A 144,179-nucleotide genomic window follows, 5' to 3' on the forward strand; every position below is an offset into this window, starting at 1 on the left:
AGATTAGATCAATACAACATAGCATATTATAGCACAAGGAACAACTCGGCTAAGAAAGGAAGTTAGACCGATAGAACATACGGCATTGCATCGCAGTACAGGCCTTTTATGGTACCATTCGACTAATACCGGACATTAGACCTATACAACATAGCGCAGTAAAGGTCCTTTATGAAAGCGCTCGGCTAATAAAGGAATATAGATTTCATAGAGAACCCACAGCATTACAGATATATACAGCCACTTTATGGTAACATTCGGCTAATACCAGACATTAGACCAACACAGCACATCACATTACAGCGCACTCTAACTTCCTTCCTTAGCTGAGCTGTTCTATAAAGGTCCACTGGCCGGTTTTAGCCGAATGATACCATAAAGGGCCTATGTTGTATTGGTATAATTTCTGGTATCAGCCGAGCGGTTTCACAAAGGACCTGTATTGCGCTGTAATGTTCGATGTTGTATTGGTCTAATGTCCGGTATTGCTGCGTGTTTCCATGAAGGGCCTGTACTCTGCTGTAATGCTGCATGTTCCATGACTCTAAATTCCTTTATTAGCCGATCGGTTCTATCAAGAGCCTGTACTGTCCTGTAATGTTCTATGTTGTATTGGTCTAATGTCCGCTATTATCCGAGCGGTTCCATAAAGGGCCTGTACTCTGCACTAATTCTCTACGTTCTATGAATCTACATTCCTTTATCAGCCGAGCGGTTCCCGAAAGGACCTGTACTGCTCTGTAATGTTCTATGTTGTATTGGTCTAATGCCTGTTATCCGTCGATCGGTTTCATAAAGGGCCTGTTTTGCGCTGTAATGTTCTATGATCTATGAGTCTAATTGCCTTTAGTAGTCGTGCGATTCCACAAAGGACCTATACTGCGGTTAAATGCTCTACGTTCTATGAGCGGTTCCATAAACGGACTGTACTGCGCTGTAATGCTGTGTGTTCTACGACTCTAACTTGCTTTATTAAACCGAGCGGTTCCATCAAGGGCCTGTACTGCGTTGTAATCTTTGATATTGTATTGATCTAATGTCTGTATTAGCGGAATGGTACCATAAAGTGCCTGTACTGTGCTGTAATGCTGTATGTTCTACGACTCTAACTTGCTTTATTAGCCGAGCAGTTCCGTAAAGGACCTGTACTCCGCTGTAATCTTCTATGTTGTATTGGTCTCATGTCCGATATTAGCTGAGTGATTCCATAAAGGGCCTGTACTGTGCTGTAATTCTCTACGTTCTTTGAATCTATTAAACTTTGTTAGTCGAACGGTTCCCTAAAGGACCTGTCCTGCGCTGTAATGTTATATATTGTAATGGTCTAACGTCCAGTGTTAGCTGAGTGGTTCCATATAGGTCCTGTACGGCGCTATAATGCTGTATGTTCTTTGACTCTAACTTCCTTTATTAGCTGAGCGGTTCCATCAAGGGGCTGTACTGTGCTGTAATGTTCTATGTTGTATTGGTCTAATGTCCGGTATTAGCCGAGCGGTTCCATAAAGGACGTGTGCCGTGCTGTAATGCTGTATGCTCCATTTTTCGCGGGCTTGCTGTTCCCTATATGAGACACAGGGTCAGCTGCTCTCCTTATTACTGTTCTCTATATTATGCACAGGTACTGTTTTTTTCTAAAATAGAAACAATGACTGCAATTCTCTATACTACGCACAGGGATAGCGGTTCTCCATATTGCACACACGGTCTGCTGATCTCTCGATTATACACAGGGACTGCTGTTCTCGAAATTACACAGAGGGACTGCTGTTCCCTCTAAGCGACAGAGGGACTGCTGTTCCCTATCTGGGCTCAGGGTCTGCTGCTGTCTTTATTAAACAGAGGGAGTGCTGTTCTCTGTATTATTCACAGGCTCTGCTGTTCTCTAAAATAGACACAGAATCTGTTGTTCTCTATATTATACACAATGATGGCAGTTCTCATTATTACACACAGGGACTGCTCTTCTCTACAATGTACGCATGACCACAGTTCTCTACATTTTACACAGGGACTCCTGTTCTCCACATTATAATCAGGGACTGTTGTTTTCTAAATTATTCAAAGGGTTTGCTGTTCTCTAAAAAAGGACACAGGGACAAGTGTTCCCTATATTATACACAGCGACATCTGTTCTCTATATTCTATGTAGCGAAGGCTGTTCTCTACACTGAACACAGGGACTGCTCTTCCCTACAGTATACGCAGGACTGGTGTTCTCCACATTTTACACAGGGACCAATGTTCTCTTCCATACCCTCAGGGACAGATGTTCTCTATATTATACGCATCGACTGCTGTTCTCGAGATGAAACAGAGGATCTGCTTTTCTCCACAATATACAGAGGGACTGCTGTTCTCCACATTATAAACAGGGTTTGCTGTTCTCCATATAACGCACAGGGACTGCTGTTCTATATATTACCCACAGGTACTGCTGTTCTCTCTATTATATTTTGGGACTGCTGTTCTCTGCAATGTACACAGGACTGCTGTTCTCTATATTCTAAACTGCTGTTTATTAAACACAGGGACTGCTGTTCTCTATATTGTACACTGTTCTCTGTTTTATACACAGTGACTCATGTTCTCTATGCTATACACAGGGATTGCTGTTCTCCATATTGTACAAAGGCTCTGCTGTTCTCTATATTGGACACAGGGATTGCTCTATATTCTACACTGTTTTCCGTTTTATACACAGTGACTCATTTTCTCTATGCTATACACAGGGATTGCTGTTCTCCATCTTGTACAAAGGCTCTGCTGTTCTCTATACTGTACACAGGGACTGCTATTCTCACTCATACACGTGCACGGTTGTTTTGTATATTTGACACAAGTACTGCTGTTCTCCATATTATACACGGATAAGGCTGTTCTCTATATTACACAGATGGACTCATGCTGTCCATGACATACACAGGGACAACTGTTCTCCATGTTATTCACAGCGACTGCTGTTCCCTATATTATGCACAGGAATTGCTGTTCTCTTTATTAAACCCAGGGACTGCTGTTCTCTATATTAAAGATCGCGACGGCTGTTCTCTACTCTGTGCACAGGGTCTGACCTTCCCTACAATGTAAGCAGGACTGCTAGTCTCTGCATTTTACACATGGACTAATGTTCTTTACCATACACTCAGGGACAGCTGTTCTCTACAGTATACCCATCGACTTCTGTTCTCTGCATGAGACACAGTATCTGCAGTTCTCCACAACATACACAAGGACCATTACTACCGGACATTAGACCAACACAACACAAATCAGTAAAGCATAGTACAGCCCCTTGCTGGAGCACCTTGGCTAATGAAGGAAGTTAGACTGATAGAACACACAGCATTACAGATATGTTCAGGCACTTTATGGTACGATTTGGCTAATACCGGACATTTGAAGAATATAACATCGCACATTACAGCGCAGTACTGGCCCTATAAGGAACAACTCTGCTAATGAAGGAAGCTAGACTGATAGAACATACAGCATTACATCGCAGTACAGCCATCAGTCTAACTTCCTCCATTAGCCGAGGTGCTCCATCAAGGGGCTGTACTGTGCTTTAGTGTTCTGTGTTATATTGGTCTAATGTCCGGTATTAGCCGAGCGTTTTCATAATGCATCTTTGCAGTGCTGTTAGGTTTTCTGCTGTATTGGTCTAACTTAATTCATTAGCCGAGGTGCTCCATCAAGGGGCTGTACTGTGCTTTAGTGTTCTGTGTTGTATTGGTCTAATGTCTGGTATGAGCCGGGGCGGTGCGGTTCTATCAGTCTAACTTCCTTCATTCGCCGAGTTGTTCCTTAAAGGACCTGTACTACGGTATTAGACGAATGGTACCATCAAGTATCTTAACATATCTGTAATGCTGTGTGTTCTACCAGTCTAACTTACTTCATTAGCCGAGGTGCTCCGTCAAGGGCTGTACTGTGCTTTAGTGCTCTTTGTTGTATTGGTCTAATGTCCGGTATTAGCCGAGCGGTTGCATAAAGGACTCTTACTGTGCTGCAAAGTTCTCTGCTGTATTGGCTTAAAGCCCGTTATTGGCCGAGTGTTTCCATAATTGGACTGTGCTGTGCTGCAATTCTCTACAACCTATGAATCTATATTCCTTTATTAGGCGAGCGATTTCATAAAGGACCTGTACTGCGCTGTAATGTGCTATGTCTAATAGGTGTGATAGGTCTAATGTCCGGTATTAGCCGAATGGTACCATAATGTGCCTGTACATATCTGTAATGCTGTGTGTTCTATCAGTCTAACTTCCTTCATGAGCCGAGGTGTTCCATTAAAGGGCTCTACTGTGCTTTAGTGTTCTGTGGTGTATTGGTCTAATCTCCGGTATTAGCCGAGCGGTTGCATAAAGGACCTTTACTGTGATGTTCTATTGGTCTCAAGACCGTCATTAGCCGAGTGGTTTCATAACTGGACAGTGCTGTGCTGTAAGTGTCTACACTCCATGAATCTATATTCCTTTATTAGCCGAATGGGACCATAAAAGGCCTGTACTGCGATGTAATGTGCTATGTTGTACTGATCTCGTCTTCGGTATTAGCCGAATGGTACCATAAAGGGCCTGTACATATCTGGAATGCTGTGTGTTCTATCAATCTAACTTCCTTCATTAGTCGAGGTGCTCCATCAGGGGGGCTGTACTGTGCTTCAGAGTTCTGTGTTGTATTGGTCTCATGCCGAATGGTACCATAAAAGGCCTGTACTGTGATGTAATGCTCAATGTTCTATCAGTCTAACTTCCTTTATGGCCCTTTATGGTACCATTTGCCGAATACCGGACATTTGACCAATACAACATAGCACATTACAGCGCAGTAAAGGCCCTTTAAGGTAGAACTTGTCTAATAAAGGAAGTTAGACTGATAGAACATACAGCATTACATCGCAGTACCGGCCTTTTATGGTACTATTCGGCTAATACCGGAGATTAGATCAATTCAACATAGCACATTGTAGCGCAGTAAAGGTCCTTTATGAAAGCGCACGAGTAATAAAGGAATATAGATTCATAGAGAGCAGCGAATTACAGCACAGCACAGTCCATTTATGGAACCACTCGGCTAATAGCGGACGTTTGACCAATACATCAGAGAACTTTACCGCACAGTAAAGGTCCTTTATGTAACCGCTCGGCTAATACCGGACATTAGATCAATACAAGACAGAACACTAAAGCACACAAGGGGCTGTAGCCCCTTGATGGAGCACCTCGGCTAATGAAGGAAGTTAGACTGATAGAACACACACCATTACAGATATGTACAGGCACTTTATGGGACCATTCGACTAATATCGGACGTTAGACCAATACACGTTAGCACACAACAGCGCAGTACAGGCCCTTTAAGGAACGACTTGGCTAATAAAGGAATATAGATTGATAGAGAGTAGAGAATTACAGCACTGTCCACTCGGCTAATAAAGGACTTGAGGCCAATACAGCAGAGAACTTTACAGCACAGTAATGGTCCTTTATGCAACCGCTCGGCTAACACCGGACATTAGACCAATACAACACAGAACACTGAAGCACTCTACAGCCCCTTGATGGATTACCTCGGCTAATGAAGTAAGTTAGACTGATAGTACACACAGCGTTACAGATATGTACAGGCACTTTATGGTACCATTCGGCTAATACCGGACATTAGATCAATACAACATAGCACATTACAGTGCAGCACAGGCCCTTTTAGGAACAACTTGGCTAAGAAAGGAAGTTAGACTGATAGAACATACAGCATTACATCGCAGTACAGGCCCTTTTGGTATTATTCAGCTAACACCAGACATTAGACCTCTACAACATAGCACAGTTCAGTGCAGTACAGGTCCTTTATGAAACCGCTGGTACTACGTTGTGATATTCCATTTTGAACTGGTCTAACTTCCTTTAACAGCCGAGCAGTTCCATAATGGGCCTGTACTGCATTGTAATGCTCCATGTTCTCTGACTCTAACTTTCTTTATTAGCAGAGCGGTTCCATCAAGGGTCTGTACTGCACTGTAATGTGCTTTGTGTATTGGTCTAATGTCCGGTATTAGCCACACGGCACCATAACAGGCCTGTACTGCGCTGTAACGCTGTAGGTTCAATCAGTCTAACTTTCTTTATTAGCTGAGCTGTTCCATAAAGGGCCTGAACTGTGCTGTAATGCTGTAACTTCTATGAATCTACATTCCTTTATTAGCCGAGCGGTTCCAAAAAGGATCTGTACTGTGCTGTAATGTGCTATGTTGTACTGGTCTAATATCAGTTATTATCTGATTGTTTCCATAAAGGACCTGTAATGCTGGATGTTCTATGAATCTATATTTCTTTATTTTCGAACTGGTTCCATAAAAGGCCTAAACTGCACTGTAATGCTGTATGTTCTATGAATCTACATTCCTTTATTAGCCGAGCGGTTCCATAATGGACAAGTACTGCACTGTAATGTACTATGTTGAAAAGATCTGATGTCCGGTAGAAGCCAAATAGGACCACAAAGGGCCTGTAATGTGCTGTAATGCTGTATGTTATATGAATCTCATTTCCTGTATTAGCCGAGCTGTTCCATAAAGGTCCTGTACTGTGCTGTAATTCTCTACACTCTCTGAATGTATATTCATTTTTTAACCATACGGTTCCATAATGGACTTGTATTGCACTGTAATGCGGTATGTTCCATCAGTCTAACTTACTTTATTAGCCGAGCTGTTTCATAAAGTACCTATACTGTGCTGTAATGTGCTTTATTATATTGGCTTAATGTCCGGTATTAGCCGAATGGTACCATAAAGGGCCTGTACTGCGCTGTGATGCTGTATGTTCTATGAATCTATATTTCTTTATCATCCAAGCGGATCAATAAAAGGCCTATTTTGTGCTGTAATGCTGTATGTTCTATGAATTTACATTCCTTTATTAGCCGTGCAGTTACATACAGCACATTGCGCTGTAACGTGCGATATTGAAAAGGTCTAATGTCCGGTATTAGCCAAATGGTTCCATAAAGGGCCTGTAATGTGCTGTAATTCTCTAAGTTCTATGAATCTATCTTCCTTTATTAGACATGCGGTTCCATAAATGGTCTGTTGTGTGCTGTAATTCTGTATGTTGTATGAATCTACATTCCTTTTTTAGCCATGCGGTTCCAAAAAGAACCTGTATTGCGCTATAATGTGCTATGTTGAATTGATCTAATGTCCGATAGAATCCAAATGGTACCATAACGGGCCTGTATTGTTCTGTAATGCTGTATTTTCTATCAGTCTAACTTCCTTTATTAGCTGAGCTGTTCCATAAAGGGCCTTTACTGTGCTGTAATTCTCTACGTTCGATGAATCTATATTCCTGTATTTTCCGAGGAATTCCATAAACGGCCTCTACTGCGCTAAAATGTGCTATTGGTCTAATGTCCGTTATTTGCCGAGTGGTTCCATGGAGGGCCAGTCCTATGCTGTAATGCTGTATGTCCTATGAATCTATATTTCTTTATTATCCAAGCGGCTCCATAAACGGCCTGCAGTGTGCTGTGATTCTGTATGTTGTATGAATCTACATTCCTTTATTAGCTATGCGGTTCCATAAAGGATCTGTATTGCGCTGTAATGTGCTATGCACTGTTGGTCTAATGTCCGGTATGAACAAATTGGGACCATAAAGGCCCTGAACTGCGCTGTGATGTGCTATGTTGTATTGGTCTAATGTCCATTATTTGCCGAGTGGTTCCATGGAGGGCCTGTCCTGTGCTGTAATGCTGTATGTTCTATGAATCTATATTTCTTTATTATTCAAGTGGCTCCATAAACGGCCTGTTGTTCTCTATATTACACTTCTGTGGCCTTTTTGAGACACAGAAACTGCTGCTCACTGTCTGAGCACAGGGTCTGCTGCTCTCTTTATTAAACATCGGGAATGCTGTTCTCCACGTTATGAAAAGGAGTTGATGTTCTCTAAAGTAGACACAGTAACTGCTACTCTATATTATATCCAGTGACTGCTGTTCTCCATATTACACAGAGGGACTGCTGTTCCCTATGTGAGATACATGGACTACTGCTCTCTTTATTTAACAAAGGGAATGTTGTTCTCTATATTATACACAGGCTGTGCTGTTCTCATTATTACACACAGGGATTGTTCTTCCCTACGATGTACGCATGACCACAATTCTCTACATTTTACACAGGGACTACAGTTCTCTACATTACAATCAGGGACAGCGGTTCTCCATAATATACATGGGAACTACTGTTCCCCACATTCTAATCAGGGAAGCTGTTTTATACATTATTCGCAGGGTTTACTGGTTTCGAAATCTTGCACAGTTACTGCTTTTTTATATATTATTCACTAGCCCTGCAGTTCTCCAAAATAGACACAGGGACAAGCGCTCTCGATATTATACGCAGGGATTGCTGTTCTCGTTATTAAAATAGGCATTGCTGTCCTCTTTATTAAAAACAGGCATTGCTGTTCTCTATATTATATAGGGATGGCAGTTCTCTACACTGTACACAGGGACTGCTCTTCCCTACAATGTATGCAGGACCTCTGTCCTCTACATTTTACGCAGGGACTAATGTTCTCTTCCATACACTCAGGGACATCTGTTCCCTACATTAGACTTACCGACTGCAGTCCCCAAGAAGAGATATAGGATCTGCTGTTCTCCACAATATACGCAGGGAATACTGTTCTCCACATAATAAACAGGGTTTGCTGTTCGCTATATAATGGACAGGGACTGCTGATCTATATATTATGCAGAGTGACTGCTGTTCTTTATATTCTGCACAGACTCTGCTGTTCTCGAAAATAGGCACAGGGACTGCTGTTCTCTGTATTCTACACTGGGACTGCTGTTCTCTATATGATGCATATGGACTGTGGGTCTCTATATTATACGCAGATATACCTGTTCTCTATATTATTCACGGTGACTCAACTACTTTATATTGTGCACAAGGACTGTTGATTTCTATAGTATACACAGGCACTGGTGTTCTCTTTATTACACACAGGGACGGCTGTTCTCAATATTTCACACAGACACTGCTGTACCTTATATTCTACACTCGGCTAACAACGGAATATAGATTCGTAGAACATAGAGAATTACATCACAGGACAGGCCCTTTATGGACTGCTTGACTTATAAAGGAAGTTAAACTGACAGAACATACAGCATTACATCGCAGTACAGGCCATTTATGGTACCATTCGGCTAATACCGGACATTAGACCCATACAACACAGCACATTACAGCGCAGGACAGGTCCTGGATGGAACAACTCGGCGAATAACGAAAATTAGAGTGACGGAACATACAGCATTGCAGCACAGTACAGGCCCTTTTTGGAACAGCGTGGCTAATAAAGGAAGTAAGATTGATAGAACATACAGCATTACATCGATGTACAGGCCATTTATGGTACCATTCGGACAATACCGGGCATGAGACCAATATAACAGCACTTTACAGCGCAATACATTGATGGAACCGCTCGGCTACTAAAGGAATATAGATTCATTGAAATTAGAGAATTACAGCTCAGGATAGGACCTTTATGGAACTGCTTGGCTTATAACGGAAGTTAAAATGATATACAATACAGCATGACCTTGCAGTACAGGCCGTTTATGGTACCATTTGGCTAATACAGGTTCTTGATGGAACAACTCGGCTAATAAAGGAAGTTAGACTGACAGAACATACAGCAGTGCATCACATCACAGGCCATTTCTGGTACCATTTGGACAATACTGGACATGAGACCAATATAACGTAGCACATTACAGCGCAGTACAGGACATTGATGGAACCGCTCGGCGAAAAACAGAATATAGATTCATTGAACATAGAGAATTACCGCACAGGATAGGCCCTTCATGGAACAACTCGGCTTCTAAAGGAAGTTAGACTGATATCACATACAGCATTACATCTCAGTACAGACCCTTTATGGTACCATTTGGCTTATACCGGACATGAGACCGATACAACATAACACATTGCAGTGCAGTGCAGGTTCTTTATGAAATTGCTCGGCTTATGAAGGAATATGGATTCATAGAGAGTAGAGAATTACAGCACAGCACAGTCCATTTATGGAACCACTCGACTAATACCGGACATTAGACCAATACAACACAGAACACTAAAGCACAGCACAGCCGCTTGACGGAGCACCTCGGCTCATGAAGGAAGTTAGACTGATAGAACACACAGCATTACAGATATGTACAGGCTCTTTATGGGACCATTCGGCTAATACCGGAGATTAGATCAATACAACATAGCATATTATAGCACAGTCCAGGCACAAGGAACAACTCGGCTAAGAAAGGAAGTTAGACTGATAGAACATACAGCATTGCATATTAGCCGAATGGTACCATAAAGGGCCTGTACAGCGTGGTAATGCTGTATGTTATATCATTCTAACCTCCTTTATAAGCAAAGCTGTTTCATAAAGGTCATATCCAGTGCTGTAATTCTCTATGTTCAATGAATCTTTATTCCGTTACTGCTCTGTAATGTGCTATGTTGTAGCCAAGCAGTTCCATAAAGGGCCTGTCCTGTGCTGTAATTCTCTATGTTCTACGAATCTACATTCTGTTGTTCGCCGAGCGGCTCCATCAATGCCCTGTACTGCGTTGTAATGTGCTATGTTATATTGGCCTCCTGTCCGTTATTGTCCACATGATATCATAAATGGCCTGTACTGTGCTGTAATGCTGTGTGTTCTATCAATCTTACTTCTTTTATTAGCCAAGTTGTTCCAGCAAGGACCTGTACTGCGCTGTAATGTGATGTGTTGTGTTGGTCTAATGTCTGGTATTAGCCGAATGGTACCATAAAGGGCCTGTACCGCGAGGTAATGCTGTATGTTCTGTCATCTAACTTCCTTTATAAGCCGAACAGTTCCATAAAGGGCCTATCCTGTGCTGTAATTCACTATGTTCTACGATTCTATATTCTGTTGTTAGCCGAGCGGCTCGACTAATACCGGACTGTACTGTGTTGTAATGTGCTATGTTATATTGGCCTCCTGTCCAGTATTGTCCGAATGGTATCATAAATGGCATGTACTGTGCTGTAATGCTGTATGTTCTATCAATCTAACTTCCTTTATTAGCCACGCTGTTCCATAAAGAACCTGTACTGCGCTGTAATGTGCTATTGTTGTAGCCGAGCTATTCCATAAAGGGCATGCGCAACGCTGTAATGTGCAATGTTGTATTAATCTATGCTACCATTTGTCTAATACCGTACATTAAAGGGCCTGAACTGCGCTGTAATGCTGTATGTTCTATCAATCTAACTTCTTTTATTAGCCGAGTTGTTCCATCAAGGACCTGTACTGCGCTGTAATGTGATGTGTTGTGTTGGTCTAATGTCTGGTATTAGCCGAAAGCTACCATAAAGGGCCTGTACAGCGATGTAATGGTGTACACTCTATCATTCTAACATTTTTTATTTGCCGACTTGTTCCTTGAAGGGACTGTACTGCATTGCAATGTGCTATTTTGTATTGATCTAATGTCCGGTATTAGCCGAATGGTCCCATAAGGTCCCTGTACATATCTGTAATACTGTGTGTTCCATCAGTCTAACTTCCTCCATTTGCCGCGGTGCTCCATCAAGGGTCTGTACTGTGCTTTAGTGTTCTGTGTTATATTGGTCTAATGTCCGATATTAGCCGAGCGGTTTCATAAAGCATCTTTGCTGTGCTGTTAAGTTTTCTGCTGTATTGGTCTAAAGTCCATTATTAGCCAAATTGTACCATAAAAGGGCTCTACTGCGATGTAATACTGTATGTTCTATCAGTCTAACATTCTTTATTAGCTGAGTTGTTTCTTATAGGGCCTGTACTGCGCTGTACGGTGCAATGTTATATTGGTCAAATGTCCGGTATTAGCCAAATGGTACCATAAAGTGCCTGTACTGCGATGTAATGCTGTATGTTCTATAAGTCTAACTTCCTTCATGAGCCGAGTTGTTCCTTACAGGGCCTGTATTACGCTGTAATGTGCTATGTTGTATTGATCTAATGTCCGGTATTAGACGAATGGTACCATCAAGTGCCTGTACATATCTGAAATGCTGTGTGTTGCATCAGTCTAACTTCCTTCATTAGCCGAGATGCTTCATCAAGGGGCTGTTCTGTGCTTTAGTGTTCTGTGTTGTATTGGTCTTTACATCACAGTAAAGGTCCTTTATGCAACCGCTCGGCTAATACCGGCTAATATAGACCAATACAACACAGAACACTAAAGCACAGTAGAGCGCTTTAATGGAGCACCTCGGCTAATGAAGGAGGTTAGACTGATAGAACACACAGCATTACAGATATGTACAGGCACATTATGGTACCATTCGGCTAATACCGGACATTAGATTAGATTAGATGAGATTAGATTACTTACAGTGTGGAAACAGGCCCTTCGGCCCAACAAGTCCACACCGCCCCGCCGAAGCGCAACCCACCCATACCCCTACATTTACCCCTTACCTAACACTACGGGCAATTTAGCATGTCCAATTCACCTGACCTGCCCATCTTTGTGACTGTGGGAGGAAACCGGAGCACCCGGAGGAAACCCACGCAGACACGGGGAGAACGTGCAAACTCCACACAGTCAGTCGCCTGAGGCGGGAATTGAACCCGGGTCTCTGGCGCTGTGAGGCAGCAGTGCTAACCACTGTGCCACCGTGCCGCCCACTAGACTAGACATTAGACGTATCACACCTATTATACAGAGCACATTACAGCGCAGTACAGGTCCTTTATGAAATCGCTCCCCTAATACAGGAATATAGATTCATAGTTTGTAGAGAATTGCAGCACAGCACAGTCCAATTATGGAAACACTCGGCCAACAACGGGCTTTAAGCCAATACAGCAGAGAACTTTGCAGCACAGTAAGTGTCCTTTATGCAAACGCTCGGCTAATACTGGATATTAGACCAATACAACACAGAGCACTAAAGCACAGTACAGCCCTTGATGGAGCACCTCGGCTAATGAGGTAAGTTAGACTGGTAGAACACACAGCATTACAGATATGCACAGGCACTTTATGGTACCATTCGTCTAATACCGGACATTAGATCAATACAACATAACACACTGCAGCGCAGTACACGCCCTTTAAGGAACAACTCGGCTAATAAAGGAAGTTAGACTTATAGATCATACTGTATTACATCGCAGTACAGGCCCTTGTGTTCTACGACTCTAACTTCCTTTATTAAACCGAGTGGTTCCATCAAGGGCCTGTACTACGTTGTAATCTTTGATATTGTATTGATCTAATGTCTGTATTAGCGGAATGGTACCATAAAGTGCCTGTACTGTGCTGTAATGCTGTATGTTCTACGACTCTAACTTGCTTTATTAGCCGAGCAGTTCCGTAAAGGACCTGTACTCCGCTGTAATCTTCTATGTTGTATTGGTCTCATGTCCGATATTAGCTGAGTGATTCCATAAAGGGCCTGTACTGTGCTGTAATTCTCTACGTTCTTTGAATTTATTAAACTTCGTTAGTCGAACGGTTCCCTAAAGGACCTGTACTGCGCTGTAATGTTATATATTGTCATGGTCTAACGTGCAGTGTTAGCTGAGTGGTTCCATATAGGTCCTGTACGGCGCTATAATGCTGTATGTTCTTTGACTCTAACTTCCTTTATTAGCCGAGCGGTTCCATCAAGGACGTATACCGTGCTGTAATGCTGTATGCTCCATTTTTCGCGGGCTTGCTGTTCCCTATATGAGGCACAGGGTCAGCTGCTCTCCTTATTACTGTTCTCTATATTATGCACAGGTACTGTTTTTTTCTAAAACAGAAACAATGACTGCTATACTCTATACTATGCACAGGGATAGCGGTTCTCCATATTGCACACACGGTCTGCTGATCTCTCGATTATACACAGGGACTGCTGTTCTCGAAATTACACAGAGGGACTGCTGTTCCCTCTAAGCGACAGAGGGACTGCTGTTCCCTATCTGGGCTCAGGGTCTGCTGCTGTCTTTATTAAACAGAGGGAGTGCTGTTCTCTGTATTATTCACAGGCTCTGCTGTTCTCTAAAATAGACACAGAATCTGTTGTTCTCTATATTATACATAATGACGGCAGTTCTCATTATTACACACAGGGACTGCTCTTCTCTACAATGTACGCATGACCACAGTTCTCTACATTTTACACAGGGACTACTGTTCTCCACATTATAATCAGGGACTGTTGTTTTCTAAATTATTCAAAGGGTTTGCTGTTCTCTAAAAAAGGACACAGGGACAAGTGTTCCCTATATTATACACAGCGACATCTGTTCTCTATATTCTATGTAGCGACGGCTGTTTTCTACACTGAACACAGGAACTGCTCTTCCCTACATTATACGAAAGACTGCTGTTCTCCACATTTTACACAGGGACCAATGTTCTCGTCCATACCCTCAGGGACAGATGTTCTCTATATTAAACGCATCGACTGCTGTTCTCTAGATGAAACAGAGGATCTGCTTTTCTCCACAATATACAGAGGGACTGCTGTTCTCCACATTATAAACAGGGTTTGCTGTTCTCTATATAACGCACAGGGACTGCTGTTCTATAGATAGAACATTAGTCCCTGCATAAAATGTAGAGGACAGAGATCCTGCATACATTGTAGGGAAGAGCAGTCCCTGTGTACAGTGTAGAGAACTGCCATCCCTAGATAATATAGAGAACAGCAATGCCTGTTTTTAATAAAGAGGACAGCAGTGCCTATTTTAATAACGAGAACAGCAATCCCTGCGTATAACATCGAGAGCGCTTGTCCCTGTGTCTATTTTTGAGAACAGCAGGGCTAGTGAATAATACAAAAAAAAGCAGTAACTGTGCATGATTTAGAGACCAGTAAACCCTGTGAATAATGTATAAAACAGCTTCCCTGATTAGAATGTTGGGAACAGTAGTTCCCATGTATATTATGAAGAACCGCTGTCCCTGATTGTAATGTAGAGAACTGTAGTCCCTGTGTAAAATGTAGAGAATTGTAGTCATGCGTACATCGTAGGGAAGAACAATCCCTGTGTATAATAATGAGAACAGCACAGCCTGTGTATAATATAGAGAACAACATTCCCTTTGTTAAATAAAGAGAGCAGTAGTCCATGTATCTCACATAGGGAACAGCAGTCCCTCTGTGTAATATGGAGAACAGCAGTCACTGTATATAATATAGAGTAGCAGTTACTGTGTCTATTTTAGAGAACATCAGCTCCTTTGCATAACATAGAGAACAGCATTCCCGATGTTTAATAAAGAGAGCAGCAGACCCTGTGCTCAGACAGTGAGCAGCAGTTCCTGTGTCTGAAAAAGGACACAGAAGTGTAATATAGAGAACAACAGTTCCTGTGTGTATTATAGAGAACAGCAGTCCCTGTGTTTAACAAAGAGAACAGCAATCCCTGTGCATAATATAGGGAACAGCAGTCGCTGTGAATAATATGGAGAACACTTGTCCTTGTGTATATCATGGAGAGCATGAGTCCATCTGTGTAATATAGAGAACAGCCTTATCTGTGTATAATATGGAGAACAGCAGTACTTGTGTCAATTATACAGAACAACCGTGCACGTGTATGAGTGAGAATAGCAGTCCCTGTGTACAATATAGAGAACAGCAGAGCCTTTGTACAATATGGAGAACAGCACTCCCTGTGTATGGCATAGAGAACATGAGTCACTGTGTATAAAACAGAGAACAGTGTACAATATAGAGAACAGCAGTCCCTGTGTTTAATAAACAGACTTCAGGCCAATACAGCAGAGACTTTGCAACACAGTAAGAGTCCTTTATGAAACCGCTAGGCTAATATCGGACATTAGACCAATACAACACAGAACACTAAAGCACAGGACAGGCTCTTGATGGAGCATCTCGGCTAATGAAGGAAGTTAGACTGATACAACACACAGCATTACAGATATGTTAAGATACTTGATGGTACCATTCGTCTAATACCGGACATTAGATCAATACAACATAGCACATTACAGCGTAGTACAGGCCCTTTAAGGAACAACTCGGCGAATGAAGGAACCACACCGCCCCGGTTCATACCAGACATTAGACCAATACAACACAGAACACTAATGCACAGTACAGCCCCTTGATGGAGCACCTCGGCTAATGAATTAAGTTAGACTGGTAGAACACACAGCATTACAGATATGGACAGGCACTTTATGGTACCATCTGCTGTTCCATAAAGGGCCTATCGTGTGCTGTAATTCTCGATGTTCTATGAATCTATATTTCGTTATTAGCTGAGCGGTTCTATCAATGCCCTCTACAGCGCTGTAATGTGCGATATTACATTGGTCTCATGTCCGGTATTGTCTGAATGGTACCATAAATGGCCTGTAATGCTGTATGTTCTATCAATCTGACTTCCTTTATTCGCCACGCTGTTGCATAAAGGGTCTGTACTGTGCTGTAATGTTGTGTGTTCTATCAATCTAACTTCCTTTATTAGCTGAGTTGTTCCTTATAGGGCCTGTACTTCGCTGTAATGTGCGATGTTATATTGGTCAAATGTCCGGTATTAACCAAATCGTACCATAAAGCGCCTGGACTGTGCTGTAATATGTTATGTTGTATTGATCTAATGTCCGGGATTATTCGAATGGTACCGTCAAGTGCCTGTACATATCTGTAATGATGTGTGTTCTCTCATACCGGTCATTAGACCAATACAACACAGAACACTAAAGCACAGTAGAGCCCTTTAATGGAGCACCTCGGCTAATGAAGGAAGTTAGACTGATAGAACACACAGCATTACAGATATGTACAGGCACATTATGGTACCATTCGGCTAATACCGGACATTAAACCTATCACACCTATTAGATATAGCACATTACAGCGCAGTACAGGTCCTTTATGAAATCGCTCGCCTAATAAAGGAATATAGATTCATAGGTTGTAGAGAATTGCAGCACAGCACAGTCCAATTATGGAAACACTCGGCCAACAACGGGCATTAAGCCAATACATCAGAGAACTTTGCAGCACAGTAAGAGTCCTTTATGCAACCGCTCGGCTAATACCGGATATTAGACCAATACAACACAGAGCACTAAAGCACAGTACAGCCCTTGATGGAGCACCTCGGCTAATGAAGTCAGTTCGACTGGTAGAACAAACCATTCGTCTAATACCGGACATTAGATCAATACAACATAGTACATTACAGCGTAGTACAGGCCCTTTAAGGAACAACTCGGCTCACGAAGGAAGTTAGACTTATAGAACATACAGCATTACATCGCAGTAGAGCCGTTTTATGGTACAATTTGGCTAATAATGGACTTTAGACCAATACAGCAGAAAACTTAACAGCACAGCAAAGATGCTTTATGAAACCGTTCGGCTCATACCGGACATTAGACCAATATAGACTGATGGAACACACAGCATTACAGATATGTACAGGGACCTTATGGGACCATTCGGCTAATACCGGACATTAGATCAATACAAAATAGCACATTACAATGCAGTACAGTCCCTTCAAGGAACAAGTCGGCAAATAAAGAATGTTAGAATGATAGAGTGTACAGCATTACATCGCTGTACAGGCCCTTTATGGTAGCTTTCGGCTAATACCAGACATTAGACCAACACAACACATCACATTACAGCGCAGTACAGGTCCTTGATGGAACAACTCGGCTAATAAAAGAAGTTAGATTGATAGAACATACAGCAATACAGCACAGTACAGGCCCTTTATGCAACAGCGTGGCTAATAAAGGAAGTTAGGTTGATGGAACATACAGCATTACAGCGCAGTTCAGGCCCTTTAATGTACGGTATTAGACAAATGGTAGCATAGATTAATACAACATTGCACATTACAGTGTAGCGCATGCCCTTTATGGAATAGCTCGGCTACAACAATAGCACATTACAGCGCAGTACAGGTTCTTTATGGAACAGCGTGGCTAATAAAGGAAGTTAGATTGATAGAACATACAGCATTACAGCACAGTACAGGCCATTTATGATACCATTCGGACAATACTGGATAGGAGGCCAATATAACATAGCACATTACAACGCAGTACAGGGCATTGAAGGAGCCGCTCGGCTAACAACAGAATATAGATTCGTAGAACATAGTGAATTACAGCACAGGATAGGCCCTTTATGGAACTGCTCGGCTTATAAAGGAAGTTAGATGACAGAACATACAGCATTACCTCGCGGTACAGGCCCGTTATGGTACCATTCGGCTAATACCAGACATTAGACCAACACAACACATCACATTACAGCGCAGTACAGGTCCTTGATGGAACAACTTGGCTAATAAAAGAAGAAAGATTGATAGAACATACAGCATTACAACACAGTACAGGTCATTTATGATACCATGTGGACAATACCAGACAGGAGGCCAATATAACATAGCACATTACAACGCAGTACAGGGCATTGTTGGAGCCGCTCGGCTAACAACAGAATATAGATTCATAGAACATAGAGAATTACAACACAGGACAGGCCCTTTATGGAACTGCTTGGCTACAACATAGCACATTACAGAGCAGTAACGGAATATAGATTCATTGAACATAGAGAATTACAGCACTGGATAGGACCTTTATGAAACAGCTTTGCTTATAAAGGAGGTTAGAATGATATAACATACAGCATTACCACGCAGTACAGGCCCTTTATGGTACCATTCGGCTAATATGCAATGCTGTATGTTCTATCAGTCTAACTTCCTTTCTTAGCCGAGTTGTTCCTTGTGCCTGGACTGTGCTATAATATGCTATGTTGTATTGATCTAATCTCCGGTATTAGCCGAATGGTCCCATAAAGAGCCTGTACATATCTGTAATGCTGTGTGTTCTATCAGTCTAACTTCCTTCATGAGCCGAGGTGCTCCGTCAAGGGGCTGTGCTGTGCTTTAGTGTTCTGTGTTGTATTGGTCTAATGTCCGGTATTAGTCGAGTGGTTCCATAAATGGACTGTGCTGTTCTGTAATTCTCTACTCTCTATGAATCTATATTCCTTCATAAGCCGAGCGATTTCATAAAGGACCTGCACTGCACTGCAATGTGCTATGTTGTATCGGTCTCATGTCCGATATAAGCCAAATGGTACCATAAAGGGTCTGTACTGAGATGTAATGCTGTATGTTATATCAGTCTAACTTCCTTTAGAAGCCGAGTTGTTCCATGAAGGGCCTATCCTGTGCGGTAATTCTCTATGTTCAATGAATCTATATTCTGTTTTTCGCCGAGCGGTTCCATCAATGTCCTGTACTGCGCTGTAATGTGCTATGTTATATTGGTCTCATGTCCAGTATTGTCCAAATGGTACCAGAAATGGCCTGTGATGTGATGCACTGCTGTATGTTCTGTCAGTCTAACTTCCTTTATTAGCCGAGTTGTTCCATCAAGAACCTGTATTAGCCGAATGGTACCATAAACGGCCTGTACTGCAAGGTCATGCTGTATTGTATATCATTTTAACTTCCGTTATAAGCCAAGCTGTTCCATAAAGGTCCTATCCTGAGCTGTAATTCTCTAATTTCAATGAATCTATATTCCTTTAGTAGCCGAGCGGTTCCATTAATGTATTGTGCTGTAAAGTGCTGTTATATTGGTCTCATGCCCGGTATTGTCCGAATGGTCCCATAAATGGCCTGTACAGCGATGTAATGCTGTATGTTCTATCAATCTTACTTCCTTTATTAGCCACGCTGTTCCAAAAAGGGCCTGTACTGTGCTGCAATGCTGTATGTTCCGTCACTCTAATTTCCGTTATTCGCCGAGTTGTTCCATCCAGGACCTGTCCTGCGCTGTAATGTGCTGTGTTGTATGGGTCTAATGTCCGGTATTAGCCGAATGGTACCATAAATGGCCTGTACTGCGATGTAATGCTGTATGTTCTGTCAGTTTAACTTCCTTTATAAGTCAAGCAGTCCATAAAGGGCCTGTCCTGTGATGTAATTCTCTATGTTCTACGAATCTATATTCCGTTGTTAGCCGAGTGTAGAATATAAGGTACAGCAGTGTCTGTGTGAAATATTGAGAACAGCCGTCCCTGTGTGTAATAAAGAGAACACCAGTGCCTGTGTATACTATAGAAATCAACAGTCCTTGTGCACAATATAAAGTAGTTGTGTCACCGTGAATAATATAGAGAACAAATATATCTGCGTATAATATAGAGACCCACAGTCCATATGCATCATATAGAGAACAGCAGTCCCAGTGTAGAATACAGAGAACAGCAGTCCCTGTGCCTATTTTCGAGAACAGCAGTGCCTGTGCAGAATATAAAGAACAGCATTAACTATGCATAATATATAGATCAGCAGTCCCTGCCCATTATATAGAGAACAGCAAACCCTGTTTATTATGTGGAGAACAGTATTCCCTGCGTATATTGTGGAGAACAGCAGATCCTGTGTCTCTTCTAGGGGACTGCAGTCGGTAAGTCTAATGTAGGGAACAGATGTCCCTGAGGGTATGGAAGAGAACATTAGTCCCTGCGTAAAATGTAGAGGACAGAGGTCCTGCATACATTGTAGGGTAGAGCAGTCCCTGTGTACAGTGTAGAGAACTGCCATCCCTATATAATATAGAGAACAGCAATGCCTGTTTTTAATAAAGAGGACAGCAGTGCCTATTTTAATAACGAGAACAGCAATCCCTGCGTAGAATATCGAGAGCGCTTGTCCCTGTGTCTATTTTAGAAAACTGCAGGGCTAGTGAATAATATAAAAAAAGCAGTAAACCCTGTGAATAATGTATAAAACAGCTTCCCTGATTAGAATGTGGGGAACAGTAGTTCCCATGTATATTATGGAGAACCGCTGTCCCTGATTGTAATGTAGAGAACTGTAGTCCCTGTGTAAAATGTAGAGAATTGTGGTCATGCGTACATCGTAGGGAAGAACAATCCCTGTGTATAATAATGAGAACAGCACAGCCTGTGTATAATATAGAGAACAACATTCCCTTTGTTAAATAAAGAGAGCAGTAGTCCATGTATCTCACATAGGGAACAGCAGTCCCTCTGTGTAATATGGAGAACAGCCGTCACTGTATATAATATAGAGTAGCAGTTACTGTGTCTATTTTAGAGAACATCAGCTCCTTTTCATAACATAAAGAACAGCATTCCCGATGTTTAATAAAGAGAGCAGCAGACCCTGTGCTCAGACAGTGAGCAGCAGTTCCTGTGTCTGAAAAAGGCCACAGAAGTGTAATATAGAGAACAACAGGCCGTTTATGGAGCCACTTGAATAATAAAGAAATATAGATTTATAGAACAACCTCCATGGAACCACTTGGCAAATAGCGGACATTAGACCAATACAACATAGCACAACATAGCGCAATACAGATCCTTTATGGAACCGCATAGCTAATAAAGGAATGTAGATTCATAGAACATACAGAATTGCAGCACACTGCAGGTCGTTTATGGAGCCGCTTGGATAATAAAGAAATATAGATTCATAGGACATACAGCATTACAGCATAGGACAGGCCCTACATGGTACCAGTCGGCAAATAACGGACATTAGACCAATAGCACATTTTAGCGCAGTCGAGGCCGTTTATGGAATCCATCGGAAAATACAGGAATATAGATTCATCGAACGTAGAGAATTACAGCACAGTAAAGGCCCTTTATGGAACAGCTCAGCTAATAAGGGAAGTTAGACTGATAGAAAATAGAGCATTACAGCGCAGTACAGGCCCGTTATGGTTGCATTTGGATTCTGTCGGACATTAGATCAATACAACATAGCACATTATAGCGCAATACAGATCCTTTATGGAACCGCATAAAGCCTGTACTGCGTTAATTCAATGAGTGGAGCTTCTCTCATTCATTCAATCTTTCAAGCGCACTGTTTTCATTTAATGAAACAAACTGCAGTCATTGAATCGAACTATAATCATTGATTCAATGAATCAAACCTTATTCCTTGTTTCAATGGAACAAACCTAACTCACTTATTTTGAGGAAGAAACTGCATACATTCATTCAGTGAAGGAGGTTGTCAATTCAAAGACTAGAACTACTCTTATTCATTCAAGCACAGAAGTTTCACGCATTGTCTCTATCAAACAGCACACTTTCACTTAATGAGCCAAACTGCACGTGTTAATCCAATGAGTGGAGCTTCTCTCATTCATTCAATCTTTCAAGCGCACCGTTTTCATGAAATGAAACAAACTGCAGTCATTGAATCGAACTATAATCATATAATCAAACCTTATTCCTTGTTTCAATGGAACAAACGTAACTCACTAATTTAGTGAATCCTACTGCACTCGTTAATTCAATGAAACAGACTGCACATGATAATTCAATGAGTCGAGGTACTCTCATTCTTTTAAAGCCACAAGCTTAACGCATTGATTCAATCAAACAAACCGGACACATTTACTCCATGAAATACACTGCACGTCATCATTCAATGAGTAGAGATTTTCTCTTTTATTCAATGACCAAGTGCTTAACTCTTTGAATTCAATGAAACTACCTGCATTCATTCATTCATATTTCAATCATTGATGCAAAGAATCAAATGTAATTTAGTGAGTTAATTGTTCAAACTTCACTCATTTGTGCAATGGATTTAACTGCATTCATGCAAATAATGGATCAAACTGCAAACATTCATTCGATGAGGAACACTGCAAAGTCCAATTCCAACGAATCTAGCTTTTGCCACAATTCAATGAAAGAAACTGCACGCATTCATTTAATGAAACAAACTGCATTCATTCAATCGAACTACAATCATTGATTCAAGGATTCAAACCTTATTCCTTGTTTCAACGTAACAAACATAACTCACTTATTTTGCCAAAGAAACTGCTTACGTTCATTCAATGAAAGAGGCCGCACTTGTCAATTCAAAGAGTAGAGCCACTCTCATTCATTCAATGGCACAAGTTCCACGCATTGTTTCTGTCAAACTGCACACCTTCACTACATGAATTAACTGGGACACTCATTCACTCATTCACTCATTCACTCAATCTGTCAAGCTCACCGTTTTCATTTAATGAAACAAACTGCATTCATTGAATCAATTTACAATCTTTAATTCAATGAATCAAACACTTATTCCTTGTTTCAATGGAACAAACCGAACTCACTTATTTTGATAAAGAAACTGCATACATTCATTCAATGAAGGAGACTGCACTTGTCAATTCAAAGGCTAGTGCTACAGTCATTCATTCAACCACAGAAGTTTCACGCATTGTCTCTATCAAGCAGCACACTTTCACTTCATGAGCCAAACTGCACGTGTTAATTCAATGATAGAGCTTCTAGCATTCATTCAATCTTTCAAGCGCACCTTTTTCATTTAATGAAACAAACTGCATTCATTGAATCAAACTTCAATCATTGAGTCAATGAAGCATAACATATTCCTTGATTCAATGGAACAAACATAACTCACTTATTACTGAACTCGTACATTCAATGAAACAGACAGCATATTCAATGAATACAGCTACTTGTGCCATTGAATGAATGAGAGTGGCTCTACTCTTTGAATTGACAAGTGCAGCCTCTTTCATTGAATGAACGTAAGCAGTTTCTTTCTCTAAATAAGTGAGTTATGTTTGCTACGTTGAAACAAGGAATAAGGCTTGATTCATTGAATCAATGATTGTAGTTCGATTGAATGAATGCAGTTTGATTCATTAAATGTACGCGTGCAGTTTCTTTCTTTGAATTGTGGCAAAAGCTAGATTCATTGGAATTGGACTTTGCAGTGTTCCTCATCGAAGGAATGTTTGCAGTTTGATCGATTAATTGCATGAAAGCAGTTAAATCCATTGCACAAATGAGTTAAGTTTGTACAATTAACTCACTAAATTACATTTGATTCTTTGCATCAATGACTGAAATATGAATGAATGAATGAATGAATGCAGGTAGTTTCATTGAATTCAAAGCGTTAAGCTCGAGGCATTGAATGAAAGAGAAATTCTCTACTCATTGAATGAAGACGTGCAGTTTGTTTCATTGATTATATGTGTCCAGTTTGTTTGATTTAATCAAAGCGTTAAACTTGTGGCTTTGAACGAGTGAGAGTACCTCTATTCATTAAATTATCATGTGCAGTCTGTTTCATTGAAATAACGAGTGCAGTAGGATTCACTAAATTAGTGAGTTACAGTTTGTTCAATGAAACAAGAATATGGTTTGCTTCATTGAATCAACAATCGTTTGATTCAATGAATGCAATTTGCGTAATTGAATGGAAGCGTTGAGCTTGACACACTGAATGAATGAGAGCAGCTCTCTCATTGAATTAACACGTGCAGTTTGTTTCATGGAGTGAATATGTGCAGTTTGATTGAGTCAATGTGTGAAGCTTGTGACATTGAATGGATGAGAGTCGCTGTATTCAATGAATATGCTGTCTGTTTCATTGAATGTACGAGTTCAGTAATAAGTGAGTTACGTTTGTTCCATTGAAACAAGGAATATGTTTTGCTTCATTAAATCAATGATTGTAGTTTGATTCAATGAATGCAGTTTGTTTTGCTTCATTAAATCAATGATTGTAGTTTGATTCAATGAATGCAGTTTGTTTCATTAAATGAAAACGGTGCGCTTGAAAGATTGAATGAATGAGAGAAGCTCTATCATTGAATTAACACGTGCGGTTTGGCTCATGAAGTGAAAGTGTGCTGCTTGATAGAGACAATGCGTGAAACGTCTGTGGTTGAATGAATGACTGTAGCACTAGTCTTTGAATTGACAAGTGCAGTCTCCTTCATTGAATGAATGTAAGCAGTGTCTTTATCAAAATAAGTGAATTAGGTTTGTTCCATTGAAAAAAGGAATAAGGTTTGATTCATTGAATCAAAGATTGTAAATTGATTCAATGAATGCAGTTTGTTTCATTAAATGAAAACGGTGAGCTTGACAGATTGAGTGAATGAGTGAAGCTCTACTTATTGCAAAAACTGTCCCAGTTTAGTTCATGTAGTGAAGGTGTGCAGTTTGACAGAAACAATGCGTGAAACGTGTGCAATTGAATGAATGAGAGTGGCTCTACTCTTTGAATTGAAAAGTGCAGCCTCTTTCATTGAATGAACGTAAGCAGTTTCTTTCTCTAAATAAGTGAGTTATGTTTGTTACGTTGAAACAAGGAATAAGGCTTGATTCATTGAATCAATGATTGTAGTTCGATTGAATGAATGCAGTTTGTTTCATTAAATGAACGCGTGCAGTTTCTTTCATTGAATTGTGGCAAAAGCTAGATTCATTGGAATTGGACTTTGCAGTGTTCCTCGTCGAATGAATGTTTGCAGTTTGATCCATTATTTGCATGAATGCAGTTAAATCCATTGCACAAGGAATAAGGCTTGATTCATTGAATCAATGATTGTAGTTCGATTGAATGAATGCAGTTTGTTTCATTAAATGAACGCGTGCAGTTTCTTTCATTGAATTGTTGCAAAAGCTAGATTCATTGGAATCGGACTTGCAATGTTCCTCATCGAATGAATGTTTGTTCCATTAATTGCATGAACGCAGTTAAATTCATTGCACAAATGAGTGACGTTTGTGTAATTATCTCACTGAATTACATTTGATTCTTTACATCAATGACAGAAATATGAATCAATGAATGAATGAATGCAGGTAGTTTCATTGAATCCAAAGCGTTAAGCTCGAGGCATTGAATGAAAGAGAAAATCTCTACTCATTGAATGAAGACGTGCAGTTTGTTTCATGGAGGATATGTGTCCAGTTTGTTTGATTTAATCAATGCGTTAAACTTGTGGCTTTGAACGAATGAGCGTACCTCTACTCATTGAATTATCATGTGCAGTCTGTTTCATTGAATTAACGAGTGCAGTAGGATTCACAAAATTAGTGAGTTAGGTTTGTTCCAATGAAACAAGGAATATGGTTTGCTTCATTGAATCAACAATCGTTTGATTCAATGAATGCAGTTTGCATAATTGAATGGAAGCGTTGAACTTGACATACTGAATGAATGAGAGCCGCTCTCTCATTAAATTAACACCTGCAGTTTGTTTCATGGAGTGAATGTGTGCAGTTTGGTTGAGTCAATGTGTGAAGGATTATGGTTTGCTTCATTGAATCAATGTTTGTAGTTTGAATGAATTGAATGAATGAGAGAAGCTCTACTCATTGAATTAACACGTGCAGTTTGTTTCATGAAGTGAAAGTGTGCTGTTTGATAGAGACAATGCGTGAAACTTCTGTGCTTGAATGAATGACAGTAGCTCTAGTCTTTCAAATGACAAGTGCACGCTCCTTCACTGAATGAATGTATGCAGTTTATTTCTCAAAATAAGTGAGTTAGGTTTGTTCCATTGAAACAAGGAATAAGGTTTGATTCATTGAATCAAAAATTGTAGTTTGATTGAATGAATGCAGTTCGTTTCATTAAATGAACGCGTGCAGTTTCTTTCATTGAATTGTTGAAACAGCTAGATTCATTCGAATAGGACTTGCAATGTTTCTCATCGAATGAATGTTTGCAGTTTGATCCATTAATTGCATGAATGCAGTTAAATTCATTGCACAAATGAGTGACGTTTGTACAATTATCTCACTGAATTACATTTGATTCTTTGCATCAATGACAGAAATATGAATCAATGAATGAATGAATGCAGGTAGTTTCATTGAAATCAAAGCGTTAAGCTCGAGGCATTGAATGAAAGAGAAAATCTCTACTCATTGAATGAAGACGTGCAGTTTGTTTCATGGAGGATATGTGTCCAGTTTGTTTGATTTAATCAATGTGTTAAACTTGTGAGAGTACCTCTACTCATTGAATTATCATATGCAGTCTGTTTCATTGAAGTAACGAGTTCAGTAGGATTCACTAAATTAGTGAGTTAGGTTTGTTCCAATGAAACAAGGAATATGGTTTGTTTCATTGAATCAACAATCGTTTGATTCAATGAATGCAGTTTGCATAATTGAATGGAAATGTTGAGCTTAACTCACTGAATGAATGAGAGCAGCTCTCTCATTGAATTAACACGTGCAGTCTGTTTCATGGAGTGAATGTGTGCAGTTTGATTGAGCCAATGTGTGAAGCTTGTGACATTGAATGTATGAGAGTAGCTTGTTTCATTGAATATGCTGTCTGTTTCATTGAATGTACGAGTGCAGGAGGGTTCAGTTATGTGTGAGTTAAGTTTGTTCCATTGAAACAAGGAATATGTTTTGCTTCGTTGAATCAATGTTTGTAGTTTGATTCAATGAATGCAGTTTGCATAATTGAATGGAAATGTTGAGCTTAACACACTGAATGAATGAGAGCAGCTCTCTCATTGAATTAACACGTGCAGTCTGTTTCATGGAGTGAATGTGTGCAGTTTGATTGAGCCAATGTGTGAAGCTTGTGACATTGAATGTATGAGAGTAGCGTGTTTCATTGAATATGCTGTCTGTTTCATTGAATGTACGAGTGCAGTAGGGTTCAGTTATGTGTGAGTTAAGTTTGTTCCATTGAAACAAGGAATATGTTTTGCTTCATTGAATCAATGTTTATAGTTTGATTCAATGAATGCAGTTTGTTTCATTAAATGAAAACGGTGCTCTTGAAAGATTGAATGAATGAGAGAAGCTCTACTCATTGAATTAGCACGTGCGGTTTGTTTCATGAAGTGAAAGTGTGCTGTTTGATAGAGACAATGCGTTAAACTTCTGTGCTTGAATGAAAGACAGTAGCTCTAGTCTTTGAATTGACAAGTGCACCCTCCTTCACTGAATGAATGTATGCATTTTCTTTCTGAAAATAAGTGAGTTAGGTTTGTTCCATTGAAACAAGGAATAAGGTTTGATTCATTGAATCAAAGATTGTAGTTCGATTGAATGAATGCAGTTTGTTTCATTAAATCAACGCGTGCAGTTTCTTTCATTGGATTGTTGCAAAAGCTAGATTCATTGGAATAGGACTTGCAATGTTCCTCATCAAATGAATGTTTGCAGTTTGATCCATTAATTGCATGAATGCAGTTAAATTCATTGCACAAATGAGTGACGTTTGTACAATTATCTCACTGATTTACATTTGATTCTCTGCATCAATGACAGAAATATGAATCAATGAATGAATGAAGGCAGGTAGTTTCATTGAATTCAAAGCGTTAAGCTCGAGGCATTGAATGAAAGAGAAAATCTCTCCTCATTGAATGAAGACGTGCAGTTTGTTTCATGGAGGATATGTGTCCAGTTTGTTTGATTTAATCAATGTGTTAAACTTGTGAGAGTACCTCTACCCATTGAATTATCATATGCAGTCTGTTCCATTGAAGTAACGAGTGCAGTAGGATTCACTAAATTAGTGAGTTAGGTTTGTTCCAATGAAACAAGGAATATGGTTTGCTTCATTGAATCAACAATCGTTTGATTCAATGAATGCAGTTTGCATAATTGAATGGAAATGTTGAGCTTAACACACTGAATGAATGAGAGCAGCTCTCTCGTTGAATTAACACCTGCAGTTTGTTTCATGAAGTGAAAGTGTGCTGTTTGATAGAGACAATGCGTTAACCTTCTGTGCTTGAATGAAAGACAGTAGCTCTAGTCTTTGAATTGGCAAGTGCACCCTCCTTCACTGAATGAATGTTTGCATTTTCTTTCTGAAAATAAGTGAGTTAGGTTTGTTCCATTCAAACAAGGAATAAGGTTTGATTCATTGAATCAAAGATTGTAGTTTGATTGAATGAATGCAGTTTGTTTCATTAAATCAACGCGTGCAGTTTCTTTCATTGAATTGTTGCAAAAGCTAGATTCATTGGAATAGGACTTGCAATGTTCCTCATCAAATGAATGTTTGCAGTTTGATCCATTAATTGCATGAATGCAGTTAAATTCATTGCACAAATGAGTGACGTTTGTAAATTATCTCACTGATTTACATTTGATTCTTTGCATCAATGACAGAAATATGAATCAATGAATGAATGAAGGCAGGTAGTTTCATTGAATTCAAAGCGTTAAGCTCGAGGCATTGAATGAAAGAGAAAATCTCTCCTCATTGAATGAAGACGTGCAGTTTGTTTCATGGAGGATATGTGTCCAGTTTGTTTGATTTAATCAATGTGTTAAACTTGTGAGAGTACCTCTACTCATTGAATTATCATATGCAGTCTGTTTCATTGAAGTAACGAGTGCAGTAGGATTCACTAAATTAGTGAGTTAGGTTTGTTCCAATGAAACAAGGAATATGGTTTGCTTCATTGAATCAACAATCGTTTGATTCAATGAATGCAGTTTGCATAATTGAATGGAAATGTTGAGCTTAACACACTGAATGAATGAGAGCAGCTCTCTCATTGAATTAACACGTGCAGTCTGTTTCATGGAGTGAACGTGTGCATTTTGATTGAGCCAATGTGTGAAGCTTGTGACATTGAATGTATGAGAGTAGCTGTATTTATTGAATATGCTGTCTGTTTCATTGAATGTACGAGTGCAGTCGGGTTCAGTAATAAGTGAGTTAAGTTTGTTCCATTGAAACAAGGAATATGTTTTGCTTCATTGAATTAATGTTTGTAATTTGATTCAATGAATGCAGTTTGTTTCATTAAATGAAAGCGGTGCTTTTGAAAGATTGAATGAATGAGAGAAGCTCTACTCATTGAAGTAACACGTGCAGTTTGTTTCATGAAGTGAAAGTGTGCTGTTTGATAGAGACAATGCGTGAAACCTCTGTGCTTGAATAAAGGACAGTAGCTCTAGTCTTTCAAATGACAAATGCACGCTCCTTCACTGAATGAATGTATGCAGTTTCGTTCTCAAAATAAGTGAGTTAGGTTTGTTCCGTTGAAACAAGGAATAAGGTTTGATTCATTGAATCAAAGATTGTAGTTTGATTGAATGAATGCAGTTCGTTTCATTAAATGAACGCGTGCAGTTTCTTTCATTGAATTGTTGCAAAAGCTAGATTCATTGGAATAGGACTTGCAATGTTCCTCATCGAATGAATGTTTGCAGTTTGATCCATTAATTACATGAATGCAGTTAAATTCATTGCACAAATGAGTGACGTTTGTGTAATTATCTCACTGAATTATATTTGATTCTTTGCATCAATGACAGAAATATGAATCAACGAATGAATGAAGGCAGCTAGTTTCATTGAATTCAAAGCGTTAAGCTCGAGGCATTGAATGAAAGAGAAAAATCTCTACTCATTGAATGAAGACGTGCAATTTGTTTCATGGAGGATATGTGTCCAGTTTGTTTGATTTAATCAATGTGTTAAACTTGTGAGAGTACCTCTACTCATTGAATTAACATATGCAGTCTGTTTCATTGAATTAACGAGTGCAGTAGGATTCACTAAATTAGTGAGTTACGTTTGTTCCGTTGTAACAAGGAATATGGTTTGATTCATTGAATCAACAATCGTTGTTTGATACAATGAATGCAGCTTGCATAATTGAATAGAAGCGTTGAGCTTGACACACTGAATGAATGAGAGCAGCTCTTTTATTGTATTATTACGTGCAGTTTGTTTCATGGAGTGAATGTGTGCAGTTTGATTGAGTCAATGCGTGAAGCTTGAAACATTGAATGTATGAGAGTAGCTGTATTCATTGAATATGCTGTCTGTTTCATTGAATGTACAATTGCAATAGGGCTCAGTAATTAAGTGAATTATGTTTGCTCCATTGAAACAAGGAATATGTTTTGCTTCATTGAATCAATGATTGTAGTTTGATTCAATGAATGCAGTTAGTTTCATTAAAAGAAAAGTGCGCTTGAAAGATTGAATGAATGAGAGAAACTCTACTCATTGAATTAACACGTGCAGTTTGTTTCATGGAGTGAATGTGTGCAGTTTGATTGAGTCATTGCGTGAAGTTTGAGACATTGAGTGTATGAGAGTAGCTGTATTTATTGAATATGCTGTCTGTTTCATTGAATTAACGAATGCAGTAGGGTTTAGTATATAAGTGAGATTTATTTGTTCCATTGAAACAAGGAATATGGTTTGCTTCATTGAATCAATGATTGTAGTTAGATTCAATGAAAGCAGTTTGTTTCATTAAATGAAAACGGTGCGCTTGAAAGATTGATGAATGAGAGAAGCTCTACTCATTGAATTAACACGTGCAGTTTGTTTCATGAAGTGAAAGTGTGCTGTTTGATAGAGACAATGTGTGAAACTTCTGTGCTTGAATGAAAGACAGTAGCTCTAGTCTTTGAATTGACAAGTGCACCCTCCTTCACTGAATGAATGTATGCATTTTCTTTCTCTAAAGAAGTGAGTTAGGTTTGTTCCATTGAAACAAGGAATAAGGTTTGATTCATTGAATCAATGATTGTAGTTCGATTCAATGACTGCAGTTTGCTTCATTAAATTAACACGTGCAGTTTCTTTCATTGAATTGTGGCAAAAGATAGATTCAGTGGAATAGGACTTTGCAGTGTTCCTCATCGAATGAAAGTTTGCAGTTTGATCCATTGATTGCATGAATGCAGTTAAATTCATTGCACAAATGAGTGAAGATTGTACAATTAACTCAATAAATTACATATGATTCTTTGCATCAATGACTGAAATATGAATCAATGAATGAATGAATGCAGGTAGAATTCAAAGCGTTACGCTCGAGGCATTGAATGAAAGAGAAAATCTCTACTCATTGAATGAAGACGTGCGTTTGTTTCATGGAGTAAATGTGTCCAGTTTGTTTGATTAAATCAATGCGTTAAGCTTCTGGCTTTGAACGAATGAGAGTACCTCTACTCATTGAATTATCATTTGTTGTCTGTTTCATTGAATTAACGAGTGCAGTAGGATTCACTAAATTCGTGAGTTACGTTTGTTCCATTGAAACAAGGAATATGGTTTGCTTCATTGAATCAATTGTAGTTTGTTTCAATGAATGCAGTTTGTTTCATTAAATGAATACGGTGCGCTTGAAAGATTGAATGTATGAGAGAAGCTCTACTCATTGAATTAACACATGCAGTTTGGTTCATGAAGTGTGCAGTTTGATAGAGACAATGCGTGAAACTTGTGTGGTTGAATGACTGACTGTAGCACTAGTCTTTGAATTAACAAGTGCAGCCTTCTTCATTGAATGAATGTATGCAGTTTCTTCTCTAAATAAGTGAGTTAGGTTTGTTCCATTGAAATAAGGAATAAGGTTTGGTTTATTGAATCAAAGATTGTAATTTGATTCAATGAATGCAGTTTGTTTCATTAAATGAAAACGGTGAGCATGACAGATTGAGTGAATGAGTGAAGCTCTACTCAATGCATTAACTGTCCCAGTTTAGTTCATGTAGTGAAGGTGTGCAGTTTATGCACAGGGACTGCTGTTCTCCATGTTGTACATGGGGATCGATGTTCTCTATAATAGACACAGAGACTTTTGTTCTCTATATCATACTCACGGGTGACTGATTATATTTTACACAGTGACTCTTGTCCCCTACACTGAACACGGGCACTGCTGTTCTCTATGTTGTACACATGGGCCATGGGCTGTTGGTCTCAACATTGTACACAGTTACTGCTGTTCTCTGCATGTGCGTAGGGACTGCTGTTCTCTATTTTATATTTCGAGACTTGCTGTTCTCTATGTTATACACAGCGACTGCTCATCTCTGTATTGTACTATGGGACTGCAGTTCTCTATATTATACTTAGCGACTGCTGTTCTGTCTAACAGCTGTTTTCTAAATCATATACAAGGACTACCATTCTGTATAACAGACACAGGAACTGCTGTTCTCTATATTATATTCAGGGTCTGCTCCTTCTATAATAGACACAGGGATTCCTGTTCTCTATATTATACTCAGGACTCCTCTTCTGTGTAATAAACACAGAGACTGTTGTTCTTTCTATCATACACAGGCACTGCTGTTCTCTATATTATACTCAGAGATTACTGTTCTCCACCATGTACCAAGGCACTGCTGTTCTCTGCGTTGCACACATGGACTGCTGGTTTCCACATTGGACGCAGTCACTGCTGTTCTCTGCATTGTGCCCTGGGACTACTGTTCTGTATATTATACAACAGGGTTTGTTGTTCTATATGTGATAAACAGGGACTGTAGATCTCTGTATTTTACAGAAGTATGGCTGTTTTGTGGAATATAGACAGGTATAACTGTTGTGTATTTTGTACACAGGGACTGATGTTCTCTATAATTCACTCAGGGACAGCTGTCCTCTATATTACACATAGAGACTGCTGTTCTCTACAGTACACACACGAACGGCTGTTCCTTACGTGAGACTCAGGGAATGTTATTTTTAATATTATACACAGGAACTGCTGCTCCCTACATGAGACACAGGGATTGCTGTCCTTTCCATTAAACACAGGGAATGCTATTTTATCCGTTAGACACAGGGATTGCTGTTCTCTATATTATACATGGAAACTGCTGTTCCCAACATTAAACTCGGGGATTGCTGTTCTCTATTTTCTCTACACATGGACTGCTGTTCCTGAGATTAGACACAAGGAACTGTTGTTCGCTACATGAGACACAGGGATTGCTGTTGTCGACATTATGCACAGGGTATGCTGTTCACGTTTTTATACACAGGGACTACTGTTCTCTCTATTGTACACAGGGATTGCTGTTCTCACTTATACACGGGCACTGCTGTTCTGTACAATTGACACAAGGACTGCTATACGCCATATTATATACAGGCAAGGCTGTTCTCTATATTTCACAGAGGGAAACCTGCTCTCTATAATATACACAGGGACACGTGTTCTCTATATTATACACAGCGACTACTGTTCTCTATACTACACACACGGATTGCTCTTCTCTTTATGAATCACAGGGACTGCTGTTCTCTATGCTATAAACTGGGACTGCTGATCTTTTTGTTAAATATATGGACTGCTGTTCTCTATACTTTATGAAGAGATTGATGTTCTCTCCACAGGGAATGCTTTTCCCTACAATGTATGCAGGACCACGGTTCTGTACATTTTACGCAGGGACAACTGTTCACTACCATACACTCAGGGACAACTGTTCTCTACATGAGACACAGGATCTGTTGTTCTCCAAAATATCCACACAACCAACTGTTCTCCACATTATAAAAAGGGACTGCTCACTCACTGAGTTTGCTATTCTCTATATTATACAAAAGCACTGCTGTTCTACATATTGTGCACAGTGACTGCTGTTCTCTTTATTAGACTCAGAGACTGCTGTTCCCTAAATTAGACACTGGGATTGCTGTTCTCTATATTAAACACAGGGACTGCTGCTCTCTTTCTTAAACACAGGGACTGCTGTTCAATATATTATGCACAGTGACTGCCATTTTCTATATTAGACAACGGGACTGCAGTTCCCAATATTAAACACATGGACTGCTGTTCTTTATATTATACATAGGGTCTTCTGTTTTTTATATTATGGACAGGGCTACTGTTCTCCATATTGTACACAGAGACTGCTGTGCTCTCTTATTCACGGGCACTGTTGTCCTCTATTGTAGACACAAAGAGTGCTGTTCTCCATATTATACACAGGTAAGTCTGTTCTCTATATTACACACGTGAACTCCTGCTCTCTATAGTATACACAGGGACACGAGTTCTCTATATTGTACACAGTGAATGCTGTTCTCTATATTATATGCAGGGACTGTTCAGCTCTTTCTGAAATACGGGGATTGTTGTTCTCTATATTTTACACATGGATTGCTGATCTCTTTATTAAACACAGGGACTGCTGCTCTCTATAGTATATGGAGGGACTGCAGTTCGTTTTCTTAAATACATGGACTGCTGTTTGCTATAATATATGAAGGGATTGCTGTTCGCTACACTGTACACAGTGCTCTTCCCTACAGTGTATACAGGACTGTTGTTCTCTACATTCTAAACTTCTGTTTATTAAACACAGGGACTGTAGTTCTCTATTTTATGGGGGCTGTTGTTCTCAACAATGTAGTCAGGACTGTGGTCTCTACATTTTACACAGGAACTACTGTTCTCAACCAGTCACTCAGGGACAGCTGTTCTCTGTATTACACACACCGACTGCTGTTGTCCACATTGTCCACAGGGACTGCTGTTCTTTATATTATACACAGTGAATCACGTTCTCTATGTTATCCACAGGGACTGCTGTTCTCTACAATATCCACAGGCACTGCTGTTCACTACATTGCACACATGGGCTGCAGTTCTGTACATTGTGTGCTTTGACTGCTGTTCTCTGCTGTGAATGCAGGGTCTGCTGTTCTCTATGTTATACATAGGGGCAGTTATTCTCCATATTATACACAGGGACTGCTGTTCTGCATATGACATACAGGATCTGCTGTCCTCTACAATAAACACAGGGACTGCTGTTCTCCACATTATACACAGAGACTTCAGTTCTTGACCATACACTCAAGGACTGATGTTCTCTACATGAGATGCAGGGACTGCTGTTCTCTGCAATATAGACAGGAACAACTGTTCTACAGATTATACATGTTAGACTGCTGTTTTCTACATGATATACAGGGATTTCTATTCTCTATATTATATACAGGGACTGCTGTTCTCTATATTAGACACAGGGGTTGCTATTCACCATATGATACAGACTGGTTAGCAAGGTTAGATATCATGGAATACAGGGAAAATTCGCTATTTGGATACAGAACTGGCTCAAAGGTGGAAGACAGAGGCTGGTGGTGGCGGGTTATTTTTCAGACTGGAGGTCTGTGACCAGTGGAGTGCCATAAGGATCAGTGCTGGGTCCTCTACTTTTCATCATTTATATAAATGATTTGGATGTGAGCATTAGTGGTACAGATAGTTTACAGATGACACCAAAATTGAAGTTGTAGTGAACAGTGAAGATGGTTACCTCAGATTACAACGGGATGTTGATCAGATGGGCTAGTGGAGTGAGAAGTGGCAGATTGAGTTTAACTTAGATAAATGTGAGGTACTGCCTTTTGGGAAAGCAAATGTTAGCAAGATTTATACAAGAATGGTAAGATCCTAGGGAGTGTTGCAGGACAAAGAGACCATGGAGTGCAGGTTCATAGCTCCTTGAAAGTGGAGATACAGGTAGAGAGGCTGGTGAAGGCGGTGCTCAGTATGCTTTCCTTTATTGGTCATACAATTGAGTCCAGAAGTTGGGAGGGTCATGTTGTAGCTGTACAGGACACTGTTGGAATACTGTTTGCAATTCTGGTTTCTTTTGTATACAGGGGCTGCTGTTCTCTATATTATACACAGGGTCTGCTGTTCTTTACATTGCATGAAGGCACTGCTGTTCTCTACATGTGCGCAGGGACTATTGTTCACTATTTTATCCATAGAGAGTGCTGTTCTCTATAATAGACAGAAGGATTGATCTTCTCTATATTATACACACGGCCTGCTGTTCACTAAAATAGACACATGGACTGTTGTTCTCTACATTATACACAGGGACTGCTGCTCTCTACATTTCGTACAGAGATAGCTGTTCTCTATATTATACATGGTAACTCATGTTCACTGTATTGTACACAGCATCTGCTGATTTCTATATTACGCACAGACACTGGTGTTCTCTACATTGTAGCTGAAAATGTGTTGCTGGAAAAGCACAGCAGGTCAGGCAGCATCCAAGGAGCAGGAGAATCGACGTTTCCGGCATGAGCCCTTCTTCAGGAATGAGGAAAGTGTGTCAAGCAGACTAAGATAAAAGGTAGGGAGGAGGGACTTGGGGGAGGGGCGTTGGAAATGCGATTGGTGGAAGGAGGTTAAGGTGAGGGTGATAGGCCGGAGTGGGGCTGGGGGCGGAGAGGTCAGGAAGAAGATTCCAGAGGGAGTCACGGAGGGAGTGATCTTTTCGGAACGCTGATAGGGGAGGGAAATATATCCCTGGTGGTGGGGTCCGTTTGGAGGCGGCGGAAATGACGACAGATGATACGATGTATATGGAGGTTGGTGGGGTTGGGTGACTCCCTCGTCAGGTCCGCACCATCCACTCCTGGCACCTTCCCCTGCAACTGCAAGAAATGCAAAACTTGCGCCCACATCTCCCCCCTTACTTCTCTCCAAGGACCCAAGGGAGCTTCCATATTCACCACAAACTCACCTGCACCTCCACAAACATCATTTACTGTATCCACTGCACACAATGTGGTTTCCTCTATATTTTGGGGAGACAGGCCACCTACTTGCGGAATGTTTCAGAGAACACCTCTGGGACACCCAGACCAACCAACCCAATCACCCTGTGGCTCAACACTTCAACTTCCCCTCCCACTCCACCAAGGACATGCAGGTCCTTGGACTCCTCCATCGCCAGACCATAGCAACATGACTGCTGGTGGAAGAGCGCCTCATCTTCCGCCTAGGAACCTCAAGGGATGAACTCAGATTTCTCAAGTTTTCTCATTTCCCCTCCCCCCACCTTGTCTCAGTCCCAACCCTCAAGCTCAGTACCACCTTCCTAACCTGTAATCTTCTTCCTGACCTCTCCGCCCCCAGCCGCACTCCGGCCTATCACCCTCACCTTAACCTCCTTCCACCTATCGCATTTCCAACGCCCCTCCCCCAAGTCCCTCCTCCAAGGACTGCAGTTCTTGACATTGTACACAGAGATTGTTTTTCTCTTTCTTATACACAGTGACTGCTGTTCTCTAGATAATACATATGGACTGCTGTTCTCTATATTTTACACAGGGACTGCTGCTCTCTATATTATACACAGGGGTAGCTGTTCTCTATATTATACACACTGACTCATATTCTCCATATTGTACACAGGGACTGCTGTTCTTTGTGTTATACACAGACACTGGTGTACTCTATATTATAGAGTACCACCCCACCCCACGGCTGTTCTCTTTTTTAAACGCAGGGATTCATGTTCTTTTTATTAGACACAGCATCTTCTGTTCTCTATATTGTCCACTGCAGTCCCTCTATAGACAGGGACTGCAGTTCTCTACATTGTACACAGGGACTGCTGGACTTTATATTATGCACAGACACTGCTGTTCTCTGAAATTGACACAGGGCAGCTGTTCTTGACATTATACACAGATTGCTTTTCTCCATAATATACACAGTGACCGCTGTAACATAGACTGCGTTTCTCGATATTATGCACAGGGGCTGCTGTTTTCTATATTGCACACAGGGACTGCTGTTCTTTATATTTTACACGTGAAATGCTGTTCTCTATATAGTGCTGAGGCACTGCTGTTCTCTGAAATAGACACAGGGACTGCTGTTCTCTTCATTAAACACATGTTCTTTATATGTTCTTTATATGAGACACAGCATCTTCTGTTCTCTGAATCATACACAGGGACTGCTGTTCTTTATATTCTGCACAGGCACCGCAGTTCTCTAAAACAGACACAGGGACTGCTGTCCTCTATATTATACACAGGGACTACTGCTCTCTATATTACGCACAGGAAATACAGTTCTCTATATTATATACAGTGACACATATTATCTATGTTGTACACAGGGATGGCTTTTCTCTTCATTGAACACAGTGATTCATGTTCTCTATATTATGCACAGACGCTGGTGTTCTGTATATTATGCACCGGCACTGCAGTTCTCTAAAATAGATGCAGGACTGTTGTCCTCTATATTATACACAGGGACAGTGCTCTCAATATTACGCACAAGGATATTATAGCGAACAGCAGTCCCTGTGTCTATTTTCGAGAACAGCAGGCCCTGTGGACAATTTGGAGAATGGCAGTCCCGAAGTATAATATAGAGATCAGAAGATGCTGTGTAATATAATTAACATGAATCACTGTGTTTAATGACGAGAACAGCCGCCTCGTGTATAAAATAGAGAACACCAGTGTCTGTGTATAATATAGAGAACAGCAGTCACTGTGTACAATATAGAGAATGTGTGTCGTGTATAATATAGAGAACATCCTTGTGCTGCTGCTGTCTATAATTCACACAGGGATAGCTGTTTTCTATATTATACACAGGGACTACTGCTCTCTATAATTCACACAAGGATAACTGTTCTCTATATTAAACACAGGGACTGCTGCTCTCTTTAATTCACACAGGGATAGCTGTTCTCTATATTATGCACAGTGATTCATGTTCTCTTTATTGTATACAGGGACTGCTGTTGTCTATATTATACACAGGCACTGGTGTTCTCTATATCATACACAGGGACTGTTGTTCTCTATATTTTGCAGAAGGACTGCTGTTTTGTATTATGCTGTTCTGGATATTTTAGATATGAACTGCTGTTGTCTATATTGCACACAGGGACTGCTGTTCTCTTTATTAAATGCAGGGACTGCTGTTCTTTATATTATATGTAGGGACGGCTGTTCTCTGCACTGTACACAGGGACTGCACTTCCCTAAAATGTATGCAGGACTACCGTTCTCTATATTTTACGCAGGTAGCACTGTTCTCTACCATGTACTCAGGGACAGCTGTTCGCTAACAATATATACATCGACTGCTGCTCTCTAAATGAGTCACAGGATCTGCTGTTCTCTGCAATAAACATGGATGACTGTTCTCCACATTATAAAAAGGAACTACTGTTTTCTACATTATTCACAGGGTTTGCTGTTCTCTGTATTATACACAGGGATTGTTGTTCTCTTTATTAAACACAAGAACTGCTGTTCTCTAAATTATACACAGGGAAATGTGTCCTCTGTATTATACACAGTGATGCTGTTCGCTCTATTGTACACAGGGATTGCTATTCTCTTTATTAAACACAAGGACTGCTGTTTTCTATATTCCACAGAAGAACAGCTGTTCCCTACTCGAGTCACAAGGACTGTTGTCCACTATTTGAGTTACAGGATCTGCTGCTCTCTTTATTAAACACGGTGAATGCTGCTCTCTGTATTATATACTGGTGTTCTCTAAAATAGACACAGCGACTGCTGTTCTCTATATTATACCCAGGCACTGTTGTTGTCTAAAATAGGCATAGGGACTGTTGTTTTCTACATTATACACAGGGACAGCTGTTTTCCATATTGTACACATGGTCTTTTGATCTCTATATTATACACAGGGACTGCTGATCTCCTTTATACATCGGCACTGTTGTTGTGTATAATTCTCACAAGGAATGCTGTTCTCCATATTATATGGATAAGGCTGTTCTCTATATTATACAGAGGGACCGCTGCTCTCTATAATATACACAAGGTTAATGTTCTCTATATTATAGATAGCGACTGCTGTTCTCGATATTATACACAGAGACTGCTGTTAAAGATATATTATGCAAAGTGAGTGTTGGTCTCTACATTAGACACAAGGAATGCTGTTCTCATTGTTAAACACAAGGTCTGCTGTCTCATTATTAAACACAAGGACTGTTGTTCTCTATATTATGCACAGGGCTGCTGCTCTCGATATTGTGCACAGGGGTTGCTGTTCTCTTTTACACAGGGGCACAGTTGTCATCTATAACAGACACGAGGACTGCTGTTCTCCATATTATACACAGGTAAGGCTGTTCTCTGAATTGCACACAGGGACCCTTGCTCTCTATAATATACACAGGGACACGTGTTTTCTATATTATTGTTAGCAACTGCAGTTCTCAATATTATACACAGGGACTGCTGCACTCTTTATGAAGCACAGGGATAGCTGTTCTCTATATTATACACAGGGATTGCTGTTCTCATTATTAAACACAGGGACTGCTGTTCTCTATATTATATGTTGGGACTGATGTTCTCTGCAATGTACGCAGGATGCTGTTCTCTACAGTCTCAACTGCTGTTTATTAAACACAGGTTCTCTATATTAAATGTAGGGATGACTGTTCTCTACAATATATGCAAGACCACAGCTTTCTACATTTTACACAGGGAATACTGTTCTCTCCCAGGCATTCAGGGACAGCTGTACTCTATATTATACAGTGAGACTGCTGTTCTCTACATGAGACACAGGATCTGCTGTTCTCTACGATATACACAGGGACTTCTGTTCTCCACATTTGAAACAGGGACTGCTGTTATTTCCATTATTCACAGGGTTTGCTGTTCTCTATATTATTCACAGGGACTGCAGTTCTTCATATTATTTACAGGCAAAGCTGTTCACTAAATTGGACGCAGGAACTGCTGTTCTCTGTATTATACACAGGGACTACTGATCTTTATGTTATACACATGGACTGCTGCTCTCGATATTATACTCAGGGATACTTGTTCTCTATATTATACACAGGGACTCATGTCCTCTGTATTGTGCACAGGGATTTTTGTTTTCTATAATATTCACAGGTGCTGGTGTTGTCTTTATTATACGCAGGGAAGGATGTTATCTTTATTAAACACAGAGATTCATGTTCTGTACATTATACACCACGACTGCTGTTCTCCATATTATACACAGGGACTGCTGTTCTTTTTATTAAACACAGGAATTGCTGTTCTACATATTATACAGAGGGAAATACGACTGCAGTTCTCTATATTATACACGGGCATTGCTGTTGTCTTTATTAAACACAAGGACTGCTGCTCTATATAATATACACAGGGAAATGTATCCTTTGTACAATACAGAGCGACTGCTGTTCTCTCTATGATACACAGGGATTAGTGTTCTCTATATTAGACACAAGGACTGCTGTTCTCTATATTATACACAGTGAGTACCATTCTCCATATAATGTGTAGAGTCTGCTGACCTCTACAATCTATGCAGGACCACTATTTTCTACATTTTACACAGGAAGTTCTGTTCTCTACCAGACACAAGGGTTCTCTACAATATACACAGAGACTACTGTTCTCCACATTAGAAACAGGGACTAATGTTTTCTACATTATTCGCTGGGTCTGCTGTTTTCTATATTATACACAGGGATCGCTGTTCCCTATATGACACACAGGGTCTGCTATTCTCTTGATTAAACACAGCGACTGTTGTTCTCTATATTATGCACAGGCACTGGGTTTCTCTAAAACAGACACAGGGACTGCTGTTCTCTGAATTAGGTACAGGGACTGCTCTTCTCTATGTTATGCACAGGGCTGCTGTTCTCTTTATGGTACTCTGGGATTGCTGTTCTTTCTGATCCACAAGGACCGTTGTTCTCCCTGTTATACACAGGTAAGGCTGTTCTCTATGTTACACACAGGGACTTCTGCTCTCTATATAATATACACAGGGACACATATTCCCTGTATTACACACAGAGACTGCTGTTCCCTATACGAGACACAAGGACTACTGTTCCCTATCCGAGTCACAGGGTCTGCTGCTCTCTTTATTAAACACAGGGAATACTGCTTTCTTATTATGTACAGGCACTGGTGTTCTCTAAAATAGACACAGGGACCGCTGTTCTCTATATTATACCCAGGCACAGCTATCCCTGTGTATAATATAGAGAACAGCAGACCTATCGAATAATGTAGAAAACAGCAGTCCATGTTTCTAATTAGGCATAGGGACTGTTGTTCTCTAAAATAGATGCAGGGACTGTGGTTTTCTATATTATGCACAGGGATAGCGGTTTTCCATATTGTACACATGTCTGCTGATCTCTATATTATATACAGGGACTCCTGTTCACTCTTTTATTGTTCTCACATACTGCTGTTCTCTCTTGTACATGGCACTGTTGTTCTGTGTAATTCACACAAGGATTGCTGTTCTTCATATTGTACACAGATAAGGATGTTCTCCATTTTGCACAGAGGGACTCCTGCTCTCTATAATATACGCAGGGACTGCTGTTTAATATATATTATGCACAGTGACTGCTGTTCTCATCATTAACCACAGGGACTGCTCTTCTCTATATAATGCACAGGGCTGCTGTTCTCTTTATGGTACACTGGGATTGCCGTTCTTTCTGATACCCAAGGACCGTTGTTCTCCCTGTTATACACAGGTAAGGCTGTTCTCTATGTTACACACAGGGACTCCTGCTCTCTATAATATACACAGGGACACATATTCCCTGTATTACACACAGTGACTGCTGTTCTCTATAGAGTCATAGAGTCATAGAGATGTACAGCATGGAAACAGACCCTTCGGTCTAATCCGTCCATGCCAAACAAATATCCCAACCCAATCTAGCCCCACCTGCCAGCACCCAGCCCATATCCTTCCTATTCATATGCCCATCCAAATGCCTCTTAAATGTTGCAATTGTACCAGCCTCCACCACTTCCTCTGGCAGCTCATTCCATACACTCACCGCCCTCTACGTGAAAAAAGTTGCTCCTTAGGTCTCTTTTATATCTTTCCCCTCGCACCCTAAACGTATGCCCTCTAGTTCTGGACTCCCCCACCCCAGGGAAAAGACTTTGCCTATTTATCCTATCCATGCCCCTCATAATTTTGTAAATCTATAAGGTCACCCCTCAGCCTCCGATGCTCCAGGGAAAATGGCCCCAGCCTGTTCAGCCTCTCCTTATAGCTAAAATCCTCCAACCCTGGCAAAATCCTTGGAAATCTTTTCTGAACCCTTTCAAGTTTCACAACACCTTTCTGATAAGAAGGATACCAGAATTGCATGCAATATTCCAACAGTGGCCTAACCAATGTCCTGTACAGCCTCAACATGACCTCCCAAATCCTGTACTCAATACTCTGACCAATAAAGGAAAGCATACCAAACGCCTTCTTCACTATCCTATCTACCTGCGACTCCATTTTCAAGGAGTTATGAACCTGTACTCCAAGGTCTCTTTGTTCAGCAACATTCCCGAGGACCCTATAAGTCCTGCTAAGATTTGCTTTCCCAAAATGCAGCACCTCACTTTTATTTGAATTAAACTCCATCTGCCACCTCTCAGCCCATTGGCCATCTGGTCCAGATCCTGTTGTAATCTGAGGTAACCCTGTTCACTGTCCACTACACCTCCAATTTTGGCGTCATCTGCAAACTTACTAACTTCCCTCTTATGCTTGCATCCAAATCATTTATGTAAATGGCAAAACGTAGATGACCCAGCACCGATCTTTGTGGCACTCCACTGGTCACAGGCCTCCAGTCTGAAAATCAACCCTCCTCCACCACCTTTGAACCAGTTCTGTATCCAAATGGCTCGTTCTCCCTGTATTATATTATGCACAGGGACTGCTGCACTCTTTATGAAACACCGGGATTGCTGTTCTCTAAGTTATAGGTAGGGAATACTGTTCTCTACACTGTACGCAGGAGCACAGTTTTCTACATTTTACACAGGGAAGAGCAGTCCCTGTGTAGAGTACAGAAACAGCTGTCCCTACATGTAATACAGAGAACAGCACTCCCTGTGTTTAATAAAGAGAACAGCAATTGACACACGGACTGCTGTTCTCCATATTATACAAAGGCTCTGCTGTTCTCTATATCATACACAGAGAGTGTTGTTCACTTTTTTTATTCACAGGGACTGTTGTTCTCTATGTTGTACATGGGCACTGTTGTTTTGTTAAATTGACACAAGGACTGCTGTTCTCCATATTATGCACAGGTAGGGCTGTTCTCTATATTACACAGAGGGACTCCTGCTGTCTATAATATACACAGTGACATGTGTATATTATAGACAGCGTAGGCGCTTTATGGAACCGCTTGGGCAATAAAGGAAGTTAGACTAATACAACAAGGAACATTTCAGTGCAGGACAGGCCCTTTTATGGAATCACTCGGTCGACTCATAGAACACAGAACATTACAGCACAGTACAGGCCCTTTATGGAAATACTTGGCTGATAAAGGATGTTAGACCACTACAACATAGATCATTGCAGTGTAGGCCCTGTACTAAGCTGTAATTTTCTATGTTGTATTAGTCTAACTTCCTTCATTAGCCGTGCGGTTGCATAAATGGCCTGTGCTGAGCTATGATGTTCTCGGAGTCTAACTTCCTTTATGAGCCGATCGGTTCCATAAAGGGCCTGTACTGCGCTATAATGTTCTTTCTTGAGTGAGTCTAAACTTTCTTTATTGGCCAAGCAGTTCCATAAGGGGCCTGTACTTGCACTATCATGTTCGATGTTGTATTAGTCTAACTTGCTTTATTAGCCGAGCGGTGCCATAAAGGGCCTGTACTGTGCTGTAATGTTCTTTGTTCTATGAATCTAGCTTCCTTCATTATCTGAGTGGTTCAATAATGGGCCTGTACTGCGCTGTAGTGTTTTTGTTGTATTAGTCTAACATCCCTTATTAGCTGAGCGGTTCAATAAAGGGCATGTACTGCACTGTAATGTTCTCGGTTGTATTAGTCTAACATAAAGGGCCTGTATTGAACTGTAATGTTCTATATTGTATTAGTCTGACTTCTTTTATTAGCCAAGCAGTTACTTAAGGGGTCTGTACTGCGCTATAATGTTCTAATTTGTATCAGTCCAACATCCTTTATCAACCAAGCAGCTCCATAAAGCACCTCTGCTGCGCCGTAATGTTCTCTGTTGTATTAGTCTAATTTCCTGTATTAGCCAAGTGGTTCCATAAAGGGCCTGTACTGCACTGTAATGTTCTATGTTGTATTCGTCTAACTTCTATTATTAGCCGAGCAGTTCTATAAACGGCCGGTGCTGCGCTGTAATGTTCCAAGTTTTATCAGTCTAACTTACTTCATTAGCCAAGTGGTTCGATAAAGGGCCTGTACTGCACTGTAATGCTCTGCTCGTCCAGCACCACTAATCCAGAATCTGGTTTCCAGCATCTGCAGTCATTGTTTTTATCCTCTGTGTTGGATCAGTCTAACGTCCGTTGTTAGCCAAGCTGTAAAGGGTCTGTACTGCGCTGTAATGTTCTACGTTGTATCAATCTAACTTCTTTTATTAGCCCAGCAGTTCCATACTGTGCTGTAATGTTCACTGAGATTAGCTTCCTTTATTAGCCGAGTGGTTCCATAAAGGGCCTATATTACGCTGTCCTGTTTTATGTTGCATTTGTCTAACTTCTTTTATTAGCTGAGCAGTTCTATAAATGGCCGGTGCTGAGCTGTGATGTCCTCTGAATCTAACTTCCTTTATTAGGAGAAAGTGACGTCTGCAGATGCTGGAGATCAGAGCTGAAAATGTATTGCTGGAAAAGCGCAGTAGGTCAGGCAGCATCCATTTATTAGCCGAGCGGTTCCATAAAGGGCCAGTATTGCGCTGTAATGTTCTTTGTTGTATCAGTCTAACTTCTTTTATTAGTTGAGCAGTTCCATAAACGGCCCATTCTGCGCTGTAATGTTGTATGAGATCAGCTTGCTTTATTCGCCAAGCGGTTCTATAAAGGGCCTCTATTGCGCTGTCATGTTCTATGTTGTATTAGTCTAACTTCCTTTATTAACCGAGCGCTTCTATAAGGGGCTTGTACTGCACCATCATGATCTATGTTGTATTAGTCTAACTTCCTTTATTAGCCAGGCTGTTCCATAAAGGGCCTGAACTGCGCTGAAACGTTCTGCTCTATGTGTCTTACTTTCTTTATTAGCCAAGCATTTTCACTGCGCTATAATGTTCTATGTTGTATTAGTCGAGGAACCGTTATCAGCCAAGCGGTTCCATAAAGGGCCTGTACTGCGCTGTAATGCTCCATGTTCTATGAGTCTATGGGCCGTTTATGGGCAAGCGGTTCCATGGACGGCCTGTACAGCATTGTAATGCTCTATCTTGTATTTGTCAAACTTCGGGTATTAGCTGAATGGTTCCATAAAGGGCCTGTACTGCGCTGTAATGTTCTATTTTGAATGAGTCTAACTTCCTTTAATAGCCGCGCAGTTCCATAATGGGCCTGCACTGAGCTGTGATGTTCTGTGTTGTATTAGTCTAGTGTCAGCTGAGCGGATCCATAATGCCCCATGTTCAATGAATCTAACTTCTTTTATGAGGTGAGCAGTTCCATTAGGGGCCTGTACTGCACTGTAATGTTTTATGTTGTATTGGTCTAATTTCTGGTACTAGCCAAGTGATTCCATAAAGGGCCTGTACTGTGCTGTAATGCTGTGTGTACTATGACACTAACTTCCTTTATTAGCCGAGCTATTCCATAAAGTGCTGATACTGCACTGTAATGCTCTTTGTATCATGAGTCTAACTTCCTTTATTAGCCGAGTGGTTCAGTAAAGGTCATTTATGGTGCTGTAATATGCTATGTTCTATGAGTCAAAGTTCATTTATGAGCGGAATGATACCAAAAAGGGATGTCATGTTATATGTTGTATTAATCTAACTTCCTTTATTAGCCTAGTGGTTCCATAATGGGCCTATACTGCGCTGTTATGTTCTTAATGTTACATGAGTCTAAGTTCCTGTATTAGCTGAAAGGTTCCATAAAGGGTCTGTATTGCACTGTTGTATTAGTCTATTGCCTGGTAGTAGCAAAGTGATTCCGTAAAGGGCCTGTACTGTGCTGTAATGCTATGTGTACCATGACGCTAACTTCCTTTATGTGCTGAGCAGTTCCATAAAGGGCCGATACTGCACTGTAATGCTCTTTGTATGATGACTCCAACTTCCTTTATTAGCCGAGAGGTTCCGTAAAGGTCATTTACAATGCTGTAATGTGCTATATTCTATAAGTCAGCGTTCAATTATAAGCCGAGCGATACCATAATGTGATGTAACGTTATGTGTTGTATTAGTCTAACTTCATTCATGAGATAAGGGGTTCCATAAAGGGCTTGTACTGCGCAGTAATTATCTTTGTTCAATGAGTCTACTTTCCTTTATAATCCAAGCAGTCCCATAAACAGCCTATACTGCGCTGTCATGTTCTGTGTTGTATTAGTCTAACTTTCTTTATTAGCCAAACGGTTTAATAAAGCTCCTGTACTGCACTGTAATTCTCTGCATTCTGTGAATCTATATTCCTTTATTTGCCAAGCGGTTCTATAAAGGGCCTGTACCGTGCTGTAATGCTGTATGTTCTATTAGTCTAACTTCCTTTATTAGCCGAGCGGTTCCACAAAGGACCTGTATTGCGCTGTCTTATTCTATGTTTCATTGGTCAAATGTCCTGTATTAGCCGAGCGGTTCCACAAAGGACCTGTACTGCGCTGTAATGTTCTATGTCATATTGGTCTAAAGTCCGGTATTAGCCTAGTGGTTCTATAAAGGGCCTGTACTGCGTTGTAATCGTATGTTCTCTTCATCTAACTTCCTTTATTAGACGAGTGGTTCCATAAAGGGCCTGTACTGCGCTGTAATGCTGTATGTTCTATGACTCTAACTTCCATTATTGGCAAGCGGTTCCATAAAGGGCCTGTACTGCGCTGTAATGCTCCATGTTCTATGAATCTAACTTCCATTCCCAAGCAAGCAGTTCCATATAGCGCTTGTACTGCGCTGTAATGTTCTATGGTGTATTAGTCTCATGTCCATTATTAACCGAGCGGTTCCATAAAGGGCCTTTACCGCGCTGTAATGCCCCATGTTCAATGAGTCTAACTTCCTTTATTAGGCGAGTGGTTCCATAGATGACCTGTACAGCACTGTAATGCTCTATTTTGAATTCATCTAACTTTCTTTGACAGTTGAGCGGTTCCATAATGGGCCTTTCCTGCACTGTAATGTTCTGTGTTGTAATAGTTTTGTGTCCATTATCAGCCGAGCGGTTCCATAAAGGGCCTGTACTGCGATGTAATGCCCCATATTCTATGAGCCTCACTTCCATTATCAAGCAAACGGTTCCATATAAGGCCTGTTCTGTGTTGTGACGATCTATATTGTATTAGTTTAACGTTTAGTATAAGACGAGCGGTTGAGTAGAGGGTTTGTACAACACTGTTGTATTTGTCAAACTTCCGGTATTAGCCAAGCGGTTCCATAAACGGCCTGTACTGTGCTGTAATGCTCCATGTTCTATCAGTCTAATTTCCTTTATTAGCCAATAATTTCCATAAAGGTCCTGTACTGTGCTTTAATGTTCCATGTTGTATGAGTCTAACTTCCTGTATTAGCTGAGCAGTTCCATGTAGGGCCTATACTACACTGTAATGATCTGTGTTCTCTGAGAGTATCATCCTTTATTAGCTGAGCAGTTCCATAAAGGGCCTTTTGCACTGTAATGCTCCATGTTCTATGAATCTAACTTCCATTCCCAAGCAAGCAGTTCCATATAGCGCTTGTACTGCGCTGTAATGTTCTATGGTGTATTAGTCTTATGTCCATTATTAACCGAGTGGTTCCATAAAGGGCCTGTACTGCGCTATAATGCCCCATGTTCAATGAGTCTAACTTCCTTTATTAGGCGAGTGGTTCCATAGAAGGCCTGTACAGCATGTATTGCGCTGTAATGTTCTATGTTCTATGAGTCTTACTTCCTTTATTAGCCAAGAATTTCCATAAAGTTTCTGTACTGCGCTGTAATGGTCTATGTTGTAAAGTGTCCATTATTAGCTGAGCAGTTCCATAAGTATCTGTACTGTCCTGTAATGTCCCATGTTCCATGAGTCTAACTTCCATTATCAAGAAAGCGGTTCCATGTAGGGCCTCTGCTGTGCTGTAATGTCCTATATTGTATTTATCAAACTTCCTTTATAAGCCGAGCGTTTCCATAAAGGGCCTATATTGCATTGTGGTGTCCTTTGTTGTATTAGTCTAACTTCCTTTATTAGCCAAGCATTTCCAAAAAGGGCCTTTACAGCGCTGCAATGTTCTCTGTTGTATTTGCCAAACTTCCGGTATTAGCCGAGCAGTTCCACGAAGGGCCTGTATTGTGCTATAATGTTTTATGTTCTCTGAGTCTAACTTCCTTTATTGGTCAAGCATTTCCATAAAGGTCCTGTACTGCGCTGTAATGTTCTATGTTCTATGAGACTAACTTCAATTACCAGCAAGGAGTTCCATATTGGTCCTGTACCGTGCTGTGATGTTCTATGTTGTATTTGTCAGAGTGGTGCTGGAAAAGCACAGCAGGTCAGGCTGCAAAAGTGAGGACTGCAGATGCTGGAAACCAGAGATTAGATCAGAGTGGTGCTGGAAAAGCACAGCAGGTCAGGCCGCAAACGTTGGTATGGCATATGATGGAAACCAGAGTTTAGATCAGAGTGGTGCTGGAAAAGCTGATCCCTATGAAACACAAGGTCTGCTGTTCTCTATATTCTACACAGGGATTGCTGTTCTCTTTATTAAACACAGGGACTGTTGTTCTCTGTATTATACATTGGACTGCTTTTCTCTACACTGTACACAGAGATTGCTTTTCCCTGCGATGTACGAAGGACTGCTGTTCTCTACATTTTACACAGCGATTACTGTTCTCTACCATACACTCAGGGACAGCTGTTCTCTAAATTATACACAGCGACTTCGGTTCTCCACACGAGACAGTGAATCTGCTCTTCTCCACAACATACACAGGGACTACAGTTGTCCAGATTATAAACAGGGACTGCTTTCTTCTACATTATTCACAGGGATTGCAGTTCTCTACATTATACACAGTGACTGTTGTAATCTATATTATAGACAGGGATGGCTGTTCTCCGTATGAAATATAAGGACTGCTGTTCTCTATGTTATACACAGGGATTTCTGTTCTCGTTATAAAACACAGGGGCTGCTTTTCTCCATATTGTACACAGGGACTGCTGTTCTCTCTGGTACAGGGTCAGCATTGTCCTCCTCTTTCTGAGACACAAGATCTGCTTTCTCCATATTATACACAGGTAATTTTGTTCTCTATATACACAAAGGGATTCCTGCTCTCTACAATATGCACTGGGACACATGTTCTCTATATTATACACAGTGACTGCTGTTCTCTATATTATATACAGGGATTGCTGTTCTCTATATTATATACAGGGATTGCTATTCTCTATTTTGTTTGTAGGGATTGCTGTTCTCTACAATGTATGCAGGAACACAGTTTTCTACATGTTACACAGAGACAGCTTTTCTCTATATTATACATTGAAACTGCTGTTCTCGACATGAGACACTCTCTGCAATAGAGTGACTACTGTTCTCCAGATTACAAACAGGGACTGCTGTTCTCTATATTGTACACAGGGATAGCTGTTCTCTATTTTATACACAGTAACTCATGTTCTCCATATTATACACAGGGACTGCTATTCTCCAGATTGTACACAGGGAGTGCTGTTCACTTTTTTGTACACAATGGACTGCTGTTCTCTATATCGTACACAGGGACTGCTGTTCTCTCTTATACACAGGCACTGTTATTCTGTATAATTGAAACAAGGACTGCTGTTCTCCATATTATACGCAGGTAAGTCTGTTCTCGCTATTACATAGAGGGACTCCTGCTCTCGAAAATATACACAGCTACACGTATTCTCTATGCTGTACACTGGGAAGGCTGTTCTCTCTATTATACTGTTCTCTGTATGAAACATAAGGGGTGCTGTTCTCTGTATAATATGTAGGGACTGTGTTCTCTACACTGTACACAGATGTACAATGTACGCAGGACCACTGTGCTCTACATTTGACAAAGGGACAACTGTTCTCTACCATACCCTCAGGGACAGTAGCAATTGCAGTTCTCTACATTATACACAGGATGTGCTGTTCTCCACAATATACAATGGGACTACTGCTCGCCACATTATAAACGGGGACTGCTGTTTTCTACATCATTCACAGGGTTTGCTGCTCTCTATATTACACGCAGGGATACTTGTTCTCTATTTAATACACAGTGACTCGTGTTCTCTATATTGTGCACTATCATATACACATATGTATGTTCTCTTTCTTATACACAGGGACTGCTGTTCTCTTCATTAAACACAGGGATTCATGTTCTGTATATTATACACATCGAGTGATGTTCTCTATGTTATACACAGGCACTGCTGTTCTTTCTGTTGCATGCAGGGATTGCTGTTCTCGACATTGTACACAGGAACTGGTGTTCTGTCTATTATGAGAAGGTGAGGAGTGCAGATGCTGGAGACCAGAGCTGAAAACGTGTTTCTGGAAAAGCGCAGCAGGACAGGTAAAATCCAAGCAGCAGGAGAATCGATGTTTCGGGCATGAGTCCTTCTTCAGGAATGAGGAGAGTGTGCCAAGCAGGCTAAGATAAAGGGTAGGGAGGAGGGACTTCGGGGAGGGGCGTTGGTAATGCGATAGGTGGAAGGAGGTTAAAGTGAAAGTGATAAGGTGAGGGTGATAAGGTGAGGGTGATAAGGTGAGGGTGATAAGGTGAGGGTGATAAGGTGAGGGTGATAGGCCGGAGTGGGGATGGGGACGGAGAGGTCAGGAAGCAGGTTAGGAAGGTGGTGCTGAGTTCGAGGGATTTGACTGAGACAAGGTGGGGGGAGGGGAAATGAGGAAGCTAGAGAAATCTGAGTTCATCCCTTGTGGTTGGAGGGTTCCTAGGCGGAAGATGAGGCGCTCTTCCTCCAGCTGTCGTGTTGCTATGGTCTGGCAATGGAGGAGTCCAAGGACCTGCATGTCCTTGGTGGAGTGGGAGGGGGAGTTGAAGTGTTGAGCCACGGGTTGGTTGGGTTGGTTGGTCCGGGTGTCCCAGAATTGTTCTCTGAAACGTTCCACAAGTACGTGGCCTGTCTCCCCAATGTAGAGGAGGCTACATCGGGTGCAGTGGATGTAGTAAATGATGTGTGTGGAGGTGCAGGTGAATAAAGACCACTTCCTCCGTAACTCCCTCGTCAGGTCCACACACCCCACCAACCCAACCTCCACTCCTGGCACCTTCCCCTGCAACCGCAAGAAATGCAAAACTTGCGCCCACACATCCCCCTTACTTCCCTCCAAGGCCCCAAGGGATCCTTCCATATCTGCCACAAATTCACCTGCACCTCAAGAACATGAATCCTGGTGTTGAATAAAGAGAACAGCTGTCCCTGTGGATAATAAAGAGACCATCAGTGTCGGCATAGAATATAGAGAACAGCAGTCCTGTGTACAATATAGAGAACGAGTCATTGTGTATAATATAGAGAATAGCTATCCCTGTGTGTAAAGAGCAGCAGTCCCTGTGTCTAACATAGAGAACAGCAATCCTTGTGTCTATCTTAGAGAACAGCAGGCTCTGTATGCAACATAGAGAACTGCAGCCCCTCTGTCTATTTTTAGAAACAGCAGATCCTGTGTACAACATAGAGAACAGCAGTCCCTCTGTCTATTTTAGAGAACAGCTGTGCCTGTGCATTATATAAAGAACAGTAGTCCCTGTGTGCAATACAGACAACAGCAGTTCATCTGTATAATAAGGAGAACAGCAGTCCCTCTGTCTAGTACAGAAAACAGCAATCCCTGTGTATAATAGAGAGAACACCAGTCTCCTTGTATAATATGGAGAAAAGCTGTCTCTGTGTATAATATAGAGAACAGCAGTCTGTGTGTATAACATAGAAAAGAGCAGTCCCTCTGTCTACTCCAGAGAACAGCAGTGCCTGTGCATAATATAAAGTCCCTGCATATAATATTGAGAACAGCACATGCTGTGTCTAATAAAAAGAACATGAGAAAGAGGGAATGCTATTCTCTATATTATACACAGGGTCTACTGCTCAGTTTATTAAAAACAGGGATTGCTGTTCTCTATATTATGCACAGGGACTGCTGTTCTCCATATTGCACACAGGGATTGCTGTTCTCTTTATTAAACACAGGGACTGCTGTTCTCTACTATGTATTCAGGACTGCTGGTCTCTATATTCTAAACTGCTGTTTACAGGAAGGCGATGAAGGAGCTCAAAAATGGTCTGAGGAGAGCCAGGAGGGGGCACGAGAAAAGCTTGGCAGAATGGATTAGGAAGAACACAAAGGCATTTTACACTTGTGTGAAGAATAACAGAATGGTCAAAGAAAGAGTAGGGCCGATCAGGGATAGCATAGGGAACTTGTGTGTGGAGTCTGAGGAGGTACGGAAAGCTCTAAATGAGTTTTTTGCTTCTCTCTTTACGAAAGAAACAAACTTTGTGGTGATTGAAACCTTTGAAGAGCAGGTGTGCATGCTGGAATGGATAGAGATAGAGGAAGCTGATGTGCTGAAAATTTTGTCAAACATTAAGATTGACAAGTCGCCAGGCCCAGATCAGATTTGTTCTCGGCTGCTTTGGGAAATGAGAAATACAATTGCTTCGCACTTGCGAAGATCTTTGCATCCTCGCTCTCCACTGGAGTCGTACCTGAGGACTGGAGAGAGGCAAATGTAATTCCTCTCTTCAGGAAAGGAAATAGGGAAATCCCCAGCAATTACAGTCTAGTAAGTCTCACTTCTGTTATCTGCGAGGTGTTAGAAAGGAGTCTGAGGGATAGGTTTTATGACCATCTGGAAGAGCATGGCTTGATTAAATGCAGTCAACACGGCTTTGTGAGGAGCAGGTCATGCCTCACAAACCTTTGAGGATGTGACTAGAAATGTTGATGAGGGTCGAGCTGTGGATGTGGTGTATGTGGACTTCAGCAAGGCATTTGGTAAGGTTCCCAATGGAGGGCTCATTCAGAAGGTCAGGAGGAATGGGATACAGGGGAACTTAGCTGTCTGGATACAGAATTGGCTGGCCAACAGAAGACAGTGAGTGGTAATAGAAGGAAAATATTCTGCCCAGACGTCAGTGGTGAATGGTGTTCCACACTGCTCTGTCCTTGGGTCTCTACTGTTTGTAATTTTTATTAATGACTTGGATGAGGGCATTGAAGGATGGGTCAGCAAGTTTGCAGACGACACAAAGGTTGGAGGTGTCGTTGACAGTATAGAGGCCTGTTATAGGCTGCAGCGGGACACTGACAGGATGCAGAGATGGGCTGAGAGGTGGCAGATGGAGTTCAACCTGGATAAATGCGAGGTGATGCATTTTGGAAGATCGAATTTGAAAGCTGAGTACAGGATTAAGGATAGGATTCTTGGCAGTGTGGAGGAACAGTGGGATCTTAGTGTGCAGGTGCATAGATCCCTTAAAATGGCCACCCAAGTGGACAGGGTTATTCAGAACGCATATGGTGTTTTAGCTTTCATTAACAGGGGATTGAGTTTAAGAGTCGTGAGATCTTGTTGCAGCTCTATAAAAGCTGAAAAATGTGTTGCTGGAAAAGCGCAGCAGGTCAGGCAGCATCCAAGGAGCAGGAGAATCGACGTTTCGGGCATAAGCCCTTCTTCAGGATTCCTGAAGAAGGGCTTATGCCCGAAACGTTGATTCTCCTGCTCCTTGGATGCTGCCTGACCTGCTGCACTTTTCCAGCAACACATTTTTCAGCTCTGATCTCCAGCATCTGCAGTCCTCACTTTTTCCGCAGCTGTATAAAACTTTGGTTAGACCGCACTTGGAATACTGTGTCCAGTTCTGGTCACCCTATTATAGGAAAGATGTGGATGCTTTGGAGATGGTTTAGAGGAGGTTTACCAGGATGCTGCCTGGACTGGAGGGCTTATCTTATGAAGAGAGGTTGACCGAGCTCGGACTTTTTTCATTGGAGAAAAGGAGGAGGAGAGGGGACCTAATTGAGTTATACAAGATAATGAGTGGCATAGAAAGAGTCGATAACCAGAGACTATTACCCAGGGCAAAAATGGCTAACCCGAGGGGTCATATTTTTTAAGCTGGTTGGAGGAAAGTATAGAGGGGATGTCAGAGGCGGGTTCTTTACACAGAGAGTTTTGAGAGCATGGAATGCATTGCCAGCAGCAGTTGTGGAAGCAAGGTCATTGGGGACATTTAAGAGACTGCTGGATATGCATATGGTCACAGAAATTTGAGGGTGCATACATGAGGATCAATGGTCGGCACAACTTCGTGCGCTAAAGGGCTTGTTCTGTGCTGTACTATTCTATGTTCTATTAAACACGGGAACTGCTGTTCTCTACAGGAACGCATTTTTTTTCATGATACACATGGACTACTGTTCTCTACCAGAACCTCAGGGAGAGCTGTTGTCTATATAATACACTGGAACTGCTGTTCTCTCCAAGAGACACAGGATCTGCTATTCTCCACAGTATGGACACGGACTACTGTTCTCCACATTAGAACCAGGGACTGCTGTTCCCTGTATAAGACACAGGGAATGCTATTCTATATATTATACACAGGGTCTGCTGCTCAGTTTATTAAATGCAAAGAATTCTGTTCTCTATATTATGCACAGAGACTGCTGTTCTCCATATTGCACACAGGGACTGTTGTTCTCTGTATTCGACACAGGCACTGCTCTTCTCGAAAATAGGCACAGGGACTGCTGTTCTCTATATTGTACACAGAGACTGCTGTTCTCTATTTTATACACAGTGACTCATGTTCTCGATATTATACACAGGGATAGCTGTTCGCCAGATTGTATACAGGCACTGCTGTTCTCTATATTGTACACAGTGATTCCTGCTTTCCATATTATACACAGGCATTGGTGTTCTCTGTATTATGCACATGGACAGCAGTCAGAGAGTCATGGAGACCTACAGCACGGAAACAGACACTTCGGTCCAACCTGTCCATGTCAACCAAATATCCCAAACCAATCTAGTCCCACCTGCCAGCATCCGGCCCATATCCCTCCAACCCCTTTCTATTCATCCACCCTGTATATTATACTCAGCGACTGCTGTTCTTTTTAGCATGCACAGCAACTGCTGTTCTCTATATTAGACACAGAGACCACTGTTCTCTATAGTATACAGAGTGACTGCTGTTCTCTATATCATACACAGGGACAACTGTCCCCTACAATGTACACAGGCATTGCTGTTCTCTGCATGTGCGTAGGGACTGCTGTTCTCTATTTTATACAGAGAGAATGTTGTTCTGTTTCATAGACACAAGAACTGCTGTTCTCTATATTATACAAAATGACTGCTGTTCTCTACCATGTATTCAGGACTGCTGGTCTCTATTATCTAAACTGCTGTTTATTAAATACGGGAACTGCTGTTCTCCACAATGTATGCAGGAACACATTTTTCTTCATGATACACAGGGACTACTGTTCTCTACCAGACCCTCAGGGAGAGCTGTTCTCTATACAATACACTGGAACTGCTGTTCTCTACAAGAGACATAGGATCTGCTATTCTCCACAGTGTACACATGGACTACTGTTCTACACATTAGAAACAGGGACTGCTGGTCTGCACAATGTACACAGGACCGCAGTATTTTTTACAATTTACACAGGGACTGCTATTCTCCATATTCTCCAGGGTCTGCTACTCTCTTTTTTAAACACTGGGAATGCTGTTCTCCAAATTGCACAAAGGGACTGTTGTACTCTGTATTAGACACAGACACTGCTCCTCTCTAAAATAGGCACAGGGATAGCTGTTCTCCAGATTGTACACAGGGACTGCTGTTCTCTATATCATACACAGGGACAGCTGTCCTCTACAATGTACACAGGCACTGCTGTACTCTATTTTATACATAGGGAATGTTGTTCTGTGTAATAGAAACAGGAACTGCTGTTCTCTGTATTAGACAGAGGGATTGCTGTTCTCTATATTATACACACTGACTCATGTTCTCTATATTATACTGAAGGAGAGCTGTTCTCCAGATTGTACACAGGGACTGCTGTTCTCTATATTATACAGAGGGAGTGTTGTTCACTTTTTTTATACACAGGCACTGCTGTTCCCCTTATTGTACACAGGGTCTGCTGTTCTCTTTTACACACAGGCACTGTTGTTCTGTATAATTGACCCAAGGACTGTTGTTCTCCATATTATACACAGGTAATGCTGTTCTCTATATTAAGCAGAGAGACTCCTGCTCTCTTTACCACACAGGGACATATGTTCTCTATATTGTACACAGCGACTGCTTTTCGCTGTATGAAACATAGGGACTGCTGTTCTATATTATGCACAGTGATTGCTGCTCTCTTTATTAAAGACTGCTGTTCTCTATATTATATGTCGGACTACTTTTCTCCACTTCTCTATAATGTACTGAGGACCGCTGTTTTCTACTTTTTACACAGGGGGTACTGTTCCCTTCCATACACTCAGGGACTGCTTTTCTCTACATTATACACAGCGAATGCTGTTCTCCATTTGAGACACAGGATCTGCTTTTCTCCACAATATACACAGGGACTAATGTTCCCAATATTATAAACTGGGACTGCTGTTTTCTACATTATACACAGGGTTTGCTGTTCTCTTTATTATGCACAGGCACTGCTATTCTATTTATTATGCACAGTGACTGCTGTTCTCTATATTAGACACAGAGACTGCTGTTCCCTATATGAGACACAGCGACTGCTATTCTCTATATTATACACAGGGACAGCAGTTCTTTTTATTATACACAGGAATTCATGTTCTGTATATTATACACTGGGACTGCTGTTCTCCATATTAGACATATGGACTGCTGTTCTTTCCATTGTACAGAGCATCTGGTGTTCTCTCTATTATGCACAGCATCTGATGTTCTCTCTATTATGCACAGGGACTGCTGTTCTCTGCGTTATACACAGGGACGGCTGTTCACTATTATACACAGGGACTGCTGTTCTCCATGTTGTACATTGGGACTGATGTTGTCTATAATAGACACAGAGTCAGATGTTCTATATTATGCTCTATATCATACAAAGGGATATTGAACACAACAACTGTTGTCCCCTACAATGTACACAGTTACTGCTGTTCTCTGATGTGCGCAGGGACTGCTGTTCTGTATGTTATATACAGGGAGTATCATTCTGTATAATAGACACAGGAACTGCTGTTCGCTATAGTATACACAGGGGCTGCTCTTCTCTACATTATACACAGAGACTGCTGTTCTCTATAACAGACATAGAGACTGCTGTTCTCTATATTATACTCAGGACTGCTCTTCTGTAAAAAACACAGAGACTGTTATTCTTTCTATCATACAGCAATCTCTGTGAACAAAGTTGAGAACAACAGTCCCTCTGTATAATACAGAGGACAGCTGTCCATGTGTATCATATAGAGAAACGCAGTCTCTGTGTACAATGTCTAGAGAACAGCGGTCACTGTGTATAATAAAAAAAGCAGATGCTGTGCCTTGTATAAAGAACACGAATCCATGTGTTTACAAAAGAGAACAGCCCGCCCTGTGTATAATTTAGAGAACATCAGTGTCTGTGTATAACATGGAGAACAGCAGTCCCTGTGTACAATACAAAAAAACTGTGTATGATACAGAGAACTGCTATCCCTGTGGTAATATAAAGAGCAGCAGTCCCTGTGTCTATCTTAGACAACGACAATCCCTTTGCACAATACAGAGAACATGACTCACTGTGTATAATATAGAGAACAGCTATCCCTGCCTGTAATATAGAGAGCAGAAGTCCCTATGTATAATATAGAGAACAGCAGTCCCTCTGTCTATTCAAGAGAACAGCAGTGCCTGTGCATTATACAAAAAACAGCTATCCCAGTGTGTAATATAGAGAGCAGCAGCCCCTGTGTATAATATAGAGAATGCCAGTGTCTGTGAATAATATAGAGAACAGCAGTCCCTCTGTACAATATTGAGAATATGAGTCAGTGTGTTTCATCGAGAGAACAGCTATCCCTGTGTGTAATATAGAGAACAGCAGTCCCTGTGTAAAATATAGAGAACAGCAGTCCATGTGCACCATCTACAGAAAAGCAGTCACTGTCTATATGAAAGAGAAAAGCAGTCTCTGTGTACAATTTCAAGAGCAGCAGTCCCTGCGTATAATATAGAGCACAGCAGATGCTGTGTCTAAAATAAAGAACATGAATGCCAGTGTTTAAAAAAGAGAACAGCCATCCCCATGTCTATCTTAGAGTACAGCAGTCACTGCATACATTATAGAGAACTTCAGCCCCTCTGTCTATTTGAGAGAACAGCAGGCCCTGTGTACTATATAGAGAACAGCAGTGCCTGTGCATTATCTAAAGTACAGCAGTCCCTGTGTGCAATACAGACAACAGAAGTTCATATGTATAATTTAAAGAACAGCAGTCCCTTTCTATTATACAGAAAAAAGTAGTCCCTGTGCATAATATAGAGAACAGCAGTCCCTCTGTACAATACAGTGGACAGAAGTCCCTGTATTTAATCATGAGATCAGCAGTCTCGATGTATAATACAGAGAAGAGCAGTCCCTGTGTCAATTTCAGAGAACAGCAGTGCCTGTCCATAATGTAAAGAAAATAGTCCCAGTGAACAATATGGAGAACAGCAGTCCCAGTGAACAATATGGAGAACAACAGTCCCTGTGTATAATATAGCAATCAGAAGATGTTGTGTCTAACATAAAGAACATGAATCCCTGTATTTAATAAAGAGAACAGCCATCTCTGGAATAATAGACAGAACACCAGTGTCTGTGTATAATGTAGAGAACAGCAGTCCCTGTGTACAAGGTAGAAAATATGAGTCAGTGTGCATAATATAGAGAACAGCTATCCCTGTGTCTAATATAGAGAACACCAGTGTAGAACATAGAACATAGAACAATACAGCACAGAACAGGCCCTTCGGTCCACGATGTTGTGCCGAACATTTGTCCTAGCTTAAGCACCCATCCATGTACCTATCCAATTGCCGCTTAAAGGTCACCAAAGATTCTGACTCTACCACTCCCACAGGCAGCGGATTCCATGCCCCCACCACTCTCTGGGTAAAGAACCCACCCCTGACATCTCCCCTATACCTTCCACCCTTCACCTTAAATTTATGTCCCCTTGTAACACTCTGTTGTACCCGGGGGAAAAGGTTCTGACTGTCTACTCTATCTATTCCTCTGATCGTCTTATAAACCTCTACCAAGTCACCCCTCATCCTTCGCCGTTCCAATGAGAAAAGGACTAGCACTCTCAACCTATCCTCGTATGACCTATTCTCCATTCCAGGCAACATCCTGGTAAGTCTTCTCTGCACGCTTTCCAAAGCTTCCACATCTTTCCTAAAGTGAGGCGACCAGAACTGCACACAGTACTCCAAATGTGGCCGAACCAAAGTCCTGTACAGTTGCAACATCACTTCACGACTCTTGAATTCAATCCCTCTGCTAATGAATGCTAATGCACCATAGGCCTTCTTACAAGCACTATCCACCTGAGTGGCAACTTTCAAAGACCTATGAACATAGACCCCAAGATCCCTCTGTTCCTCCACCTCACTAAGAACCCTACCGTTAACCCTGTATTCCACATTCTTATTTGTTTTTCCAAAATGGACAACCTCACACTTGGCAGGGTTGAACTCCATCTGCCACTCCTCAGCCCAGCTCTGCATCATATCCAAGTCCCTTTGCAGCCGACAACAGTCCTCCTCACTATCCACAACTCCACCAATCTTCGTATCATCTGCAAATTTACTGACCCACCCTTCGACTCCCTCATCCAAGTCATTAATAAAAATTACGAACAGCAGAGGACCCAGAACTGATCCCTGCGGAACTCTACTTGTAACTGAGCTCCAGGCTGAATATTTACCATCTACCACCACTCTCTGACTTCGACCGGTTAGCCAGTTTTCTATCCAATAGGCCAAATTTCCCTCTATCCCATGCCTCCTGACTTTCCGCATAAGCCTACCATGGGGAACCTTATCAAATGCCTTACTAAAAGCCATGTATACTACATCCACTGCTCTACCCTCATCCACATGCTTGGTCACCTCCTCAAAGAATTCAATCAGACCTGTAAGGCAAGACCTACCCTTCACAAATCCGTGCTGGCTGTCCCTAATCAAGCAGTGCCTTTCCAGATACTCATAAATCCTATCCCTCAGTACCCTTTCCATTACTTTACCTACCACCGAAGTAAGACTAACTGGCCTGTAATTCCCGGGGTTATCCCTATTCCCTTTTTTGAACAGGGGCACAACATTCGCCACTCTCCAGTCCCCTGGTACCACCCCCGTTGACAGTGAAAATGAAAAGATCATTGCCAACGGTACTGCAATTTCCTCTCTTGCTTCCCACATAATCCTAGGATATATCCCATCAGGCCCGGGTGACTTCTCTATCCTCAAGTTGTTCAAAATATCCAACACATCTTCCTTCCTAACATGTGTCTCCTCTAGTTTACCAGTCCGTTTCACACTCTCCTCTTCAACAATACAGTTCCTCTCATTCATAAATACTGAAGAAAAGTACTCATTCAAGACCTCTCCTATCTCTTCCACTACTGTCCTTGATTGGACCTACCCTCGTTCTCGTCATTCTCATGTTTCTCACATACGCATAAAATGCCTTTGGGTTATCCTTGATCCTGTGCGCCAGAGATATTTCATGCCCTCTCTTGGCTCTCCTAATCCCTTTCTTCAGGTCCCTTCTGGCAATCCTGTATCCCTCCACTGCTCTGTCTGAACCTTGTTTCCTCAACTTTATGTAAGCCTCCTTCTTCCTCTTTACAAGACATTCAACCTCCCTCGTCAACCAAGGTTCCCTAACAGGACTATTTCTTTCCTGTCTGACCGGTACATACATATCAGGGACACGTCGTATCTGTTTCTTGAAAAAGTTCCACATTTCCACGACATCCTTCCCCGACAGCCTATGCTCCCAACTTATGCTCCTCAGATCCTGTCTTACAGCATTGTAATTACCCTTCCCCCAATTGTAAAACCTACCCTTTTGCACGCACCTAACCTACTCTGTTGCACGCACCTGTGAACATAATATAGAGAACAGCTATCCTTGTGTATAATATAGAGAACAGCATCCCCGTGTCTATCTTAGAGAACGGCAGTGCCTGTGTATAATATAGAGACCAGCAGTCTCGGTGTACAATATAGAGAACATGAGTCATTGTGCATAATATACAGAGCAGCTATCCATGTGTGTAATTTAGAGAGCAGAAGTCCGTGTGTATAATATGACAGCAGTCCCTCTGTTTATTTTAAAGAAGAGCTGTGCCTGTGTATTAAATTGAGAACAGCATCTGCTTCTCATAAAAAGAACATGATTTCCTGTGTTTAATGAAGAGAACAGCTGTCCCTGTGTATAACATAGGTGTCTGTGCATAATATAGAGAACAGCAGACCGTGTGTACAATATAGAGAACATGAGTCACTGTGTAATATAGAGAGCAGAAGTCACTGTGTATAATATAGAGAACAACAGTCCCTCTGTCTATTTTAAAGAACAGCAGTGCTTGTGTATTATGTAAAGAACAGCAGTCCCTTTGTGCAATACAGACAACAGCGGTTCTTATGTACAATTATAGAGAACAGCAGTACCTCTGTCCAGTACAGAAAACAGCAGTCCCTGTGTATAATATAGAGAACAGCAGTCCCTCTGTATAATGCAGAGTCCTTGTGCATAATATGCAGAAAAGCAGTCTCTGTGTACAATGTCAAGAACAGCAGTCCCTGTGTTTAATAATGAGAACAGCAGTCTGTGTATAACATAGAAAATAGTTGTCCCTGTATCTATTTCAGAGAACAGCATGGCCTGTGCATTATATAAAGAACAGCAGTCCCTATGTACAATGTGGAGAACAGCAGACATTGTGTCTAATGAAAAGAACACGAATCCCTGCGTTTAATGAAGAGAACAGCCGTCCCTGTGTATAATACATAAAACGGCAGCCCCTGTTTTCAATATAGAGAATATGAATCACTGTGTATAGTATAGAGATAAGATTTCCCTGTGCGTAATACAGAGAGCAGCAGTCCCTGTCCATAATATAGAGGACAGCAGTCCCTGTGACTATTTTCGAGAACAGCAGTGCCTGTGTACAATATAAAGAACAGCAGACCCGGTGTACAATATAGAGAACAACAGTGCCTGTGCACAATTTCAAGCACAAGTGTCTCTGTGTAAACTATAGAGAACAGCAGTTCATTCGTAATATATAGAGAACAGCAGTCCCTGTGTACAATATAGAGAGTATGAGTCACTGTGTATAACTTAGAGAACAGCTTTCCCTTTGCATAGTATAGAGAGCAGCAGTCCCCATGTCTAATATACAGAGCAGCAGTCCTTCTGAATAGTATAGAGAACAGCTGTCCCTTGTATAATATAGAGAAATGCAGTCTCTGTGTCCAATGTCAAGAACAGCAGTCCCTGTGTTTAATAATAAGAACAAAAGTCTTTGCGTCTAACATAGAAAAGAGCAGTCCCTGTGTCTATTTCAGAGAACAGCAGTGCCTGTGCAAAATATAAAGAACAGCTGTCCCTGTGTTCAATATGGAGAACAGCACTGTGTCTAATCAAAAGAACATGGCTGCCTGTGTTTAATGAAGAGAACAGCAGTCACTGTGCATAATACAGAAAACAGCAACCCCTGTTTTCAATATAGGGAATATGTGTCACTGTGTATAATATAGAGAACTGATTTCCTTGCGGGTAATATAGAGAGCAGCAGTCCCTGTGCATAATATAGAGGACAACAGTCCCTGTGTCTATTTTCGAGAATAGCAGACCCTGTGTACAATATAATGAACAACAGTCCCAGTGTACAATATAGATAACAGCAGTGCCTATGCACAATCTCAAGCACAGCAGTCCCTGTGTAAACTATAGAGAACAGCAGCTCATTTGTAATATATAGAGAACAGAAGTCTCTGTGTACAATATAGAGAATATGAGTCACTGTTTATAATTTAGAGAACAGCTATCCCTGTGCATAATATAGATAACAGCAGTCCTTGTGTATAATACAGAGGGCAGCAGTCCCCGTGTCAGTTTTACAGAACAGCAGTCCTTGTGCACAATATCGAGAACAGCAGTCACTGTGTATAATATAGGGAACAACAGTGTCTGTGTATAATATAGAGAACAGCTATCCATGTGTATAATATAGAAAGCAGCAGTCCCTGTGTGTAAAATAGAGAACAGCAGGCCCTGTGTACATTATAGAGAACTGCAGCCCCTCTGTCTATTTTAGAGAATAGCAGGCCCAGTGTACAATATAGAGAACACCTGTCCCTCTCTCTATTTTGGAGAAGAGCAGTGCCTGTGCATTATCTAAAGAAAGCAGTCCCTGTGTGCAATACTGAGAACAGCAGTTCATATGCATAATATAAAGAATAGCAGTCCCTCTCTATAATACAGAAAACAACAGACCTTGTGTATAATATAGAGAACAACTGTCCTCTGTATAATACAGTGCACAGCAGACCCTGTGTATAATATGTCTCTGTGTACAAAGTCGGGAACAGCAGTCCCTGTATTTAATCATGTGTCTCAATGTATAACACAGAGAACAGATGTCCCTGTGTCAATTCCAGTGCCTGCCCATAATATAAAGAACAACATTCCCTGCTTACAGTAGAGAACAGCATTCTCTGTGAACAATATGGAGAACAGCAGTCCCTGTGTATGATATAGCAACCAGAAGATGCTATGTCTAATGTAAAGAACATGAATCCCTGTGTTTACTAAAGGAATTCCTGAAGAAGGGCTTATGCCTGAAACGTAGATTCTCCTGTTCCTTGGATGCTGCCTGACCTGCTGCGCTTTTCCAGCAACGCATTTTCAGCTCTAATATCGAGAACACCAGTGACTGTGTATAATACAGAGAACTGCAGTCCCTCCGTATAATATAGAGAGCACCAGTGTCTGTGTATAATGTACAGAATAGCAATCCCGTGTCTTCCTTAGAGAACAGCAGTCTCTGTGTACAATATATAGAACGAGTCATTGTGCAAAATTTATAGAGAGCAGATATCCATGTCTGTAATATAGTGAGCAGAAGTCCCTGTGTACATTATAGAGAACATCAGTCCCTCCGTCTATTTTAGAGAACAGTAATGCCGGGGCAATTTACTCGGATGTTGCCTGGTATAGAAGGAATGTCTTACGAGGAAAGGCTGAGGGGCTTGACGCTGTTTTCGTTAGAGAGAAGAAGGTTGAGATGTGACTTAATAGAGACATAAAAGATTATCAGTGGGTTAGATAGGGTGGACAGGGAGAGCCTTTTTCCAAGTATGGGAATGTCAAACACATGGGGACACAACTTTAAAGTGAGGGGAGATAGGTATAAGACTGATGTCAAAGGTAGTTTCTTTACTCAGAGAGTAGTAAGGTTATAGAATGCTTTGCCTGCAACGGTAGTAGATTCGCGAAGTTTAAGTGCATTTAAGTCGTCATTGGACAGGCATATGGACATACATGGAATAGTGTAGGTGGGATGTGCTTCAGATTAGTATGACAGGGCGGCGCATCATCGAGGGGCCTGTACTGCGCTGTAATATTCTATGTTCTATATTCTATGTAATAGCAGTATTGCGGATAATATAGAGGAAAGCAGTCCCTCTGTCTATTTTAGTGAACAGCAGTGCCTGTGCCTTATATAAAAAACCATGTGTGCAATACAGATAACAGCAGTTCTTCTGTATGATATAGAGAACAGCAGTCTCTCTGTCCAATACAGAAATAGCAGTCCCTGTGTTTAATATAGAGAACAGCAGTCCCCTTGTATAATATAGTGAGCACGTCCTGTGTATAATATGGAGAAAAGCAGTCTCTGTGTTTAATAATGAGAACAGCAGTCTGTGTGTTTTACATAGAAAAGAGCAGTCCCTGTGTCTATTTCAGAGAACATCAGTGTCTGTGCATAATATAAAGAATAGCCATCCCTGTGTATAATATAGAGAACAGCTATCCCTATGGTAATATAGAGCACAGCAGTCCTTATGCATAGTGCAGAGAACAGTAGTCCCTATGTCTATCTTAGAGAACAGCAGTCCCTGTGTACAATATAGAGAACATTATAGAGAACAGCTATGCCTATGTGTAATATAGAGAGCAGCAGTCCCTGTGTCTAACTCAGAGAACAGCAGACCCACTGTGCAATATAGAGAAAAGCAGTCCATCTGTCTATTTTAGAAGAACATCAGTCCCTGTGTGCAATATGGCCAACAGCATTTCACATGTACAACATAGAGAACATGAGTCCCTCTGTATCATATAGGAAACAGCAGTTCCTGTGTATAATATAGAGAACACTAGAGAATAGAAGTCCCTGAGTACAATATGGAGAACATGTGTCACTGTGTATAATATAGAGAACAGCTGTGCCTGTGTGTAATATTGAGAACAGCAGTCTCGCTGTCTATTTCAGAGAACAGCAGTGCCTGTGCATTACAGCAGTCCCTCTGAGTAATACAGAAAACAACAGTCCCCGTGTATAATAAAGAGAACAGTAGTCCCTGTGTATAATATAGAGTCTCCGTGTACAATGTTGAGAACAGCAGTCCATAGAGAACATGTGTCTCTGTGTCTCATATCGGGAAAAGCAGTCCTGGTGTCTAATATAGGGAACAACAGTCACTGTGCATAATATGGCGAATAGCTGTAACTGTATATAATATAGACAACAGCAGTCTTTGTGTCTATTATAGAGGACAGCAGTCCGTATGCATAATTTTGTGAAAAGTACTCTCTGTGTAGAATGTCAAGAAGAGCAGTCCGTGTGATTGATAAAGAGAACAGCAGTTCAAATGTATCATATATAGAACAGCAGTCCCACTGTATAATACTGAAAACAGGAATCCCTGTGTATAATATAGAGAACAGCAGTTTCTGTGATTATTTTCGAGAACAGCACTGCCTGTGTAAATGTAGACAACATCAGTGTATAATTGAGAGAACAGCAGTTCCTGTGTACAATATAGAGAACATGAGTCACTGTGTATAATATAGAGGACAGCAGTCCCTCTGTCTATTTTAGAGAACAGCAGTGCTTGTGCAGAATATAAAGAACAGCAGCCCCTGTGTGCAACAGCAGTTCATATGTATAATAGAGAACAACAATTCCTCTGTATAATACAGAAAACAGCAGTCCCTGTTTATAATATAGAGAACATCAATCCCTGTGTATAATATAGAGAAAGCTGTCTCAGTGTACAATGTCAGGAGCAGCAATCACTATGTTTAATTAAGAGAATGGCAGTTCTGTGTATAATGTAGAGAACATGTGTCTCTGTGTCTCATATAGGGAAAAGCAGTCTCTGTGTCTAATACAGAGGACAGTAGTCCCTCTGTCTATTTTAGAGAACAGCAGTGCCTGTGCATTTTAGAAGAACAGCAGGCCCTCTGTACAATATGGAGAACAGCAGGCCCGCTGTCTATTTCAGTGAACAGCAGTCCCTGTGTGCAATATAGACAACAGCATTTGTGAGTGGCACGGTGGCACAGTGGTTAGCACTGCTGCCTCAGAGCGCCACAGACCCGGGTTCAATTCCCGCCTCAGCATTCCCTGTCTTTAATAAAGAGAGCAGCAGACCCATTGCTCAGATAGGGAACAGCATTCCCTGTGTCTCATATAAGGAACAGCAGTCCATCTGTGTAATATAGAGAACAGCGCCAGAGACCCGGGTTCAATTCCCACCTCAGTCGACTGACTGTGTGGAGTTTGCACGTTCTCCCTGTGTCTGCGTGGGTTTCCTCCGGGTGCTCCGGTTGCCTCCCACAGTCACAAAGATGTGCAAGTCAGGTGAATTGGCCATGCTAAATTCCCCATTGTGTTAGGTAAGGGGTAAATGTAGGGGTATGGATGGGTTACGCTTCGGCGGGTCCGTGTGGACTTGTTGGGCCGAAGGGCCTGTTTCCACAATGTAATGTAATCTAATCTAATTTCACATCTACAATATAGAGAACAGTAGTCCCTCTGTATCATACAGGAAACATATATATGTTTCCCTGACTATAATATAGAGACCAGGAGTCCCTGTCTACAATATAGAGAACATGTGTCAGTATGTATAATATAGAGAACAGCAGGCTCTGTGGACAATTTCGAGAACAGCAATGCCTGTGCATTATATAAAGAACAGCAGTCCCTATGTACAATGTAGACAACAGCAGTTCATATGTGTAATATAAAGAACAGCAGTACACTGTATAATACAGAAAACAGCAGTCCCTGTGCATAATATAGACAACTGCAGTCCCTATGTATAATTCAGAGGACAGCAGCCCTGTGTATAATACAGAGGATAGCCATCCCTGTGTATAATAGAGAGAACAACAGTCCCTATATTTATTTTACAGAAAAGTGGGCCCTGCCTACAATATAGAGAACAGCACGCTCTCTGTGTAGTTTAGAGAACCGCAGTGCCTATGCATTATATGAAGACCAGCAGTCTCTGTCTGCAATATAAGCAACAGCCGTTCACATGTATAATATGGAAAACAGCAGTCCCTGCATATAATATGGAGAAATACAGTCTCTGTGTATGATGTCGAGAACACAGTCCCTGTGTTTAATAAAGAGAACAGCAGTCCTGTGTATAATGTAGAGAACAGCAGTTTCTGTGATTATTTTCAAGCAATATACTGCCTGTGTGTAGAGAACAGCAGCCTCTGTGTCTCATTTAGGGAACAGCTGTCCCTATGACTAATATAGGGAACAACAATTACTGTGTATCATGGAGAGAGCAGCAGCCTCTGTGTATAATATAGAAAATACCTGTACCTGTGTATAATATAGACACAGCAGTCCCTGTGTCTAATTTAGTGAACAGCAGTCCATATGGAAATCTACAGAAAAGCACTCTCAGTGTACGATACAGAGAGCAGCAGTATCTGTATAACATAGAGAACAGGAATGCCTGTGCACAATACACAGAACATGAGTCCCTCTGTTTATTGAAGAGAACAGCCATCCCTGTGTATAACTTAGAGAACACCAGTGTCTGTGTATAATAAAGTGAACAATACAGAGAACATGAGTCACTGTGAACAATGTAGAGAACAGATATCCCTGTGCGTAATACAGACAGCAGCATTCCCTGTGTACAACACAGAGGACAGCAGTCACTGTATCTATTTTTGAGAACAACAGTGCCTATGCACAATACAAGACCAGCAGACACTGTGTAAAATATAGAGAACAGCAGTCCATATGTGAAATCTAGAGAACTGCGGTCATTGTGTATATGAAAGAGAAAAGCAATCTCTGTGCACAAAGCCGAGAACAGCAGTCCCTGTGTACAATATAGAGAACATGAGTCACTGTGTATAAAATAGAGAACAGCTATCCTTGTGTGTCACATAGAGAGCAGCAGTCCCTGTGTCTACCTTAGAGAACAACTGGCCCTGTGTACAATATATAGAACAGCTGTCCCTGTGTCTATCTTAGAAAACAGCAGGCCCTGTGGACAATTTCGAGAACCGCAGTCCTTCTGTCTACTTGAGAGAACAGATGGCCCTGTGTACAATAGAAAGAACTGTTCTCTATTTTAGAGAACAGCAGTGCCTGTGCATTATATAAAGAACAGCAGTCCCTGTGTGCAATGTAGACAACAGCAGTTCATATGTATAATATAAAGAACAGCAGTACCTCTGTATAATACAGAAAACAGCAGTCCCTATGCATAATACTGACACCAGCAGTCCCTCTGTATTATACTGAGGACAGCTGCCCCTGTGTATAATATAGAGAAACGCAGTCTCTGTGGACAATGTTGAGGACAGCAGTGCCTGTGTATAATATAGAGAAACGCAGTCCCTGTGTACAATGTCAAGAACAGCAGTCCCTTTTTTTTAGATTAGATTACTTACAGTGTGGAAACAGGCCCTTCAGTCCAACAAGTCCACACCGACCCACCAGCCACCCAGAACCATTCCCCTAACACTACGGGCAATTTAGCGTGGCCAATTCACCTAATCTGCACATTTTTGGACCATGGGAGGAAACCAGAACACTTGGAAGAAACCCACACAGCCATGGGGAGAATGTGCAAACTCCACACAGAGAGTCGCTTGAGGTGGGAATTGAATCCAGGTCTCTGATGCTAACCATTGTGCCACCGTGCAGCCCACATTTAATTATTAGATCAGCAGTCTTAATGTATAATTTAGATAACAGCTGTCCCTGTGACAATTTCGGAGATACATATGTGCCTGTCCATTATATAAAGAATAATAGTCCCTGTGTACAATATGGAGTACAGCACTCCCTGTTAACAATATGGAGTACAGCAGTCCCTGTCTATAATATAGCAAACAGAAGATGCTATGTCTAATATAAAGAACAGCAGTGCTGTTCTCTATATTATACTTATAGATTACTGATCTACATAACGTACCGAGGCTCTGCTGTGTTTAATAAAGAGAACAGCCGTCCCTGTGTATAATGTAGAGAACAGAAGTCCCTGTGTCTATTTCAGAGAACAGCAGTGCCTGTGCACAATAAAGGACCAGCAGTCCCTGTGTAAAATATAGAGAACAGCAGCCCCTGTGTCTATTTCAGAGAATGGCAGTGCTGTTCTCTATATTATACTTAGAGATTACTGATCTACATAACGTACCGAGGCTCTGCTGTTCTCTGCACTGCACACATGGACTGCTGTTGTCCGCATTGTACACACTGTTGGCTGTTCTCTATGTTGTCCTCTATGTTTTACACCAGGACTGCAGATCTCTGTATTGTACAGAGGGATGGCAATTTTGTGGAATAGACGCAGATTCAGCTGTTGTCTGTTTTGCACAGGGATTGCTGTTCTCCATTTTACACACAAGGACTGCTGTTCTCTATAGTGTACAGTGGGATTGCTGTCTCTGCATTATACACAGGGACTGCTGTTCTCTTCATTATACACAGGGACTGCTGGTCTCCACATTATACACAGGCTTTGCTGGTCTCTATATAATACAAAGGGACTGTGAGTCTCTAAAATGTACAAAGGCTCTGCTGTTCTAGACATTGTATACAGGGACTGCATTTCTCTACACTGTACACAGGTCTGCTGTTTTCCAGTGTATGCTGGACTGCTGTTCTCTTTATTATACACAGGGATTGCTATTCCCTCTGTTAGACACAGGAGCTGCTGTTCCCTACATGGGACACAGGGACTGCCGTTCTCCATATTACATATAGGTAAGGCTGTTCTCAGAGAACATAGATCATTACAGTATAGTACTGGCCCTGTATGGAACCGCGCGGCTAATACAGGAAGTTAGACTCATAAAACATGGAGCATTAAAGCACAGTGAAGGGCCTTTATGGAAATGATTGGCTAAGAAAGGAAGTAAGACTCATGGAACATAGAATATTACCGCGCAAATCAGGCCTGTTATGGATCTGCTCGGCGAATACTGGAAGTTTGACAAATAGAAAACAGAACATTACAGTGCTGTACAGGCCGTTTATGGAACTGCTTGTCTACAAATGAAGTTAGACTCATAGAACATGGATCATTACTGTGCAGTACAGGCCTCTTATGGAACCGCTTGGCTGATAATGGACTCTAGACTAATACAACAACGAACATTACAGCACAGGACAGGCCCTTTATGCAACTGCTTGGCTGTTAAATGATGATAGAATAATACAAAATAGAACATTACAGCACAGTACAGGCTCTTTATGGAACCGCTTGGCTAATAATGGACTCTAGACTAATACAACATAGAACATTACAGCACAGGACAGGCCCTTTATGCAACTGCTTGGCTGTTAAAGGAAGTTAGACGAATACAAAATAGAACATTACAGTGCAGTACAGGCCTTTTATGGAACCGCTCAGCTAATAAACGAAGTTAGACTAATGCAACTTCGAACATTTTAACGCTGTACAGGCCGTCCATGGAACTGTTCGCCTAATAAAGGAAGTTAGACTCCTAGAACATGGGGCATTACAGAGCAGTACAGGCCCTTTATGGAACCGCTCAGCTGATAATGGACTAATACAACATTGAACATTACAGCGCAGTACAGGCCCATTATGGAACCACTCGGCTGTTAAAGTAAGTTAGACTAATTCAAAATAGAACATTACAGCGCAGTACAGGCCCTTTGCGGAACCGCTCGGCTAATAAACGAAGTTAGACTAATACAAATTAGAACATTACAGTCCCGTTATGGAAGCACTCGGCTAATAAAGGATGGTAGTCTCAGAGAACATAGATTATTACAGTGTAGTGCAGGCCCTATATGGAACCGCTCAGCTAATACAGTACGTTAGACTCATACAACATGGAGCATTAAAAAAGTGTGCAGGACTAATACAAAACAGAACATTACAGCGCTGTACATGTCCTTTGTGGAACCGCTCGGCTAATAAATGAAGTTAGTCTAATACATAACGTTACATAACCTTATGGGATCGCTCAGCTCATAACTGAACTTTGACTCATAGAACATAGCACATTATAGTGTCGTAAATGACCTTTACGGAACCACTCAGCCTATAAAGGAAGTTAGACTCGTCATACAAAGAGCATTCATTACAGCGCAGTATCGGCCCTTTATGGAACTGCTCGGCTAATAAAGGAAGTTAGCGTCATAGTACTCACAGCATTACAGCACAGTACAGGACCTTTATGGAACCACTTGACTAATACCAGACATTAGACCAATACAACATAGAACATTACAGATCAGTACAGGGATCTTTGTGGAACCGTTCGGCTAATAAAAGAAATTCGACTAATAGAACATAACTCATCACAGTGCAGTACAGGCATTTTATACAACCGCTTGGCTAATAAAAGGATATAGATTCATAGAACGTAGAGAATTACAGCGCAGTACAGGAGTTTTATGGGAACATTTGGCTAATAAAGAAAGTTACACTCATGGAACATTAAGAGCATGACAGCACAGTGCAAGCCCTTTATGGAACCGCTCATCTGATAAAAGAAGTTAGACAAATACAACACAGAACATGACAGCACAGCACAGGCCCTTTATGGATCCACTCAGATTATATAGGAATTTAGACTCATAGAACATAGATGATCTCAGTGCAGTACAGGCCCTTTATGGAATCGCTCAGCTGATAAAAGAAGTTAGACTAATACAATACAGAACATGACAGTGCAGTACAGGTAATTTATGGATCTGCTTGGATAAAAAGAGAAGTTAGACTCAAGATCGTAGAGCATTACGGTACAATACAGATCCTTTATGGTACGGCTCGGCTACTAAAGGAACTTAGACTCTTAGAACATTGAACATTACAGCGCAAAACAGGACCAATTTGGAACTGCTCAGTTAATAAAGGACAGCACAGTTAATAAAGGACAGCACAGTGGTTCCTTTATGGAACCACTTGGCTAATAAAGCAAGTTAGACTGATAGAACATACAGCATTACAGCGTAGTACAGGCCCTTTATGGAACCACTCGGCTAATATCGGACATGAGTCTAACACAGCTGAAAATATGTTGCTGGGACAGCGCAACAGGTCAGTCAGCATCCAAGGAACAGGAGAATCGACGTTTCGGGCACAAGCCCTTCTTCAGGAGTGTTGAGTCTAACACAACACAGAACATTACATCGCAGTGCAGGCCCTTTTTGGAACTGCCCGGCTAATAAAGGAAGTTAGACTCATAGAACATAGAATATGACAGCCCAGTACAGGCCCTTCATCGAAACACTCAGCTAATAAAGGAAGTTAGACTAATACAACATACTACATTACAGAGCAGCACAACACCTTTAAGGAACCACTCAGCTCTTAAAGGAAGTCAGACTCATCGAACATGGAACACTACAGCACAGTACAGGCCCTTTAAGGAACTGCTTGTCCAATATAGGAGGTTAGACTCACAGAACATAGAGTTTTACAGCGCAGTATATGCTCTTCATTGAACCGTTCGGCTGATAAAAGATGTTAGACTAATACAAGACAGAATATGACCACGCAGGATAGTCACTTTATGGAACCATTCGGCTGATAAAGGATGTTAGACTGAGACAACATAGAACGTTACAGCACAGTACAGGCCCTTTCTGGTACCACTCGACTATAAAAGAAAGTTACATTCAAAGAACATAGCACTTTGCAGTATGAGCCCTTTATGGAACTGCTGGGCTCATAAAATAAGTTAGACTAATATGACTAGAACATTACAGCACAGTACAGGCACTTTATGGAACCACTCGGCTAATAAAGGAAATTAGACTAATACAATATAGAACAATACAGCACATTACAAGCCCTTTATGGAACCGCTCAGTTGATAAAGGAAGTCAGACTAATACAACACAGAACATGACAGCACAGTACAGGCCATTTATGGAACCCATCAGCCGAGAAAGAAGTTTGAGTAATTCAACATAGAACCTGACAGCATAGTGCAGGCCCTTTATGGAACGGCTCGGGCAATGAAGGAAGTTAGACGAACACAACAGAGAACAGTACAGCACAGTACAGCCCGTTTTTGGAACAGCTCAGCTAATAAAAAGCATACCAATACCATTACAGCGAAATACAGACTCTGTATGGAATGGCACGGCTAATAGAGGATGTTAGCCTCATAGAACATTACAGAGCAGTACAGGCCCTTTATGGAACCGCTCGGCTAATAAAGGAAGTTTGACGAATACAACATGGAACATGACAGCACAATACATGCCCTTTATGGAACCTCTCAGATAATAAAGGTAGTTAGACAAAATCAACATAGATCATGACAGCGCAGTACAGGCCTTTATGGAACCGCTCGACTATTAAAGGAATTTAGACTAATAAAACAAAGAAAATAACAACGTAGTACAGGCCCTTTTTGGAACTGCTCAGCTAATAAAAGAAGGTAGACTCATAGAACTTAGCGCATTGCAGTGCATACAGACCCTTCTTTGAACCACTCGGTTTATAAAGGGAGTTAGACTCAGAGAACATAGTATATAACAGCCCACTACAGGCCAATTATTGAAATGCTCAGCTAATAAAGGTTGTTTGACTAATACAACATTACAGTGCAGGACAGATCTTTGATGGAATCGTTCAGCTATTAAATGAAATTAGACTAATACAACATAGAACATTATAGTGCACCTCAGACCCGTTTTGGAACTGCTTGGCTTGTAAAGGAAGTTCAACTGATACAACACAGAACACTATAGCGCAGTACATGCTCTTTATGGAACAGCCTGGCTAATAAAGGAAGTTATCTTAATAAACATAGATCATGATGGCGCAGTACAGGCCCCTTATAGAAGCGCTCAACTAATAAAGGAAGTTAGACGAATACAACATAGAACATGACTGTGCAATAGAGGTCCTTTATGGAACCTTTTGGCTAATAAAGGAAGCTGATCTCATACAACATTTCAGCACAGTACGGGCCATTTATAGAACTGCTCGGCTAAGAAAGGAATTAGACTGATACAACAAAGAACATTACAGTGCAGAATGGGTCGTTTATGGAACTGCTCGGCTAATAAAAGAAGTTAGACTCAGAGGACATCACAGCTCAGCACCAGCCATTTATAGAACCGCTCAGCTAGTAAAGGAAGTCAGACAAATACATCCTAGAACAGCACAGCATAATAGAGGCCCTTGATGGAACCGCTTGGCGAAGAAAGGAAGCTAATCTCGAAACATTGCAGCGCAATACGAGCCCTTTATGAACTGCTGGGCTAATAAAAGAAGTTAGATTGATACAACATAGAATCCTTGCAAGAGGATTCGCAGTAGGGTTAAAATCAACTAGATAAAAACAATGACTGCAGATGCTGGAAACCAGATTCTGGATTAGTGGTGCTGGAAGAGCACAGCTGTTCAGGCAGCATCCAAGAAGCAGTAAAATCGACGTTTCGGGCAATTGTAGGGAGATTCCTTTATTCCTTCAAGGGCCTGTACTGTGCTGAACTGTTAGAACATAGAACATAGAACAATACAGCACAGAACAGGCCTTTCGGCCCATGATGTTGTGCCGAACATTTGTCCTAGCTTAAGCACCTATCCATGTACCTATCCAATTGTCGCTTAAAGGTCACCAATGATTCTGACTCTGCTGTTCCTACAGGCAGCGCATTCCATGCCCCCACCACTCTCTGGGTAAAAAATCTATCCCTGACATCTCCCCTATACCTTCCACCCTTCACCCTAAATTTATGTTCAGTTGTAACACTCTGTTGTACACGGGGAAAAAGTCTCTGACTGTCTACTCTATCTATTCCCCTGATCATCTTATAAACCTCTATCAAGTCACCCCTCATCCTTCACCGTTCCAATGAGAAAAGGCCTAGCACTCTCAACCTATCCTCGTACGACCTATTCTCCATTCCAGGCAACATCCTGGTAAATCTCCTCTGCATCCTCTCCAAAGCTTCCACATCTTTCCTAAAGTGAGGCGACCAGAACTGCACACAGTACTCCAAATGTGGCCTTACCAAGGTCCTGTACAGCTGCAACATCACCTCACGCCTCTTGAATTCAATTCCTCTGCTAATGAATGCTAATACACCATTGGCCTTCTTACAAGCTCTATCCACCTGAGTGGCAACTTTCAAAGATCTATAAATATAGACCCCAAGATCCCTCTGCTCCTCCACCTTACTAAGAACCCTACCGTTAACCCTGTATTCCGCATTCTTATTTGTACTTCCAAAATGGACAACCTCACGCTTGACAGGTTTGAACTCCATCTGCCACTCCTCAGCCCAGCTCTGCATCATATCCAAGTCCCTTTGCAGCCGACCAGAGCCCTCCTCACTATCCACAACTCCACCAATCTTCGTATCGTCTGCAAATTTACTGACCCACTCTTCGACCCCCTCTTCCAAGTCATTAATAAAAATTACAAACAGCAGAGGACCCAGAACTGATCTCTGCGGAACTCCACTTGTAACTGGGCTCCAGGCTGAATATTTACCATCTACCACCACTTTCTGACTTTGACCGGTTAGCCAGTTCTCTATCCAACTGGCCAAACTTCCCACTATCCCATGCATCCCGACTTTCCGCATCAGGCTACCATGGGGAACCTTATCAAATGCCTTACTAAAATCCATGTACACTACATCCACTGCTCTTCCCTCATCCACATGCTTGGTCACCTCCTCAAAGAATTCAATAAGACTAGAAAGGCAAGACCTATCCCTCACAACTCCGTGCTGGCTGTCCCTAATGAAGCAGTGCCTTTCCAGATACTCATAAATCCTATCCCTCAGTACCCTTTCCTACCACCGAAGTAAGACTAACTGGCCTGTAATTCCTCAGGTTATCCCTATTTCCTTTTTTGAACAGGGGCACAATATTTGCCATTCTCCAGTCCCCTGGCACCACCCCCATTGACAGTGAAGACGAAATGATCATTGCCAACGGCTCTGAATTTCCTCTCTTGCTTCCCACATTATCCTAGGATATTTCCCATCAGGCCCGGGGGACTTGTCTATCCTCAAGTTTTTCAAAATGTCCAACACATTTGTGGGTGGTACGGTGGCACAATGGTTAGCACTGCTGCCTCACAGCGCCAGACCCGGGTTGAATTCCCGCCTCAGGCGACTGACTGTGTGGAGTTTGCATGTTCTCCCCGTGTCTGTGTGGGTTTCCTCCGGGTGCTCCGGTTTCCTCCCACAATCCAAAGATGTGCAGGTTAGGTGAATTGGTCATGCTAAATTGCCCGTAGTGTTCGGTACGGGGTAAATATAGGGGTATGGGTGGGTTGCGCTTCGGCGGGTCGGTATGCATTTGTTGGGACAAAGGGCCTGTTTCCACACTGTAATGTAATCTAATCTAAACATCTTCCTTCCTAACAAATATCTCCTCTAGCTTACCAGTCCATTTTACACTCTCCTCTTCAACAATACGGTCCCTCTCATTTGTAAATACTGAAGAAAAGTACTCATTCAAGACCTCTCCTATCTCTTCCGACTCAATACACAGTCTCCTTGATTGGACCAACCCCCTTTGTCATCATTCTCATGTTTCTCACATACACATAAAAGGCCTTTGGGTAATCCTTGATCCTACCCGCCAAAGATTTTTCATGCCCTCTCTTAGCTCTTCGAATCCCTTTCTTTAGCTCCCTCCTGGCTATCCTGTATCCCTCCAACGCTCTGTCTGAACCTTGTTTCCTCAACCTTATGTAAGCTTCCTTCTTCCTCTTTATTAGACATTCAACCTCCCTCGTCAACCAAGGTTCTCTCACACGACCATCTCTTTCCTGCCTGACAGATACATACATATCAAGGACACGTCGTATCTGTTCCTTGAAAAAGTTCCACATTTCAACGACATCTATCCCTGACAGCCTTTGCTCCCAATTTATGCTTCTCAAATCCTGTCTGCAGCATCGTATTTACCCTTCCCCCAATTATAAAATCTGCCCTGTTGCACGCACCTAACTCTCTCCATAACCAAGGTGAAAGTCACAGAATTGTGGTCACCATCTAAAAAAACATCGATTCTCCTGTTCCTTGGATGCTGACTGACCTGCTGTGCTTTACCAGCAACACCAGCTCGCAGATACCTCGTCCTCCTGCCCCCTCGACCATGACCCCACCCCCCACCACCAAACCATCATCTCCCAGACCATCCATGACCTCATCACCTCAGGGGATCTCCCATCCACCGCCTCTAACCTCATAGTCCCACAACCCCGCACCATATGCTTCTACCTCCTGCCAAAAATCCACAAACCTGACTGCCCCGGCCGACCCATTGTCTCAGCCTGCTCCTGCCCCACCGAACTAATCTCTGCATACCTCGACACGGTCCTGTCCAAGAACTCCACACCGAGGTTCGGGACACCACCCATGCCCTCCACCTCCTCCATGATTTTCGCTTCCCCGGTTCCCAACGTGTTATCTTCACCATGGACATCCAGTCCCTGTACACCTCCATCCCCCATCACGAAGGACTCAAAGCCCTCCGCTTATTCCTTTCCCGCCGTACCAACCAGTACCCTTCCACTGACACCCTCCTCCGACTGACTGAGCTGGTCCTCACCCTGAATAACTTCTCTTTCCAATCCTCCTACTTCCTCCAAATGAAAGCAGTAGCCATGGGCACCCGCATGGGCCCCAGCTATGCCTGCCTCTTCGTAGGATATGTGGAACAGTCCATCTTCCGCAACTACACTGGCCCCACCCCCCACCTTTTCCTCCGCTACATCGATGACTGTATCGGCGCCGCCTCATGCTCCCACGAGGAGGTTGAACAGTTCATCCATTTCACCAATACCTTCCACCCCGACCTCAAATTTACCTGGAGAGTCTCAGATTCCTCCCTCCCCTTCCTAGACCTTTCTATTTCTATCTCGGGTGACCGAATCAACACTGACATCTACTACAAACCGACCGACTCCCACAGCTACCTTGACTATACCTCCTCCCACCCTGCCCCCTTTAAAAACGCCATCCCATTCTCCCAATTCCTTCGTATCCGCCGCATCTGCTCCCAGGAGGACCAGTTCCAAAAACATACAACCCAGATGGCCTCCTTCTTCAAGGACCTCAATTTCCCCCCCGACGTGGTCGACGATACCCTCCACCGTATCTCTTCCACTTCCTGCTCCTCCGCCCTTGAGCCCCGCCCCTCCAACCACCACCAGGACAGAACCCCACTGGTCCTCACCTACCACCCCACCAATCTCCACATACAGTGTATCATCTGCCGTCAATTCCGCCACCTCCAAACGGACCCCACCACCAGGGATATAGTTCCCTCCCCTCCCCTATCAGCGTTCCGTAAAGACCATTCCCTCCGTGACTCCCTCGTCAGATCCACACACCCCACCAATCCAATCTCCACTCCCAGCACCTTCCCCTGCAACTGCAGGAGGTGTAAGACTTGCGCCCACACCTCCCCCCTCACTTCACTCCAAGGCCCCAAAGGAAACTTCCATATCTGCCACAAATTCACCTGCACCCCCACACACATTATCTATTGCATCCGCTGCACCCGATGTGGCCTCCTCTATATTGGGGAGACAGGCCGCCTACTTGCAGAGCGCTTCAGAGAACACCTCTGGGACACCCGGACCAACCAACCCAACCACCCTGTGGCCCAACACTTCAACTCGCCCTCCCACTCCACCAAGGATATGCAGGTCTTTGGACTCCTTCATCACCAGACCACAACAACACGACGGTTGGAGGAAGAGCGCCTCATCTTCCGCCTAGGAACCCTCCAACCACAAGGGATGAACTCGGATTTCACCAGTTTCCTCATTTCCCCTCCCCCCACCTTGTCTCAGTCAAATCCCTCGAACTCAGCACCGCCTCCCTAACCTGCAAACTTCTTCCTGACCTCTCCGCCCCCACCCACTCTAACCTATCACCCTCACCTTGACCTCTTTCCACCTATCACATTTCCAATGCCCCCCCCCCCAAGTCCCTCCTCACTACCTTTTATCTTAGCCTGCTGAACACACTTTCCTCATTCCTGAAGAAGGGCTTATGCCCAAAACGTCGATTCTCCTGTTCCTTGGATGCTGACTGACCTGCTGTGCTTTACCAGCAACACATTTTCAGATCTAAATATGCTCACCCACTAACAAGCCCATCACTTGTCCCGATTTGTTACCAAGTATCAAATCCAATATGGCCTCCCCTCTGGTCGGACAATCTACATACTGAGTTAGAAAAGCTTCCTGGACACATGCACAAACACTGCCCCGTCCAATCTACTTGATCTAAAGAGCTTCCAATCAATATTTGGGAAGTTGAAATCGCCCATGACTACTACCCTGTGGCTTCTGCACCTTTCCAAAATCCGTTTCCCAATCTCTGCTGCTATTGGGGGGCCTATAGTAAACACCCAACAAGGTGACTGCTCCTTTCCTATTTCTGACTTCAGCCCATACTACCTCCAAAGGCAGACCCCCCTCGAACTGCCTTTCTGCAGCCGTTATACCATTTCTAATTAGCAACATCAGCCCCCCTCCTTTTTTACCACCCCCCCCCCCTAATCTTACTGAAACATCTGTAACCAGGAACCTCCAACAACCATTCCTGTCCCTCTTCTATCCACGTTTCCATGATGGCCACAACATCGTAGTCCCAAGTACTGATCCACGCCTTAAGTTCAACCACCTTATTTCTGATACTCCTTGCGTTGAAGCCCACTTAAGCCCACCTCTGTGTCCGCAAGTATTCCCTGTCAGTGCTACCTTCTCCACAGCCTCCCTACATTCTTGGACATCATGAAAAACAGCTAACCTACTGGCTGGACTACAAGTCCAGATCCCATCCCCCTGCCAAATTAGTTTAACCCCCCCCCCCCCAAAGAGTGCTAGCAAACCTACCCCCCAGGATATTGCTGCCCATCTGGTTCAGGTGCAACGTGTCCTGCTTGTACAGGTCCCACCTTCCCCAGAATGCAGTCCAATTGTCCAAATATCTGAAGCCTTCCCTCATACACCATCCTTGCAGCCACGTGTTCAACTGCACTCTCTCCCTATTCCTTTCCTCACTGTCACGTGGCACCGGGAACAACCCAGAGATGATGATTCTGTCCGTCCTAGCGTTTAGCTTCCAGCCTAACTCCCTGAGTTCCTGAATGACGTCCCCAACCCTCTTCCTACCTATGTCATTGGTGCCAATGTGCACCACGACTTCTGGCTGCACACCCTCCACCTTAAGGATTCTGAAGACACGGTCCGAGACGTCTTGGACCCTGGCACCCGGGAGGCAACAAACCATCCTAGAGTCTCGCCTATGTCCACAGAATCGCCTGTCTGTCACTCTAAGTATAGAGTCTCCTATAACTAGCGCTCTCCACCTCTCCCCCTTTCCCTTCTGGGCCTCAGAGCCGGACCTCATGCTAGAGACTGGTCACTGCAGCTGACCCCTGCTAGGCCATCCCCCCCAACAGTATCCAAAGTGGTATACTTATTGTTGAGGGGAATGACCACAGGGGATCCCTGCACTGTCTGCTTCCTCCCCTTCCCTATGTTTTATTGGTCTAATGTCCATTATAAGCCGAGTGGTTCCATAATTGGCCTGTACAGTCCTGTAATTCTCTACGTTCTATGAATCTATATTCCTTTATTAGCCGAGCGGTTCCCTAAAGGACCTGTACTGTGCTGTAGTGTTCTATGTTGTATTGGTCTAATGTCCAGTATTAGTCCAATGGTACCATAAAGGGCCTGTACTGTGCTGTAATGCTGTATGTTCTATGAATTTATATTTGCTGAGCAGTTTCATAAAGTACCTGCCCTGCGCTGTAAATTTCAGCTTTGTATTGGTCCAATGTCCAGTAGTAGTCGAGTGGTTCCACAAATGGCCTGTACTGCGCTGTAATGCTGTATGTTCTATGACTCTAAATTCCTTTATTAGCCGAGCAGTTCCATCAAGGGCTTATACTGCGCTGTAATGTTCTATGTTGTATTGGTCTAATGTCCGGTATTAGCCGAGTGGTTCCATAAAGGGTCTGTACTGCGCTGCAATGCTATAGTTCTCTGACTCTAACTTCCTTTATGAGCCGAGCAGTTCCATCAGGGGCCTGAACTGTGCTATACTGTTCTATGTTGTATTGGTCTAATGTCCGGTATTAGCCGAGTGGTTCCATAAAGGATCTGTACTGCGCTGTAATGCTGTATGTTCTATGAATCTAACTTCCTCTGTTAGACGAGTGGTTCCATCAAGGGGCTACACTGTGCTGAAATGTTCTATGTTGTATTGGTCTAATGTCCATTATTGGACAAGTGATTCCATAAAGGCCCTGTGCTGTGCTGTCATTCTCTACCTTCTATGAATCTATATCCCTTTATTAGCTGAGTGGTTCCCTAAAGGAACTGTACTGCGTTGTAATGTTCCATGTTGTATTGGTCTGATGTCCGGTTTTAGTTGAGTGGTTCCATAAAGGGCCTGTACTGTGCTGTAATGCTGTATGTTCTATGAATGTATTTTCCTTTATTTGCTGAGCGGGTCCATCAAAGGCTTGTACTGCGCTGTAATGTTCTAAGTTATATTGGTCTAATGTCTGGTATAAGCCGAATGGTTCCATAAAATACCTGTAGTGCGCTGTAATGCTGTATGTTCTATGAATCTAACTTCCTCTGTTAGACGAGTGGTTCCATCAAGGGGCTACACTGTGCTGAAATGTTCTATGTTGTATTGGTCTAATGTCCATTATTGCACAAGTGATTCCATAAAGGGCCTGTGCTGTGCTGTAATTCTCTACCTTCTATGAATCTATTTTCCTTTATTAGCCGAGTGGTTCCATAAAGGGTCTGTACTGCGCTGCAATGCTTTAGTTCTATGACTCTAACTTCCTTTATTAGCCAAGTGGTTCCATCAAGGGATGTACTGTGCTGAAATGTTCTATGTTGTATTGGTCTAATGTCCATTGTTAGCCGAGTGATTCCATAAAGGGCCTGTACTGTGCTGTAATTCTCGACGTTCTATGAGTCTATATTGCTTTATTAGATGAACTGTTCCCTAAAGGCCCTGTACTGCGCTGAAATGGTATATGTCGTGTTGGTCTAATGTCCGCTATTAGCCGAGTGGTTCCATAAAGGGCCTGTTATGTGCTGTAATGCTGCATGTTGTATCACTCTAACTTCCTTTATTAACCGAGCGGATCCATCAAGGCCCTGTACTGTGCTGAAATGTTCTATGTTGTATTGGTCTAATGTCCGGTATTAGCCGAATGGTGCCATAAAGTGTGCTGTAATACTGTATGTTCTATGACTCTAAATTCCTTTATTAACTGTGTGGTTCCCTAAAGACCTGTACTGCGCTGAAATGTTCTATGTTGTATTGGTCTCATGTCCAGTATTAGCCGAGTGTTTCCATAAAGGGCCTGTACTGTGCTGCAAAGCTGTATGTTCTATGACTCTAACTTCCTTTATTAGCCAAACCGTTCCATCAATGTACTGTGCTGTAGTGTTCTATGTTGTATTGGTCTAATGTGCAGTATTAGTCGAATGGTACTATAAAGGGCATGTACTACATTGTAATGGTGTATGTTGCATCACTCTAACTTCCTTTATTAGCCGAGCGGTTCCATCAAGAGCCTGTATTGCGCTGTAATGTTTTACATTATATTGGTCTAATGTACGGTATTAGCCGAGTGGTTCCATGAAGGGCCTGTACTGGGCTGTAATGCTGTACGTTCTATGAATGTATTTTTGTTTATTTGCTGAGCAGTTCCATCAAGGGCCTGTTCTGCGCTGAAATGTTCTATGCTGTATTGGCCTAATGTACAGTATTAACCGAGTGAGTCCATAAAGTACTGCGCTGTAATGCTGAATGTTCTATGACTCTAACTTCTTTTATTAGCCGAGCAGTTCCATCAAGGGGCTGTACTGTGTTGAAACGCTTTATGTTGTATTGGTCTAATGTCCATTCTTAGCCGAGTGGTTCCATAAAGGGCATGTACTGCGCTGTAATGCAGTACAGAACGTAGAACATAGAACGGTACAGCACAGAATGGGCCCTTCAGCCCACGATGTTGTGCCGACCACTGATCCTCATGTATGCACCCTCACATTTCTGTGACCATATGCATGTCCAGTAGTCTCTTAAATGTCCCCAATGACCTTGCTTCCACAACTGCTGCTGGCAACGCATTCCATGCTCTCACAACTCTGTGTAAAGAACCCGCCTCTGACATCCCTTCTATACTCTCCTCCAACCACCTTCAAACTATGACCTCTCATGTTAGCCATTTCTGCCCTGGGAAATAGTCTCTGGCTATCAATTCTATCTATGCCTCTCATTATCTTGTATACCTCAATTATGTCCCCTCTCCTCCTCCTTTTCTCCAATGATAAAAGTCCGATCTCAGTCAACCTCTCTTCATAAGATAAGCCCTCCAGACCAGGCAGCCTCCTGGTAAACCTCCTCTGAACCCTCTCCAAAGCATCCACATCTTTCCTATAATGGGGCGACCAGAACTGGATGCAATATTCCAAGTGCGGTCTAACCAAAGTTTTATAGAGCTGCAACAAGATCTCACGACTCTTAAACTCAATCCCCCTGTTAATGAAAACCAAAACACCATATGCTTTCTTAACAACCCTGTCCACTTGGGTGGCCATTTTAAGGGATCTATGCACCTGCACACTAAGATCCCTCTGTTCCTCCACAGTGCCAAGAATCTTATTCTTAATCCTGTACTCAGCTTTCAAATTCGATCTTCCAAAATGCATCACCTCGCATTTATCCAGGTTGAACTCCATCTGCCAAATCTCACCCCATCTCTGCATTCTGTCAATGTCCTGCTACAGCCTACAACAGCCCTCTATACTGTCAACGACACCACCAACCTTTATGTCGTCTGCAAACTTGCTGACCCATCCTTCAATCCCCTCATCCAAGTCATTAATAAAAAATACAAACAGTAGAGGCCCAATGACAGATCCCTGTGGAACACCAATCACCACAGGCTTCCAGGCAGAATATTTTCCTTCTACTACCACTCGCTGTCTTCTGTTGGCCAGCCAATTCTGTATCCAGACAGCTAAGTTCCCCTTTATCCCATTCCTCCTGACCTTCTGAATGAGCCTACCATGGGGAACCTGATCAAATGCCTTGCTGAAGTCCACATACACCACATCCACAGCTGTACCCTCATCAACGTTTCTAGTCATGTCCTCAAAGAACTCAATAAGGTTTGTGAGGCATGACCTGCCCCTCACAAAGCCGTGTTGACTGTTTTTAATCAAGCCATGCTCTTCAAGATGGTCATAAATCCTATCCCTCAGAATCCTTTCTGACATCTTGCGGATGACCGACGTGAGACTTACTGGTCTGTAATTGCCGGGGATTTCCCTATTTCCTTTCTTGAAGAGAGGAGACTTACTAGAACATAGAACATAGAAAAATACAGCACAGAACAGGCCCTTCAGCCCACGATGTTGTGCCGAACATTTGTCCTAGCTTAAGCACCTATCCATGTACCTATCCAATTGCCGCTTAAAGGTCACCAATGATTCTGACTCTGCCACACCCACAGGCAGTGCATTCCATGCCCCCACCACTCTCTGGGTAACCTTCCACCCATCACCTTAAATTTATGTCCCCTTGTAACACTCTGTTGTACCCGGGGAAAATGTCTCTGACTCTCTACTCTATCTATTCCCCTGATTATCTTATGAACCTCTATCAATTCACTCCTCATCCTTCGCCATTCCAATGAGAAAAGGACTAGCACTCTCAACCTATCCTCGTACAACCTATTCTCCATTCCAGGCAACATCCTGGTAAATCTCCTCTGCACCCTCTCCAAAGCTTCCACATCTTTCCTAAAGTGAGGTGACCAGAACTGCACACAGTACTCCAAATGTGGCCTTACCAAGGTCCTGTACAGCTGCAACATAACCTCACGCCTCTTGAATTCAATTCCTCTGCTAATGAATGCTAATACACCATTGGCCTTCTTACAAGCTCTATCCACCTGAGTGGCAACTTTCAAAGAGGTATGAACATAGACCCCAAGATCCCTCTGCTCCTCCACCTTACTAAGAACCCTACCGTTAACCCTGTATTCCGCATTCTTATTTGTACTTCCAAAATGGACAACCTCACACTTGACAGGATTGAACTCCATCTGCCACTCCTCAGCCCAGCTCTGCATCATATCTAAATCCCCTTGCAGCCGACCACAGCTCTCCTCACTATCCACAACTCCACCAATCTTCGTATCGTCTGCAAATGACCCACTCTTCGACCCCCTCTTCCAAGTCATTAATAAAAATTACAAACAGCAGAGGACCCAGAACTGATCTCAGCGGAACTCCACTTGTAACTGGGCTCCAGGCTGAATATTTACCATCTACCACCACTTTCTGACTTTGACCGGTTAGCCAGTTCTCTATCCAATTGACCAAATTTCCCACTATCCCATGCCTCCTGACCTTCCGCATCAGCCTACCATGGGGAACCTTATCAAATGCCTTATTAAAATCCATGTACACTACATTCACTTACAGGTCTGTAGTTGCCGGGGATTTCCCTATTTCCTTACTTGAAGAGAGGAATTATATTTGCTTCTCTCCAGTCCTCAGGTACGACTCCAGTGGAGAGCGAGGATGCAAAGATCTTCGCAAGTGGTGAAGTAATTGCATTTCTTGTTTCCCAAAGCAGCCGAGGACAAATCTGGTCCGGGCCTGGAATGGAGAATAGGTTGTACGAGGATAGGTTGAGAGTGCTAGTCCTTTTCTCATTGGAATGGCGAAGGATGTTTCTTTCATAAAGTCAGAAGCAAAAAACTCATTTAGGGCAATTTTGCCCCTGAGAAACCCATGTCTGTGTTGTGGCAGCAGCATCATATCAAACACAAAAGCATTTTACACTTATGTGAGAAATAAGAGTAAAAGAAAGAGTAGGGCCGATCAGGGATAGCATAGGGAACTTGTGTGTGGAGTATGAGGAGGTAGGGAAAGCCCTAAATGAGTTTTTTGCTTCTGACTTTATGAAAGAAACAAATTTTGTAGTGAATGAAACCTTTGAAGAGCAGGTGTGCATGCTGGAATGGATAGAGATAGAGGCAGCTGATGTGCTGAAAATTTTGTCAGACATTAAGATTGACAAGTCGCCAGGCCCGGACCAGATTTGTCCTCGGCTGCTTTGAGATAAAGGGGAACTTAGCTGTCTGGATACAGAATTGGCTGGCCAACAGAAGACAGCGAGTGGTAGTAGAAGGAAAATATTCTGCCTGGAAGCCTGTGGTGATTGGTGTTCCACAGGGATCTGTCATTGGGCCTCTACTGTTTGTATTTTTTATTAATGACTTGGATGAGGGGATTGAAGGATGGGTCAGCAAGTTTGCAGACGACATAAAGGTTGGTGGTGTCGTTGACAGTATAGAGGGCTGTTGTAGGCTGTAGCAAGACATTGACAGAATGCAGAGATGGGGTGAGATTTGGCAGATGGAGTTCAACCTGGATAAATGCGAGGTGATGCATTTTGGAAGATCGAATTTGAAAGCTGAGTACAGGATTAAGAATAAGATTCTTGGCACTGTGGAGGAACAGAGGGATCTTAGTGTGCAGGTGCATAGATCCCTTAAAATGGCCACCCAAGTGGACAGGGTTGTTAAGAAAGCATATGGTGTTTTGGTTTTCATTAACAGGGGGATTGAGTTTAAGAGTCGTGAGATCTTGTTGCAGCTCTATAAAACTTTGGTTAGACCGCACTTGGAATATTGCATCCAGTTCTGGTCGCCCCATTATAGGAAAGATGTGGATGCTTTGGAGAGGGTTCAGAGGAGGTTTACCAGGAGGCTGCCTGGTCTGGAGGGCTTATCTTATGAAGAGAGGTTGACTGAGATCGGACTTTTATCATTGGAGAAAAGGAGGAGGAGAGGGGACATAATTGAGGTATACAAGATAATGAGAGGCATAGATAGAATTGATAGCCAGAGACTATTTCCCAGGGCAGAAATGGCTAACATGAGAGGTCATAGTTTGAAGGTGGTTGGAGGAGAGTATAGAAGGGATGTCAGAGGCGGGTTCTTTACACAGAGTTGTGAGAGCATGGAATGCGTTGCCAGCAGCAGTTGTGGAAGCAAGGTCATTGGGGACATTTAAGAGACTACTGGACATGCATATGGTCACAGAAATGTGAGGGTGCATACATGAGGATCAGTGGTCGGCACAACATCGTGGGCTGAAGGGCCCATTCTGTGCTGTACCGTTCTATGTTCTACGTTCTGTACTGCATTACAGCGCAGTACATGCCCTTTATGGAACCACTCGGCTAAGAATGGACATTAGACCAATACAACATAAAGCGTTTCAACACAGTACAGCCCCTTGATGGAACTGCTCGGCTAATAAAAGAAGTTAGAGTCATAGAACATTCAGCATTACAGCGCAGTACTTTATGGACTCACTCGGCTAATACTGTACATTAGGCCAATACAGCATAGAACATTTCAGCGCAGAACAGGCCCTTGATGGAACTGCTCAGCAAATAAACAAAAATACATTCATAGAACGTACAGCATTACAGCCCAGTACAGGCCCTTCATGGAACCACTCGGCTAATACCGTACATTAGACCAATATAATGTAAAACATTACAGCGCAATACAGGCTCTTGATGGAACCGCTCGGCTAATAAAGGAAGTTAGAGTGATGCAACATACACCATTACAATGTAGTACATGCCCTTTATAGTACCATTCGACTAATACTGCACATTAGACCAATACAACATAGAACACTACAGCACAGTACATTGATGGAACGGTTTGGCTAATAAAGGAAGTTAGAGTCATAGAACATACAGCTTTGCAGCACAGTACAGGCCCTTTATGGAAACACTCGGCTAATACTGGACATGAGACCAATACAACATAGAACATTTCAGCGCAGTACAGGTCTTTAGGGAACCACACAGTTAATAAAGGAATTTAGAGTCATAGAACATACAGTATTACAGCACACTTTATGGCACCATTCGGCTAATACCGGACATTAGACCAATACAACATAGAACATTTCAGCACAGTACAGGGCCTTGATGGATCCGCTCGGTTAATAAAGGAAGTTAGAGTGATACAACATGCAGCATTACAGCACATAACAGGCCCTTTATGGAACCACTCGGCTAATAGCGGACATTAGACCAACACGACATATACCATTTCAGCGCAGTACAGGGCCTTTAGGGAACAGTTCATCTAATAAAGCAATATAGACTCATAGAACGTCGAGAATTACAGCACAGTACAGGCCCTTTATGGAATCACTCGGCTAACAATGGACATTAGACCAATACAACATAGAACATTTCAGCACAGTACATCCCTTGATGGAACCACTTGGCTAATAAAGGAAGTTAGAGTCATAGAACTAAAGCATTGCAGCGCAGTACAGACCCTTTATGGAACCACTCGGCTAATAAAGGAAAATAGATTCATAGAAGGTAGAGAATTACAGCACAGCACAGGCCCTTTATGGAATCACTTGTGCAATAATGGACATTAGACCAATACAACATAGAACATTTCAGCACAGTGTAGCCCCTTGATGGAACCACTCGTCTAACAGAGGAAGTTAGATTCATAGAACATACAGCATTACAGCGCACTACAGGTATTTTATGGAACCATTCGGCTTATACCAGACATTAGACCAATATAACTTAGAACATTACAGCGCAGTACAAGCCTTTGATGGACCCGCTCAGCAAATAAAGGAAAATACATTCATAGAACATACAGCATTACAGCACAGTACAGGCCCTTTATGGAACCACTCAACTAAAACCGGACATCAGACCAATACAACATGGAACATTACAACGCAGTACAGTTCCTTTAGGGAACCACTCAGCTAATAAAGGGATACAGATTCATAGAAGGTAGAGAATGACAGCACAGCACAGGGCCTTTATGGAATCACTTGTCCAATAATGGACATTAGACCAATACAACATAGAACATTTCAGCACAGTGTAGCCCCTTGATGGAACCACTCGTCTAACAGAGGAAGTTAGATTCATAGAACATACAGCATTACAGCGCAGTACAGATCCTTTATGGAACCACTCGGCTAATACCGGACATTAGACCAATACAACATAGAACAGTATAGCACAGTTCAGGCCCCTGATGGAACTGCTCGGCTCATAAAGGAAGTTAGAGTCAGAGAACTATAGCATTGCAGCGCAGTACAGACCCTTTATGGAACCACTCGGCTAATACCGGACATTAGACCAATACAACATAGAACATTACAGCGCAGTATAAGCCCTTGATGGAACTGCTCGGCTAATAAAGGAATTTAGAGTCATAGAACATACAGCATTACAGCGCAGTACAGGCCATTTGTGGAACCACTCGACTACTACTGGACATTGGACCAATACAAAGCTGAAATTTACAGCGCAGGGCAGGTACTTTATGAAACTGCTCAGCAAATATAAATTCATAGAACATACAGCATTACAGCACAGTACAGGCCCTTTATGGTACCATTGGACTAATACTGGACATTAGACCAATACAACATAGAACACTACAGCACAGTACAGGTCCTTTAGGGAACCGCTCGGCTAATAAAGGAATATAGATTCATAGAACGTAGAGAATTACAGGACTGTACAGGCCAATTATGGAACCACTCGGCTTATAATGGACATTAGACCAATAAAACATAGGGAAGGGGAGGAAGCAGACAGTGCAGGGATCCCCTGTGGTCATTCCCCTCAACAATAAGTATACCACTTTGGATACTGTTGGGGGGGATGGCCTAGCAGGGGTCAGCTGCAGTGACCAGTCTCTAGCATGAGGTCCGGCTCTGAGGCCCAGAAGGGAAAGGGGGAGAGGTGGAGAGCGCTAGTTATAGGAGACTCTATACTTAGAGTGACAGACAGGCGATTCTGTGGACATAGGCGAGACTCTCGGATGGTTTGTTGCCTCCCGGGTGCGAGGGTCCAAGACCCTCTGAAATAGACACAGGGTGCTGCTGTTCTCTATGTTTTACACAGGGACTGCTCGTCCTTTATTGTGCACAGGCACTGCTGTTCTCTGAAATAGACACAGGGACTTCTGTTCTCTACATTATACACAGGGACGGCTGTTCTCTTTGTTAAACACAGCAGAGCCTCGGTACGTTATGTAGATCAGTAATCTATAAGTATAATATAGAGAACAGCACTGCTGTTCTTTATATTAGACAGAGCATCTTCTGTTTGCTATATTATAGACAGGGACTGCTGTACTCCATATTGTTCACAGGGAGTGCTGTACTCCATATTGTACACAGGGACTATTATTCTTTATATTATGGACAGGCACTGCTGTTCTCTGAAATTGTCACACGGACAGCTGTTATCTAAATTAAACATTGAGACTGCTGATCTAATGATTAAATGTGGGCTGCACGGTGGCACAATGGTTAGCATCAGAGACCTGGATTCAATTCCCACCTCAAGCGACTCTCTGTGTGGAGTTTGCACATTCTTCCCATGGCTGTGTGGGTTTCTTCCAAGTGCTCTGGTTTCCTCCCATGGTCCAAAAATGTGCAGATTAGGTGAATTGGCCACGCTAAATTGCCCGTAATGTTAGGGGAATGGTTCTGAGTGGCTGGTGGGTCGGTGTGGACTTGTTGGACTGAAGGGCCTGTTTCCACACTGTAAGTAATCTAATCTAAAAAAAGGGACTGCTGTTCTTGACATTGTACACAGGGACTGCGTTTCTCTATATTATACACAGGCACTGTTGTCCTCAACATTGTCCACAGAGACTGCGTTTCTCTATATTATACACAGGGGCAGCTGTCCTCAGTATAATACAGAGGGACTGCTGGTGTCAGTATTATGCATAGGGACTGCTGTTTTCTGTATTATACAGAGGTACTGCTGTTCTTTATATTATTCATATGAACTGCTGTTGTCTACATTGCACACAGGGACTGCTGTTCTTTATATAATGCACAGGCACTGCTGTTCTCTAAAATAGACAGAGGGACTGCTGTTCTTGAAATTGTCCACAGGGCCTGCTGTTTTCTAAGATAGACACAGGGACAGCTCTTCTACATATTGTACACAGGGCCAGCTGTTCTCTAAGGTAGACACAGGGACTGCTGCTCTCTATGTGACACACAAGGATAGCCGTTCTCTATACACAGTGACTCATGTTCTCTATATTGTACACAGGGACTGCTGTTCTCGGCTTTGTGCACAGAGATTGCTTTTCTCTTTCATATACACAATGACCGCAGTTCTCTAGATTTCACATATGGACTGCTGTTCTCTATATTTTACACAGTGACTGCTGGTCTTGTATTGTGCATAAGCACTGCTGTTCTCAAAAATAGACACAGTGACTGCTGTCCTCTGTGTTGTACACAGGGAATGCTGCTGTCTATATTACGCACAGGGATATCTGTTCTCTACATTGTTCACAGTGACTCATATTCTCTGTATTGTTCACTTTATTATACACAGACACTGGTGTTCTCTAAGTTATACACAGGGATGGCTGTTCTCTTCAATAAACAGAGGGACTCATGTTCTGAATATTGTGCACAGGCATTCCTGTTCTCTATGTTATACAGAGACTGCTGTTCTCTGTATCGTACACTGAGAGTGCTTTTCTCTAGATTTCCATATGGACTGCTGTCCACTAAATTAGACACAGGGACTGCTGTGTCTATATTATACACAGGTACAGGTATTTTCTATATTATACACAGAGGCTGCTGCTCTCTCCATGATACACAGTAATTGTTGTTCCCTATATTAGTCACAGGGACAGCTGTTCCCAAATGAGACACAGAGGCTGCTGTTCTCTACACACAGGCAGTATATTGCTTGAAAATAATCACAGAAACTGCTGTTCTCTACATTATACACAGGACTGCTGTTCTCTTTATTAAACACAGGGACTATGTTCTCGACATCATACACAGAGACTGTATTTCTCCATATTATATGCAGGGACTGCTGTTTTCCATATTATACATGTGAATGGCTGTTGCTTATATTGCAGACAGAGACTGCTGGTCTTCATATAATGCATAGGCACTGCGGTTGTCTAAACTACACAGAGAGCGTGCTGTTCTCTATATTGTAGGCAGGGCCCACTTTTCTGTAAAATAAATATAGGGACTGTTGTTCTCTCTATTATACACAGGGATGGCTATTCTCTGTATTATACACAGGGGCTGCTGTCCTCTGAATTATACATGGGGACTGCAGTTGTCTATATTATGCACAGGGACTGCTGTTTTCTATATTATACAGTGTACTGCTGTTCTTTATATTACACATATGAACTGCTGTTGTCTACATTGCACATAGAGACTGCTGTTCTTTATATAATGCACAGGCACTGCTGTTCTCGAAATTGTCCACAGAGCCTGCTGTTCTCTATATTATACATACTGACACATGTTCTCTATATTGTAGACAGGGACTCCTGTTCTCTATATTATCGTCAGGGGCTGCTGTTTCCTGTATGATACAGAGGGACTACTGTTCTCTATATTGTAGATGTGAAATTAGATTAGATTACATTACATTGTGGAAACAGGCCCTTCGGCCCAACAAGTCCACACGGACCCGCCGAAGCGTAACCCATCCATACCCCTACATTTACCCCTTACCTAACACTATGGGGAATTTAGCATGGCCAATTCACCTGACTTGCACATCTTTGGACTGTGGGAGGCAACCGGAGCATCCGAAGGAAACCCACGCAGACACAGGGAGAACGTGCAAACCCCACACAGTCAGTCGACTGAGGTGGGGATTGAACCCGGGTCTCTGGCGCTGTTCTCTATATTATACAGATGGACTGCTGTTCCTTATATGAGACACAGGGAATGCTGTTCCCTATCTGAGCAATGGGTCTGCTGCTCTCTTTATTAAAGACAGGGAATGCTGAGGCGGGAATTGAACCCGGGTCTGTGGCGCTCTGAGGCAGCAGTGCTAACCACTGTGCGACCGTGCCACTCACAAATGCTGTTGTCTATATTGCACACAGGGACTGCAGTTCTCTGAAATAGACAGCGGGCCTGCTGTTCTCCATATTGTACAGAGGGCCTGCTGTTCTTCTAAAATGTACAGGCACTGCTGTTCTCTAAAATAGACAGAGGGACTGCTGTCCTCTGTATCAGACACAGAGACACATGTTCTCTACGTTATACACAGAACTGCCATTCTCTTAATTAAACATTGTGATTGCTGCTCCTGACATTGTACACTGAGACAGCTTTCTCTATATTATACACAGGGATTGATTTTCTCTATATTATACACAGGGACTGCTGTTTTCTGTATTTTTCAGAGGAATTGTTGTTCTCTATTATATATATGAACTGCTGTTATCTGTGTTGCACACAGGGGCTGCTGTTCTTTATATTATGCACAAGCACTGCTGTTCTCTAAAATAGACAGAGGGACTGCTGTCCTCTATATTATACACAGTGACTCATGTTCTCTATATTGTACACAGGAACTGCTGTTCTCTCAATTATACACTGATGTTGTCTACATTTACACAGGCAGTGCTGTTCTCGAAAATAATCACAGAAACTGCTGTTCTCTATATTATACACAGGGATTCCTGTTTTCAGTATTATACAGTGGGACTGCTGTTCTATATATGATACATTTGAACTGCTGTTCTCTTTATCAATCACACGGACTGCTGTTCTTGACATTCTACACAGAGAGTACTTTTCACAAAATTATGCATACGGACTGCTGTCCTCTATAATAGACACAAAGACTGCTGTTGTCTATATTATATACAGTTACAGCTATTCTCCATATTATGCACAGTGACTGTTGTTCCCTATATTAGACACCAGGACTGCTTTTCCCGATATGAGACACAGAGACACATGTTCTCTGTGTCATACACAGGGACTGCTGTTCTCGACATTGTACACGGAGGCTCTATATTATACACAGGGACTACTGTTCTCTTTATTATACACGGGGACTGTTGTTTTCTGTATTACTCAGAGGGACTGCTGTAATGCACAGGCACTGCTGTTCTCTGAAATAGACAGCGAGACTGCTGTTCTCAATATTACACACAGGCACAGCTGTTCTCTATATTATACACAGTGACACATGTTCTCTATATTGTACTCAGGGACTTCTATTCTCTAGTGTTCTCTATATTATACACAGGAACTGCTGTTTCCTATATGATACAGAGGGACTCATGTTCTCTATGTTGTACATGTGAAATGCTGTTGGCCATATTGCACACAGAGACTGCTGTTCTTCTAAAATAGACAGAGGGTCTGCTTTTCTCTATATTGTACAGTGGGTCTGCTGTTCTCTGAGTTAGACACAGGGACTGCTGCTCTCTATATTACACATAGGCATAGCTGTTCTCTATAATGTTCTCTATATTGTACACAGGGACTGCTGTTCTCTAAGATAGACATAGGGACTACTGTTCTCTACACTATGCACAAGGACTGCTGTGCTCTATATTACCATAGGGATAGCTGTTCTCCATATTATACACAGGGATGGCTATTCTTTATATTATGCACAGACACTGATGTTCTCTGAAATAGACACAGGGACTGCTCTTTTCTGTGTAAAACACACAGACTGCTGTTCTCATTATTAAACACAGGGACTGCTGTTCTTGACATTGGACACAGAGACTACTTTTCTCCATATTATACACAGGACGTGTTCACTATATTATACAAGGGGACTGCTGTTCTCTATATTAAACACAGGGACTGCTATTTCTGTATTGGACAGAGAGACTGCTGTTCTCTATATCATACAGAAGAACTGCTGTTATCTGTATTGCACACATGGTTTTTAAATAAGGCACAGGCACTGCTGTTCACTAAAATAGACAGAGGGACTGCTTTCCTTTATGTTATCTGCAAGACTGCTATTACATAGAATATAGAACATAGAATATTACAGCGCAGTACAGGCCCCTCGATGATGCGCCGCCCTGTCATACTAATCTGAAGCACTTCCCACCTACACTATTCCATGTATGTCCATATGCCTGTCCAATGATGACTTAAATGCACTTAAACTTGTTGAATCTGCGACCATTGCAGGCAAAGCATTCCATACCCTTACTACTCTCTGAGTAAAGAAACTACCTTTGACATCTGTCTTATACCTATCCCCCCTCACTTTAAAGTTGTGTCCCCACGTGTTTGCCATTCCCATACTTGGAAAAAGGCTCTCCCTGTCCACCCTATCTAACCCTCTGATAATCTTGTATGTCTCTATTAAGTCACATCTCAACCTTCTTCTCTCTAACGAAAACAGCGTCAAGCCCCTCAGCCTTTCCTCGTAAGACATTCTTTCGATACCAGGCAACATCCGAGTAAATTGCGCCGGCATTACTGTTCTCTAAAATAGACGGAGGGGCTGATGTTCTCTATAATGTACACAGGGACTTCTGCTCACTATATTACAGACATGGATATCTGCTCTCTATAAATTTTGCACAATGACTCGTTCTATATATTGTACACAGAGACTGCTGTTCTCTAAGGAAGACACGGGATTGCTATTCTGTACATTATACACAGACACTGGTGCTCTCTATATTATACGGAGGGACTGCAGTTCTCTGTATTATACACAGTCACTGGTGTTCTCTATATTGTAGCTGAAAATGCGTTGCTGGAAAAGCGCAGCAGGTCAGGCAGCATCCAAGGAACAGGAGAATCTACGTTTCAGGCATAAGCCCTTCTTCAGGAATTCATATAGTAAACACAGGGATTCATGTTCTTTACATTAGACATAGCATCTTCTGGTTGCTATATCATACACAGGGACTGCTGTTCTCCATATTGTTCACAGAGAATGCTGTTCTCTACTGTAAACAGGGAATGTTGTTCTTTATATTATGGGCAGGCACAGGGACATCTGTTCTCTGTGTTATACATTGAGACTCATGATTAAATACAGGGACTGCTGTTCCCGACTTTGTACACAGAAACTGCGTTTCTCTATATTTTGCACAGGGTGTGCTGTGCACTGTATTATACAGAGGACTGTTGTTCTCTATATTATACACAAGGTCTGTTGTTTTCTGTATTATAGAGAGGGACTGCTATTCTTTATATTATGCAAATGAACTGCTGTTCTCAGTATTGCACACAGGGACTGCTTTCTTTAGATAATGCACAGGCACTACTATTCTCCAAAATAGAGAGAGGGACAGGTGTTCTCTATATTGTACACAGGGTCTGCTATTCTCTAAAATAGACAGAGGGGCTGCAGTTCTCTATAATGTACACAGGGCCTGCTGTTCTCTAAGATAGACACAGGGACTGCTGTTCTCTATATTATACACTGGGACTGCTGCTTTCTATATTATACACATGGATAGCTGTTCTCTATATTATACACAGACACTGTTGTTCTCTATATTATACACAGTGACTGCTGTTCTCTATATTGTGCACAAGTACTGCTGTTCTGTAATACTGACACGGGGACTGCTGCCCTCTGTACACAGAGACTTCTGTTCTCTATATATTACAAATGAGCTGCTGTTCTCTATAGTTTACACAGGGACTGCTGTGCTTGAGATTGTGCATAGGCACTGCTGTTATCTATATTGTACACTGGGATTGTTGTTCATTATATTGTACACTGGGTCTGCTATTCTCGAAAATAGACACAGGGACTGTTGTCCTCTATATTATGCACAGGGACTGTTGTCCTCTATATTATGCACAGGGACTGCTGCTCTCTATATTACCCGCAAGGAAATCAGTTCTCTATATTATACACGTGACACATATTCCCTATATTGAAAACAGGGGTTGCTGTTTTCTGTATTATGCACAGTGACTGCTGTTCTCTACATTAAACACAGGCAGTCAAGTTCTTTTGATTAGACACAGTGCTGTTCTCCATATTGAACACAGGGACAGCTGTTCTTTATATTTTGCACAGGCACTGCTGTTCTCTGAAATAGACACAGGGACTGCTCTTTTCTCTGTTAGACACAAAGACTGCTGTTCTCATTATTAAACACAGGGACTGCTGTTCTTGACATTGGACACAGAGACTGCATTTCTCTATATTATACAAGGGACAGCTGTTCTCTATACTATTCAGAAGGACTGCTGCTCTGTATATTAGACATGGGGACTGCTGCTCTCTATACTATGCAAAGGGAAAGCTGTTCTCTAAGTTATACACAGTGACTCATATTCTCTATATTGTACACAGAGACTTCTGTTCTCTATATATTACAAATGAGCTGCTGTTCTCTATAGTTTACACAGGGACTGCTGTGCTTGAAATTGTGCACAGGCACTGCTGTTATCTATATTGTACACTGGGATTGTTGTTCATTATATTGTACACAGGGTCTGCTATTCTCGAAAATAGACACAGGGACTGCTGTCCTCTATATTATGGACAGGGACTGCTGCTCTCTGTATTACGCACAGGGAAATCTTATCTCTATACTATACACAGTGATTCATATTCTCTATATTGAAAACAGGGGCTGCCGTTTTATGTATTATACACAGGGACGGCTGTTCTCTTCATTAAACGCAGGGATTCATGTTCTTTTCATTAGACACAGTGTCTGCTGTTCTCCACATTGTACACAGGGACTGCTGTTCTTTATATAATGCACAGGCCATGCTGTTCTCTGAAATAGATACAGGGACAACTATTTTCTATGTTATACACAGACTGCTGTTCTCATTATTAAACACAGGGACTGCTGTTCTTGACATTGTCCACAGAGACTGCTTTTCTGCATATTATGCACAAGGACTCTGTATTATACAGAGGGACTGCTGTTCTCTATATTATACACAGCGACTGCTGTTTTCTGTACTGGACAGAGGTACTGCTGTTCTCTATAATTGTACACATGAACCGCTGTTGTCTGTATTGCACATAGGGATTGCTGTTCTTTATATAATACACAAGCACTGCTGTTCTTTAAAATAGACAGAGGGACTGTTGTTCTCTATATTATATACAGTGACTTCTGCTCTCTATATTACACACTCAGAGATAGCTATTCTCTCTATTTTACACAGTGACTTATGTTCTCTATATTGTACACACGGACTGCTGTTCTCTATATTATGCACAGACACCTATGTTATACACAGGGACAGCTGTTCTCTTCATTAAACACAGGAAATCATGTTCTTTTTATGAGACAGCAGATGCTGTTCTCAATTTAATACACAGGCACTGCTCTTCTTTAAAATAAACAGAGGGACTGCTGTCATATTATACACACGGACTTCTGCTCTCTAAATTACACACATGGATAGCTGCTCTCTATGTTATGCACAATAACTCATGTTCTCTATATTGTACACGGAGACTGCTGGTCTCTATATTATACACAGGCACTGCTGTTCTCCATGATAGACACGGGAATGCTGTTCTCTATATTATACACAAAGATAGCTGTTCTCTATATTATACACATAGGTGCGTGCAACAGGGTAGGTTAGGTGCGTGCAACAGGGTAGGTTAGGTGCGTGCAACAGGGTAGGTTTTACAATTTGGGGAAGGGTAATTACGATGCTGTAAGACAGGATCTGAGGAGCATAAGTTGGGAGCATAGGCTGTCGGGGAAGGATGTCGTGGAAATGTGGAACTTTTTCAAGGAACAGATACGACGTGTCCTTGATATGTATGTACCGGTCAGACAGGAAAAAAATGGTCGTGTGAGGGAACCTTGGTTGACGAGGGAGGTTGAATGTCTTGTAAAGAGGAAGAAGGAGGCTTACATAAGGTTGAGGAAACAAGGTTCAGACAGAGCAGTGGAGGGATGCAGGATAGCCAGAAGGGACCTGAAGAAAGGGATTAGGAGAGCCAAGAGAGGGCATGATATATCTCTGGCGGACAGGATCAAGGATAACCCAAAGGCATTTTATGCGTATGTGAGAAACATGAGAATGACGAGAACGAGGGTAGGTCCAATCAAGGGCAGTAGTGGAAGAGATAGGAGAGGTCTTGAATGAGTATTTTTCTTCAGTATTTACGAATGAGAGGAACTGTATTGTTGAAGAGGAGAGTGTGAAACGGACTGGTAAGCTAGAGGAGATACATGTTAGGAAGGAAGATGTGTTGGACATTCTGAACAACTTGAGGATAGACAAGTCCCCCAGGCCTGATGGGATATATCCTAGGATTATGTGGGAAGCAAGAGAGGAAATTGCAGTACAGTTGGCAAAGATCTATTCATCTTCACTGTCAACAGGGGTGGTACCAAAGGACTGGAGAGTGGCGAATGCTGTGCCCCTGTTCAAAAAAGGGAATAGGGATAACCCGGAAATTACAGGCCAGTTAGTCTTACTTCGGTGGTAGGTAAAGTAATGGAAAGGGTACTGAGGGATAGGATTTATGAGTATCTGGAAAGACACTGGTTGATTAGGGACAGCCAGCACAGATTTGTGAAGGGTAGGTCTTGCCTTACAAGTCTGATTGAATTCTTTGAGGAGGTGACCAAGCATGTGGATGAGGGGAGCAGTGGATGTAGTATACATGGATTTTAGTAAGGCATTTAATAAGGTTCCCCATGGTAGGCTGATGCGGAAAGTCAGGAGGCATGGGATAGAGGGAAATTTGGCCAATTGGATAGAAAACTGGCTAACCGGTCGAAGTCAGAGAGTGGTGGTAGATGGTAAATATTCAGCCTGGAGCCCAGTTACAAGTGGAGTTCCGCAGGGATCAGTTCTGGGTCCTCTGCTGTTCGTAAGTTTTATTAATGACTTGGATGAGGGAGTCGAAGGGTGGGTCAGTAAATTTGCAGATGATACGAAGATTGGTGGAGTTGTGGATAGTGAGGAGGGCTGTTGTCGGCTGCAAAGGGACTTGGATATGATGCAGAGCTGGGCTGAGGAGTGGCAGATGGAGTTCAACCCTGCCAAGTGTGAGGTTGTCCATTTTGGAAAGACAAATAAGAATGCGGAATACAGGGTTAACGGTAGGGTTCTTAGTGAGGTGGAGGAACAGAGGGATCTTGGGGTCTATGTTCATAGGTCTTTGAAAGTTGCCACTCAGGTGGATAGAGCTTGTAAGAAGGCCTATGGTGCATTAGCGTTCATTAGCAGAGGGATTGAATTCAAGAGTCGTGAAGTGATGTTGCAACTGTACAGGACTTTGGTTAGGCCACATTTGGAGTACTGTGTGCAGTTCTGGTCGCCTCACTTTAGGAAAGATGTGGAAGCTTTGGAAAGGGTGCAGAGAAGATTTACCAGGATGTTGCCTGGAATGGAGAATAGGTTGTACGAGGATAGGTTGAGAGTGCTAGGCCTTTTCTCATTGGAACGGTGAAGGATGAGGGGTGACTTGATAGAGGTTTATAAGACGATCAGAGGAATAGATAGAGTAGACAGTCAGAACGTTTTTCCTCGGGTACAGCAGAGTGTTACAAGGGGACATAAATTTAAGGTGAAGGGTGGAAGGTATAGGGGTGATGTCAGGGGTGGTTTCTTTACCCAGAGAGTGGTGGGGGCATGGAATGCGCTGCCTGTGGGAGTGGTAGAGTCAGAATCTTTGGTGACCTTTAAGCGGCAATTGGATAGGTACATGGATGGGTGCTTAAGCTAGGACAAATGTTCGGCACAACATCGTGGGCCGAAGGGCCTGTTCTGTGCTGTATTGTTCTATGTTCTATGTTCTACACTGGTGTTCTCTATATTAGACACAGGGATTGCTGTTCTCTATATTATGCACACCTACTCATATTTACTACCTTGTACACAGGGACTGCTGTTATCTACATTATACACAGACACTGGTGTTCTGTCTATTATTCCAGGGATGGCTGTTCTCTTTATTAAATACAGGGATTCATGTTCTTTATGTTAGACACAGCATCTTCTGATTGCTATATTATACACAGGGACTGTTGTTCTCCATATTGTTCACTGGGACTGCTGTTCTCATATTGTTCACTGGGACTATTTTCTTTACATTATGGACAGGCACTGCTGTTCTCTGAAATTGACACAGGGACTGCTCTTCTCTGTATTATACATCGAGACTGCTGATCTCATGATTAGATACAGGGACTTCTGTCCACTGTATTGTACAGAGGGACTGCTGTTCTCTTTATTATGCACAGGGACTACTGTTTTCTGTATAATAGAAAGGGACTGCTGTTCTTTAAATTATACATATGAACTTCTGTTGTCTGTATTGCACACAGGGACTGCTGTACTTTCGATAATGCACAGGCACTGCAGTTCTCTATATAGTACACAGGGCCTGCGTTCTCTCAAATAGACAGAGGGGCTGCAGTTCTCTATAATGTATACAGTGACTGCTGTACTCTAAGATCGACATGGGGATGGCTGTTCTCTTTTCTAAACACCGGCATTCATGTTCTTTATATTAGACACAGCATCTGCTGTGCTCTATATTATATGCAGGGACTGCTGTTCTTGAAATTGTACACAGAGACTGCTTTTCTCTTTCATATAGACAGTGACTGCTGTTCTGTAGATGGTGCACATGGACTGCTGTTCTCTATATTTTACACAGGGACTGCTGCTCTCTATATTACACACAGGGATAGCTGTTCTCTTTATTATACACACTGACTCATATTCTCAATATTGTACAGAGGGACTGCTGTTCTCTATATTATTCACAGACACTGGCATTCTCTATATTATACACAGGGACTGCTGCTCTCTATATTACACACTGGGATAGCTGTTCTTTGTATAATGCACAGGCACTGCTGTTCTCTTGAATAGACAGCGGGACTGCTGTTCTCTATATTATACACAGGGACTTCTGCTCTCTATATTACAGGCATCGATCAATTGTAACTTGTTGCTTGGAGACGCTTTAGAAAAGCAGGCACCCAAACAGACCAATGCTGTCGATGCAAGAGGTGGTGTCTCCCGAGATGCAGTCATCATCTGAGATCAGGGTTCAGTCCTGGGAGAAATCATCTCTCCATCGAACCTTCCCCCATGTTTGTATAGTAGGTGTGTGTGTGTGTGTATGTCTGTGTGTGTGTGAGAGAGAGAGTGCATGTATGTGTATCTCACATCCTCTACTCTATCCCTGTAATTCTGCATTTCCCATGGCATCTTTGGGTGGTGGGAGGAAACTGGAGCAACCCGGAGGAAAGCCACACAGATACAGACAGAATGTGTAAATTCCACACAGACAGTCGCCGGGAGCTAGATTCAAAGCCGGGTCCTTGGTACTGTGAGGCAGCAGTCTTAATCACTGAGGCACCATGCTGACCTCTCTCCTTGAATGTCATGTTTGTATGTGTGCTGTGAGAAAGAATGTGTGAGTTTGTGTGACAGTGTGTGTGTTTGAGGGTGTGTGTGTCTGTGTGTGAGAGTGAAGGTGTGTGTGAGTGTGTGAGAGAGAGGGTATGTCTGTGTGTATTTGTGTGAGAGTGTGTCCGTGTGTATGTGTGTATGAGAGAGAGTGTGTCTGTGTGTCTGTGTGTGAGTGTCTGTATGTGTGAAAGAGTGTGTCTGAGTGTGTGAAACAGAGAGTCTGTGTGTGTGAGAGAGAGAGTGTGTTTGAGTCTGTGTGTGTGAGAGAGTGTCTCTGTGTGTGAGAGTGTCTCTGTATGTGTGAAAGAGTGTGTCTGAGTGTGTGAAACAGAGTCTGTGTGTGTGAGAGAGAGTGTGTTTGAGTCTGTGTGTGTGAGAGAGTGTCTCTGTGTGTGAGAGTGTCTCTGTGTGTGTGAAAGAGTGTGACTATGTGTGTGAGAGAGAGTGTGTCTGTGTGTGTGTGAGAGAGAGTTGGTCTGTATGTGTTTGAGCGAGTGTGTTTGTGTGTGAGAGAGTGTGTGTGTGTGTCTGAGAGAGAGTGTGCGTGTGTGAGAGAAAGAGTGTCTCTGTGTGTGAAAGAGTGTGCCTGGGTGTGAGAGAGAGAGAGAGTGTGTCTGTGCGTATGTATGAAAGAGAGAGTGTGTCTGTGTGTGTGAGAGAGTGTGTGTGTGTCTGTGTGTGAGAGAGAGTCTATGTTTGTGTGTGTGAGAGAGAGTGTGTCTATGTGTGAGAGAGAGAGTGTTTCTGTGTGTGTGTGAGAGTGTGTGTGAGAGAGAGTGTCTGTGTTTGTGTGTGAGAGAGAGAGCGTGTCTGTGTGTGTGAGAGAGAATGTGTCTGTATGATTGAGAGTGTGTGTGAGAGAGTGTGTGTCAGTGTGTGTGAGAGAGAATGTGTGTGTGAGAGAGAGAGTCTGTGTGTGTGTAAGAGAGAGAGTGTATGTGTCTGTGTGTGTGAGAGAGAGTGTTTCTGTGTGTGAGAGAGAGTATGTTTCTGTGTGTGTGGGTGAGAGAGTGTGTTTCTGTGTGTGTGTGTGAGAGGGTGTGTGTCTGTGTGTGTGAGAGAGAGTGTGTCTGTGTGTTTGAGAGAGTGTGTTTGTGTGTGAGAGAGAGTGTGTGTCTGAGAGAGAGTGTGTGTAAGAGAAAGAGTGTCTCTGTGTGTGAAAAAGTGTGTCTGTGTGTAAGAGAGTGTGTCTGTGCGTATGTGTGTGAGAGAGAGTGTGTCTGTGTGTGAGAGTGTGTCTGTCTGTGTGAGAGAGAGTGTGTTTGTGTGTGAGAGAGCGTGTGTGTCTGTGTGTGTGAGAGAGAATGTGTCTGTGTGTGAGAGAAAGTGTGTTGTGTGTGAGAAAGAGTGTCTGTGTGTGAGAGAGAGTGTCTGTGTATATGAGAGAATGTGTCTGTGTGTGTGAGAGAGACAGAGAGTGTATATGTCTGTGTGTATGTGTGTATGAGAGAGAGTGTGTCTGTGTGTGTGAGAGAGAGATACAGTGTGTCTATGTGTGTGTGAAAGAGAGAGTGTGTGTGTGTGTAAGAGAGAGAGTGTATGTGTCTGTGTGTGTGTGAGAGAGAGAGTGTTTCTGTGTGTGAGAGAGAGTATGTTTCTGTGTGTGTGGGTGAGAGAGTGTGTTTCTGTGTGTGTGTGAGAGAGAGTGTGTGTCTGTGTGTGTGAGAGAGAGTGGGTCTGTGTGTATGAGAGAGTGTGTTTGTGTGTGAGAGAGAGTGTGTGTCTGAGAGAGAGTGTGTGTGAGAGAAAGAGTGTCTGTGTGTGTGAAAGAGTGTGTCTGTGTGTAAGAGAGTGTGTTTGTGCGTATGAGTGAGAGAGAGAGTGTGTCTGTGTGTGAGAGTGTGTCTGTCTGTGTGAGAGAGAGTGTTTGTGTGTGAGAGAGCGTGTGTGTCTGTGTGTGAGAGAGAGAATGTGTCTGTGTGTGTATGAGAGAGAGTGTGTCTGTGTGTGAGAGAAAGTGTGTTGTGTGTGAGAGAGAGTGTCTGTGTGTGTGAGAGAGAGTGTCTGTGTATGTGAGAGAGAGAGAGTGTGTCTGTGTGTGTGTGAGAGACAGAGAGTGTATATGTCTGTGTGTATGTGTGTGTGAGAGAGACTGTGTCTATGTGTGTGAGAGAGCGTGTATTTGTGTGTGTGAGAGACTGTGTGTGTCTGAGAGAGTGTGTGTGTGAGAGAATGAGTGTCTCTGTGTGTGAAAGAGTATGTCTGTATGTAAGAGAGAGTGAGAACTGTGCGTATGTGTGTGAGAGAGAGGGTGTCTGTTTGTGATGAGAGTGTGTCTGTCTGTGTGAGAGAGTTGTGTGTCTGTATGTGTGTGAGAGAGAGTGTGTTTTGTGTGAGAGCGAGTGTCTGTGTGTGTGAAAGAGAGTGTCTGTGTATGTGAGAGAGTGTGTCTGTGTATGTGAGAGAGAGAGTGTGTCTGTGTGTGTGTGAGAGAGAGAGTGTGTATGTCTGTATGTATGTGCGTATGAAAGAGAATGTGTCTGTGTGTGAGAGAGAGACAGTGTGTCTATGTGCGTGTGAAAGAGAGAGAGTAAGAGAGAGTGTGTGTGCGTGAGAGAGTGTGTCTGTGTGTGAGAGAGAGACTGGCTGTGTATGTGTGAGAGAGTGTGTCTGTGTGTGAGAGAGAGTGTTTCTGTCTGTGTGAGAGTGTGTCTGTGTGTGAGAGAGTGTCTGTGTGAGTGTGAGAGAATGTGTGTGTGTGTGAGAGAGAGTGTATGTGCCTGTGTGTATGTGTGTATGAGAGAGAGTGTGTCTGTGTGTGTGTGAGAGAGAAATAGTGTGTCTCTGTGCGTGTGAGAGAGTAAGAGAGAGTGCGTATGTGTGAGAGAGTGTGTGTGTGTGAGAGAGAGTGTCTCTGTGTGTGTGAGAGAGTGTTTCTGTCTGTGTGAGGGAGAGAGTGTCACTGTGTGTGAGAGAGAGTGTGAGTCTCTGTGTATGTGAAAGTGTGTTTGTGTGCGTGAGAGAGAGAGTGTTTGTGTGTGAGAGGGAGTGTGTCTCTGTGCGTGTGAGAGAGTAAGAGAGAGTGCGTATGTGTGAGAGAGTGTGTGTGTGTGTGAGAGAGAGAGTGTGTGTGTGAGAGAGTGTTTCTGTCTGTGTGAGGGAGAGAGTGTCACTGTGTGTGAGAGAGAGTGTGAGTCTCTGTGTATGTGAAAGTGTGTTTGTGTGTGTGTGAGAGAGAGAGTGTTTCTGTGTGTGAGAGAGTGTGTGTGTGAGAGAGAGAGTCTTTGTGTGTGTGAGAGAGTGTGTGTGTCTATGTGCATGAGAGAGTGTGTCTATGTGTGTGAGAGAGTGTGTCTGTGTGTGAGAGTGTGTGAGAGAGTGTGTGAGAGAGAGTGTGTGTGTGAGAGAGTGTGTGTGTCTGTGTGCATGAGAGTGTGTGTGTGAGAGAGAGAGTGTGTGAGAGAGTATGTCTGTGTTTGTGTGTGTGTGAGTGTTTCTGTGTGTGTGAGAGAGAGTGTGTATGTGTGTGAGAGAGTGTCTGTGTTTGTGTGCGTGTGAGTGTGTGTGTGTGTGCGTGAGAGAGTGTGTCTGTGTGTGTGAGAGAGATAGTTTATTTGTGTGTGTGGGAAAGAAAGTGTGGCTGTGTACAGTGTGAGAGTATGTGTGTGAGAGTGTGTCTGTGTGTGTGAGAGAGAGAATGTATCTGTGTGTGAGAGAGAGTGTCTGTGTTTTTGTGTGTGTGGGAGAGAGAGAGTGTGTCTGTGTGAGAGTGTGTGTGTTTGTATGTGAGAGAGAGAGTGTGTCTGTGTATGTGTGCAAAAGAGTGTGCGTGTGTGAGAATGTGTGTGAGAGAGTGTCTGTGTGTGTGTGACAGAGAGTGTGTGTCTGTGTATGTGTGTGTGAGAGAGTGTGTCTGTGTGTGTGTGTGAGAGAGCCTGTGCCTGTGTGTGTGTGTGTGTGTCTGTGTGTGTGTGTCTGTCTGTGTATGTGTGTAAACAAGCCAGTCTTATTGTGTGCCCAGCTGCTGCTTCAGGTGAATTGGTCCTTTTGTCTCCAAAAACACAAAGGCTGTAAGAGTGACTTAACTGGGGGAAAGAGAGTGCTGCTCATTCCAGTGGGGATTCATCCAGTAAACCTTCCCCACACACTAACATCCCCCTGGCAATGCAGTGACTAGTCCTGCACACAGTGCTCCAGGTACAAACCAAAGTAATGTCACCATAGTCTTACCAGAGCATGGGGCAGCTCCTCATTAGAGAGCGGTGTCTGATGGGGATTTAATCAGAGGGGCACCATGACCCAGCTGAGGGGAGAGTTTGGGAAGGAGAGTCCTTCAGAGTAACTCTAGCTGGTATGGTAAGCTAACTGCCCAGCCAACTGAGCTAACCAACCTCACTCCAGGGGCATGCTCTATATAATCCAATCATAGCCAGCCTGCACCTCAATAGGAGCAAGGAGCAAGGCCATTCAGCCCCTACCCTGAGCCAGAAGGGAGAGCATGGGAAGCTGATGAAGGAAACAAGCCCCTCCCATGTGGCCTTCTGAAATGGAGCTGGAGGACAGAGCACATCTGGCCCGCTGTTTGCTTCCTCGGTACTGGCCTGCTCCACCTTATGGTGAGAGGCTCTGGGGAACCTGGAGGAGATTTCACTTCTCACTGAGAGACTGCAACTCTAATCCAAATCAGGCTGGTTCCTTCCGAGACTCACGGAAGAGTGCAGCACTCTGCACATCAGTACCTTGTGTAGTCATAACCTCCAGTGTGTGTGGGCCAAGAGCTGGGAGACAGCATTAAGAACATAAGGCCATCCGAAATAGGAATAGGCGGAGACCATCCAGCCCCTCGAGCTTGCTCTGGTATTCAATAGGATCATGGATGATTTAGCATTTGACTTGGGAGCTGAAACCAAGACAGTACAAAGACAGAGAGAATCAAATTATTCTACCATGAGGAATCATCAGTCAGGAGCTGGAACCAGAGAGAGCGAACACACACACACGGACTGTGGGATTCAGGCTGTCTGTGGTAACTTTACCACAAGGGGGTGAGCTCTAGACTGAGGAGGGACAAAGACGCAAAATGCGAGAGCGGGAGCAGCTGCACAGTCTGATCCCACCGATCTCACTGCTTCCCACTCGCATGACAGCTTTCATGTCTATTTCTGTGTTCCCAGCTGTCTCTCCCACATCTTTCCTTCAATTCCTATCTCTCAACATCCTTCACATCTCTGCCCTGTTGACATTTCCCTGTAGATTCTCTTCCTACAACACTCTGCCCCTTTGTCACCCCACCATGTTTTTCAGGAATGCTTAATCATTCAATCTTTCACAAAACAACACCTTGCGGGGAGAAAGTGAGGACTGCAGATACTGGAGATCAGAGCTGAAAATGTGTTGCTGGAAAAGCGCAGCAGGTCAGGCAGAATCCAAGGAGCAGGAGAATCGGCGTTTTGGACATGAGCTCTTCTTCAGGAATCCTTCCTGAAGAAGGGCTCATGCCCGAAATGTCGATTCTCCTGCTCCTTGGATGCTGCCTGACCTGCGGCGCTTTTCCAGCAACATATTTTCAGCTCATCTCTCTCTGCATCTATCTCTCACTTCTGTGGGATTTTGCTTTTCTTGTCTGTACATCATTCTAGCTGCACCCGGTGCCCATTACTATTGTTTCTCGCTTGCCTTATCCGGCCATTTGCATAACAAAGTACAAGTTTTACTTGGCCATTTCACCACATGCTGCTGTGGTCCATTGTTAGGTATATCCTCCTTCACTACTATCTATTTCCCCCACTTGTGACATTTCCTTCCTTTCCCCAACCATATTGATCCTTATGACCTTTTAATTGGGGTTTGTTTTTTTGTTTTTGCAGAAGTGGGAAACAGATGCTTATAACTATTGCTTGTACATGCATATCTGGCTTCACCTACATCCTCACAGCACCTTATCTATTTGTCTGTAACATCTACCATTGTTGCAGGCACGTTTCATTCCTGTATGCACATTTTAGCTAATAGAAAAACAATTATATATTTCCTTCACAAAGTTTTCATTCTTGTTGACCCAGCTCTTGGTTGAAACAATTAAATACTGGTGTGAATGCATTTACCTTGCATAAGTAATTATGATTGCAGAAGTAACACTACTTTACCTATATCCCACAATTTCCCCCTTTTTGTTTAATTACCATTTGTTATCTTCTGCATTTTTCTTTTAAGCATCGCCCCCAAAATTCGCAAGCATCATTCCGAAGATTTCTTCCACCTTGGTCTCACTCATCCCCATATTATTTAATCGATAAAGTTCCTCTGCCTAATTCCCTTTTAGGGGCATCTGTTTCATTAAGGCTATCTCAATCAGTGTTTGGGTGAGTCCTCATATACAGGGTATGATACAACAGCCAATGGCTACCAATACCCCTGCTACTACTAATAGGGAAGTAAGGATGGAAACCACCACCCCCTTCCATTTTCCAAAGCATGATTCAAGCCATCCTGTGAGAGCTGTGTCTACTCCTGAATTCTCAGCTAGTTCCTCTGCTAAGGTCGTCAATCCCCTGAAGGCCCGAGTAATTGAGTAATCAGGTGCAGTGTATTACGAATAAAGGTACAACAGCTTCCTCCTAACATCACACACACACCCTTTTTCTGCTAAAATCATATCAAGGGCCATTCTGTTTTCCCATGCCATCCTACTTGTCGCATCAAGCTGTTCTGGTATTCCTTTAACCGCATCTCTTGTATAATTTATAAATCGCTGTTGATTATTAGAAAATGTAATTTATACAATCTACATTTTTATTAATTGTTACCAAATAAAGAGAGCTGACTCAAAGCCTGCTGCAATCCGGTTACGAGCCTTGAACTCATCAGGTACCCCCTTCCCAGGGATTTCTACAGAATCGAGATAAATCCTGTCATCGAAAGAAGTGTCTAACAGTGATGTCTTACTCCTTCCCTTTTTCCCTACCATCTTTTCCTTCTCAGATGCCAGGGTAAATGGAATTGCCAATTGTACAATTGCACAGATCCATCTCCAATCCGGAAGTAGGGTGGGTCTCAGTATTTGCCTCCACAGTATCACCATAGATCCACTCGGGGAACATTCAGTGCTGAGTAGTTCCCTCCCTTGTCCATTTCGGTGACATTCTTAATCTCTGTACATAATTTCAGCTCCCCCTAATCTCTGGACCGATTTGTACCTCGTCTATGCACACACGACGTGTGATTTCCAACTGCGGCTGAAAACGTAGGGGGGCTTTTGAATCTTTCTTCCCTAAGGGAGGGAACATCAGCGATAGGGAGGTACAATCCCTATCATTCCATGCAGTCTCATCCTGATACAGTGCTATCATACATTTCATGACCTTCCTGTCTCGCTTCCACCCGAGTGGAAAGGGAACCACCTGGGCCTACCGGAGGCACATGCATAGCAATTGCTCTTGTTCAGACTTTTTACAGTATACTTTACCCATTCAACCCAGGCATTTGCATCCCCGTACCCTGTTTCTATTTCAATGGTCTGTTTTAAGTCCTTTACCTATATAATTTTTACTACTTTAAGGTCATCGGGAGGGATGAAAGGTTATATCTTTCATTTTCCCTGTCCTACGCTAATTCGAAAACAACAGCCCGAGAAATCATTCCCGTTTGTTTTCATTTCTATCCCAAATGTTTCATTTAATTGTGTCTCATAGGTGACCCCCCCCCACCCCGCCCAGAATTGCTTCATGCCATGTGATTTTCTTTATCGTTAAGTATATAGGTTACACTTTTTATCGGGACAATTGAGAGCTGGTCGGAAGGGGGCCCAGTTTACTGTGACAAGACCATTATAACAAGTATCATCCCAAGGCCACCCCCATAGCACTTAAGATGTATATCCGAGCTGCTTGTACTGTCTATGATTATCTACATCCCCACAATTTATTAAGCATTACATGTGGATTGTCAGACTCAGGAACCATTAATAACACATATGAAAATGATATTTGACAAAATCGCAATACTAAGAGGGCTAGCATCATAACTCTAAGCATTCTCAGCATTCTAAAAATTGTGCTGAAGCACAAAAAGACTTAATGTACAATCCTAAAGAAATAATCCCGCGCTCGCATCGCCACTGTATAATCAGTTTACTCAAAGTCTCTTTAGCCTGAGTTTCAATGGTTCTTGCATTGTTACGGCTGTCCAGACTTCTTCCTCAACTGGAGATTCCACTGGCCCTATGATCCGAGTGCAGTGAGTCCATTCCTTTCCCCGCCATTCTTATCGCTTTTCAGTAGTTAAAAGAGCCTGGTACAGCCCTTCCCAGTCCGGTTGCAATTTAGTCTCTGTCCATGATTTTACTAAGACCCAAATTACCGGCCAGATGGGATGAACAGCGAATTCAAGGGGCAGAGTCTGTGCCAATAAACCCTGTTTCCTGAGGAAAGACAAAGAGGAGGACAAGCCCAGTATATACTTCTTTAAGAACAAGTCTTTCGTTTCGGGAATTGGCAATTCTCCATTCGTTCCCAGATAAGGCAATCCAAATAAGATTTCATAGGGGGATAGTCCCAAATCTTTCCTTGGGGCTGTTCGTACTCACAAAAGAGGTATAGGTAAACATTTGGTCCAACAGAGTCTGGCTTCTTTTTTAAATTTAGAGAGCTGTCGTTTGAGTGTTTGGTTCATTCCCTCAACCCTTCCTGATGATGGCGGGTGCCATGGAGTATGGAACTCCCAGGAAATTCTCAACCTTTCATTACCCCCTGTAACATTTTAGTGGTAAAATGAGTTCCTTGGTCGGAATCTATACGGTTCACTAGCCCATATCGGGGAATTATGTGCTCTAATATTGTTTTAGACACCCCATTCGCAGTGGCGGTAGCTAGGGGGTATGCCTCAACCCAACCAGAGAGATGGTCTACTATGACCAGCATATATTTTAGTCTTCCTATTCTGGGTAGTTCAGTATAATCTACTTGTATACTCATGAAGGGTCTCAATCCCGGGTGTCTTCCTCCTGGGGTCTGTTTTCTCAAGATTTTCTTATTACCTCTCTGTATATTATACATCCCTCACATATTTGTTTAGCAATTGTATATATTCCTTTACATCCATATTCTCTAAGAACTAAATCACACATTGCTTGTACTCCCCAATGACTGCCTAGGTGTAGGATAGCCATAATTTCTTGCATCATCGTTTTGTTTAGCATTTCCCTTCCATCAGGTAACAATCCAATGCCCGTCTACTGTTTTTGCAGCACCTAAATCTTTCAATTCTTTTTCCTCTCTTTCAGTAAATATAGGAGTTTCCCAAGGATCTGGGACAGTAGGTATTAGAGAATGAATCACCACTTCTTGTGGGTTCAGGGCTGCTTCCTTAGCCACTTCATCGGCTAATCTATTCCCCCTAACTTCTGGTTCATTTCCTTTCTGATGACCATTTACATGCACTACCGGTATTTCTCGGGGGAGGAATAGAGATTCCAAGACCTGTTTAATCAACTCCTCATGTGCTAATTCCTTCCAACGACCATTGATCAGTCCTCTTTCCTGCCATATCTTCCCGAAAGTGTGCACAACACCAAATGCATATTTAGAGTCAGTGTATACTGTTCCCTCTTTATTTTCTAACTTTTTAAGGGCTCTTTCCAATGCATAGAGTTCGCAGGTCTGAGCCCACCACCCATTTGGCAACCTTCCTGCCTCTACCACACTACCTTTCGTCCCGTCTACGACTGCATACTCATTATGTCTTTTCCCTTCAGTCACCCGGGATGATCCGGGATGATATAAAAAGTTGGGCTCCTGCATGAAGGGAATATCTGTCAGGTCCATGCAGACCTTAGTTTGGTATTCCACAACGTCAAAGCATTTGTGTTCTGGATTCTGAGGAAAGTCTCATTCCCCTTTCCAAAGAAAGGCAGCAGGATTTAAACAATTGTCAGTGACCAACACTAGATCATCCTTTTCTATTAATATTGCCTCATATTTCAGAATCCGTGAGTCTGTCAACCATCGCTCAGCTTTTTGGTTTAGGATCGTTCTCACTTGGTGTGGGGTGCTTACTATTAGGGCTCCTCCAAATGTAAGCTTTCTGCTTTCCTCCACCAACAGTGCAGTGGCAGCCACTGCCTGCACACACTCAGGCCATCCCCAGGATACTGGATCCAATAGCTTCTAAAGATATGCTATTGGCTGTCTCATCCCTCCCCACCTCTGGGTTAATACTCCCAAAGCCGCTCCCTTATCTACGATAGCAAAGAGGTGGAAAGGTTTATCTAGAGAAGGGAAGGCTAACACTGGGGCATGAATCAGATCTCTTTTGATTAGATTAGATTAGATTAGATTAGATTAGATTACTTACAGTGTGGAAACAGGCCCTTCGGCCCAACAAGTCCACACCGACCCCCGAAGCGCAACCCACCCATACCCCTACATTTACCCCTTACCTAACACTACGGGCAATTTAGCATGGCCAATTCACCTGACCTGTACATTTTTGGATTGTGGGAGGAAACTGGAACACCCGGAGGAAACCCACGCAGACACGGGGAGAGTGTGCAAACTCCACACAGACAGTCGCCTGAGGTGGGAATTGAACCCGGGTCGCTGGCGCTGTGAGGCAGCAGTGCTAACCACTGTGCCACCATGCCACCATAGTTGAGTTCCTCAACTAGTTCTTTTTCCTCATCATCCCAACTCAGACACTTTGGTTCCTCCTCTAATAGTTTGAAATATAATTTCTTAGTCTTTTGAACATAAGAATCAATCCACAATCTGCAATATCCCGTTAAACCCCAAAATTTATGTAACTCCCGTTTAGTCCTGGGCAGCGGCATCCCCACTATTCCCTCTATCCATTCCAGGCTTATCTTTCGCTTTCCCTCACTAAGTAAATGTCCCAAGAATTTCACTTCTCGCTCCACATATTGTAGTTTGTTTTTAGATACTCGCAGTCCTTGCTGGCCCAGGAAATTCAATAATTTGTTAGTGGCTTCTACGACTCTTTCTTTTCTTTTTCCTGATACTAAGCGGTTGTCTACATACTGCAACAGGGTAGTTCCCTTGGGGCTGCTAAATTTCTCCAATATTTGTTCTAACATCTGTCCAAATAAATTCGGGGATTCCATAAACCCCTGTGCGAGCACGGTCCACCAGTATTGCTGTTTCCGTCCTGTCTGAGAATCTTCCCATTCAAAGGCGAACAAATTCTTATTTTCCTCCGCCAAGGGACAAGCCCAAAAGGCATCCTTTAAATGTATCACAGTAAACCATTTGTGGTCATGAGGGATCTTACTTAATAACGTATAGGGATTTGGCACCACTGGGTCTGTACTATTCGATTCAATGTTCTCAAATCCTGCACCAATCGATAAGTTCCATCGGATTTCCACTCTGGTAGAATTGGGGTATTATAAGGAGACATACGTGGCTCCAACAGTCCATCTCTAATCAGTCCCTCAATTACTGGCTGCAGTCCTCGTTTACCTTCTATGGATATGGGATATTGTCGCTCACAGACAACGTTCCTTTTCCGTTTTGAACTTATTTCAGGGGGAGGGATCTGTGTTTTTCCATGATTCCCTTCTCTAACCCATGCAATAGTGTCTATCTCAATCTCCATATCCTCTGTCAACATTGCCATTTGTACAACTATTTCTTTTTCATGAATTCCAATCTCCATCCTAAGAGGATAATTAAATCTCTCCCTAATAAGTTACTTCCTATATCAGGTATATACAGCAGTTCCCCGTGACTGTATCCTTAGGACCTTCTATCATCATAGGTTCAAATACTGGAACAGTAAATCCTTCCCTTTTTACCCCGGAAACAGTAATTGAACGTGTTGGACATTCCTACTTTCTTTGGTTTAAAATTCAGCGATGACCGTGCTGCCCCTGTATCTATTAGGAAGACTACCTCTTCCCTACAGGGTTCCCACCTTCAAATTTATCAAGGGTTCCTGGTGGGTCCCCGGGGGCAGGAACCCCTGACACCCCTATTCTTCATCAAAATTCATAAGCGGAATTGCCCTTTCTTCCCTTTGTAGATCAGGTCCTGAAGAAGGGCCTGTGCCCGAAACGTCGAATCTCCTGTTCCCTGGATGCTGCCTGACCTGCTGTGCTGTTCCAGCAATAAAGTTTCAACTTTGATCTCCAGCATCTGCAGACCTCACTTTCTCCTCCTAGATCAGGACACTCCCGCTTAAATGCCCTATCTTTCCACAATTATAACTTCCTGCCTGTGGAGACCTCCATCTCTGCCCCTGTCGCTCGAACCCTGTATCAAATGCTCCCCCTTATCCTCTCCCTCTCCCTCTCCCTCTTCCTCTCTGTCCTACATGCTGCCACCCGGTTGCTCACTATTGGTTCCATTCTTTTCTTAACAACCTCATCAACCGTAGCTACCATCATTATTGCCTTCTGTTTTTGTCTCTCATCTTCTCTCTTTACAAACACTTTCTGTGCCTCTCTTAACAATATATCTAATGGTGTTTCGCTCCACCATTCTATCTTCTGTATCTTTCTCTGTATGTCTGGCCATGCCTTTGTCACAAAATGTACTTTCAAAGACGCTGTGCCACTGGGTCCTTAGGGTTCATTCCAGAGTATTTCCGCACTGAATATCTTAATCTTTGCAAGAAAGCTGAGGGAGTCTCATCTTTCTCCTCTCTAATTTCAAAGGCTTTAGTCAAATTCTGCAACTTTGGAACTGCCTCTCTTATTCCTTTTAGAATCAGGTCTTTCAATTCCCTCATTTCTTCTCTATGCTCCGGGTTTTGATTTTCCCACTGGTGGTCTCTGAGGGGAAACTTCGTCTCTCCCTGTCCAGCATCCCCCTCCCCAACGGAATGTTTCCTGTCCCATATTTTAATGGCTGCTCCTCGTATAAGTCCCCTTTCGTCCCCAGTAAATAGTATATTCAAAATAGACATTACTCAGTCCACGTATACAGACTGGGCCCCAAAAATTGATCAATTTGTTCAGACAACCCTACCAGATCTTCAACCATGACCTTCATCTCCTTTTTAAATGTTCTGACCTCCCCACTGGTGAGGGGGGCACTTACAAACCCAATCTCTTTGTACCCTATTGGTACGTCCCGAAGGGGATAACTCTTTATGTTCTTCCCCTTTTTTTGTTTTTGTTTTTCCCCTCTTAGGCTTTGGTTTAGATACTCTGGAGGCCTCCTCTATGTGTACTTTATCTTCCCTTTCTTTTGTTGAGGATTGAGGGTCGGGAACAACAGCATCCCTGTCCACCGCCCCTTCGTCCTCCTCTTGTGAGTCATCTGTTCCCTGTCCCAGTCGGTCTGTCTCTCCTCCTCCCCCATTTTCACCTAATCTGATTTTATGGTAGAGGGGAGGGTGGGGCAAGCAGCCAAGAGGATCCCAGGGACTGGGTGGGGCAGAGGGGAAATCCTTTGTCTTTACTACCATCATTCCCAAACTGCCCTTCCAAGAGGATGCATAGTCCGCCTCCTCTTGGCTAAAAGGTTGTTTTTTATTCACATACAAATTTAAATACTGACAGACCCAATCCTCGTCCGAACCATACTTTGGCCAGAACTCAGCCGGAAGAAGGATTGGTTTTTGATCCATATAAAACAACAATATTTAATCATTTTCTTTTTATATTTTTCCCTTGTACAAGTGTTACTTGTCCATTCCGCAACATTCTCCCCAACGGACCTTTAGGAGGAATGTTACCAGGAACTTTTTCTTCCTTTACTCTGTGACGGTTACTCTGCCTACCCCCCCCCATTTCTCGGGGCCCTCGCCAGTCCCTCAGCGATTAAATACACCTTTTCCCGGCCACCAAGGCAATATGTAAAAGTTAGTTTTCTTACCTTGGTCTGTGCACAGAGTTGCCTGGCCCCTTTTTGCCATATTTTCTACTGATCTTCTTTCACTGTCTGATAGAAGATGTCTCTCTTATGGGATTCGTACCAGTCGCCCAAGGGAGCAGACCAAACTGGGGGGCGCGAGATCACTCCTCAATTGGGAACGGGAAATGTCTTCCCAGTGTCCAGCGCCAGCCACTCCCCCCGGCGATGGACGGCCCCCAATTGTGAGAAACGAAGCTCACTCACTTCAATAATTTCAGTCCGAGACAAGATCTGATGCAATCAGTATGTTTATTATGGTGAGATCTTTCAGGTCTGAAATAGCGAAAAACAGAAAGGGAAGGTGAGAAAAAGAGAGAGAGAGAGATTGAGAGAGTGGGGATGGAAAAGGGGCATGGGAGAAAGATGGGCAGACAGAGACAGGGAAAGGGAGAGAGTGAGAGAAAGACAGAGTGAGAGAGAGAGACAGAAGGACAGAGAGAGAGGAGGGAGAGAAGGGGGAAGTCAGACTGAGACAAACAGGAGTTAAAACATGGACAGACTGAAGGGGTGACACTCGTTATTCCAGTTGGTTCCAACTCTCTCTCTCAATGTTTTTTCACATTCCCTCTTTCCCGTGCTCCTGGGTTTTGCTTCAGCCTGTCTCTCTCTCTCTCTCTCTCTCTGGTTCTGTCTCTGGGTCTGCGAAATTGCCTTCTCTCTTCCTCTCTCTCTCTGGATGGTCAGATGGTCTCTGTCTCTTGTCATACTGGTCTCCTCAGAAGGCCTCCAGAGATTCAAGAAATCAGTCTTCAGATGAACCCTGTTTTTGTTCATTTCTGGATGGTTTTCCGGAACTTCCTATAGTTCTGGCCAATTAGGAGAATCAGTTAATAGTTTGAAGCATTGCCAATCATTTGGATAGCTTGTTGCTGTTAAGTTTCTTTGTGTAGCAGGACCCAGTGCCTTCCTGTCTGGGCCCTCCTTTGATTGGGGGATAAGTTGTTGGGGATAGTCTGTCCAGAATAACTGTTGTCTTTTCCATTATGCTGTGTTTGCACTGTGCCTGGTGTGTGGGTTTTGTGATTTGGGAGATTTACTTGGCCAATAAACCTTGGTTGTCTATCTGCGTTTTAGCCAGGAGGTTGTGACATTTCCCCCAACTCATCCACTTGAATGGAAAGAAGCTTATGCAATAAATTACAAACCTAATTTTAAAAGCTGGTTATGCTTGTTGTCAGAGTAGCCAGCTGTCTGGGCAAAAGCCATTGTGTACATTGGTCAAACCGATGGTCTTATGGCTGATAAGTGATATCATAAAATCTTGACAGAACAGAATCAGGCCTTTCAGCCCTTTTAGTCCACAATGACCCTTTGAAGATAATCCAACTCAGACCCACTCCCCCGATGATATTCATGAAACCCTGCATTTCCTATGGCTATTCCAGCTAGCCCAAATATCCCTTGACACAATGGGCAATTTAACATGGCCAATCTGTCGTAATGGCAACTATGGGCAGGAATCAATATTGGCCCAGCCAGGAACACTCAAACACTGCAAATGAATGAACCTAAGGTGATCACCCGGGGAGTTCCATCTACCTTCCAGCCCCTGGGGGTGTGTCCAGGCATTATTCATCATGATCATACCCATCTGTTGCAGCCTGCAATCCTAACCACCGGCATCCCGAGATGCGGTTAGGACCATAGCTTGGTGTGAGAGGAGCCGAATTCATGGATTATAGGCTATGGGAATGTCATAGTATGACCTGTTCCTTCACATTTACGTAAGTATGGTCCTTGTCAATGTTCCCTCGATCTCCATAGTAAGTGGGAGGAAATCATGGTAACCCATCCAAATACCTGTTTTATACAACTCCGATAATTTGGACTTCATCCTAACTTTGTCATTTGGGATAACTGGAATCCGTCGCACCAAGCCCAGGTGTCCCACTGAGAGTGTCCTTGCAGCTGTTATTAACCCAGCCCTTGGTGAGCTGCTGTCACTGACAGTGAGAGATGTTGGTGTGTGACTTCTCCTGGAACAAATATTTACGCTGTTTGTCACTAACCCGGAATGGGATTTTCCCTTGGCTGGCCTGCCTGAGCTCCTCCCTCAGCTGTTCCATCATCTCGTTGCCGTAGATACTGCACAGGTTGCGGTTTTACTGCTCACCGTCATTTCTGATTGGACCCTGGATGATCTGGTTAATCGTGTTGGTGTGACCCTCCAGTTTGGTCACTAAGTGATGGTTAGCCTGATTCTCCACTAGTTGTCCCATGGTCTCCTCTGGATTTTCTCTATTCAGTATTTCTCCGGCTCGTTAGAGAGTTGTTGGGTCAGGATCCTGAGTTTATTCTGCAAATTAGACAAGTCAGCGTACTGACCTGTAAAACTCCTGCCCTGTATACCGTGGTTAGATCATTAAGGAGTTCTCTTTTCTTTCATCTGTTAATTACTGTTCTGGGTTTTCCCTCCTATTTCCCTGTCCCTCATCCCATTATCCTGTGGGTCAGTTGGGAACATAATCATTTTAATGGGGCAGGACATCACTCTGGTTACTGTATCCCTGATCATTCATTATGATTAGTGTCAGTTTGTGGTAAACGTTACTGAACAAGGTATTCCTTGTTTAATGACTAGTCCATTGCGAGAACCTGGTGTGTGTGGGACAAGCTGTGGGAGGAGCCTTCACTCCTGGTCTCAGCCCGTTTTTAATTTTGTTCCTGCGGAATTCTTCCGGGTGGGCTTCCTGAGATATTACTGTCTGAACTCTGCTCCTTGTCCGGGCTGTGTGCTCAGCATCTCACAATCATAAACCCGTTCTCAGGGAAACCATACCAATCGCCTGTGATCCCTGAGCTTCTGTAACACAATGTGGAAATCCCTAAAGTCTATTTCCTATTCAGCAATTAATTAGCAGAGGGCCCAAGCCTCATTACAGGGGGCATCTGAGGGGTCGAATCCCAGGTGTCCCTCCTTTCTGAGACATGGGAGACAATGTGTCGGGCCCAGTTTCTCATCGCTAAGAGAGGTGTAGGTCATATCCCCAAAAATCCAGACAAATTGGACCCAGAGTCTCCTTATGAAACTGATGGGGTGGTGGTGGGCAATCCTCTGGTTGTTGTTCTGCAGTTATGTAGCACCTCTGTAGGGTTTGTCTTAACCTGCCCTCGAGCAGTGAGGACCACTGCCTTCATCTCATCTTGGATGCCAGAAATCCTTCACTGCAAGGCCAGGCTGGCTTCCTGCCAAATTCTGCAGGACTGTTTCACATTTGTACCGGCTCGTGTTCGTGTTGCTTTGGATGCTTCTGTATTATGGGATACCTGTTCGTAGAGTCATAGAGTTCTACAGCATGGAGACAGGCTCTTTGGCCCAAACTGGTCTATCCACACTAACCCCGTTTCCCTGCACTTGGCCCATATCCTTCCAATATGTTCCTCTCCATGTATTTGTCCAAGTGCCTTTTAAATGTTATTAAATGTTTCCTCCTCGACCACTTCCACTGGAATTTCATTCTGTATGTGTACCACCCTCTGGGTAAAAGCATTGGCCCTCAGGTTCCCTTTTAATCTTTCCCCTTTCACCTTAAACTGATGCCCTTTTGTCCTCGATTCCCCAAGCCTTGGTTAAAGACTGAGTGAAATCACCCTATCCATGCCTCCCATAATCTTATACACCTCTATAAGGATCCCTCTCAGTCTCCAACACGCTAAAGAAAATGTCCTAGCTTGTCCAACCACTCTTTATAACTGTCTAGCTGAGGTCTGGCAACATCCTTGTAAATTTCTTCTGCACTTTTTCCAGTTTAATAACATCCTGTAAGGTGGGCAAAACTGAATCCTGTACAACTGCAACAGAACTTCCCAACTTCGATATTCCATGCCCTGACTGATGAAGGCCAGTGTGCCAAAAGCCTTGTTCACTGCCCTGTCTCGCTGAGTTCAGAGAACTGTGCTCCTGGAATCCAAGGTCCCTCTGTCCCACTACACTCCTTCAGGCCCGACCATTCATCATGTATTGATTTGACTTTCCAAAATGCAAGATCTCGTACTTGTCTGTATTAAACTCCATTTGCCATTTCTCAGCCCAATTCCCCAGCTGATCAAGGCCCTGTTGCAATTGCTGAGAATCTTCCTCACTTATTTTAGTGTAATCTGAAAACTTTCTTATCATGCTTTAAATATCCTCGTCCAAATTATTGATATGGATAACAAACAGCATTGGGCCTTACACTGACCAGCTCAGTGGCACAATGGCTCAGTAGTTAGCACTGCTGCCTTACAGCACCGTGGATCTGGGTTCAATTTGAACCTCACAGGATGGTCTGTGTGGGTTAGATCCTGTTAGGATTAGGTTTCCTACAGTATGGAAACAGGCCATTTGGCCCAACAAGTCCACACCAACCTGCCGAAGAGTAACCCACCCATAGCCATTCTCCCTACCCAATATTTACCCTTGACGAATGCACCTAGCACTATGGGCAATTTAGCAAGGCCAATTCATCTGACCTGTGCATTTTTGGATTGTGGGAGGAAACCGGAGCACCCAGAGGAAACCCACGCAGACACAGGGAGAATGTGCAAACTTCACACAGACAGTCACCCGAGGCTGTCCTTGGCGCTGTGAGGCAGCAGTGCCAACCACTGAGCCACCATGCCACCCCAACTGAGTTTGTACGTTCTCCCCGTAATCCCCCTCCCTGACTGATCCCTGCCCAACACTGTACTCAAACCCTCCCTGACTGATCCCTGCCCAACACTGCACTCACCCCCTCCCTGACTGATCCCTACCCAACACTGCACTCACCCCCTCCCTGACCGATCCCTACCCAACACTGCACTCACCCCCTCCCTGACTGATCCCTACCCAACACTGCACTCACCCCCTCCCTGACTGATCCCTAGCCAACACTGCACTCACCCCCTCCCTGACTGATCCCTACCCAACACTGCACTCACCCCCTCTCTGACTGATCCCGACACAACACTGTCATCTCCCCCTCCCTGACTGATCCGAACCCAACACTGCACTCACCCCTCCCCTGAATGATCCCTACCCAACTCTTTAATCTGGCCCTCCTTAACTGGTCCCTACCCAACAGTGTAATCATCCCCTCCCTGATTGGTCCCTACCCAACACAGTAATCACCCCCTCCTGACCCATCTCTCCCACATCAGGTCAGAGAGATGGAGGTATTATCATTTAAGCCTGTCCTTTGCGTATTTGTCTGTGACAACATTGAGAGAAGAATGTATGTTGTCAATCTCCAGAGAGTGTTAGATGGAGGCACTTCAAGGAAGCTTTCCTCCAGATCTAATTTCCATTCTCAACCTAATCCGGGATATTTTGATGAGAACAGTTTCAGTGAAGATTCACTTTGAATCCTTTGAATCTAAGCCTTGCTGTAGTTAGCTGGGCACACTGATAACCAGGGCAGTACGGTTCCTGGGAATTTTGATGGGAGCCAGATTAAATGGTGATTTCTGGGTCCCATTTCTTCACATGGAAGAGAAAAAGTCTCACAAGTGCGCATTGAGATGCTGATGGTGTTGTCCAGTTACTTCGAAAAACGAGGTAAACAACCCAACCAGAATGTTCGGAGTGAGGTGACAGTGGAGGAGCACTTTGGAACTAGTGACCATAGTTCTATTAATATTGTAATCATTGTGGAGTAAGATAAAATGTTCCACAGATGCTAGTTCTATATTGGTGCAAAGCAAATTTTGACGGAATTAGCCAGCAGCTTGCAGGGGTTGGTTTGAGATTTAGTTTGCAGGCAAAGGGACCTCTGGCAAGTGGAAGTTCTTTCAATGTGGGGGATAGCTACAGTTCAAGATCTGTACGTTCCTGTGAGTGTGGAGAACAAGGTTGGCAGGAATAAGGAACCCTGGATGATAAGAGACATTGAGGCTTTAACCAGAAAAAAAAACATGCATGGCTCAGGTCCAGGCAGCTGTGGTCAAGGGAATTCCTGGGGATACATAGGGGATACAAGAGTTTACTGAAGAAGGAAATCAGGAGGACAGATGACCTTGGCTGAGAAGATTTGGGTGAATCCAAAGAGATTCTTGAAGTATATTAGAGGAAAAAGAATAACTAGAGAGAGAGACTAGGACCCTTCAAGGACCAATGTGGACATGCATGTGCAGACTCGCAGGTGTTATTTCTCCTCTGTGTTGACCATGGAGAAGGACATGAAGGCTTGGGAACTTGCGGAAGTTAGTGATAATCTCTTGGGGACAGTCCATATCAGAGGAGAGGAAATGTTGAATGTATTAAAATGTATGAAGGTGGATAAATCTCCTGGTCCCGACCAAATATATCCAACAACACTGCAAGAGGCGAGAGAAAATTGTGGGGTCCCTGGCTGATGTTTTTGCATCATCATTAGCCACGGGTGAGGTCCCGGATTTTGGAGCCCTTATTCGAGAAGGGCTGCAAAGAAAAACCTGGGAACTACAGAGCAGTAAACCTAACATCCGTGGTAAGTAAGTTACTTGAGAAGATTCTGAGAGATTAGATATACATGCATTTGGAAATACAGCATTTGATTGGGAGTAGTCAGCATAGCCTTGTGTGTGGGAGACCATGCCTCACAAATTTGTCAATGTTCTTTGATGAAGTGATCAGGAAGTTTGACAAGGGGAGGACAATACATGTAGACTCTACAGATTTCAGTAAGGCCTTTGATAAGGTTCCACATGGTACCTTGCTCTGGAAGGTTAGATCACATGGAATCCAGGGTGGGGTTGGCAAACTGGGTACACAGTTGGCTTGATGGTAGGAAGCAGAGGGTAACAGTCAGACTGAAGGCCTATGATTAGTGGTGTGCCTCAGCGGTCATAGAATCATAGAATCCCTGCACTGTGGAATCAGGCCTTTCGGCCCAACTAGCTCACTGGCCCTCTGAAGATTACTCCACCCAAACCCATTCCTGTCCGTATTACTCTACATTTACCCATGACTAATGCAACTTACTTACACATTCCATTAACACTTTGGGCAATTGAGCATGGCCAATTTACCTAACCTGCACACCTTTGGATTGTGGGAGGAAACCGGAGTACCCAGAGGAAACCCACGCAGACACGGGGAGAACGTACAAACTCAGTTGGGGTGGCATGGTGGCTCAGTGGTTGGCACTGCTGCCTCACAGCGCCAAGGACAGCCTCGGGTGACTGTCTGTGTGAAGTTTGCACATTCTCCCTGTGTCTGCGTGGGTTTCCTCTGGGTGCTCCGGTTTCCTCCCACAATCCAAAAATGCACAGGTCAGATGAATTGGCCTTGCTAAATTGCCCATAGTGCTAGGTGCATTCGTCAAGGGTAAATATTGGGTAGGGAGAATGGCTATGGGTGGGTTACTCTTCGGCAGGTTGGTGTGGACTTGTTGGGCCAAATGGCCTGTTTCCATACTGTAGGAAACCTAATCCTAACAGGATCTAACCCACACAGACCATCCTGTGAGGTTCAAATTGAACCCAGATCCACGGTGCTGTAAGGCAGCAGTGCTAACTACTGAGCCATTGTGCCACTGAGCTGGTCAGTGTAAGGCCCAATGCTGTTTGTTATCCATATCAATAATTTGGACGAGGATATTTAAAGCATGATAAGAAAGTTTTCAGATTACACTAAAATAAGTGAGGAAGATTCTCAGCAATTGCAACAGGGCCTTGATCAGCTGGGGAATTGGGCTGAGAAATGGCAAATGGAGTTTAATACAGACAAGTACGAGATCTTGCATTTTGGAAAGTCAAATCAATACATGATGAATGGTCGGGCCTGAAGGAGTGTAGTGGGACAGAGGGACCTTGGATTCCAGGAGCACAGTTCTCTGAACTCAGCGAGACAGGGCAGTGAACAAGGCTTTTGGCACACTGGCCTTCATCAGTCAGGGCATGGAATATCGAAGTTGGGAAGTTCTGTTGCAGTTGTACAGGATTCAGTTTTGCCCACCTTACAGGATGTTATTAAACTGGAAAAAGTGCAGAAGAAATTTACAAGGATGTTGCCAGACCTCAGCTAGACAGTTATAAAGAGTGGTTGGACAAGCTAGGACATTTTCTTTAGCGTGTTGGAGACTGAGAGGGATCCTTATAGAGGTGTATAAGATTATGGGAGGCATGGATAGGGTGATTTCACTCAGTCTTTAACCAAGGCTTGGGGAATCGAGGACAAAAGGGCATCAGTTTAAGGTGAAAGGGGAAAGATTAAAAGGGAACCTGAGGGCCAATGCTTTTACCCAGAGGGTGGTACACATACAGAATGAAATTCCAGTGGAAGTGGTCGAGGAGGAAACATTTAATAACATTTAAAAGGCACTTGGACAAATACATGGAGAGGAACATATTGGAAGGATATGGGCCAAGTGCAGGGAAACGGGGTTAGTGTGGATAGACCAGTTTGGGCCAAAGAGCCTGTCTCCATGCTGTAGAACTCTATGACTCTACGAACAGGTATCCCATAATACAGAAGCATCCAAAGCAACACGAACACGAGCCGGTACAAATGTGAAACAGTCCTGCAGAATTTGGCAGGAAGCCAGCCTGGCCTTGCAGTGAAGGATTTCTGGCATCCAAGATGAGATGAAGGCAGTGGTCCTCACTGCTCGAGGGCAGGTTAAGACAAACCCTACAGAGGTGCTACATAACTGCAGAACAACAACCAGAGGATTGCCCACCACCACCCCATCAGTTTCATAAGGAGACTCTGGGTCCAATTTGTCTGGATTTTTGGGGATATGACCTACACCTCTCTTAGCGATGAGAAACTGGGCCCGACACATTGTCTCCCATGTCTCAGAAAGGAGGGACACCTGGGATTCGACCCCTCAGATGCCCCCTGTAATGAGGCTTGGGCCCTCTGCTAATTAATTGCTGAATAGGAAATAGACTTTAGGGATTTCCACATTGTGTTACAGAAGCTCAGGGATCACAGGCGATTGGTATGGTTTCCCTGAGAACGGGTTTATGATTGTGAGATGCTGAGCACACAGCCCGGACAAGGAGCAGAGTTCAGACAGTAATATCTCAGGAAGCCCACCCGGAAGAATTCCGCAGGAACAAAATTAAAAACGGGCTGAGACCAGGAGTGAAGGCTCCTCCCACAGCTTGTCCCACACACACCAGGTTCTCGCAATGGACTAGTCATTAAACAAGGAATACCTTGTTCAGTAACGTTTACCACAAACTGACACTAATCATAATGAATGATCAGGGATACAGTAACCAGAGTGATGTCCTGCCCCATTAAAATGATTATGTTCCCAACTGACCCACAGGATAATGGGATGAGGGACAGGGAAATAGGAGGGAAAACCCAGAACAGTAATTAACAGATGAAAGAAAAGAGAACTCCTTAATGATCTAGCCACGGTATACAGGGCAGGAGTTTTACAGGTCAGTACGCTGACTTGTCTAATTTGCAGAATAAACTCAGGATCCTGACCCAACAACTCTCTAACGAGCCGGAGAAATACTGAATAGAGAAAATCCAGAGGAGACCATGGGACAACTAGTGGAGAATCAGGCTAACCATCACTTAGTGACCAAACTGGAGGGTCACACCAACACGATTAACCAGATCATCCAGGGTCCAATCAGAAATGACGGTGAGCAGTAAAACCGCAACCTGTGCAGTATCTACGGCAACGAGATGATGGAACAGCTGAGGGAGGAGCTCAGGCAGGCCAGCCAAGGGAAAATCCCATTCCGGGTTAGTGACAAACAGCGTAAATATTTGTTCCAGGAGAAGTCACACACCAACATCTCTCACTGTCAGTGACAGCAGCTCACCAAGGGCTGGGTTAATAACAGCTGCAAGGACACCTGGGCTTGGTGCGACGGATTCCAGTTATCCCAAGTGACAAAGTTAGGATGAAGTCCAAATTATCGGAGTTGTATAAAACAGGTATTTGGATGGGTTACCATGATTTCCTCCCACTTACTATGGAGATCGAGGGAACATTGACAAGGACCATACTTACGTAAATGTGAAGGAACAGGTCATACTATGACATTCCCATAGCCTATAATCCATGATTTCGGCTCCTCTCACATCAAGCTATGGTCCTAACCGCATCTCGGGATGCCGGTGGTTAGGATTGCAGGCTGCAACAGATGGGTATGATCATGATGAATAATGCCTGGACACACCCCCAGGGGCTGGAAAGTAGATGGAACTCCCCGGGTGATCGCCTTAGCTTCATTCATTTGCAGTGTTTGAGTGTTCCTGGCTGGGCCAGTATTGATTCCTGCCCATAGTTGCCATTACGACAGATTGGCCATGTTAAATTGCCCATTGTGTCAAGGGATATTTGGGCTAGCTGGAATAGCCATAGGAAATGCAGGGTTTCATGAATATCATCGGGGGAGTGGGTCTGAGTTGGATTATCTTCAAAGGGTCATTGTGGACTAAAAGGGCTGAAAGGCCTGATTCTGTTCTGTCAAGATTTTATGATATCACTTATCAGCCATAAGACCATCGGTTTGACCAATGTGCACAATGGCTTTTGCCCAGACAGCTGGCTACTCTGACAACAAGCATAACCAGCTTTTAAAATTAGGTTTGTAATTTATTGCATAAGCTTCTTTCCATTCAAGTGGATGAGTTGGGGGAAATGTCACAACATCCTGGCTAAAACGCAGATAGACAACCAAGGTTTATTGGCCAAGTAAATCTCCCAAATCACAAAACCCACACACCAGGCACAGTGCAAACACAGCATAATGGAAAAGACAACAGTTATTCTGGACAGACTATCCCCAACAACTTATCCCCCAATCAAAGGAGGGCCCAGACAGGAAGGCACTGGGTCCTGCTACACAAAGAAACTTAACAGCAACAAGCTATCCAAATGATTGGCAATGCTTCAAACTATTAACTGATTCTCCTAATTGGCCAGAACTATAGAAAGTTCCGGAAAACCGTCCAGAAATGAACAAAAACAGGGTTCATCTGAAGACTGATTTCTTGAATCTCTGGAGGCCTTCTGAGGAGACCAGTATGACAAGAGACAGAGACCATCTGACCATCCAGAGAGAGAGAGGAAGAGAGAAGGCAATTTCGCAGACCCAGAGACAGAACCAGAGAGAGAGAGAGAGAGAGAGAGAGAGACAGGCTGAAGCAAAACCCAGGAGCACGGGAAAGAGGGAATGTGAAAAAACATTGAGAGAGAGAGTTGGAACCAACTGGAATAACGAGTGTCACCCCTTCAGTCTGTTCATGTTTTAACTCCTGTTTGTCTCAGTCTGACTTCCCCCTTCTCTCCCTCCTCTCTCTCTGTCCTTCTGTCTCTCTCTCTCACTCTGTCTTTCTCTCACTCTCTCGCTTTCCCTGTCTCTGTCTGCCCATCTTTCTCCCATGCCCCTTTTCCATCCCCACTCTCTCAATCTCTCTCTCTCTCTTTTTCTCACCTTCCCTTTCTGTTTTTCGCTATTTCAGACCTGAAAGATCTCACCCAATTTTGAACCCCCTCAAAAATACTATGCCCCTCATTTTCACTCTCCTCCCAAATTTATGCCGTTCCCAAAATATCTTCCCTCCCAAGTAATTACCTCAGCAAATGTGCCCCACTCAAATATTTTGCTGCCCCCAACATTACTGTGAGCCCCACTCCCTGGGGCAGAGGGAAATGAATGGAAAAGTGTGGTACTGGAAAAGCACAGCAGGTCAGGCCTGAACCATTGACTCTCCTTCCTGACCTGTTGTGCTTCCCCAGCTCCACACTTTGCGACTCTGACTCTCAGGCATCTGCAGTCCTCACTTTCTCACACAGGTAAATGAGTCTGGGTTGACTGACTGGCCTGTGACTGTTTTAATGCACAGCAAGATCCCAGTCCCAGAATTACAGAAGGTTTGTATCAAAGATGGAGTCCTTTCTGCCCATCATCCTCCCTCCCCCATTAAATGATCCTGGTGCTGTTCAGGATCCTCAGGATTGGCCCCTGAATGGCCTCACTGACTATCCTTTCTGTGGAGACCTCTTCTCTCTCCTGTCTCAGACTTTGCGTCTCATGCTATCCGTTCCTCCATCTCTCTCTGACAACAGCCCCTCCTTTCTCCACCAACCCCAAAACCCCATCAAACACTCCCCCTGTCTCTGGCTGTCCCACTCTCTCCTTGTCTCCCACTCTCATCCTTCCCATGCCGACTCACAGCCCCTGGGCTGGAGGACATAGTGCAGAGACTAACACCTCCTCCTACTGCCCCCTTGACCATGACCCCACCTCCCACCACCAAACCATCATCTCCCAGACCATTCATAACCTCATCCTACCCACCACCTCCAACCTCATAGTCCCACAACCCCGCACCGCCCGTTTCTACCTCCCGCCCAAACTCCACAAACCTGACTGCCCCGGCCGTCCCATTGTCTCAGCCTGCTCCTGCCCCACCGAACCCATCTCTGCACACCTTGACACGATCCTGTCCCCCCTTGTCCAAGAACTCCCCCCCTATGTTCGGGACACCACCTACGCCCTCCACCTCCTCCATGATTTTCGCTTCCCCGGCCCCCAACGCCTTATCTTCACCAAGGATATCCAGTAACTTTCCACCTCCATTCCCCATCATGAAGGCTTCAAAGCCCTCCGCTTCTTCCTTTCCCACCGAACCAACCAGTAACCTTCCACTGACACCCTCCTTCGACTGACTGAATTGTCCTCACTCTGAACAGCTTCTCTTTCCAATCCTCCCACTTCCTCCAAACCAAAGGAGTAGCCATGGGCAACCATATGGGCCCCAGCTATGCCTGCCTCTTCGTCGGATATGTGGAACAGTCCATCTTCCGCAGCTACACTGGCACCACACCCCACCTTTTCCTTCGCTACATCGATGAATGTATCGGTGCTACCTCATGCTCCCATGAGGAGGTTGAACAGTTCATCCACTTTACTAACACCTTCCACCCCAACCTCAAATTTACCTGGACCGTCTCAGACTCCTCCCTCCCCTTCCTAGACCTCTCCATTTCTATCTCGGGTGATCGACTCAACACGGACGTTTAATATAAACCGACTGACTCCCACAGCTACCTAGATTACACCTCCTCCCACCCTGCCCCCTGTAAAAACGCCATCCCATATTCCCAATTCCTTTGCCTCCACCACATCTGGTCCCAGGAGGACCAATTCCAATACCGAACAACCCAGATGGCCTCCTTCTTCAAAGACCGCAATTTCCCCTCAAGACGTGGTTGACGATGCTCTCCACCGCATCTCCTCCACTTCCCGCTCCTCCGTCCTTGAACCCTGCCTCTCCAACCGCCACCAGGACAGAACCCTACTGGTTCTCACCTACCACCCCACCAACCTCCATATACATCATATCATCCGTCATCATTTCCGCCACCTCCAAACGGAGCCCAAGACCAGGGATATATTTCCCTCCCCTCCCCTATCAGTGTTCCGGAAAGACCACTCCCTCCGTGACTCCCTCGTCAGGTCCACACCCCCCAACAACCCAACCTCCACTCCCAGCACCTTCCCCTGCAACCGCAAGAAATGCAAAACTTGCGCCCACACCTCCCCCCTCACTTCCCTCCAAGGTTCCAAGGGATCTTTCCATATTTGTCACAAATTCATCTGCACCTCCACACACATCATTTACTGCATCCACTGCACCCAATGTGGCTTTGTATACATTGGGGAGACAGGCCGCCTACTTGCGGAACGTTTCTGAAAACACGTCTGGAACACCTGCACCAACAACCCAACCGCCCCGTGGCTGAACACTTTAACTCCCCCTCCCACTCTGCCAAGGACATGCAGATCCTTGGCCTCCTCCATCGCCTAGGAACCCTCTAACCACAAGGAATGAATGCTGATTTCTCCAGCTTCCTCATTTCCCCTCCCCCCATCTTTCCTCAGTCCCAACCCTCGGACTCAGCACCCCCTTCTTGACCTGCAATCTTCTTCCCGACCTCTCCGCCCCCACACCCTCTCCGGCCTATCACCCTCACCTTAATTCCTTCCACCTATCGCATTCCCAACACCCCTCCCCCAAGTCCCTCCTCCCTACCTTTTATCTTAGCCTGCTTGGCATACCCTCCTCATTCCTGAAGAATGGTTTATGCCCGAAACGTTGAATCTCCTGCTCCTTTGATGCTGCCTGACCGGCTGCGCTTTTCCAGCAACACATTTTTCAGCTTCTTCCTCTCCCTGTCTCTCTCACTCTGTCCTTCTCTCACTCTCTCTGTCTCCCTGTCTCTCACTGCCCATCTCTCTCCCCTCACTTTGTCCATCCCCACTCTGACCATGTCTCTCTCTCTCTTTTTGTCACCCCCTGTGGGATATAGGTAAAGTAGTGTAACATAATAATAATTACTTATGCAATCATAATTACTTATGCAAGGTAAATGAACTCACACCAGTATATAATTGTTTCAACCAAGAGCTGAGTCACCAAGAATGAAAACTTTGTGAAGGAAATATATAATTGTTTTTGTATTAGCTAAAATGTGCATACAGGAATGAAACGTGCCTGCAACAATGGTAGATGTTACAGACAAATAGATAAGGTGCTGTGAGGATGTAGGTGAAGCCAGATATGCATGTACAAGCAATAGTTATAAGCATCTGTTTCCCACTTCTGCAAAAACAAAAAAACAAACCCCAATTAAAAGGTCATAAGGATCAATATGGTTGGGGAAAGGAAGGAAATGTCACAGGTGGGGGAAATAGATAGTAGTGAAGGAGGATATACCTAACAATGGACCACAGCAGGATGTGGTGAAATGGCCAAGTAAAACTTGTACTTTGTTATGCAAATGGCCGGATAAGGCAAGCGAGAAACAATAGTAATGGGCACCAGGTTTGGAATAGTGAATCTTATATAAGATATGTACTTGCTAAACTCTGCGTGTTTATTCCAGGCACCACGCTTGCAAGCGTATAATAAAAATACTGATTGCTTCAGATCTTGTCTCGGACTGAAATTATTGAAGTGAGTGAGCTTCGTTTCTCACAATTGGGGGCCGTCCATCGCCGGGGGGAGTGGCTGGCCCTGGACACTGGGAAGACATGTCCCGTTCCCAATTGAGGAGTGGTCTCGCGCCCCCCAGTTTGGTCTGCTCCCTTGGGCGACTGGTACGAATCCCATAAGAGAGACATCTTCTATCAGACAGTGAAAAGAGATCAGTAGAAAATATGGCAAAAAGGGGCCAGGCAACTCTGTGCACAGACCAAGGTAAGAAAACTAACTTTTACATATTGCCTTGGTGGCCGGGAAAAGGTGTATTTAATCGCTGAGGGACTGGCGAGGGCCCCGAGAAATGGGGGGTAGGCAGAGTAACCGTCACAGAGTAAAGGAAGAAAAAGTTCCTGGTAACATTCCTCCTAAAGGTCCGTTGGGGAGAATGTTGCGGAATGGACAAGTAACACTTGTACAAGGGAAAAATATAAAAAGAAAATGATTAAATATTGTTGTTTAATATGGATCAAAAAACCAATCCTTCTTCCGGCTGACTTCTGGCCAAAGTATGGTTCGGACGAGGATTGGGTCTGTCAGTATTTAGATTTGTATGTGAATAAAAAACAACCTTTTAGCCAAGAGGAGGCGGACTATGCATCCTCTTGGAAGGACAGTTTGGGAATGATGGTAGTAAAGACAAAGGATTTCCCCTCTGCCCCACCCAGTCCCTGGGATCCTCTTGGCTGCTTGCCCCACCCTCCCCTCTACCATAAAATCAGATTAGGTGAAAATGGGGGAGGAGGAGAGACAGACCGACAGGGACAGGGAACAGATGACTCACAAGAGGAGGATGAAGGGGCGGTGGACAGGGATGTTGTTGTTCCCGACCCTCAATCCTCAGCAAAAGAAAGGGAAGATAAAGGGGAAAAACAAAAACAAAAAAAGGGGAAGAACATGAAGAGTTATCCCCTTCGGGACGTACCAATAGGGTACAAAGAGATTGGGTTTGTAAGTGCCCCCCTCTGGTAGGGTTGTCTGAGGAAATTGATCAATTTTTGGGGCCCAGTCTGTATACGTGGACTGAGTAATGTGTATTTTGAATATACTATTTACTGGGGAAGAAAAGGGACTTATATGAGGAGCAGCCATTAAAATATGGGACAGGAAACATTCCGTTGGAGAGGGGGATGCTGGACAGGGAGAGACGAAGTTTCCCCTCAGAGACCCCCAGTGGGAAAATCAAAACCCGGAGCATAGAGAAGAAATGAGGGAATTGAAAGACCTGATTCTAAAAGGAATAAGAGAGGCAGTTCTAAAGTTGCAGAATTTGACTAAAGCCTTTGAAATTAGAGAGGAGAAAGATGAGACTCCCTCAGCTTTCTTGCAAAGATTAAGATATTCAGTGCGGAAATACTCTGGAATGAACCCTAAGGACCCAGTGGCACAGCGTCTTTGAAAGTACATTTTGTGACAAAGGCATGGCCAGACATACAGAGAAAGATACAGAAGATAGAATGGTGGAGCGAAACACCATTAGATATATTGTTAAGAGAGGCACAGAAAGTGTTTGTAAAGAGAGAAGATGAGAGACAAAAACAGAAGGCAATAATGATGGTAGCTACGGTTGATGAGGTTGTTAAGAAAAGAATGGAACCAATAGTGAGCAACCGGGTGGCAGCATGTAGGACAGAGAGGAAGAGGGAGAGGGAGAGGGAGAGGATAAGGGGGAGCATTTGATACAGGGTTCGAGCGACAGGGGCAGAGATGGAGGTCTCCACAGGCAGGAAGTTATAATTGTGGAAAGATAGGGCATTTAAGCGGGAGTGTCCTGATCTACAAAGGGAAGAAAGGGCAATTCCGCTTATGAATTTTGATGAAGAATAGGGGTGTCAGGGGTTCCTGCCCCCGGGGACCCACAGGAACCCTTGATAAACTTGAAGGTTGGAACCCTGTAGGGAAGAGGTAGTCTTCCTAATAGATACAGGGGCAGCACGGTCATCGCTGAATTTTAAACCAAAGAAAGTAGGAATGTCCAATACGTTCAATTAATGTTTCCGGGATAAAAAAGGAAGGATTTACTGTTCCAGTATTTGAACCTATGATGATAGAAGGTCCTAAGGATACAGTCACGGGGAACTGCTGTATATACCTGATATAGGAAGTAACTTACTCGGGAGAGATTTAATTATCCTCTTAGGATGGAGATTGGAATTCAGGAAAAAGCATTAGTTGTACAAATGGCAATGTTGACAGAGGATATGGAGATTGAGATAGACACTATTGCATGGGTTAGAGAAGGGAATCATGGAAAAATACAGATCCCTCCCCCTGAAATAAGTTCAAAACGGAAAAGGAACGTTGTCTGTGAGCGACAATATCCCATATCCATTGAAGGGAAACGAGGACTGCAGCCAGTAATTGAGGGACTGATTAGAGATGGACTGTTGGAGCCACATATGTCTCCTTATAATACCCCAATTCTACCAGAGTGGAAATCCGATGGAACTTATCGATTGGTGCAGGATTTGAGAACATTGAATCGAATAGTACAGACCCAGTAGTGCCAAATCCCTATACGTTATAAACTAAGATCCCTCATGACCACAAATGGTTTACTGTGATACATTTAAAGGATGCCTTTTGGGCTTGTCCCTTGACGGAGGAAAATAGGAATTTGTTCGCCTTTGAATGGGAAGATTATAAGACAGGACGGAAACAGCAATACTGGTGGACCGTGCTCGCACAGGGGTTTATGGAATCCCCGAATTTATTTGGACAGATGTTAGAACAAATTTAGCAGCCCCAAGGGAACTACCCTGTTGCAGTATGTAGACAACCTCTTAGTATCAGGAAAAAGAAAAGAAAGAGTCGTAGAAGCCACTAACAAATTATTGAATTTCCTGGGCCAGCAAGGACTGCGAGCATCTAAAAACAAACTACAATATGTGGAGCGAGAAGTGAAATTCTTGGGACATTTACTTAGTGAGGGAAAGCGAAAGATAAGCTTGGAATGGATAGAGGGAATAGTGGGGATGCCGCTGCCCAGGACTAAACGGGAGTTACATAAATTTTGGGGTTTAACGGGATATTGCAGATTGTGGATTGATTCTTATGTTCAAAAGACTAAGAAATTATATTTCAAACTATTAGAGGAGGAACCAAAGTGTCTGAGTTGGGATGATGAGGAAAAAGAACTAGTTGAGGAACTCAACTATGGTGGCACGGTGGCACAGTGGTTAGCACTGCTGCCTCACAGCGCCAGCGACCCGGGTTCAATTCCCGCCTCAGGCAACTGTCTGTGTGGAGTTTGCACACTCTCCCCGTGTCTGCGTGGGTTTCCTCCGGGTGTTCCAGTTTCCTCCCACAATCCAAAAATGTGCAGGTCAGGTGAATTGGCCATGCTAAATTGCCCGTAGTGTTAGGTAAGGGGTAAATGTAGGGGTATGGGTGGGTTGCGCTTCGGCGGGTCGGTGTGGACTTGTTGGGCCGAAGGGCCTGTTTCCACACTGTAAGTAATCTAATCTAATCTAATCTAATCAAAAGAGATCTGATTCATGCCCCCGTGTTAGCCTTCCCTTCTCTAGATAAACCTTTCCACCTCTTTGCTATCGTAGATAAGGGAGGGGCTTTGGGAGTATTAACCCAGAGGTGGGGAGGGATGAGACAGCCAATAGCATATCTTTAGAAGCTATTGGATCCAGTATCCTGGGGATGGCCTGAGTGTGTGCAGGCCGTGGCTGCCACTGCACTGTTGGTGGAGGAAAGCAGACAGCTTACATTTGGGGGAGCCCTAATAGTAAGCACCCCACACCAAGTGAGAACGATCCTAAACCAAAAAGCTGAGCGATGGTTGACAGACTCACGGATTCTGAAATATGAGGCAATATTAATAGAAAAGGATGATCTAGTGTTGGTCACTGACAATTGTTTAAATCCTGCTGCCTTTCTTTGGAAAGGGGAAGGAGACTTTCCTCAGAATCCAGAACACAAATGCTTTGACGTTGTGGAATACCAAACTAAGGTCTGCATGGACCTGACAGATATTCCGCTTCATGCAGGAGCCCGACTTTTTATATCATCCCGGATCATCCCGGGTGACTGAAGGGAAAAGACATAATGAGTATGCAGTCGTAGACGGGACGAAAGGTAGTGTGGTAGAGGCAGGAAGGTTGCCAAATGGGTGGTGGGCTCAGACCTGCGAATTCTATGCATTGGAAAGAGTCCTTAGGGCGTTAGAAAATAAAGAGGGAACAGTAAACACTGACTCTAAATATGCATTTGGTGTTGTGCACACTTTCGGGAAGATATGGCAGGAAAGAGGACTGATCAATGGCCGTTGGAAGGAATTAGCACATGAGGAGTTGATTAAACAGGTCTTGGAATCTCTATTACTTCCCCGAGAAATACCGGTAGTGCATGTAAATGGTCATCAGAAAGGAAATGAACCAGAAGTTAGGGGGAATAGATTGGCCGATGAAGTGGCCAAGGAAGCAGCCCTGAAACCACAAGAAGTGGTGATTCATTCTCTAATACCTACTGTCCCAGATCCTTGGGAATCTCCTATATTTACTGAAAGAGAGGAAAAAGAATTGAAAGATTTAGGTGCTGCAAAAACAGCAGACGGGCATTGGATTGTTACCTGATGGAAGGGAAATGCTAAACAAAACGATGATGCAAGAAATTATGGCTATCCTACTCCAAGGCAGTCATTGGGGAGTACAAGCAATGTGTGATTTAGTTCTTAGAGAATATGGATGTAAAGGGATATATACAATTGCTAAACAAATATGTGAGGGATGTATAATATACAGAGAGGTAAATAAGAAAATCTTGAGAAAACAGACCCCGGGAGGAAGACACCCGGGATTGAGACCCTTCATGAGTATACAAGTAGATTATACTGAACTACCCAGAATAGGAAGACTAAAATATATGCTGGTCATAGTAGATCATCTCGCTGGTTGGGTTGAGGCATACCCCCTAGCTGCTGCCACTGCGAATGGGGTGTCTAAAACAATATTAGAGCACATAATTCCCCGATATGGGCTAGTGAACCGTATAGATTCCGACCAAGGAACTCATTTTATCTCTAAAATGTTACAGGGGGTAATGAAAGGTTGGGAATTTCCTGGGAGTTCCATACTCCATGGCACCCGCCATCATCAGGAAGGGTTAAGGGAATGAACCAAACACTCAAACGACAGCTCTCTAAATTTAAAAAAGAAGCCAGACTCTGTTGGACCAAATGTTTACCTATACCTCTTTTGTGAGTACGAACAGCCCCAAGGAAAGATTTGGGACTATCCCCCTATGAAATCTTATTTGGATTACCTTATCTGGGAACGAATGGAGAATTGCCAATTCCCGAAACTAAAGACTTGTTCTTAAAGAAGTATATACTGGGCTTGTCTTCCTCTTTGTCTTTCCTCAGGAAACAGGATTTATTGGCACAGACTCTGCCCCTTGAATTCGCTGTTCATCCCATCCGGCCGGTAGTTTGGGTCTTAGTAAAATCATGGACAGAGACTAAATTGCAACCGGACTGGGAAGGGCTGTACCAGGCTCTTTTAACTACTGAAAAGCGATAAGAATGGCGGGGAAAGGAATGGACTCACTGCACTCGGATCAAAGGGCCAGTGGAATCTCCAGTTGAGGAAAAAGTCTGGACAGCCGTAACAATGCAAGAACCATTGAAACTCAGGCTAAAGAGACTTTGAGTAAACTGATTATACAGTGGCGATGCGAGCGCGGGATTATTTCTTTAGGATTGTACATTAAGTCTTTTTGTGCTTCAGCACAATTTTTAGAATGCTGAGAATGCTTAGAGTTATGATGCTAGCCCTCTTAGTATTGCGATTTTGTCAAATATCATTTTCATATGTGTTATTAATGGTTCCTGAGTCTGAAATCCACATGTAATGCTTAATAAATTGTGGGGATGTAGATAATCATAGACAGTACAAGCAGCTCGGATATACATCTTAAGTCCTATGGGGGTGGCCTTGGGATGATACTTGTTATAATGGTCTTGTCACAGTAAACTGGGCCCCCTTCCGACCAGCTCTCAATTGTCCCGATAAAAAGTGTAACCTATATACTTAACGATAAAGAAAATCACATGGCATGAAGCAATTCTGGGCGGGGTGGGGGGGGGGGTCACCTATGAGACACAATTAAATGAAACATTTGGGATAGAAATGAAAACAAACGGGAATGATTTCTCGGGCTGTTGTTTTCGAATTAGCGTAGGACAGGGAAAATGAAAGATATAACCTTTCATCCCTCCCGATGACCTTAAAGTAGTAAAAATTATATAGGTAAAGGACTTAAAACAGACCATTGAAATAGAAACAGGGTACGGGGATGCAAATGCCTGGGTTGAATGGGTAAAGTATACTGTAAAAAGTCTGAACAAGAGCAATTGCTATGCATGTGCCTCCGGTAGGCCAATGGCCCTTTCCGCTCGGGTGGAAGCGAGACAGGAAGGTCATGAAATGTATGATAGCCCTGTATCAGGATGAGACTGCATGGAATGATAGGGATTGTACCTCCCTATCTCTGATGTTCCCTCCCTTAGGGAAGAAAGATTCAAAAGCCCCCCTACGTTTTCAGCCGCAGTTGGAAATCACACGTCGTGTGTGCATAGACGAGGTACAAATCTGTGCAGAGATTTGGGGGAGCTGAAATTATGTACAGAGATTAAGAATGTCACCGAAATGGACAAGGGAGGGAACTACTCAGCACTGAATGTTCCCCGAGTGGATCTATGGTGATACTGTGGAGGCAAATACTGAGACCCACCCTACTTCCGGATTGGAGACGGATATGTGCAATTGTACAATTGGCAATTCCATTTACCCTGGCATCTGAGAAGGAAAAGATGGTAGGGAAAAAGGGAAGGAGTAAGACATCACTGTTAGACACTTCTTTCGATGACAGGATTTATCTCGATTCTGTAGAAATCCCTGGGAAGGGGGTACCTGATGAGTTCAAGGCTCGTAACCGGATTGCAGCAGGCTTTGAGTCAGCTCTCTTTTGTTGGTAACAATTAATAAAAATGTAGATTGTATAAATTACATTTTCTAATAATCAACAGCGATTTATAAATTATACAAGAGATGCGGTTAAAGGAATACCAGAACAGCTTGATGCGACAAGTAGGATGGCATGGGAAAACAGAATGGCCCTTGATATGATTTTAGCAGAAAAAGGGTGTGTGTGTGATGTTAGGAGGAAGCTGTTGTACCTTTATTCGTAATACACTGCACCTGATTACTCAATTACTCGGGCCTTCAGGGGATTGACGACCTTAGCAGAGGAACTAGCTGAGAATTCAGGAGTAGACACAGCTCTCACAGGATGGCTTGAATCATGCTTTGGAAAATGGAAGGGGGTGGTGGTTTCCATCCTTACTTCCCTATTAGTAGTAGCAGGGGTATTGGTAGCCATTGGCTGTTGTATCATACCCTGTATATGAGGACTCACCCAAACACTGATTGAGACAGCCTTAATGAAACAGATGCCCCTAAAAGGGAATTAGGCAGAGGAACTTTATCGATTAAATAATATGGGGATGAGTGAGACCAAGGTGGAAGAAATCTTCGGAATGATGCTTGCGAATTTTGGGGGCGATGCTTAAAAGAAAAATGCAGAAGATAACAAATGGTAATTAAACAAAAAGGGGGAAATTGTGGGATATAGGTAAAGTAGTGTTACTTCTGCAATCATAATTACTTATGCAAGGTAAATGCATTCACACCAGTATATAATTGTTTCAACCAAGAGCTGAGTCAACAAGAATGAAAACTTTGTGAAGGAAATATATAATTGTTTTTCTATTAGCTAAAATGTGCATACAGGAATGAAATGTGCCTGCAACAATGGTAGATGTTATAGACATTTTTTGTTGCAAACGTTTCGTCCCCTGGCTAGGCGACATCATCAGTGCTTGGGAGCCTCCTGCGAAGGATTCCTGAAGAAGGGCTCATGTCCGAAACGCCGATTCTCCTGCTCCTTAGATGCTGCCTGACCTGCTGCGCTTTTCCAGCAACACATTTTCAGCTCTGATCTCCAGTATCTGCAGTCCTCACTTTCTCCCTGCAGAGAGAGATGAGCAAGGTGTTGTTTTGTGAAAGATTGAATGATTAAGCATTCCTGAAAAACATGGTGGGGTGACAAAGGGGCAGAGTGTTGTAGGAAGAGAATCTACAGGGAAATGTCAACAGGGCAGAGATGTGAAGGATGTTGAGAGATAGGAATTGAAGGAAAGATGTGGGAGAGACAGCTGGGAACACAGAAATAGACATGAAAGCTGATGAAGTGGGAAGCAGTGAGATCGGTGGGATCAGACTGTGCAGCTGTTCCCTCTCTAACATTTTGCGTCTTTGTCAGACAGCCTGAATTCCACAGTCCATGTGTGTGTGTGTGTGTGTGTTCGCTCTCTCTGGTTCCAGCTCCTGACTGATGATTCCTCATGGTAGAATAATTTGATTCTCTCTGTCTTTGTACTGTCTTGGTTTCAGCTCCCAAGTCAAATGCTAAATCATCCATGATCCTATTGAATACCAGAGCAAGCTCGAGGGGCTGGATGGTCTCCGCCTATTCCTATTTCGGATGGTCTTATGTTCTTAATGCTGTCTCCCAGCTCTTGGCCCACACACACTGGAGGTTATGACTCCACAAGGTACTGATGTGCAGAGTGCTGCACTCTTTCGTGAGTCTGGAAGGAACCAGCCTGATTTGGATTAGAGTTGCAGTCTCTCAGTGAGAAGTGAAATCTCCTCCAGGTTCCCCAGAGCCTCTCACCGTAAGGTGGAGCAGGCCAGTACCGAGGAAGCAAACAGCGGGCCAGATGTGCTCTGTCCTCCAGCTCCATTTCAGAAGGCCACATGGGAGGGGCTTGTTTCCTTCATCAGCTTCCCATGCTCTCCCTTCTGGCTCAGGGTAGGGCTGAATGGCCTTGCTCCTTGCTCCTATTGAGGTGCAGGCTGGCTATGATTGGATTATATAGAGCATGCCCCTGGAGTGAGGTTGGTTAGCTCAGTTGGCTGGGCAGTTAGCTTACCATACCAGCTAGAGTTACTCTGAAGGACTCTCCTTCCCAAACTCTCCCCTCAGCTGGGTCATGGTGCCCCTCTGATTAAATCCCCACCAGACACCGCTCTCTAATGAGGAGCTGCCCCATGCTCTGGTAAGACTATGGTGACATTACGTTGGTTTGTACCTGGATCACTGTGTTCAGGACTAGTCACTGCATTGCCAGGGGGATGTTAGTGTGTGGGGAAGGTTTACTGGATGAATCCCCACTGGAATGAGCAGCACTCTCTTTCCCCCAGTTAAGTCACTCTTACAGCCTTTGTGTTTTTGGAGACAAAAGGACCAATTCACCTGAAACATCAGCTGGGCACACAATAAGACTGGCTAGTTTACACACATACTCAGACAGACACACACACACACACAGATACACACACACACGCGCACACACACACACACACAGGCACAGGCTCTCTCTCACACACACAGACACACTCTCTCACACACACATACACACACACACACACTCTCTCTCACACACAGACACACTCTCTCACACACACACTCTCACACACGCACACTCTTGCACACATACACAGACACACTCTCTCTCACACATACAAACACACACACACTCTCACACAGACACACACTCTCTCTCCCACACAAACAAACACAGACACTCTCTCTCACACACAGACACATTCTCTCTCTCACACACACAGACACACTCTCACACACGCACACTCTTTTGCACACATACACAGACACACTCTCTCTCACACATACAAACACACACACACACTCTCACACAGACACACTCTCTCTCTCCCACACACACAAACACAGACACTCTCTCTCACACACAGACACATTCTCTCTCACACATACTCTCACACATGCACACAGCCACACCTTCTTTCTCACACACACAAAAAAACTATCTCTCTCACACACACAGACACACTCTCTCACGCACACACAGACACACTCATACGCACACAAATACAGACACTCTCTCACACACAGACACACTCTCTCTCACACACACTCTCATGCACACAGACACACACACTCTCTCACACACACACTCTCTCTCACACACTCTCTCTCTCACAGACACACTCTCTCACACACATAGACACACTCTCTCATGCACATAGACACACACACTCTCTCACACACAAAAACAAAGACTCTCTCTCTCACACACACAAACACACTTTCACATACACAGAGACTCACACTCTCTCTCACACACAGTGACACTCTCCCCCTCACACAGACAGAAACACTCTCTCACACACACACAGACACTCTCTCTCTCACACACACACACTCTCTCACACATACGCACTCTCTGTTACTCTCTCACACGCACAGAGACACACTATTTCTCTCTCTCTCTCACACACACACAGACACACTCTCTCTCATACACACAGGCACATACACGCTCTCTCTCACACACACACACATTCTCTCACACTCACACAGACACTCTCTCACACACAGACACTCCTTTTCACACACACAGACACAAACTCTCTCACACACACAGACACACTCTCCCTCAAACAGACAGAAACACTCTCTCTCACATACAGACACACTCTCTCACACATATACAGCCAGTCTCTTCTCACACACAGACACACTCTCTCACGCACACACACTCTCTCTTACTCTCTCTCTTTCACACGCACATAGACACACTGTCTCTCTCTCACACACACAGACACATTCTCTTTCATACACACATACATACAGACATATACACTCTCTCTCTCACACACACACAGACACACTCTCTCTCTCACATACAGACACTCTCTTTCACACACACAGACACTCTCTCTCACACAAAACACACTCTCTCACACACACACACAGACACACACGCTCTCTCACACACAAACACACAACTCTCTCACACAGACAGACACACTCTCATTATACACAGACACCCTCTCTCTCTCACACATACGCACAGACTCACTCTCTCTTACATACAGACATACTCTTTCACACACAGAGACACTCATTCTCTCACACACACACTCTCTCAGACACACACAGTCTCTCACACACACAAATACACGCTCTCTCACACACATAGACACAGTCTCTCTCACACACACATACACACAGACATATACACTCTCTGTCTCTCACACACACACAGACACACTCTCTCTCTCTCACAT

Source organism: Chiloscyllium plagiosum, unplaced genomic scaffold, assembly GCF_037043375.1.
Source record: "Chiloscyllium plagiosum isolate Xiang-an unplaced genomic scaffold, Cpla_swu_hap1 HiC_scaffold_14, whole genome shotgun sequence".
In the NCBI taxonomy this organism is placed as follows: domain Eukaryota; kingdom Metazoa; phylum Chordata; class Chondrichthyes; order Orectolobiformes; family Hemiscylliidae; genus Chiloscyllium; species Chiloscyllium plagiosum.